The sequence below is a fragment of the Anolis sagrei genome, chromosome 2 (assembly GCF_037176765.1).
Source record: "Anolis sagrei isolate rAnoSag1 chromosome 2, rAnoSag1.mat, whole genome shotgun sequence".
In the NCBI taxonomy this organism is placed as follows: Eukaryota; Metazoa; Chordata; class Lepidosauria; order Squamata; family Dactyloidae; genus Anolis; species Anolis sagrei.
The window spans coordinates 238,002,832-238,147,010 of NC_090022.1; the positions used below are offsets into that span (position 1 = coordinate 238,002,832).

Genomic DNA, 144,179 nt, shown 5'->3' on the forward strand with positions numbered 1-144,179 from the left:
GCCTTAGTTATTATGGCAATGCAGTAATAATCACATGTCTCTTGTTATTTATAACTAATTGCCTCCAACTTTATAATTGTCTGATCTCATTCCCAGCCTACAGGTCAGGGTGTTGTTTGGAATTCAAATATCACAGCTCTGCACTTATGTAACAATATTTCCAGTACTATGCCTTTAGTCAATAGGAAGCCTTAAGTGTTGCCTATAGTCACTAAAATGTATAATGTGTGAAACAGGGGCAGTGCAATATTGTGAACTATGGTAGATTGTGGCTACATTTTTCAGTTGGGCATACACTTGTATTTACTATGGTATCAGTATCTCTAAGATTTGCTGTATCAACCAATAACTCTTTTAGACCAAGCACTATGAGTATTTATTTATTTAAAACATTTATACCCCGCCCTTCTCAAATCTCCAAGGAGGGATTCAGAACGGCTTCCATCAGGCAACAATTCCATGCCATACAATGTAATCACATGCTAAAAAACCCCCATACATAATAAAATCATTGTAAATATACATTAAAAACAGTTCGCCAGAAGGAGGCCCTGTCTCTTGTCTCCACCAAACGTGATTGCGAAGGTGGTGGGACTGAGAACAGGGCCTCCCTGGAAGATCTTGAAGTCCTTGATGGTTTGTAGGGGAAGATACGTTCAGAGAGGTAAACTAGTATAATAAATAATATAAATAAATAAATAAAACACCACCATTTCCTGGAGGGACTTGAGGCAGCTCACAAAACACTCAAAGGTGCAAACACGCAATATACAAAAAGTGCAAAGACAACAACACAAAGCAACATCAATCAACATAAACATCACAAAATGTTTATGTTTTTTACTACAATGCAACAATAGCTGAGGAATTTAAAACAAACTGCAATCAATATCAATTTCATAAAGTGCTTGGTGAAAAATCTCTAGGTCCTTGAATTTCTAGACATGGTCAAAGGCTTATCTAAAAAGCCATGTGTTCAGTTGTATATAGAAGGCTTGGAGAATGGGGGCCAGTCTAATCTCCTTGGGAGGGCCTTCCAAAGCCAGGGAGCCATCACTGAGAAGGCCCTCTCTCTTGGCCCCACCAACTGCAACTGAGACGGAGGTAGTACCAAGAGGGCCTCCCCGGTAGATCTTAGTGCCCGCGCCGGTTCATAGAAGGAGATGAGGTCTCGAAGATAGGTTGAACCTAAAGCGTATAGTTACATTGACATTTTATTTGTATGTCAATGTCTTTGAATATATGTGTTTTAATTGTTTTATGTTTTTATCTGCGTTACCTGTGTGATACTCTGCCTTGAGGAAATGTGGTTAATAATAATAATAATAATAATAATAATAATAATAATAATAAGTCAATGAGGTGCTAGCTCAGAATGATAGAATTGTGGAATCAGAAGGGACTATCATCCTTGCCATAAAAGAATATATAACTGGAGCCCTTCTGACAGACACTCACCAAAACCCTGTTAAACAAAATCCAGAGATAGAGATCTACCACCTTCTGAAGCAGTCCATTCCAAACAGTTCACATAGTAAATAATTTCTTCCTAAAATTTAAGTGGAATGTAGGTGTTTAGGTGAAATTTGAATCCATTGGTTTGTCTTCTCATTTCTGGAAAGGCAAAGCAACTTCATTTGACATTTTTTAAAAAAGCATTATATCTTTTCCTTATTTATTTGGCAGGACAACAAATTAATGGTTTCGGTCTGGTCATTCTTTCTTCTGCACGTTCACCAAAATTAGGATTTGTATTGTGAACGCTCCAGGCAAAAAAATACACTGATCTTACATACTTAGCATTGAAGGGTCACAGAAGGACCCGTGTCTTGTTCCATACTAGTCCAGATAGCAGCAGTCTTATCCAACTGGGACAATGCAGGTAGCACAGTTCATGCTCTCAACCATGGTGATGTTTCCCATGTTACTCACTAGGCACATCTTTCTGGCCATACATCACACCATTTATGGATTAATATTATACTACTCTAAAGTTCCCTGGTGACACAGCAAAAGGCCACCTGATGGCACAATGGGTTAAACCGCTGAGTTGCTGAACTTGCTGACCGAAAGGTTTTGGTTTAAATCCAGGGAGTGGGGTGAGCTCCTGCTGTTGCATCCAACTTCTGCAAACCTAGCAATTCAAAAACATGCAATTGTGAGTAGATAAATAGATACTACCTTGGTGGGAAGGTAACGGCACTCCATGCAGTCATGCTGGCCACATGACTTTGGTGGTGTCTACGACAACGCTGGCTCTTTGGTTTAGAAATGGAGCACCACCCTCCAGAGTTGGACACAACTAGACTTAATGTCAGGGGAAACCTTGACCTTTTTACTATAAAGCTATTTGCTTGTGTGCATGGAATAACTGCTGTTAACACGGTTTTTTTAAAAAAAATCTTTCCCCCTCTTGGTGGATGATGCATTCCCAATTAGTACCCCCTCCCCACTGCTCTTAAGATGTTTTATAAACAATTTTAAGAATACCACAGAATAAATGGGAGTGGGAATTCAATGTTCATCTGCTATCTGAGAGCTTGTACAATATCCTTTGCTCTCCCTTAAAGCATTAAACGAAAAAAGATTTTCCTACTGTGAACATTTCAAAAACAAGGTATGTTCTGGCACTTTTAGATTTCTTAAACATAGCTGAAAAATACCTTCAAAATGATTTCTAACCACCTTAGATGTTTACTTGCCCTTTGATTGGGTTAGTGATCAAAAAGTAAACTGAAGGCATAACCTAGGATTGACTTACTATATTTGTGCAGGAGTGGCAACTAATTATTAGTCTATTTACAAGTGATCCAAATGCCCTGCTTAAGGTTACTTTAAAATCACTGAGCAAATAAAAAGAGGTCTTTTAAATTATAGGTCCAAGTTCACATTTTAATAATAAGAATAGTTCAAGTATAAATGTAAAATCTGCAGGGAAAATTTCCTGGGAGGATATATGATGTTCTAAATCAAAGGTGGATGTTGCAAGTGCATGAGATGCATGTAGCCTTTTGTGGAGCTCTCTGAAATCTTTGGGATTGAAGACCCTTGAATCTCATTTTTAAAAAAGCCAAAATGTGGTTTCAGAGGACAATAGCTTCCAGGAAAGTGTACTTTGACCAGTAATCACTCTCTCAGGGGGGTTCCTCAATGCCAAACAGCAAACAATATGAAGTAGTATCATGTGCAGTAGTGAAAATATCATTAACTGAATTTATAATCTCACATTTTTTGGGTTTATGTGTATAATCATTATATGATCGAACATAGTTCCAAAATCTATTTTTTCAAGGGACTCTGGGCAGTGTCTCTAGGAAATACATTATGCAAAGCTTTCCTGACTGTAGGATTCACTGAGGCCCCCTCTACACTGTCATATAATCCAGATCATCAAAGCAGATAATCCAAATCTGGATTTGGATTATCTGCTTTGATACATCTGAAGTATCTGGATTTTACATGGCAGTGTAAAAGGGGCCTAAGAGAAGCAGTTGTGGCTGGATCCTGAGGATCTCTCCAGTTTCTTTTCTCAATTTATCCCATGACCAGGGAAGTGCCCCAAACCAGAGCACCCTGGAAACATTTCAACTGGGAGTCTGGCTAACTGAAAAGATGGAGATTGTTAAAGTTTTTATAATTTTTAAGTAACAAGTAGTGCAAGGATCGGGACAGCAAGCAGTGGGAACTAGGCTACCTGGCAAGTATTGAGTAGTTGCAGCCAGGGTGGGGTAACTTCTGGGATAATAAAGGAGTAAAAAGGGGCTACTCCTTGTGGTGGTGTTGGAAGGAGTTGGAAGGTTGGAGGTTTTTGCGAAGGCATTGGAAGATTGGAGTTCTGAGAAGCTTGTGGCTTGAGGAGAAGCATTGGACTCTATATATGTTTTTGTATAAACTCTGCTACAAGACAAATGTGTGAGTTTGCTTCTTGGTCGGAGGGAGAAAGCTTCCACATCTCTGTGTGTCTACACATTAATCCTCTTTGCGACATTGGTTATTGGCCCAGCTTTGCCCTGAAGACCAAGGACTCTAAAGTCCAGAACTTTAGCCTGGTGTTGTCAGATATAACTACAACAATGAAGCTATGCTATGTCCAACTGTGAAGGATATCAGACACAATTTAAAGTATCAGGAGGTTACTTTTTAGTTGCTAGAAACATTACCCCAAACACCAAAGGGTGGAAGTTACTGGAAATGACCCTCTTATTCTCAATGTGTGCCAACTCCTGATTTAGATTTCCCCTTCAAGTAGGTCTGGTTTTGCCATCAGGCTGTCTTGTCACTTACTTCATGTGGTAGATTCTGGATAATGTGGTGGTGAACAGAATCCTTAATTTTCTGAGCAGTTATGTGTGTTCCAGGAGAGCTATTCTGCATAGTGTCAGCTTTTCTCCTTTCTTTGAGTGTAGTGGAGAATGGTGTCCCATCTCTAGGGTTGAAGTATAGTATGCTGGACAAAATAAAACAATCCAAACTCCACATTCAGGAAAGAGTCAACTTTGGAATTTTTCAGTCTGTGTGAGTGCAATATGTGGTGCCATCTTTGGTTCATCTCCAGTAACAAATTGTATTGGGTTGTCCCCTACTCTGATGGAAGAGAGAGGTAGTAATCCAAATCACCTCTCAGAGCAATGCAGAACAGCATTGGCAGGCTTGTGGTTAATGGTGGGAGACTGAGGGTGTAAGTGGCATTTAAGAGAAGGGTTATTGATAAGAGAATTTGAAAGCAAACCATTGACTAAGAATCCTGCATAATTTCAAAGTAAAACTTCTTAAAGTGTTCCCAAATTTTCCTCCTTTTTCCTAAAGAGATTAGTGGTTATGCCCATATTTCTTTGCCTCCGTGAAGACGTGGGATTATAATTGTGGTAGAATAGTTTAAAACAGAATGTCCAAAACACTCTGAGCAGACTGGTTTAAGTTAGACTGAAGCGAAAGAGTACATTTTCCCAATTTCAAAGGTTGTGTGCAACTAAAATTCATCCACAGCCCTGCTCTTTTTTCCTGTCAGAGAGATTAATACAGGGAAAGTAATGGGTGAAGTCACCTGCAAAACTAGTATAATGTCATGGCTTGACACAGTAGGAGCGATCTATATGCTCAGTTCCACACATTTATTTGAGGTCACAGTGGTGCTTAAGTCTGAACCCCAGTTCTTTCATTTTCATATTGGTAAGCACCTTTCCGCTTTATATCTGTGACTAGCACAAAGAGAGTTAATTTTTAATTTTTCACTTGGCAGCACACCCAAATTATTGCCTTCCAATCTCCTGCTAAGCACTGGCAAAATGCCTTCTCAATGGAAAATTACCTCATCAAATCCTATTATTTAAGAGAACAGGAGCTGGCAATTGCCTTCATGATCTTGACCTACATCTGTGCTATCTATATGGTCAAAGATCAACAAACTTGTTTACGAAGAGCTGGCTGAATTCAGTAGCAAACTCAACTTGCTCAAAAATACATTTCCCTTTTTATTTTGCCCTGTGTTTCTCTTTAAAACAACCAACACAATGAACACTGTGAATAATTCGCAGTACTACAGCAATAAAAAAGATTTTTAAGGGAATCAGATTATATCAACAGCCTAAGAAGCAGTAGCCAATATTTGGAAAAAGAACAGGTGGAACAGTCTTGAGATGGCCTTCTCTGGGGAAGGTGTAAATATGACCTTTATAAATGCAAATAGATGAAAGCCACGATTAGTGAATACTGAATGTTTTTATGGCTATGGTAATGAACAGGTACTGCATCTGGACAGTGAAGAAAGTTGATAGGAAGAAAATCAGCTCATTTGCAATATGCTGGGGGAGTTCTATAGATATCATGGAATGCTAGAAGTGCTATAAACTGATTCAAAAGCAAATAGATCTGGACCTCTTCCTAGAAGACAAAATAACTTTGGGCCTTTCCACAAAACCATATAACCTAGAATATCAAGACAGAAAATCCTACAATATCTGCTTTGAACTGGGTTATCTAAGTCCACACAGAAAATGCGAGCAGAGATGTGAAGGATAAAGTGAGTTGGAGGTCTCCCATTCATAAGGTTGCCATAAGTTAAAGTTGACTGAATGGCAGTTTTAGACAACAACTGCAATTTGCCTGGTATTTCAAATATCTTTACCAGAGTAATTGTTAGAAGGCTCGAAAACAGATGTACTTGATGAAGGAAGCACAAAGGTATGTAATATATTTCTCACCTCCAGATCTAAATGAATATGATACTAAATTTATATCATATTCTGGAAGTGGTACCAGAAAACAAGAAAAAGGTTTCTATGTCAGGATAGCAACATTAAATGATGAGGTCAAGCCTTTTCATCACCAACTGTGAACCTATTGATTCACTATTATTAGCTTTGAAAAAGAAAAGTTTTCTTACCACCTTGTTGCCCCATGCCCCACACTGTTGTGGCTCCACCCCACCTCAGCACATGGGGGGAAGCCCTGTTTAAGATGGCTCGACACATCTATCCTTATGGAAAGCCTTCTGTTGTCTGCCGGCGGCAATTTATTGGAGGCTGCATGGTTGTTTTCCAGTTTAGCCATGGAGTCACCCCGGAATTGCTTTTCCAGAGTGTGATGGGAGCCATCAGGGTCTAAATTGAAAAAAGGCCACTGCCACAGCTGAAATCAAGCCTATGTGAAGAGGTCCTTATTGGAGTCAAGGGGACCCTTATCCTAGGTTGATAGACTCATGGAAGTTTTGCAAATGGGGAGGGAAACCTTAAACCTTGCATTCACATGTGAGCTGTGATCCTGATGCAGATCACTCTCTGCACTGTTTCAATGAGGCGCTACAGCATTTATTATTTTGCATCCTAGTAGAGTTGCCAGTAGACTATCCCGGGCCTTGAGTTTCAGAACCAAAATCTGTGACTTATTGACAACTATTTATGATGTCATGAAAGTGGATCTTAGTAAAAAATATACCAAATCTTTGAGAAAAGCGATGTATAAATACTGCAAATAAATAAATAAATAAATAAATAAATAAATAAATAAAGATTAAGTATTCCTTATCTGAAATGCTTGGGACCAGAGGTGTTTCATTTTATAGATTTGTTTCAATTTTGGAACACCTGTATTTGCACATGTGTACATAGTGAGGGAAACTGGAGATGAGACCCAAGTCTACACGTGAAATTTCATTAATGTTTCATGTACACCTTCTATACATAGCTCAAAGGTAATTTAATGCCCTATATTTAAGAACATTGTGTTTGAAATAAAAGCTGTCTTTGGAATTCTGGATAAGTAATGCTCATCCTATACACACAATTTTCAAGAAGCACTCAAGAATTCCTAGGATTCTTCCCTTTTGGCCCAAGCACTGGAGAGGTGGCTCTGAGATCTGTCAACCCTGTTCCACATTCTCTGCATGCAGACCCAAGTTATTTCCTCTACTAAAGCTCCATCAGCAACTGCTCAGGTCTCATCGTCTGTTATCTTGCACTGAAGTTGTAGCTGGTATCTTTCCGTTAAATGCTTATGTCAGCTTAATAAGGCTTGTAGCCTTGTACTCATGTTCTACAGTGATGTATTTGATCTCCTGAATGTGTTAGTTTGATGTTCAAATTGTCTTATCCATAAAGTTGAAAAGTGGCTTATATAATAATGTAGACTCAATGTGAATTTAGCTGCCTGGGTAGACACATATCTGAATCACTAACACTATAGTCCACCACTCTATACTACATCCCAAAAGTGGATTTATATTCACTAAAATTCATGTGATTTTTTAAAAAAGAACATTTAGTCTTAAAGATACCTTTTTTTTACACTTCCCTCTTCCTTCCTCTTTTATTATTTGAATGTGTGTTGAGTTTAGAATAGACCTTCCTATGCATGCTTGTTGAAGGCTTTAGGGGGCTAACAAAAGTATTACTAGGGAAGAGAGAGAAATTCACTGCTTCTACTGTGTGACTGATATCAGTTCTTAATAATAATAATAATAATAATAATAATAATAATAATAATCGAACTGCAAAAGCTCTGGCATAAACCAGTACAGGTGGTCCCAGTGGTCATCAGCACACTGGTTGCTATGCCAAAAGATCTCAGCCAGCATTTGGAAACAATAAACCTTGACAAAATCACGATCTGTCAACTGCAAAAGGCCACCTTACTTGGATCTGCTTGCATAATTTGAAAATACATTACACAGTCCTAGATGCTTGGGAAGTGTTCGACTTGTGATTTTGTGATACAAAACCCAGCATATATATCTCGTTTGCTGTGACATACAGTGTTTTTATGTCAGCAAAATAATAATAATAATAACAACAATAATAATAATAATAACAACTTTATTTTTATACCTCTCTTCCATCTCCCCTAAGGGACTCAGGCTGCTTATATGGGGCCAACCCCAAACACATACAGTTAAAAACATAGCATATAAAACATAAAAACAACATTATAACAATAGTAAGAAAAGCATCATAAGCAACAACCCAAAATACTTCAAGTCTCATTATGGGGCTGGGGCTGGGGCTGGGGCTGGGAGCTGGTATGCAATAATATGTATATTATTATTTGGGGTGGGGGATGGGGTAATCCACAACAGTCCTCCTGTAGTCAGCAATAACATGTTTAGCTGTTAAACTTTCGCATCACATGTACTTTGGCCCTAGGCTACCACCAAACTCTTATCATTTTTATGACCATAAAACTGTCATATAAACTATATGAAGAATAGATTGCTTTTCTCCTATATCATAGGACACGGTCAAGTTTAATATATCTTTATCTAATGTCCAGTGCTATTTAACATAGGTCTACTTGTAAGTAAGCTCAGTTGCATTCAGTTGATTTTTTCTTAGGTCAGTAGATATAGGACTGGCATTTTAATTCTCCCAATAAATGCTAGAGATAGCTTAAAGAGAAAACAAATGACCTACGTGTGACTGAACAACTCCAAGATTACATAATACCAACACAAACTATTCTGGTTTGATGTGTTGTCAAAGACTTTCAGGGCTAGAATCACATAGAACTCCATCAAGGGTTTGTTGATCTAGATTTGTTAACCCATGGTCCATAACCATACCAAGCTGAGCGAAGGTCATTGTGTTAGTCCAGAGGCTGAGCAATAGTCACACCATTATGAAAGTAATTGCAACAGAGCATTCCCATGGTTTTAATCTGGAAGGGAGACAACCTATTATTGAAAGCTGTGTTTCATTGCGAAAGCTTGTCACATAAGGTGCCTATGGCACTGAAAGTGGATCTTCTTGTTCACGATCACCAAGAAAAAAAACCTTGTGTGTGTGATTTCGATCAAAGCTGTGTAATGGGATATTTAAACCATTATCTCCACACCAGTTTCCTAGCTGAAATCACTTCCTGAAACATCTATTATTGACACAGGAGAAAAATAATATAATATTTGTGTCCATAGCTTCCCCCCTACACAGCTCCAGGAGGGCAGTGAAGCCAAGGAAACTATTAGATTCATCTTCCTATCATTTTCCATCTAAATAATTACTCCTGCAACTGCTTTTTCTTGAAGACAATTCAATGGGGAGTTCCAGTAACTCCATCATATCACATGGTGAGTCAGTCGGTCCCTTGTAAGTTATTTACAGTTGGATACATAAGACAATAGTAAGAAAATCATAAATATAGATTATATATATATATATATAACCAACAATGATGGAAATTCATGGGGATTATTCTCACAGATAAAGGGCTGCCTTTTAAAAATAACCACGATAGTGTCTTGCACAAGCAGAACGTGTGAACTCATTCAGATGTCAAGTCAGGATTGACCATGTCTTCATTCTTCAGATGCCCAGGAACGATACTCATTTTTTTTTTGTTCAGGATGAATATTCTGTGAAGCAGCTCCAGTATAACTCATTGAAATGTTTTAGGGAAGGTTTGATTTTCAGTTGCTATTGAAAGTATTGAGCAATAGATCTAATAGGCATTAAAATGCTAAAATATTCGTCACCCATGAACTCCTCTATGGGTGCTTTATTAAAGGAAGCTATGGAATCTTTTAGCTAACTGATGTGTTTGAAAGGAGTGGTAGCTTCTTTTTCTTTAAACAGAAATATGTCCACATACTGTGCTCCACTTATTGTGCTTATTGAGTGTACATCACACCTCTAGGATAAATATGTAATGACAGTATCAGTGTTTAGATCTTGCCAGTCATTCTTACCTAATCTGTTTGCTTCCAATTAGAATTACCTTTACTGGAATGTTGCCATATAGGGCAAAGGGCATTTGCTATTCCCAGACTTTTCGATGTTCAAAAATGGCAAAGGATCATACTGGAAATCTACAATGAACAGGAAAATCTCCTTGTGTCTTGCGTCAGCATGAAAAAATCCTAATAGGCATGTTGTGTCTTTGAGATCAGAAAGTGAGTCTCACCAATAATCTTTATTTTTGTCATTTTTCTAAATGACTCAAACCTTTTATTTAAAAAATTAACTTAAAATTAAGTGATGGGGCAAAGTTAGTCTGCAGTCTGTATAGAATTATTCAAATTAAGCAGATTTGCATCTAGTTTGCATAATTTAGTTTGCTTCTGCTGTGAAAAAGGAATAGTGGACCTCAGGGATGATTGCCTTGCCAAACACTGGAAATCTTACTCCACTTGCCCCAACCTTCTGAGAGATTTCTAAGGATTGTCAGTATATTTTCAATATCTTCCCCAGCACTCCATACACAGGGGACTTGAAAAAAGAAAAAAGAAAGCAGGATGCTCGGTACTCAATGTTTTGATGCCAGTGCCAAATTCCAGAGTGTTTTTGCATTTGCATAGAAGCTCAGAACACACACAGCTGCATGTGAGCAGAAGAGCTCCAACATCTGTCTAGTGCAAATGTGGCCCCTCCAGATGTTGAAATTTAATTCCCACCAGTCAATAAAGAGGAATGCTGCAAGTTGAACTCCAACAACTCATTTTAAACTATTTTAACTCATTTAATCTTTTTTTTAAAAAAAGATTGAATTGGGGTTTTTTTTTGCCTTTCAACATTATGTACATTATTTGGACTGTTTAAAATTGTTAGATTGCTTTTATTGCATGCCTCACAATAAGGGCAGGATATAAATATTTTCATAATAAATAAATAAATAAATAAATAAATAAATAAATAATGGGAAGTGCACACAATGCTAACCACTTGTCCACTGCATCCATATCTAAAACTCTTGTTTACTGAAACATTGTGATCTATTGTAGTCACAAATAGAATTTACAAAAGTGGGGCTGCTAGCAATGGGCGCATCTACATTGTAGAATTAATGCAGTTTCATATCACTTCAACTGCCATAGCCTGATGCTGTGGAACCTTGTGAGTTGTAGTTGGTGAGGCACCAGCACTCTTTGGCAAAAATCATAGCTCCCATTGAGCCATGGCAGTTCAAAGTGGGGGTCAAACTACATTCATTCTATGTTGCAGATATACCCAATGTTAAATTCAGTGCTCCTTTTCCCTAGTTTTCTGTTCAAAGGAGGTTGTTTTCTGCAGCTACTGAGAATTCATATCAATACACAGGAAATTATAATCCTATACTACACCTCAGTAGTACTTTGATTCCACTTTAACAGCCATGATTGCTTCCTATAGAATCCTGTGGTTTGCAGTTTGTTGCGTCGCTAAACCTCTCTGGTAGAGCATTTTAAATACTATAACTCACAAAATTGTGAAGTACATGATTCTATAGAATGGAGCCATGGCTGCTAAAATTTCAAAGTGCTATATATTCATAGTGTAAAGAGAGACATGTTGAATAATCTAGGCCAGCTTTGTCAGTTCTTCTTGCAGGCAGGTTTCTGTCCTAGCCCTACCCACAAATCCCTGTTGATTTATCAGGCAAATACTAGTCAAGCTTGTTCCCACTTAGCTTCCAAAATCAGATGAAACTGGGTGTGCCCAAGATGGTATAATTATTGAGCAGTGTGTCACCTTGACAAAATGATAAAAATCTTTGAGGATTTAGCCCTTTCTCGGCTATACATCATGTTATTTGGGCTGCATTAACAATGACACTGATCTTAACATCAGAAAGAAGTGGTCATATGAAGTAATGGATCACTTGCAGTCATTATTACACCTAATACCGTCTTTACCCCAATGTTTGGATTAGTCTCCAATCCAGATACCTCTAAAAGAAAAAAAGAAAAAGAAAACCCAAACAAACCAACAACTATATAATTTACACTTTTGCAAATAATTTATTATAAAAACAAATAAATTACATTTCACAGAAATGATAAGATATATCTCGACTGTGTAAACAGAAGAATGTATTTTATATATTGATACTTTAAATAACATGTATGTGAACCAACTTATACAGCAAACAAAAATAATGGAATCATTGTGTTTTTCCTCAGCAAGGCACTGTATAGAGAACAGTAAAGGTCAGAAGATGAGTTATGGGTGTTATAATAGCAAAAAAACAAACAAAACCATTTTGTTTATAATTCAGATGCCTTTGATGCTCATTACATCTTCCTGTTTGACATTTTGTTCTCACCAATTTGCCATTCTCTCAACAGACTGAACAAGGCAATATAATAAAGTCCCACTGAACTCTGACATATTGTAACTCCCAAATCCTATAAGGCAAGTGATTAAAATCTAAACACATGAAGATCTTAAAATAGTTTGGAACCAAACTGGCTTATGTCAAAGTTATGCCTATTCTACTAGCTTGTCAGTCTGCCCCAAGGCAGTCTAGAGACCCTTGAGTTATTTTAGTTTAATTCAGAATAAAACTTCAATGATAGCTTCTAGAAGGACTTAATTTGATTGAAAAAATGTAATTCAATGGAAAAATAATTTTAAATAATATATATTATTCATTGTGTTGTGCCAGTTTTTTTAACTTTGTGGAGCGTATCTTCAAAAACAAATACAACAATTAAATGTCAGGCAGTCCATTGCATAAATTAATTGCCTTTGTGCCATTAAGTTTTGTATTCCCATGGCTTTAGATTTGTTAAATCTAGCTGGTATTTTCCATCTCCAGAAAAACATATGGGATACATTCAGGCCAACTGGGTTCTATCTGGACCTCACTAATATTAACATAGAAAATTAGTCACAATGAACTCATCCTTGCGATTTCAAAATATTACAAATGTATTATCTTTGGAGACTTCACTTGCATTGCATTTGCTGCAGCACACTGACTCAGGGCCCTTCTACACAGGCTCTAAGGCATCCAAACGACACCTTTCCCAATTTATTTTGCATTAATTTGACACCTGAAAAGTTCCAGACCTTAAGGTAAGGTCCCACCCCCCCCTCCACTTCCTGACACATAAATTTTGGGTATCAGGAATGCTCTGCAGAGGGGCTTGTGCTGCTGGCAGGCCCCTGAGGTAAGTTTTTTTGGGGGGAAATGGGGGGCTGAAGGGAGGCTGGGGTTGTGAGAGTGTGTGTGGACAAAATCTCAGGAGTAACTGGGTTAATATAACCCAGTTCCTCCTGAGATTTTTACCAGTGTAGAATGGCCCTCAGCTAATCTTTTGGAAACTGATATCTACACTTGAACTGAACCTAGCTATATGGAAATTAGGACTGTTGACTTTTCAACTGGATCTTGTGATATGTCTTTAATAATCTTCTGACATGGAAAAGATTAGTAGCAACTGAAGCTTAATCCTACCTGGCCCCCTCCTTAAAAAACATACACCACACAAACATCCTCTATAGACCAAGAATGGCATTCACAAGTGGAACACAACCATTTAGAAGCTCAAAATGAAAAATGCCAAGTCCCATTCAGAAAGAACATGATTAAGGAGAAACAAAGAACTCTTTCAAACTCCCTAATAATAGCACTGTGTTTCCACTTTAATAACAATGGCTCCTATTTATGGAATCCTGGGATTTGCAGTTTAGGGAGTCATACTTCGAATTCTCAACCAGAAACTTGCTTCTTAATTTGTGGGTCCCAAATCCAAACTTTAGCTCAATGTTAGGATCACAAAAAAATTGGCAACAGGTTTCTGAAAGCTATCAATTTACACAAATCTGTTAGCAACAATGTGCGGTGTTTATAGTGGACAATTTAGAAAATGCTTCAACTTTACTCTACAAAAAGGAAATTCAGCCTGTTTATCAAGCCTTGCTAATTTATTATCAGTAAATGTTTGATGTTTTATCCATTTTATATATCTCTGTGCCTGGGGTTATGTGAACATTTCTTGGGCAGAAAGGGGTCATGAGTTCATGAAGCCTTGCTCTATTGTAACCTCAAACTATAAACACAAAGATTCCATAGGAGGCGGACATGACAGTTAAAGTGGGATCATAGTGCAACTAAAATCATGATCTTTCCTTAACCCATTCAGTTTTAGAGAGAATGTAGTACAGTTCAAGAAAATAGAATTGCTACAGATTTGAGTAATACAACAAAGTGTTATGATCAGTCTTTTCAATTATTCACACAACATTATAGATAGTACAAAGGCATCTTCCTTTGACTAGGCACACATTATTCACAAACTTCCGAAGCAGGACGGATTTGGGTGGAGCTGAAGGACATACACACTCTGGGACACAAAACCTGAAGCCACCTTCGGAGTTGTTCATCATGAGAATAAAACAGAAGGAGGAATAAGATAGTCCAAAGGGAACTGGCAATTCATTCTTTGTCATCAAGGAGTCTTTGTAAATTGCTCTGTATCTTTAACAAAGAAAAATACAAAAAAAAAAAGACATGGGGAAAAGTTACTTTTACTTGTACAAAATATGAACTTTCATTTATGCAATCCATTTAATTTAGTTCACTTAGGTTTATACACCAGGATCACACCAGCATAAATTCCATTTGCTTCCTCATTCTTCTGCATCATGGCTTCCTCTCATATCTGAACTGAGCCACTATGAATGGCTACAACATTTTGAGTATGGGAAATGAAAAAGAAATCTTAGAAGGACAAGGTCCTCTGTAGCAGGCAAGGAGTCGGGGGAGATCTTTCTTACTTGAAATTATTTTATTGCATAGTGAGATTAACTACATAATTTTTTACTTCTCTGGTTGTAAGTATGGTCTACTGAATTCAATGTGGTTTACTCCCAGGGCATACATTTTGTAAGGAACTGTAGCCTAATTTTGCCAAGTGCACAGAGGCCATCTGCCTAGTTTTGGACCCCAGTCTTTCTTGTGGAGGTTGGCAAAGACATTTACATTTGCAAGTGGTAAATTAACAAAAGGCAGACAGGATCTTCAAGGTGCAGGCAACAACTTAACACACATTGCTAATGCCATCCAATGAAATTCAGGGAATGACTTTTACTGTTTTGGTATGAACACAAGTATGCTAGTTCACACTTTGTAAAAAGGGCTGTTCTAACAACCTGCTCTCCCTGGACTTGAATAGCTGACCTATTGGTCAGCTGTCCTGCCAGCACAGTTCTGCAGCATGTGAAATGCATCTTCACCTTCAATTTTCAGCGTGTATTCTTAGTAAGTTCCTAGTATGTAATCCAGCATGCTAGTTGTTTTGAAAAAGGAGATATTGTACTTGTGAGATGCTACTCCTCTGTAGAAGGGTGAGTTCATACACTACAGTTCTCCATGCAAAGATCATTCTTGCACATAAGAACCGCATTTTTGTAGGACAAAGGACACACACAACATCTGGCTCCCTTTGGTTAAGTGTTATAGCCTAACAAATACATTTTAGCATTTCTCTATATTTACCTTTTCTAGTTTGATAAGATTAGCTGTCAGTTCTTCGCAAAGACCATCAGCGTTAAGGTGCAGATAGGATGCCAAGCCTTCCGGTACTGGATGTCTGCACAATACGGATGGAAAAAAGGAGAAAGAACAATTAATTTTATTTCATTTAAAAACCAGCCTTTAGGGAAAACTCTTCCACAGTAGCAAATATGTATTTTTAAAAGTCTCAAAGCACACTAAAGAGCAGCAAAATAACAAAACAATAGGAGACACAAAGCTACTACGCTGGACACCACCATATGTAGAAGAAACTCATCTGATAAAATCTGGATTCAATGAGAGAGCCAAGATGAAGGGTTTCATCTTGAGGGCCTGTTTGAAGACCTCTTATGTGGTCCACCACCATTTGATTAGTCAGCCAAGGCTGTTGGAATTAGCAGTGCAACACCATGTGGAAGGCTAATCAATTCTTTGCCTTTGTTTTAGAAGGTGTCCGTTGGTTTAGAATGGACACAGAAATGAGATATCCCTTTCACATGACATATTTATAGCAACATGGTTCCACTTTGACTGCTGTGGCAGCATCTTATGGAATCCTGGAGTTTGGTAAGGCACTAGAACTCTCTAGTATTATAATTAATTGTGATCATATGTGCCCAATAGGATACAAGTAATTGTAAATATTTAGATAAATATGGAACATGGGAACAAAGAAAATTCAGGCTTACTCATTAATATATGAATCCCTGAAGGAAGTCATGGAGCCAAGTTGGTCTTCCAGAATGTGGATTTTGTATCTCATATAGAATGTGGAGAAAACGAGCGCACAAACCCTGCAAGAGAGGTGTGGTGAGAAACAGACAAGAAAACACATGTGACTGCCTGAAATCATAAGTATGTGCTTGTTGATACTGGAAGTGTATTAAGAAATTCTTGTTACCTTAAATTAACCATGATTAAACTATTAAGAATTTAAGTCAGTTTTCTGTTGCAATCAAACAGATGTGCCACGATATAAGGCAGCAAAGCTTCGACAAACAAAAGGGCATTCAGAGGTTTTAATACAGCAGGTCCTTGGTATCTACAGGAGTTTGGTACCAGGTAATGCCATGGATACCAAAATAAATGGATACTCAACTATCATTATACACAATGGCACTGTAAAGTGATATCCCTTATACAGTATAAAATGGCAAAATCAAGGTTTGCTTTATGGAATTTTTGTGGGGAATATTTTCAAGCTGTGATTCATTGTGATTGAATACAGAATCCATGGATATGGAGGGCTGTCTATAGGGTCCTTGAGAACTGATATATTTTGCTATATAACACAGTAAGCTTTCCTCAGTGATGTTTCATTGCTGCCAGCTTCACTGCTCCCCCTTAACTGTAGCTTGGGTTGTGATGCTGCTGACTGTTTGTACTGACCTATAATCCTTGAAAATATCTCTCAATCTACTTTTAGTTAGCCTCCAGGAATTTGTCAAAATGCTTCTGGAAAACTACATAAGCCTATTATCCATAATATGAGGTGGAACAATTTAGAAAAGGTCATTTTCCCTCTCTTGCCTTGTGGAATGTATTGAGTGCTTGATTGGTGTGTAAGAAATAAGAGGAGAAAGGAATGCGTAAGCAATTTATTTAACCTCAGGAGGTCCAACTTTCTGACTATATCTCAGATTTATACTAGTGCAGTCCCCAGAAAAATAGCCTGCCTCTTGTTTTTAGCCTGTTAGTATTGGTGGGTATGTGGGCAGCAGAACATGTATACAGAAAAAAGTGGCTTACTTACAGAACTGCATAGAGAATAAGTATGTGGTTCGTAGACAACAATGTTTGGTAATTCCATTGATGGAAATATCCAAGGATGCCAGATGGAACTATAAGATGAACAAAACATACTTATGACTGCCAACATAGGTCTTGATATTGTTATGATGATGATGATTTTTTAATTATACCACCACTTTTTTCTCTAAAGGAGACTCAAAGTGGTGAAAATAGGCAGAAAACATATATACAATTTAAAACCTAAAGACTATAAATACTTAAACAGTATCAAACCTAGTACTATTTTAAAATTAATAATTAAAAATATTGAAATGAAATTAAAATATGCAGAGCACTACACAACACCCCCTGATTTGGTCTTAAAAACTTTCTTTGTTAAAAGACTACCTGAAAAGAAAGGTTTTAGTCTAATGCCAGAAGGATAGCAGGGAGGGATTCACTCTGGCTTTCCTATGCAGAGAGTTCCAGAGAAAAGAGGCAGCCACTAAGAAGGCCCTCTCTTGCATTTCCATATCTGAACAACCAATGGGAGAATAGAATTGCTAGATAGTGATAAGTTTATACTAGTTGTTTTTTCCCATATCAAATTAAAAATAATAATACAACATGGTAATGCAGGTTAAATTTTTGACTTCATTTAATGAAAGTTGACTGGCCTTGTCTGCTATAGCACATGAGTGCAGGCATACGAAATCAATGGAGTTTGTTGGTTACTGTAATATCATCAGCATTAGACACGTTTACAGCTAAAGGAGCCTTTATTAAAATTTACATTTTAAATATGTGATTAATGGATTAGTGAGCTCATGCTCTCAGCTCTATGGAAAATAGCATTCAAAGCACAAACGGATATGATTGGAACTATCATATATACCCATGTATGTTGACCTCATATATAAGTGAACAGCAGTTTGTGGGGCCAAAATTCTGAATTTTGATATGACCCATAGCCATGAAGAGGGGAAAGAACCAGCACCACCCCAGGGAGCCAGCCACCACTGCTGTTTTCTTGCCCAGGCATTCAAAGAGGTCAAGAAGCTGCACTATATCAGGTTGGTGCTCCTTTTTGGATAGACTAAGTGGTTGTCTTTCACCACTCCACTCAGAGAAAAGAATGGTTCCTTTTTGTGATAAGCGTTAGGTACAGTACCCGCATTGGCCTCAGGATAAGTTTATAGGTTTGTTTTTGACAAAAAATTCTAGATGTATAATGAGTATATAGGGTATATTCACAACAGTGGGGCAAAGGAAGCAATTCTAAAAATTTAAACAGTTGTATCTAGGGATGCCAGATGTTCCCCCCAAATGTGGCAGGCCAATTGTTGGCTAGATTCAGACATTCTTTATTCCATCTCCCTAAGAAAGTGAGAAAGATTAACCCCCTATTTCACTTTGATTTAAGGATAGCTAAGAATTCTGTCTCAGTTACCAAACAGGAAAATATATTTCCTCTGAGTTTTAATGATAAGCTGTGAGCAATTATGGTTGAAATGTAATGTATAACACATTTCTTGGTCTACAGTTTTGATCTGGTAACCTCAAAATCTGTGATGATCCTAAACAGGTAACCCTAGCAGTATCACATTATGAGGTATATGGTGCTCGTATAACCAATTCTGGTGGTGCATATAGAGATCCTGCTATAGATGAAAGGAAAAACAGAATTGGAAAAAAATATTCTAGTATGTTGGGAATGTCAGCTAAAAGAAGGAATGGTCTATGTACAGCTACCAGTCCTTTCATCAGTTCTCCCACAAAGAAAAAATGTATGCTTCTCCCAGGGGGACTTCTTTTTTGCATACTTTTGTCCCTTTTTCATATGCTATCAGCTTTCCTGGGAGACCAGGATCCATGCTCAACTGTGGAAATTAACTGGGTGACCTCGGGCAGGCCACTGTCTCTCAACCATTGTGGCAAATCTATCTGAATAGATCATCACATGAAAATCCTATGAAAGAGTAATCATAAGTCAGAATTGGCATGAAGGTAGGGAACTAATAGGCTTGTGCAATTTGGCTGGAGGGCGATCTGTTTTTAGTATTCGAATTTCGTTGGGTACCCAGATCTGTTTTCGGAAACCTCCCAAAAATGAGCTAATGGAAAAAAAAAATGTTTTTGGCTAGGCAGCTGAAAGATGATCCAAGAGGATCAAAACCATTAAGAGGTTCCCCTTTCTTTTCCTGGGATCTTTTCCTTTCTTCTTTTCAAGGGGGCCTGGGATTGAAGAACGGGGTTACGGAAACATCCTTCCTGGAATCCTTTCCTTTCTTCCTTTCAAGGGAATCTGGGTTTGAGGAATGGGGTTAAGGAAGCATCCTTCCTGGGACTCTTTCCTTTCTTCCTTTCAAGGAAGCCTGGGATTGAAGAAAGGGGTTAAGGAAGTACCCTTCCTGGGACCCTTTCCTTTCTTCCTTTCAAGGGAATCTGGGTTTGAGGAATGAGGTTAAGGAAGCGCCCTTCCTGGGACCCTTTTTTCTTTTCAAGGGAATCTGGGTTTGAGCAATGGGATGAAGGAAGCATCTTTTCTGTTCTCCTTTTCTTTCTTCCTTTCAAGGGGCCCTGGGTTTGAGGAATGGGGTTAAGGAAGCATGCACCGCATGTTCCCAAAAAGGAGGGAAGAAGCTGTGCCCAGCAGCCACATGGGCCATTTTGGGCAAAAAAACTTTATGGCAGCTGAGGCCTTGCCATTATGGCCATCCGGAGAAGCCGAAAAAGCTGACAGCCAAAGGAAAATGGCTAAAATGGATCTGTGCACAAGTCTAGTAACCAAAAAACCTTCTCTCCAAAGTGTGTTTTAATTTGAAGAAAGAGCCTGGATCCCTTGAAGTGTGATGTGAATGAAAAGAAATGCGAGAAGTATTCAGCAAATGCATACTAATTCATGAGTCAGTAATATAATTGGTAGGTTCTATAGCAGTTTTAATGTTTCTGCCAGAGGCTGCATGCATTCTCAATGAACTGAGCGAACATCTTTGCAATATATTTTTCTTTTTGCTCACACTGTTCTAGCACACAAAGTATAACATAGCCCTTTTGTGTACAGCAGACACTTCCTGTTTGTGGATGGACACTTGGATTCAAACCATAGTGTTTTTAAGCAGATGGTTGTCTATATCAATTTTATTCCTAGCACTATGTATAAAAGTGGATTGTGTTTATTTACCTTTTCTTGAAGCATTCCTGACTTTATCATCACACAAATGTTTAGACTGTCCATCTGCATGGAGCGCATTTGTCTCCACCTGGGATGCTCTCAGATGAGCTTGGCTGCCAACCAGGTGATAATCTATTGAACAAAAAAAAAATTAAATGAAAAGCAGAAGCATGGAAAACATTACAAATAACACATGAAATAACTTGAATTTGCACTTTGAGAATGAATGTGTAACTCCAAATGAGAATGTACACAACTATTTTCTTTAATGCTATGGGTTATTTCTATTTAAATGAATTTAAGAAATTCAATTAAAATTACAGTAGACTCACACATTACATGAGGAATGCATTCCAGGACCCTTTGCGTAATATGGGTTTTACATAATCCGTAACTCTGTTTTTCTTACTTGGGCTTCTGACCAAACCATACTATAGAATTGCTCTGAAGGACATAGCAATTTCTTGAGAAGTGTTTTCTTCAGGCCTCCAGTGTGATTTTATGGTCAACTTTCAGTGGAAGTACCAGCAGAAATTGACCATAACATTGCTTTGGAGACCTAGAGAAAACTCTTCTCTTGACATGGCTAGATATAGGCAGAGTTATTCAATGGTATCCAAAGCTCTTCTTGTGCAAATGAAACTGTGTTCTAAGAGTTCATGTAATAACTGGGTCTACTGTATTTATTTTAAAATCATGCAGGGATTTGCCATGCAGCTTGGTGAATATGGAGGGCAGTGGGTGAAAATGGTTGCCCTGTGCCCCATATTGCCTGCATTGCCCCTTACCATGGGGAGGGGGGGGGGGAAGAAGCATTGCTGCCTGACTTCCCCTCGCACCTGTCCCGTTCTTCTCAATGAGAACACAGGAAGCCTCTCATGTTCTCATAGTTTCTTCTTATGATGATTTCATCACAGTTGAAGGACGGTGCCCTGCTGGAAGTAGATTATGTTGTTTGATGGGATCTGGCAGACTCCATCCCTCAACTGTGGCAAAAGTGTTGTATGACAGGCAAATTTATCTGTGTGCTGAGATGGAGGACACCTTCACTCAAAATTTGATTCTGCATACTATATGTTCAAACTGAAGTATGGATTCTCACAAGAAACACTAAATTGGAAGAATGCTGCCATTCCCAATAAAATCAGGCATTTTGTGACCAGCACTCACAGATACATTGTAAAAATAGCCACTATAAAAAGTAGAACTTTTTGCAAATTCAGATAAGTATTACATAAACAGAAGGTACCTTTTTCTAAACCCTTAGACAGAAAGACTTCTAATCTGATAGTCTAGATAAAATGCTTTATATATACCTTGGAAATGTTCCAGTTCTGGAGTCTGTGAGCCAGTGCTACTGGATTCTTCCATCTCCTGCCTGCGTTGGTGGATGATGCCATCTAGTTCAGAAAAGTCTTCATTGAAATCCTAGAAAGTGCATCAAAAATACCAGGCTATTAGCTATTTTCCCCTTATCTCATGCCTGAAGCAATTTGACTTAAAATAGCACAGCACATTCATAATGCACTCCTGTGTCAGTCTACTCCAGTCACTGAGCTAACTGGAGCTTACTTCTAGCTAACTGTATAGGATTGCAATGGAGGAAACAACTGCACTGATCATTGTTTGATAATCCTCATGAAGGCACACTTTGCAAACCTAATCTAGTTTAATGGGTAAGAATTTTCTCACACTGTAGAATTATAGAGTTCCAAGGGACATCTAGTCTAATTTAACATGAAGACGTTTCTAACTTCCCTATGACATTACAACAGGCCCTCACTTTTGTGGGGGTTAGGGGCACAGAACATGTTGAAGTTTCCACAGATATATAGTTTTTTTTGGGTGGGTGGGGCAGGGAGTGGTTTTGTAGTTGGGGTTGTAAAATAGGACTGGGCCATGTAAGGATCTCTTCCTTCGCTCATGTTTTCAATTATGTGTGATTTATCATGTCTAAACCTGCAATTCTTGTTGTTGTGTGCTTTCAAGTCATTTCTAATTTATGGCAACCCATGATATGGAGAACATATCATGGGTTTTTCTTGGCAAGATTTGTTGGGGTGGTGGTGGTGGTGGTGGTGGTGGTTGGGCTTTGCTTTTCTCTGAGGTTGAGCAGCTTTGATTTGACCAAAGTCACCCTTGGTTTTCCTTAACTATGTGAGACTTCAAATCCTTGTCTCTGGAAATTTAGTTCAATGCTCAAACCACTACTCCACACTGGCTCTCAGCACCCTTAAACCAACTAGTTATGTAAACTATGTTTGCTTGTTTACATGAACTATAGTTAAGATATATTATACTTTGTGAGGGATGTAACATTACAGCAATATACTGTTATTAATCTAAAAAGTAAAAACGTCCCCAAATTATCATTGTGGTTTTGCTATAGGAGAGTGAGGTAGGAAGTAAACTTGAGGCTAATTGAAACTTGTCCTTTTTAATGCTGTTAATTAAGAATATAATCCATCAATAGTTTTTCAGTACCGATGCTGTTTTTGATGCCCACAGCATCACTTACCAGAGGTAAAGTTGTAGGGCGATCACCCCTGAAACTGTTTTCTGGAGAAGAAGGATTGGGACTGTTGCCAACACTGAAATCCTGAAAACATAGTTTAAAATTATACAGTTGAATCAGCTGGTAATGAAGAACATACCTAGACAGTAACATTTGTAGATACTTATAACTCACCTCTAGATGCCGGCAAACAGATTTTAATAGCTTATAAGCTGTATCTCTGGACAGAAAAGAGACGAATATGTACTGAAAAGAAAACCAGAAACAATATTTAAAATTAATGGAAGGATCCAGGATTTATCTTTGTTAATTTTTAAACACACACACACACGTACGTATCATCTTATTAAACAATTGCTTTTTTTAAAAAAAACAATTGCTTTTAAAGACAAAATACATTTTAATAGTTTTCAAAGGAAAAGTCGTGTTAGGGCCCTTCCAGACAGGCCCTATATCCCAGGATCTGATCCCAGGTTTTCTGTTTATCCCAGATTAGCTGGCAGTGCAGACTCATATAATCCAGTTTAAAGCAGAAAACCAGGGATCAGATCCTGGGATATAGCCCCTGTCTAGAAGGGCCCATAGTCTGTTATATATAGTCTGTATTGACAGTGTGCTACTAAAGACAAAAGTTTTTAAAGATAATTCATAGTTGTGGGATACAATGTAATAGGATACAGAAACTTGTAAATTGTGGCCCCAACCATAATTTTTCAAGGAGCAATGTGAAATTATACAGGGCTTTCAAGTGTCTAGTAATAGTCTGCTAGTTTTGATGTATGAAAGTAATACATAAGTTTACTAAAAGTCAGTTCCCCTAGAGTTACATTTTAACAGTCACTTCATGCACTGCAACAGCTTTTTATCAATCGTGAAGAACAATTCCTATATTCATTTATTTTTTTAAAGAAAGAGTTACAGTCAACTGTTACATCCATGGATTCTGCACCCATAAATTCAACCTTGAATGCACACACGCATGCATGCATGCATGCTTGCACACACACACACAAAGTAAATCTTGATTTTTGCCAGTTTATATAAAGGACACCATTGTAGTATGCCATTTAACATACACTAATGGGACTTGAGCAATAATGGATTTTGATACCCATGAGAGATTCTGGAAGCAAATACCAAGGGCCCACAATACATGTAGGTTTCCTTTTTTAAAATAATAATAATAATAATAATAATAATAATAATAATAATAATAATAGTACAAGAAATAACTGGAAATAGGAGAAACATCAAAAATAAAATGTGAACTCACCCTATCAGAAACAGTTGTTATAACCAAAGCATTTGGCACAAGAAGGGCAGTTCTAGTTTTCTTTATTAGTGTGACAGAGTGGACAGGTATGGTTATCTGAAATGAAATCATATTTGTAATTGTAGTGAGAAAATGACAATTTATTTAGAAACAGCCTATAATGGGTAAATAGTTTATGGTTTTATGAAGCTTAAGCTGACAGTGTGTATTATGCTCTTCTGTTCTAGCATTCCCCATGGGATACTGAAGAGGAAATAATGCTTTTGATACACGATATTTAAAGTTACAAACATCCTGAATAGTCCAGCATTTGCTTCTCTTAAAAATCCAATGATGACAACTATAATGATTTGAAAACTGAGGAGGACTCATTAAAAGCCAACCATTAGCAAACATTTAATGCGCAAAATACTACTCAGCATGTTGCAAATGATCAGTTGTATGGGCATCTTCCAGCTATAAGAAGCACCCTAAATCTTGAGGTTGCTCCTCAGCAATAATCACATACATTATTCAAAAGATTGCTGTGTGCAAAATAAACAAATAAATATGCATTTCTCCACACAATAATTTTCTGCAACATTTTGGGATAGTCAAGCACAGGGAGATGATGACTGTGGTGATGGTGACTACCACTTCACTTTCAGGATTGTGACCCCAAAAATACCATGTAGAATTTATTTGTAATGGAAAAGATGAAATAATCAATTAAAACATAAGGGGCATGTTCACTGTGTAGATGGGACCTCAGTCTACTCCACTTCTAATGTAACTTAGTATAGAGGAAATCTAGTAATAGCATGTTGCTCCCTTAGAACTTGGTTTCTCTAAAACAGTGGTTCTCAACCTGTGGGTCCTCAGGAGTTTTGGCCTTCAACTCCCAGAAATCCCAGCTTATCATCTGTTAGGATTTCTGGGAGCTGAAGGCCAAAACATCTGGGGACTCACAGGTTGAGAACCACCTCTCTAAAGAAAGGATCCTGGCAATACTGGCTAGTATCATCTACCACAGTGCCACTGTGAACACAACCACACCTGCACTACAATACGTTTTGTAGATCAAATACCTAGATAACAATGTAGAAAAATCACTTCAGTTATTAAACATAGCTGAAGCCAGTGCTATGGAAGCTGGAGCAAGAACATCAGATTTTCTATAGTTATGTTTCATGTTATGTCAATTATTATTTTAATAATATGAACATTAATATGAACATTAAATTAGAATTAGGCAGCACTCATTGAATCTAATTCATAAAAGTGACTTTACTTACTTTAGTATCTTTGCCAAAGACCTTTGAATGGAAGCAAATCCAATTCTCCGAAATGAAAAGCTTCCCTTGGTACAAGATTTCTTTTTGTAAGGCACAGGTGAAATCTACAAAGGTCAGATATGACAGGTTATCTAACAGTTACACTAGTGAAATCCTCTAAGAAATATATTTCACATATTCTACATATATAACGTGATTAAAAAAATGCAGGATGTGATTCTTAAGGGAAAAATAACTTTGCAAAGGCCAAATGGTCTTGGATCACATCTTAGTGCTTTTGTAACCTGAACTTTAGCATTTACAGGGAAGAAAGTACTCAATATTAAGTAGCCATTGGATTCTATGAGGAAGAACAATTCTGGCTATGACCTGGAATAGATGATTAAAAAAACCCTAGAATATCTAAATTTATGAGCCAATAGCTGAACATCATATACTGACATTATAACAAGCAATAGAGATTACAGTATATTATTCATTGAAAAAGATGTATTTAAACAAATAAAAACACAGCTCATAAGAACATGACATAATAACAGAAAATGTTAGCACTTTCAGCTTACTTTGTCTCAAAGGTTCATCAATTGGGACATCCAGAAACAGCTTGTGAAAGTGAGCATTTGCTTTAAACTGTAGACAGGAAAAAAATGAAATATATTTTAATTATTACTGCATTCATATTATCACCCATATCCCTGTTCACCATATCTCAACCTATGCTTCTCTTATATTTAAGTAAAGGTGAATCCATTTTTCTGTATCAGGAAGTGGAAGAAACTAGGAGTAAAGTCAAACAAAACACCCAAGATTGTCAGGAACGGAGGAGACCAATAAAGACTTTGGGTCTGTTACCTACTGAAAGGGAGGAAAGCTCCAGGGAAGGGATCACAGTGGTAACAGAAATAGAATAAGATAGAGATCCCCAAAGACCCATAACTTGTGATTAGGGAAAATGATTTTGATACTTTGACTACATTGTGAAAATGTCCAAGGTTAGTCCCAATTACAATTTTCTTGTAGGGCCGTGTTTGAATGTTGGCACAATGACAATATATAGATCATGCTTATATAGTATAGTTTGCTTAGAACACCATTCCTGGGCAATGCAGCAGGAAGGAGCATCATGTTGTTTGGTTCCTAGGGGATACTGGCCCTGCCAAGATGAGGTCAACATTTGGTTATTGTTCTTTTCTTCCTGGAGAGAGGGAGTAACATATCTACCCACATTTCACAGATGAAACCCAGAATATGTGTCGGCAAGTAACATCAGAATGTGATCAAGATGTCAAAGTTTATTAATGAGAAAGAGCATACAAGACAGGAGAGGCTGAAGCAGTTTGCTTTTGCTCAAGCCTACTGGAAAAAGCTAGATTCCACCCATCATCTCCTCCTCCTTCAGTTGCTGAGTGAATTGTATTCAAACTAGTTGAATACAAGTGCGTGCTTTCTGGGGTGGGTGTTCAGATGTTCTGCAGGGACTGGCCCGGCAGAACATTTGGAGACCTTCCCCAAACCCCTTTCAAAAGTAAAAGAAACGTACCTGGCCTCCATTACAATCTTCCCAGAGCATAGAAATGGTGCACCAGGACAGCAGCGGGGGGGGGGGGGGAATCTCTCCTTCCCCTCAGCTCTCCTGGTGTGTCATTTCTACGTGCTGGAAGAGCTCCAGGAAGATTGTAATGGAAGCTGGGTAAGTTTATTTTACTTTTAAAAGGGTTCTGGTGACTGTAGGTGAGGGGGGTGGGATTCCCACAGTTTAGTCCAGAAATCTGTGGGAACTAGTGGGTTTATCCCATGCCTTCCGAGAAGGCACGGAATAAATCCACTATCTAATTAATTCACCACAAATCAGGATTTTCTTGGTTTGTGGTGAATTAATTGTGGGTTGGCCTGAACATCATCTTGACAGCCCCCTTTTTATTGTGGAAATTTCCTCGATAAAGGGGCTGTCTGGATGGGCCCTCAATTTGCAGCAATTAAAGTAAACTGAAGATAAAGTGGGAAATTGAGAGGAGGAGAGAGAAACAGGGACCCTTTAAAAGTAGCTGAGAAAGAGGGAAGGCATGTTTAATTGGGTCTGTCCCTGCCAATTGGAATAGTGGAAGGGTATGTAAAAATAACTCATAGTCTGTTTTTGTACCTAGGTTCTTAACTACCGTGTCCATAATAATTCCCTGATAATAGGAAGTTGGATGTATCACTTCTGCTAATAGATCCCACATCTCAAGAGAGAGGAGCAGAAACATTCCAGTGCTATCTTTTCCCCCAGACAGATCTTTTGCAGTAGATCTATTGCCATAATCAGTCCATAACAGAATGTTTTCCCCCCCTCTGGCCATAATGAGTCAACATCCGTCCACATCACAAATAAGTAAACATTTTTCTTTCACACCTGATTTGAAGCATGCTTCTTTCTTTCAGGCTTTGAGTCATTTTTGCCATCAATTGCAAAGAAGGTATTATCAACAACAGTCTTTGACCTAGAATAATGAAAGAAGGACAAGTTGTCAGGGAATAAATTTGGGATTAACTATTTACAAAATCTATCCTCTACCATGGAGCCTTACTTCTTGTGGATGGAATAGGTGCTATATTATGACATGACTGAAGACCTAAATCTTCTCCCATATCATATATACTCTGACTGAATCCTGCCCAACTCCCTTAATGATAGACAATTGCCATTTATAGCCATGTGGACTAAAGGAACATAGCAATAGCTGTAGTTATGGCCATGGTGCTTAATTGGACATTTATGAAAGGGCTTGATAATTGTTGGGCTATTCCCTTCCTTTTATGACTTACTGTATATAGTGATTGTTCCTGTATCTAGTCATATCTTAAGCAACACTAAAGTTATTTTTTTCTGGTTCAGAGGCTGGTGGAGAAGGGTTTCTGACAGAAATCTTCTGATCTAAACCTAGCTTATGCTTAATACATAAACCCTGGGAGAATTCTGATATTTGCAGGCTGCACAGTTATGTTAATGTCTATCATGCATGGATTTTATTTTTGAAAAGTTTACACTGTTGTCGTTCTTTATTACCTTGAAATTGAAATTTTCCTCTGGTGTTCAAAATATTCAGCATCAGTAGATGATATCTGTGACAATCGAGGGGATGGTTTGCCAGATTTCTTCCTTTCTTCTGTTCCATTTTCACTCTCTGAACTGCAAGAAAATAATAATCTTACTAAGTGACAACTAAAAAAGAATTGGCTCTTCCACACAAATGCAAAGTATTGAGCATGTTCATAGTAAAAAATGATGGTTGATGTCTCTTGGTGACACCTGAATATGGTGACAAATTGAGTGTTTTATTTATTTATTTACCATATTCGTACCCCACGCTTCTCACCCCGAGGGGGACTCAGAGTGGCCTTACACATAAGCAACAATTCAATGCCATAAAAACAACATACAATTAAATAAACATTTACATTAAACCAAATAATTGAATCATCTAAACATTCTGATGTTAATGTGCAACAAGAGACCACCTTTGTACTTCAATAACCATCTTGATTCCTGTCTTTGTCTTACAGTGGCCATTGTGAAAACTAAACTTATCACCTCATCACTACACATTTTACATTTCCACAGTTATAAACACACACACAGGCTGCCTATAAAGATCTATTCTGTGATTAAACAACATCTGGAGGGTCACAATCGCCAAGTTTATGCGAATTGACCTTTTGCTTCAGTTGAATGTCATGCCTCTCTTCATCCGTTCCTTTCTTCTGGTGTTGCCTGAAGCAGGTAAATTTACCTTGTGACAAGTCAGGGCCCGCCCTGAAAAAACAGACTCCAGAGTCATAGCGTACAGTTACAATAGAAAGCCCATTGGCTTTATCTTTGTAAAAGACAGTATTTTCAGAACTCCTTTGGTGAACACTGTCAAAGCAAGCCGGATGAAGGCAAAACACTTTGCTGAAAGGCAAATAAAAGGAAATACTGGCTGTGCTCAAATAGAATGATTTGGTTTTGCTTGTGCAGTGAACAAATATTTATCTGTCCTGAGCAACATGAGCTGCTACTTGCAATTCCCGAAGAGGTCAGAGAAGCAATAGCTACCTTGGGAAGTTTAAAGCTCATGTAATCATTTTTCTCATCCTGGAGGAAAGAAGCAGACCCAGCTCCTTGTGAAGGTTAAGGCATTAATTGGTTTGATTAGGAGTCAAGCATGGTATGTGCTAGGTTTAGCTAGAAACACATTTATATAGAAGTCAACCTCAATAGTTTCAGTGGAACTTGCTTCAGAGTAAGCGCACCTAGGATTCCATGCTTAAGACTGCAGTCCAGTGGCTTTAGGAACATATTTTGTGGGGCATTAAGGGCAGATCTCCTCTTTCCAAGTCAGTTATTTATTTATCGTATCAGGAGCAAACCAATGTATTTGAGAAAACACAAAGTTAAAAAACTTGGCATTCTATTAAATGTCCTTTGACCAGTAGCTGGCCACTTGGAGTGCCTCTGGTGTTGCTATAAGAAAGTCCTCCATTGTGCATTGTAATAGGTGGTCTGTGGTTTGCTCTTTTCCACACTCGCATGTTGTGGGCTCCACTTTGCAGCCCCATTTCTTAAGTTTGGCTCTGCATCTCGTGGTTCCCATAGTTTTCCACAGTGCCCGTGCATCATATCAAAAGTATGAAACTAGAGAGGAGGGAAAAGGAAAAGGATATTTTGAGTTTGCACTAGCCCCGTCCCGGCCTTTTTAAATGCTCTAAACAGACAGGATTATTTTTAATATATATGTGTTATTGTGATAATTTTATGCTTATGTTGTTTTGTTAATTTTATGTTATGCTGATTACTCTGTATGTTTTGGTGATGTTGCTTGGAAACTGCCCTGAGTCCCCCTTGGGGAGATTGAGCGGTATATAAATAAAGATTATTATTATTATTATTATTATTATTATTATTATTATTATATACTGTAAACTAATTCTTTCCTATTATTTGTAATGGAAGGTTTCAAAAGTAGGATGAAAACCCACTGAAGGGGAAGCCATGCAAAAATTGGCTCCAATGATATTTACCATACTGCTAAGAGTCTAGAATATCTGGATATGGAGCATTACCTTATTTGCCCTCCTTCACTTTTAGCAGTTGGTCATTATGTACTACAAAATGGAATTTGTTTCAGGCCAAATTTAAAACATTGTTCTGCCTGTTCTACTGGCAAATATTTTCCTCTAGGCTAACTGAGTTAATTTCTCTTCAGTGGAGAGTGCTGAAATTCAAGACTATGTCCTGGTTAGATTCACTGACAATGAAAAATGTTGTGCTGTCCTCTGTCACTTGACAGTCTGCATAGCTTTTCACCAATAGAAATTGATTCAACGTTTCTCATTCCTAAGGGACAAATTCACCTAAAGGTCAGAATGAGAGCTCTCATTCAAAACCTAGCCAAACTAAGTTCAAGGACAGACTGAAGTAAAATCAAACCAGGGATGACATAAAATGGTTTTATTGATTACAGGTAGATAATGAATGGATGCAGCAGTAGAAACAAAAACAAGGACAATTTTCTTACATGTCTCCATCTGAAAGCAGACACAACTGATGTATATCTGGTCTGGTATTACCAGATCAAAACCTTGAGATGGTCCCTGCATTTTAATGGCAGTGTAGAAGAGGAAAATTCAGCAAGTCCAACCAGGTAGCAAGCAATATCTGCCAAAATACCCTTTTATACACAAGTATAAAACACACACACACTTTTTCATGTTTTTATTCTGGCAACCCTAAGCTGACACTCACAGGAGTTAACTGAACAGCCAAACTCTTTTGATGCTAATGGAGGGAGTTTTTAGTAATCCCATTTCCCTTCATGCATGATAATCCTGATCGGAATGCTTACTTCAAAGTAAAATAACATGGGGATCAACTGAATGCTATGTAGTCAATATACCATGTAGTTTATACTTCAATGCATTTTGATGAACCCATCATCTTACAGCGGAGGAGGGAATATTTCAGGCTTGTTGGACGTACATGATTCATTACTAGAACCTCAAGCTTTACTAGCTTCCTATCATACAAAAAGAATTAAAGAGTGCGTTTGAGCATTGGCTGAGATTATGATTTTCATTTTAAGCATCAGAACTGAACTGAATTATTAAAAAAGGCCACTCAGTCACCCAAAGTTTTTTTTTATTTGAGTAGCCCAAAATTTTGGGTGAAGATGGCGGAATGAAGCTTTGATCTCTTAGCCAATAGAGCTTCCATAGCTAGGTCAAATGTCCTCATCTAGTGTCCTTTACATGTTATAAACTGGAGTGCTCATCAGACTCAGCTAATACAGACAATGAAAAGAGTTTATGGTATAAGAAGTGTAAAACATATGACATCCACTGGTTTGAGCAAGGCAGGAGGTAGATGTTCCTTTGTTGGTTCCTCTTTTATAGAAGTATCTGAGATAAAGAGATCATAGAACCATAGAGTTGGAAGAAACCTCCTGGGCCATCCAGTCCAATCCCCTGCCAAGAAGCAGGAAAATTGCATTCAAAACACCATGACAGATGGCCATCCAGCCTTTTTAAAAGTCTCCAAAGAAGAAGCCTCAATTACAGTCTGGGGCAGAGAGTTCCACTGCTGAACAGCTTTCACAATTAGGAAGTTCTTCCTAATCTTCAGGTGGAATCTCTTTTCCTGTAGTTTGGTCATTGTTCATACTACAGAAGATCATGGGAGAGAAGAAAGAAAAGAATAGGGATAGAGGGAGGAAATCTTGAGCTGGGGGGGGGGGGGAGTCACATTTCTTAATCTAAGGATTCAACAGATGAATGACATCTATCTTGGTACATATACATTCATACCTGAGTGTTTGGAATCTTGCCTATTTTTATTTTTAAATAATAATAATAAATAAAAAGAGCCCTCGACACAAAGAAGCAACCTAGAAATTATCTGCATTTAAAAGTTTTTATAAGAAAAATATGGATTTTTTAGATTTGCTCTTAACAAACTGATCAAACCAAGAACTTGCTGCTTCATAATACCATCTATGACGATATGAGCTCTTCCTTTGTTAAAAAAAGACTTTCAACTATTTTATATTTTCATCCTTCCAGAAATGTTGCAAGACTTTCTCAAAATTAGTCTTGCCCAGAAGTGGTGTTTTTAAAATAAAACATTATAAATTAAAGGGCTGTACTGCATAACTTGTTATTAACCATCATGAAATGCATCACATGATAGGAACCTACTTGTCTGACAAGTGTTATGTGTGAAATTAGAGATATTAACACTTGGATAGGTAATATGATTTAAACCCTGACTGATTAGCTCAAAAATGGGAAGACATTTCTTCAGTTTGCTAAAATTAGGATTAGCAAACTTTTTGGAACAGTATTCTACATGAACATTTTTTTAAAAGACATAAAGTGATATGTCATACAGAATAGGGAATGAAATAAAGTGTTTGTGTGTGGGGGAGATTCACCATATGCTTAAGGAATATCCACTACAGATTTTAACTTTGATCTAGTTAGAGAATCTGTGCACTGCTGTGAATGGTGTTATTGAAACATTAGCCACTGTATCCTAATGCATTAGGCAGAAATGAGGGATGGAAAAAATACTCAAATCCAGGATACTCAATACTCAAATCCAGGATTTAAAAAGAGAAGCAGTAAACTCTGATGAGAAATCTGGATAGATAAGAATTTTTGCAGTTAGACACATATTCTTCATGAAAAGTGTACATGAGGTTGTTTACACAGAAAACTGTGTTTTTTTATTACAAAGATAATGGCTAGCATCCAGGGGGTTTCCACAGCCAAGCAGGGATTCAAACCCCTGACTTCATAAACATAATTCAACACTCAACACTCAACTACTGGCTTTATGAACCCATCAGTACGGACATTGTACCAGTGATTTCATTGTGCTATGATCGCAGGAGTACTAGGGGACCCATCATGTCATGGGCACCATATTACTATGCAATCAGCAATCAATCAATCAAATTATTAATGCTCCGACCAATGGTCATGTGCATTTATTTATTTATTTATTTAAACTAGAGAGTTTCATATTGTTATGAAACTCTTTAAATAAAAAAATTAAATCAACCCTTTTTATTTATGGTTTTTCCATTTTTATGGACACCCCTCCCCAAATGTCCACAAAAGTGGAAAGTCTACTGTATAATCCTATGGATGTTTACTTAGAAAGAAATTGCATGGTTCCAATTTCAGCATTGAACTTTTGCGGGAATCTTAAAGTGTATTGTTTCATATATGGCTATTTTCTCTGACCTGCCATACTGTCCCTGCAATACTGTGGCAGAGAACACATGTTTTGTGTTTGTCTCTGAAGAAAACACATTCAAATGCTCATTGAAATTTCTTTTATCTCCCTCCATAATTAATCTAGTTTTGCAGCTGGACAAGGACTAGATTGTTTGCAAAAGGCATGGCTGTCCTTTTATATTTTGTATATACTCGAGTATAAGACTAGATTTTCAGCACATTTTATGCTGAAAAAAAGCCCCCCTCGGCTTATACTTGAATGAGGGTCTTGGTGGGAAGGTGTGGGGCTGAAAGAAACTCTTTGCGGGGCTTTCACCAGATGCGTGCCTCCTCCCCCTTTGGCACAGCAACCCAGCTGGATCTTTGTGCCGAGAGAGGAGGAGGAGAGGAAGGTGTGCGGCAACCCAGCTGGGTTGCTGTGCTGAGAGGAGAGGAGAAGCTGTAAACCTCGATTAATGTAATTTTGTTGGTATCTATTTTTATTTTGAAATTTACCAGTAGCTGCTGCATTTCCCACCCTAGGTTATACTCAAGCCAAAAGGTTTTCCCAGTTTTTTTGTGGTAAAATTAGGTGCCTCAGCTTATATTTGGATCTGCTTATACTCGAGTATGCACAGTATATGTCCATCTCAAATGGAACCGAATGGATTATCCAATCAGGACAGTAGAGAAACTGATTCACTGAAAACACACAAGATTTAACATGCCCCTTTTCTCTACTAAAGGGACAAATGGATGAAATAAGCAGAATTAAACACACTGCAATTTCAGATGTATAGTTTTGGAAATTAAGTGGCCAGATGCTCATTAGGTGTGCATCATATTAACATAATTATAGACACATTGCCATTAGACAACTGGAATATCTTATAATTCCATTTAAATCACTAGAAAGTATAAATTAAACTAATTTCACAATACTGTAGATGTTTACTTCAAATTAAGTTCCATTAAGATTGCTGTAAATAATTTCATGATTGTAGCTTAACAATGCAGGGTTTCCATGCTCTTCAGTTTAAGAGGCTCCAACAGCAGTTTAGAACAACAAAAAATGATGGTTCCAGGAATTTCCATGGGTCAAGTTAGCAGGCAATCTGTTCGAATGAAATGTGCAATTGTACACAGGCAGACAAACTGACTTTGCCTTGTGGCAAAGTCAACCACAGGGAAAATTGGATTAACTTCAGTAATTAAGACTCTTGGAAACAGATGAATTCTCAAAGCAAAATGGCATGATCTACACAGAGGACCTACACATGTGTATAACGAAAACTCTACTGAGAAGAAGAGAAAGGAAAGCAGTCTTTGAGTGAGATTCGAGTAGAGATAGTACACAGCAGAAAAGTCGAATTATCTCACCAAGGCTTCTGTAGAATGAAGTCATGCTAGATTAAATGACATTAAACATTTATATCTGCATAGTGTAACTATGCTTCAAGTTTCTGAAGGACTAGCGATGACTAGTATGAAAAGAAACACACAGATAAGCATTAGGTTCTGGGGAGCATGTTTTTCAAGAGAAAGGGAATATAAGTAGCCATGAAGAACACTATAATTAACTTCCTTGAACTATTGAATTCATAGTAGTCATTGCTGGAATGTTCTTAGACTCTGCTTTCAAGCCACAGACTAGAAACTTGGAGGATTAAAATGGGAGCCTTAGAAATCAATGGTAAATTCTGAATGGGAAAACTGGGTTCTGTTTGAACACATACCAGGCAGAAAGTGCAAATTATATAAAATGCAAAAACTACCAACACAAGGAAGTTCCGCTTTAAAAATTTAAAACTGTGCCTGTGAATAAATTGCCAATGGGACCCCATCTGCTCAGCCATATAATGTGTGCTGTTCCAACCTTCTGAAAATATAAGCAAATGATATCCATAGTCAACTCTCACTAACAACCTGTTCCTATGAATTGGGCTCTCAAGAAATTCTACTGCAATAAATATGATTCCAGCAAGAGCAGCAGATACAAGTGAATAAATGCAGGCAACCATGGACCACCAAAGAAAATGCAACATGTTGTATATTTTGTACAGTCTACTCTCTGTATCCACAGATTCTGCATTCAAGGATTCCACCATCTTGAAAATATTTTTTTAAATAGTCCAAAAAATAAAACTATTGTTTTCCCCATTTTATATAAGGTATCTCATCTTAGTTTGCCACTGTATATTATTATTACTATTATTATTATTATTATTATTATTATTATTATTATTATTTTGTGCATTTGTACCCTGTCCTTCTTATTATAGATACTGATTAAATCACCTCGATATTGATTTAACAGAATGGGAGCTATACCTTTTTAAAGAATTTATAGGAGGAATTGTGTTGATTAGGATAGGAGGAGCTGTAAAAGGCCTAGTTCCTTCAGTATTCTGTTCTTACCCAGACTAATCAAATGCCTATGGGAAGGTTACAAACTGGGAATGAGCACAAGAGTATTTCTCTGATCGATAGGATTAGTATTCTAATCATATCATCTTCAGCATTTGTGACTTTCCATGTTTCACCGCTTTCAACAACTATCCAGGCCAATGAATATAGCTGCTTTACATCTCATGATAGCAAACACTTTCATTTAATTATGAACAATGTGGACATCCCACTAAAGGCCTTAGATGATCCTTGATTTAAGTATAATAGGATCAAAAGAAGAACTTCTTCCTGTTCACTTTCTCCACATCTTTCACCATTTTTGACCCCTGTCATCATATCAGTTTTCTTCACCTACTTTCTTAAAAAAAGGCTAAAATATCGTAACTTTTTGCATGAGCTGAGTTTCCATCTGCTGTTGTTTGACTTTCTAAATGGGATTGCAGGCCTGCTTGTGTATTTTGGCAGAGTTGATTAGTTCTGTTCACATGACAAGAATCGAGCCTGATTAGCAAATTAGCAGGATTTATAACAGAGGCTAATTAGCAGAACCTTTCTGTTTGAAAAGTTTCAGTTGTGAGTACAGTTTAGGGAGAGAGAGAAAGAATATTTTTAGTTGTCCTTAAAATTATGTACAAAAGAAATGAAAACCTATGAGATTTATGACAATATGTAAAAGAGAAATTTATTTTTGCTTCTACTGTTTCTACGACCTCAACACCATAACGATACCAGATTTCATCTGATTTTGGAAGTACTTGGATGGAAGACTGCCAGTGAATACCAGGTGCTGTAGGCTATAGTTCAGCGGAAGGAACTGGCAAAATCATTTCTTAAATCTTATAAAATTCATAGGGTCACAATAAGTTGACAGGTGATTTGAAGGCATATACGCAAACTTCTGTTGCTTCCCGTTTTGTTTTTGTTTGACAATTACCCGTATCTCTCTCGTCCACTTCCCCCTTTTTCTGTTTTTTTTTTAATTTTTGCTTAGGGGCATGGGACTGGTCTCTCTTTGTTGTGCTTATGCTATAGCAGGGGTCTCCAAGCTAAGGGGCCTTAAACTTTAGACTTACGGTCATCCTAAGTTTAAAACAACTTGAAGGCGCACAACAACAACAATCCCAATTAACTTGACTATACCATCAGCCAAAAGCAGGCCTACACTTCCCATTGAAATATGGGTAAGTTTATACTGGTTAAAATTGTTCTTCATTTTAAATATTGTATTGTGCTTTAATTTTTTGCTGAACTGGCCCTCTCCTTAAAAAGTTTGAGGATGTCTGTTTTATAGAGGTCTACACAAATTAATTGCATTATGTACATCCGTAGTTCTCAAACTGTGCTCTGGGGAGCTCTTGGGGCACCACAATGCACAGTCAGGGGCTCCGTGCTTCCCTCTCCTCCTCCTCCTCCTCCTCCTTCTCCTCCTCTTCTTCCAAAGGCTGGATGGTCATCTGTTGGGTTGTTTTGATTGTGCATTCCTGCCTGGCAGAAGGGGGTTGGACTGGATGACCCTTGGGGTCTTCCACTGAAATATTAAATTTATGTTGGTTAAAATTGTAAATATTTTAGTTTTAAATATCATAATTTTTCTTTCCTTTTTTGCACTACAAATAGGATATGTGCAGTGTGAATAGGAATTTGTTCATTTTTTTCAGTTAGTTCACATAAACACTCTCCATCCACCTGCCACTGGCCATCTGCCGGTGGCATTTATTGGGGCTCCACGAGAAACTTTTTCTTCAAAAAGGGTTCTGAAGCTGAGAAAGTTTGAGCACTCCTGATGTACATAATAGGATGAACAGTGAGAGTTTCCTTTTATTTATAAACTGCATCAGTGCCTTGGACAGTCTACAAGAAAGGACTGTACATTAAAAAGAAAATTCACAGACTTAACATTACTCAATTTTACAGTATAAAACAACTGTGGCCTGTGACTTTTCTTGCATGTTATCTGTGACTTTGATATCTGGCATGTGATTTACATACAGTGAATAGTATTTGAATGCTATTCCAAGACAGAGAGATTTCAGAGGGCTTTTGATCTGAAAGTGGCCACTGGCCAGCTTCTCTCCCTGTTGTTTAACTGATACATAGTATGTAGAAACTTATCTAGTGAAGTTTTCCTGTAATGTCATTTCTACACCAGGAAGTGCATTGTCAGCTAAATATCTTTATGTCATGAAATTACAGAGTAAACCCTATCATTAGGCAAAGTGGGTACCCATCACAAGTGGCAGGATTGAAGTGATGGCATCAAATGATGCCATCCCCAAGTGGCTTGCTCTGTGGCACTTAAATCACCCTCCTGCACACAGATGCAGTAAAATGTAGTTTTGACACTGCTGTTGAAATAAGATTTAATTGCTAGTGTCATGAGCTTTTTACATGGATTGAAGAAGGGATGTGTGAGGGAAAGCTGTCATCTTGTCAATTGTCTTCAATGACCAAAATGTTTGAGGCTGTTTGATAAAGGCCCGAGAAATGAGACAGAAACCATTTCAACCCGTATATCTGTGCCCGTTTATCTCCTGGTCTGATTTGCAAGCTTTCAGCACAGAATCATTTCAGACCTTTGACAAAGTATGATCTGTACATTTTCTGATTATATACTGGCCAGGGGAAAAAGGGCAGATGAATGTTAGAAAAAAATGTGTGTGAGAAAGAAGAAAGGGGGAGAGAAAGAGAGAGAGAATGGAATGACTTGACATTGCTTTTTTCAGTCCTTCTGCAGTGGCCAACAATGACTATCCCTAAGATAATGTGGCCCTCCACACAAACATGATCCTAATTTTGGCATATACCCTCCTAAAATTCATAGGATAAATATAAGCAAGCAGAACCTGTCAATTACATCACACTTTGAGAATGAATAGTTGTGTAAATGTCCATTGACTACAACTGTATTAAACCCTCAGGATTGGCAATGCAGGCTACACCTAATGGATATAGTAGATTGATAACATCTGGTCATGCATTGCTTGCCATTGGTTTAGAGCACATTATTACTCTTTCAATTTTATTAAAGTATTTATAACTAGAACACTACAACTGAGCAGGCGCATGCTATAGTTGACACATGTTGTACTCATGCCATGGTGAGCCTTGATATAGGGAAGGATGCTCTTAAATATATTTTAGCCCATCATACTGCTTATAAATATTTCTGACTAAAAGCATAAATTGTTAGTTACACTATGCTAAAGAGAGAATTTAAAATGTCATTTACTGTGTATGTCTACTCAAAATATATTGAATTCACTGTGGCTTATAACCATATGGAAAACCCTGTCAAACCACCTGGGAAAAATAAATAATCAGGGACAGATGGCATATCTCCAGAACTATTTCAAACTATAAAGATGGAATCTATTCAAATTCTAACAAAAAGATTGTGAACAAATGCAGAAAACAAAATAACTTACCACAGAAAGTTCCCAAGAAAGGAGACACCAGAAATACACTAATTCAATTATTTCATTGATCTCCCATGCAAGCACTGCGATTCTCAAGACTCTATAATAAAGAATTTTATCATATATGGAACAAGATACACAGATGTACAAGCTGAGTTCAGAAAAGAATGAGTCTCTAGGCATAACAGTCTGCCCCTCAAAATTCAAAAAGTAATCCAGCTGTGCTTTATAAATTAAAGTCTTTGACTGTGTAGATCTCAAAAATATGGTTTGCTTTACAAGAAATATGTGTGCCACAAAATCTGATTGTCCTGATAATGTGCTCAGCACAAGAGGCCACAGTCAGGACACAATATGGAGAAACAGAAGAAGACACAGACCCCATTTATACTACCATATAACAGAGTTTCAGAATGCAGGTCAACTGCATTGAACTGGATTATATGGCAGTGTAGACTCATATAATCCAGCTCAGTGCAGTTTAATCTGCATTATATAAGTTTATGCTGACCATATAATGACTTTCAAATTACATTATATGGCAGTGTAGATGGGGCCTCATATTTCGAACGTCAGCTATGTGGGAACTAAATAAGATCCTGATGATAGGACTCCATCATATTGAGTTGGACAAAATGAGGGAAAGTGGGGGGGGGGGGGGAGTGCAGTTTTATGTGGTTCTGTCTTTAAAGAAGGCAAAAAATGCACTCACTTCCATCACACCAAGATCACCTCCTCCAGCTTCGAACTCTTATCCACTTAATTCCCACCATATGGGCAGGCAATGGGTTCTCCCATTTCAAGGATACCAGCACACCTTTTAAACAGGCATCCTTTAAGGCAATACTGCCTTCAAGACCCCTCCACTGAAACAGAACGTGGCACTGGGGGAGAGTTCTGTGGATACCACAGACTACTAAAAAGAAAAATAAATGGATCTTAGAGTAAGTCAGGCCTGAACTTTCAGTAGAAACAAAGTTTACTAAACTGAGTCTGCCACAGTTTGGACATATCGTGGGAAAATGTAACTCATTAGAAAAGGTTATTTGGGGTCCTTCCACACTGCCATATAACCCAGAAAATAAAGGCAGAAAATCCCACAATCTCTGCTTTGATCTGGGTTATCTGCCGTATATTCCAGTTCAAAGCAGATAATGTGGGATTTTATTCAGCTGTATGGAAATGGCCTAAGTTTGATAAGGTGGAAGGCAGTAGGAAAAGAGGGAGATAGCACTACAGATTGATTGAATCATTCAAGTAACTCATGACTGAATTCCTCTCATTCATAGAATGATTCCCACTTTGACTCCACAAGACTCCGTTAGTTGACAACATCTAATGGCAACAAAGTATATAAAGAATTACAGACTGAATATTGATGGTTTTTATCTTGAGTATATCCTATTAGGTACCATTTATCCAGTATACCCCCTGCATCGTGGCAAATGTTTCTCAGTTTCTTTAACAAAGTGTCAAGCTGAGCGTCACCAAACATAATTGTAGAATAATAGAATCATAGAGTTGGAAGAGACCACAAGGCCATCCAGCCCAATTCCCTGACAAAATGCCTGGTTGCTAGTTATTCCTATTGAAGTGGTGAGACAAAGGTTTAGAACAAACCTTGAAGGAGTTGAACAACATGCTTATCTACTTTAGGAGTAGGATTTATCCTTGAGTTACTTCTGTAAAGTTCAGTCTAAAATCCAGGGTAAGTTCACCTGAAGTACCAGTTGACCTGGAATGAACCACCAGCTGATCAAACCACATTTAGGTCATTAACAACATGATCAAAAGGTGTGTGTTTGTGTCTGAGCATACTTCCATGATGATATAAAAGTTTAGTTGTGTATGTGGTTTACTGCACAACCTGCCAGGAAAAAAAAGAGGAATATTGTGAGCAAGCAAACACCTGCCACTTCAAATGACCCTTGGAATGAAACTAGTGATCTCCAGAGCAAAAAGCATGATTTGTTGTACTTTAGAGTTTAAAAGCTTGCCTCTCTCTACCTCAGGCTATAACTTCATCTGGACTGGATACAGAGGTGGCAACTGAACTTAATTGACCATAAGTTACATCACAACAGCAGGACAAATGACTAAATTTAAGGGATACTATTTAGTCCTCCACATTCACAGAGTGAAATTGACCTTCAAGTGACAGACTTTTATATGGTGACTTGCCTAAGCCAAATATGTTATGCATTTATACTCTTTAGGGCCTTTTGCAGAGAAGTGAAAGCTTTCTGCGTGACAGATTTTATCTAGAGAGGAAGGCAAGGATGACAAGAGTGAGTAGGGAAAGCAGCTGACAGGCCGACCAGTATGCTATGAATATTCTGACTCTTTTGCTGGCACTATCATTCAGGCATATCCCTGAATTTGATGAAAGAAAAGAGAAAATTGTAGAAAGTGACAAGTATGACTGCCTCTATGAACACCATATCTGCTGTCAGGTTCAACATCCATATCTCAAAATATTCTCAGTCTATTTTAGATAGGATTGCTAGCAGCTATAGTCCAAAAATACCTGGATGATTGTACAATTTCTATCCTGGTTTAAACCCTAGTACCCCTTGCTTATGACACTCCCTTGCTTTTCTAAAATTATGATTTGATTCATCTCTTTTATCCCATACCTTCTCTCGCTCACTCTTTTGGATTCGTTCAATGTTTGTGGTTTGTGGTCTTCCTTGCTTTATTTACTCCAGCTTCTGTGTTCAGTGCTTGAAGTATGGGAAACTAAGTGGTGAGCTAGTTCTATCATAGTTTGAGAAATTCTTAGCTATCATTTTTTAGAATTGGGGAACATGATTTGATTAAAGTTTAGGAGGTGTCAGGGGTGATATTAGAAACTTTAAATACCCCCCTCACCCTAATGCTTATTACAAAATATTTTGAAGAATGGATGCTCAAACACATTCAATTGCCAATCCAAGATATTTCCCCCTCTCCCTTCCTTGTATCTTCAAGCTAGTTGAAATTAAGTAGCATCACAAGGTTGATCTTTTGAGTAATTGAGCTTCCAGAACCTTTTGTCACCTTGAACTATTGCAAAGTAACTATCCCCCTTTTTAGGGAGTCCAAATGTCCAGGCCTGTTCTACTTTGCTTTCATTGGATGTGATATAGCAGGTACAAACTTTAGCACAGTGGTTCTCAACCTTCCTAATGCCGCGGCCCCTTAATACAATTCTTCATGTTGTGATGACCCCCAACCATAAAATTATTTTCATTGCTACTTCATAACTGTAATTATGCTACTCTTATGAATTGTAATGTAAATATCTGACATGCAGGATGTATTTTCATTCACTGGACCAAATTTGGCACAAATACCCGACATGCCCAAATTTGAATACTGGTGGGATTGGGAGGGGGGAATTGGTTTTGTTATTTGGGAGTTGTAGTTGCTGTCATTTATAGTTAACTTACAATCAAAGAGCATTTTAAACTTCACCAACAATGGGAAATAGACCTCAACATTTGGGATTTGTAGCTCCTGGGATTTATGGTTCACCTAAAATCAAAGAACATTCTGAACCCTGCTGACAATATATTGGGCCAAACTTCCCACACAGAACTCCCATGACCAATAGGAAATACTGTGTTTCCTGATGGTCTTCGACGACTTCTCTGGCACCCTCTTGTGACCCCCAGGTTGAGAAACACTGTTTTAGCAGCATGCTTTTTAGTACCTCTCACAATTCTAATTAGGCATAAGATTGGGCTGCTCAAAATCAGGGTAGAGAGGTGGGAACTATTTTCAATATTGGAACTTACCAAAAAAAAGACAAAGTTATCAAATGATTGTAAATCCATCATAAAGCTTAAAAATAGCCATATAGCTTGTTGTAGCTTGATCAAATGCCACAATGAGATCTACTAAGGAGTCTGTTCTAACTTGTTGATTTATATAGACATCTGTAGACAATAGATTAACAAAGAAGACATTAGTGCTTATTCATTTATCAGCTGCAATACTAACTTAAACTTGCAGGTGTGAAAGAGATAAAAAAATCAAGAACCAGTCAGCTTTTCTTCAACAATTGGCATCACTGCATATGCAACATTAACAGAGCTGGTCCAAACACTCAGTGCAGAACTATTGAGTGTCAATTACTGATTTATGTACACACCTGTGAGAATGAGATTGAACCAAAAGTTTGCATAAGAGCAGCATTACGCACATCCCATTAGAAACGCAGGCAGACAATTACACCTTTCAGCATGACTGATCACACCACCCATCACACCATCCATGGTATTGCACCTTTTCCACAGGAACTGTCACCAATTTTATTATATTGACAGATTACAAAACCATTCTCTCATAAACAAGCACACCTTTATCTTCAACCATTTGAATTACACAAATAGTCAGATGGGACTGTAAATGAAAAAAAAAACACCTTATATTGATGACCTGAGTCATGCATTAAATCAAGCAACATACTCCTCTTCATGAGCATCAGAGCTCTACCACTTTGGTTTATACTGTTCTTACAAAGACAGAATATGATTTTCATGGCAGTCAAGCAGCAGAGTCACTGACAAACTTTTCAGGAAGTTTTCTCAGTTACAAAGCCTTTCTGTGACAACAGATGAGCAGAGAGCTCTTGTACGCCATATATTGCTAGGCAGGATACTTACAGGATTAAGGCAGGTTTTTCTTTTCTGCTGGTCACCCTGACAGGCTTCAGTTCTTCCCCATCATGCTGTAGATCAGTCATTAGCACCATTGGAAGCACTCCTGTCTGTCTAGCTTGCCGACTCCTTTCTTCCCCTCCCACTAGTCCCAGCAATGTTTGAACACGACTCACTCCAAGCTTTTCCTGCCTTTCCCTCCTCCCTCTTGCTTGTCAGAGTACACTGCTTTGCAACTTCAGAATCCAAATGGAAAACAGCTCTCTCCTCTTTGCTCTGCTCTCCCACAAACTAACCTGAGCGAGTTTGAACCGGTGGTGCTGTTGCCTGGCCTTTTACTCTGATGAAACAAGTAAGGCAAAGGGAGGGGGAAACCCAGGGAAGACACATCCTTCTTCTCAACCCACAAACTAGGCAGGAGGAAAGGACACACACACACACACACACACACACACAAATGAAACCTGTTGAACAAGCTTCTCATCAGAGAGGAAATTATTACTCAAGCACAGGAACACATATTCTAACACTAACTCAATGTTTTTTTTTAACTGGTAAGTATTAGGTTTCACACACCCTTTCGGGTTCAAGAAAGTGATCATAGTAGCTTTTGTGTGTATTATGTGCCTTTGAGGCACCTGTTGACATATGGCAACCTCATGAATTTTACAGGGTTTTCTTAGGTGAGAAATACTTTTGACATTTTGCCACTAACTTCTTCTGAAATACAGCCTACAGCACCTAGTATTCACTCATGGTCTCCCATCCAAGGACTGTCTATGGCTCACCCTGCTTAGCTTCCAAGATCAGATGAGGTCTGGTGAAGTGTTAATAATTACAAATTAACCAGAGAGGAAAAGGAGTGGGGTTTTGGCAGAGGGAGAAGGAAGACAGTTCTACAGGAACTGACCATGATCCTGACTCCTTATAAGACTTCAAGGAGGTGGCTTGTTACACAGTTTCAATTATTCATACAGGATGTTGGCCTCCTCAAGTATTGTCTCCTGGTTACTTAAAACAAAAGGTCTGCTCAATGTTTTATGTGGGAATGAATGGGAAAGGTGAAAAGAAGGAAGGTTAGTGTGAGTGGTCTGTTGATATTAAGCAAACGTGGGCTGTAATTCTTGACTAAATTCATTCTCAAAGGGATCGAGAAGCAATGTTCACAATTTTTTCCAATTTGTAGATGAGGACTTATTCTCTGCTAACTTTATACTTTTTAAAACAGAAAACAAAATTTTCTGTGTACATGCTGTTCTAATATGCAAGTGTGCACAAATACTGGCCTCATCCACACTAACCACATAATCTGGGATCAGTTCAAGGTGTTATGCTTGGGTTTGGTCCTGGATTGACTGTGATGGTGACCAAATGAAATGGGCCAAGTCCTCTGCAGCACTGCATTATTGTCCAAATGGTTCAGCTAGGCCAAGATTGTACCGTCCCCATTGGGCCATCCCCTTGTGATCCCTGTCACTGCCATTGCCCCCATTGGCCAAGAGTGCCTGTGAGTGCTTGGATGTTGTGGTTGCATCTGCTGAGGCCATAACAGTGCACCTGTGTAGCCAGAAAGGGAGGGATAGAGCAATCCTCTCTTTCTTGCTGGCTGTTTGAACATCATGTTCCAACCTCAGTACATGCAACCACAACTGCCGGATTCTTCTGGGGAGCTCCATGGCTGCAAAGAATGGTGGCAGCAACATGGGGACAACTCATTCCCTTCCCTGTGCTGATCAAGTGAATTTACTAAAACTTGTTAATATATGCATGAGTTTAACAAAGAACTGGAGCAAGCTAAAACAGATATATTTGTAGCTACTCTCTCTAATGCATACTCACCTACACCAGTTTAAGTGGCATTATAGCTCTCATTTGAAAAAAATGACTCAAATTATAATTATATATATTTTTCAAAATGAGTTCATCTAATTATTTCTAAAATCTAGTACCCCACTGTCTAATTCAAGGACACTCCTGATAGTTTACAGTGCAACAGTAGAAAAACCCTTAAATCTAACAGCGAAAACACCATAAAATCATTAAAGAAACTAACACCAAGAATCCAACCAGCAAGCTAATGCATTGTTACTTTTGAAAAACGACACAGAGCTTCTTTTGCTTAAAATATTAACCTAACTTTGCTGAAGAAACTGCAACATGAAATTGGTCATATATCATAACATGCAGTTTTCCATGGCTTGTTTTTCTAGTATGTGGTTTCTAATAAAGTTAGTGATATCCCACACTTCCATTGGACAGTATATCCTTCCTCATCTAAATGCATTATATTTTTTAAAAAGAGGAAGCTGGTAAATTCACTCCAAGCTTTACTCCAGACATTAAGAAAACTATTCAAGGTACTTGGTAGCATTCTCAAACTGGGAGCAGTGTCACAATAGAGTTGAAACTGTAGGCAAAGGGTATGCATTCCATCTGAAATCTTGTGGCTGCCTCTTGCAGAATTCTGGGGTTTGTAGTTTAGAGAAGGGGCTTTTAAAATGCTCAGCCAGAGAGATTCTGGGTCTCACTAAACTACAAGCCCCAGAATTCTGCAGGAGACATGCTAAGTAAACTCATGCATATACTTAGCTCCTTTAAAGTCTGAAGTGAAACTTGGAGCTAATTCACTGGCCCACTAACAGAAGACACTAGATACCAATTCTCTTTCACAAAATTATTCTTATATACTTGATATATATTTAATATACTGTATATGCTACTTTGCACATGTAATCTCTGAAATGTCTTCCTTTTTCAGGATACTGCATTTTGTTTTACTCTATAACAGTAGTTCTTAACCTTCCTAATGCCGTGACTCCTTAATACAATTCCCCATGTTGTGGTGACCTCCAAACATAAAATTATTTTCATTGCTAATTCATAATTGTAATTTTGCTACTGTTGTGAATCGTAATGTAATATCCCATACACCCACATTTGAATACTGGTGTAGTTGAGGGGGGTTGATTTTGTCATTTCAGAGTTGTAGTTGCTAAGATTTATAGTTCACCTAAAATTAAAGAGCATTCTGAACTCCACCAACTATGGAATTGAACTAAACTTGGTACACAGAACTCTCATGACCAACAGAAAATACCTTGAGTTGTAGTTCACCTGTAGTTCTACTGTGGACTCAAACAATGAAGGATCTGGACCAAACTTGGCACAAATACTCAATATGCCCAAATGTGAACACTGGTGGAGTTTGGGGAAAGTAGACCTTGACTTTTGGGAGTTGTAGTTGCTGGGATTTATAGTTCACCTACAATCATAGCAGGAGGAGGGCTTTTGGATTCGCTGTCTGTTTCCAAAAAGGAAGACAAGGATAGGCAGAGAAATCTTCAGCCTTCTCTTCCAAATGGGTTCACAAGACCATCAGAAATATGTGTTTTCTGATGACCTATGTAAGAGGAAGCCACAGGGAGGAGGGAGCAAGCTTGTTTTCTGCTTCCTTGGAGACTAGGACACGGAACAATGGCTTCAAACTACAAGAGAGGAGATTCCACCTGAACATGAGGAAGAACTTCCTGACTGTGAGAGCCATTCAGCAGTGGAACTCTCTGCCCCAGAGTGTGGTGGAGGCTCCTTCTTTGGAAGCTTTTAAACAGAGGCTGGATGGCCATCTGTCAGGGGTGATTTGAATGCAATATTCCTGCTTCTTGGCAGGGGGTTGGACTGGATGACCCATGAGGTCTCTTCCAACTCTTTGATTCTATGATTCTATGACCCCTCTGAAACTCACCTCGTGACCCCCAGGTTGAGAAACACTGCTCTACAGGATAGAGAAATTGTTCTATTTCATAGCTTGGAAAATTGTTTGGGGATTTATAGAATACCCTTCTCAGTCTCGTCTTTTTAATTATCTGAATGTTCCAAAACGCCTTCTGTCTGGGACTGCTGCACACCTCCTCCTCACCATGTTGGGAAACTATCTTTGTTATGTTTGCTGGCTCCAATTTGGGTGCCTCAAGATCTCAAGTCAACAAATTGAGCACAGTTGCATTAAAGAGTCTTTAGCAAGTTCAGGACCTGTCTACTGTTGTTTAATCCTTCCTTATCCTTTTGCCCCACAAAGAACTTTGAAACTTAAAAGTGTGTTCAGCTGCCTGGTCTTAGTCCAATAAAAGAGATTACGCTAGTTTATTTTATCTCAGTAATGTATGCACATAGATATAATGAAGTCGCATAGATCGTGTTTCCATACATCTTTTTTCTTCTTTCAAGGAAGAAAAATATCATGGACAGCATATTTACAGGCATTTTGTGAAAATGCCTGTACCTCTGTGAAAAATATGGATACAACTGTACTACCACAACCAGGAAATGGTGAAAAAATATACTGTATGACTGGCAGTGTACATTGGTCTTTTCTTAAAACCCAACAGTCTGTTTGGAAAGAAAGGAAATAAATGCAGTTAAATAAATGCAGTTAAATGAGTTGTTTTTGCTTTACCAAAATCTAGAATAGCACTGGTTCTTTGAAGAGATTACGTAGCCCAAGTTGTTAATTCTGTTTTTTGTTCCAAAAGTAAAATGGACACTTTTAGTTCACCCGCATGACTTGCTCTTTCTGGGGGCCTTCTCACACAAGACATGCAAAGCAGAACTGCATCAGGGTAATCATTTTTTTTTTTTTGTCGTGTCAGGAGCAACCGCTCCTGTTGTGAGAGAATTGGCCATCTGCAAGGATGTTGCCCAGGGGACGCCTGGATGATTTTTGATGTTTTATCATCCTTGGGCAACGTCCTTGCAGATGGCCAATTCTCTCACAACAGGAGCGACAAAAAAAAAGAAAAAGGGTAATAGTGTTTTTGGTGATGGCTTAATGCATGATGTTGTTACTATTCAGTTGTCACATGGGAGATGGCTTTAAAAGTATTTTTTTCTAGCTGGAAAAAATCCCTGAATTAAAATTTTTCCTACTTATGTTTAGCCCACAGAAGAGAAGACTGAGAGGAGGCATGATAGCCATGTATAAATATGTGAGGGGAAGTCATAGGGAGGAGGGAGCAAGCTTGTTTTCTGCTGTCCTGGAGACCAGGACGCGGAACAATGGCTTCAAACTACAGGAAAGGAGATTCCACCTGACCATTAGGAAGAACTTCCTGACTGTGAGAGCCATTCAGAAGTGGAACTCTCTGCCCTGGAGTGTGGTGAAGGCTCCTTCTTTGGAGGCTTTTAAACGGAGGCTGGATGGCCATCTGTTGGGGGTGCTTTGAACGCGATTTTCCTGCTTCTTGGCAGGGGGTTGGACTGGATGGCCCATGTGGTCTCTTCCAACTCTATGATTCTAAGTTGCGGAATTATTGCCATTGCAAATGTTCAATTCTGCATTTAATCCAATTTTAGATGGGCAAGGGCAGACTAATGGGCATGCCTTGGGTGGGAAAACATTAGGTGAAATAATGATATGAACAGTGGTGGGTCTCAGAGGATGATGCTCACCCTCAAAGTCAACCCTTTCCTCTGAGGGTTGTAAGGGGGTGTCAGAGGGGTTTCCAAAGACCATCAGAAAACAGTATTTTCTGTTGGTCATGGGGGTTCTGTGTGGGAAGTTTGGCCCAATTCTATCGTTGGTGGGGTTCAGAACACTCTTTGATTGTAGGTAAAGTATAAATCCCAGCAACTACAACTCCCAAATGTCAAGGTTTATTTTCCCCAAACTCCACCACTGTTCACATTTGGGCATATTGAATACTCATGCCAAGTTTGTTCCAAATCCATTATTGTTTCAGTCCACAGTGCTCTCTGGGTGTAGGTGAACTACAACTCCCAAACTCAGGGTCAATGCCCACCAAACACCTTCCAGTATTTTCTGTTGGTCGTGGGAGTTCTGTGTGCCAACTTTGGTTCAATTCCATCATTAGTGCAGTTCAGAATGCTCTTTAATTGTAGGTGAACTATAAATCCCAGCCACTACAACTCCCAGATGACAAAATCAACTCCTCCCAAACCACCAAATTTGGGCATATCGGGTATTTGTGCCAAATTTGGTCCAGCGAATGAAATACATCCTGCATTTCAGATATTTACATTACGATTCATAACAGTAGCAAAATTACAGTTCTGTAATAGCAATAAAAGTAATGTTATGGTTGGGGGTTGGCACAACGTGAGGAACTGCATTAAGGGGTCGCGCCATTAGGAAGGTTGAGAACCACTGCTCTAAGGTTTGGGGGAAGCTCTCGCAACTGGGGTATGGAGTTGGCAGGCTGTGTGACCTGGTTAGCCCTCACTCTGCTGGAGTTGGGTGAATGTTTGGAGGAAGACTAGTGTTATAACTCTATGGTGGCATTGTAGCACCACCACAATGGTGTCTAATATCGGGGTGGGCAATCTGTGTACATTTGTGTGCCAAACACTAAAAAGGGGCAGGGATAATGTCTTGGGGAAAATAGTCAGTGGGCAGTTCAAAATACTGTGCGTGGTATGGCTCTAGTGCAAACAGACTATCAATCCCACAATGGTTCTGAGAGTGTGGTAGAAAAAAAGCAATCTTGCTTGAATACCATTTTATAGACAGCACATTTGTAGCAGGAGGGGAAACTCATGTGATAAGGCTCTGGGTCTTATATTTTGTCTTGTACAGAGATGAATCCCTGCACTACAGTCTTTCTGTACTGTTCAAGACATGAGAAACCTCTCAAAGATTAGGCCTGTCAATTTTAGATAGGACGGTGCTGCCAGAAGAATCAGTGGAGGATTGGAAGGTTTTCATTTCTCTTTTTAAAAACCACACTCTTGATTTTTGTTAAGTGAACTGAAGTACTCACAATTTAAAGCATGAATGTTTTAATGTGACCTTATGCTTTAAGCCCACAGAGTCTTATAAAAGATAAATAGGAAATTGAGTGGTTGCCAATGTGGATGGAAAATCTTCTCAAACTGTAAGCTTTTATTCAGTGGCCAGATCTTGTTACGCAAGTATGAGGCTCAATAGTCACTGTATTATTATGTAGTCTTAATAGCCTATGTATTATGGATGTAGTGAAACGTCTCTTTGAAAAGCAAATGCACCACAATTGAAATACACTATTCATTCTAGCAATCCACACCATAAATTGCAATCTAGATGATTAACAAAATGGCATTTCCCCCCTTAGTGTGACATTCTAGCCCTGATCTACCACCAGCAGTGCTGTGTATCGTGATGAGCAAACCCCAATAGTTTTATTCTCTTATATAGTAACATTTTTCTTGTTAAATTTGGATCTGTTCCTCTAATTTTCCACTGACATCTGAAATCCTAATAATTTCAATATGATATTTGAGTGCGATTTTCCTGCTTCTTGGCTGGAGATTGGACTGAATGGCACACGAGGTCTCTTCCAACTCAATGATTCTATGATTCTATCTTTTCTCATTTGCTCTGAATGTCAGAAAATATGTTATTTCTTGGTTTTCCCACACATTGGTGCAACTTAGGAAAAAAACATCAATCCTCCTAACATATGGAGAATCTGATCTTTGTAAAAACACGAGTGCAAAGAAAATACTGAAAAGACTTGACCAACTTCTCTATGAAGAAAGAGTTACAATATTTCAGAATTTTCAGATGGGGAGAGGATCAAATAAGGACAATTTTGCAATTTAAGGAGAAATTAGGAAGGTTGATTTTTTCTTTCTTTCACATAATACTGGAATCTGGAGTTGAATGGTGGGAAATTTGGAACCCCAAAACAATGGAATCTGCTTTAGTATGATGAGGTGATGACTTTAGACTGTTTTAAAAGGAGATTAAATAGAATACAATAATAGACTTGAATGAACACAACAATAATAATCCTAATTAACTTGACCATCTCATTAGCCAAAAGGGAGCTCCCATGTCCTATTCAAATACTAGTAAGTTTATTTTTAAAAAATTGTTGTCCAGTTTAAATAAAATCATAGAATCATAGAGTTGGAAGAAACCACATGGGCCATCCAGCCTCTGTTTAACAGCCTCCAAGGAAGGAGCCTCCACCACACTCTGAGACAAAGAGTTCCACTTCTGAACAGTTCTGATGGTCAGGAAATTTTTCCCAATGTTCAAATGGAATTTCCTTTCCTGTAACTTGAACCCATTGCTCCAAGTCCTAATCTCTAGGGCAGCAGAATACAAGACTGCTCCCTCTTTTCTTATGACATGCTTTCAAATATTTAAACATGACTATCTTGTCTCCTCTCAATCGTCTCTTCTGCAGGCTAAACATATCCACCTCTTTAAGCTATTTCTCATAGGGCATGGTTTCCGGACCTTTGATCATTTTAGTCACCTTCCTCTGGACACCTTCAGCTTGTCACTATCTCTCTTAAACTGTGGTGCCCAGAATTGGACACATTATTCCAGGTGAGGCCTAACCAAAGCAGAATAGAAGGGCTTACTTACTTCTATTGGTCTAGACACTATACTCCTTTTGATTCAGCCCAAAATCCAATTGGCTGTTTTAGCTGCTGCATCTTATAGCTTACTAAGACTCCAGGGAAAGTAGACTATCACTTGTTACTGATCTTGAATGGTTGGTTATTTCCCACCAGTCCCAGAGGCATAATCCTATCTACCAGCAGCACAATCTTGAAGCTATTAGTGTATTCATTTTCTGCTAGTTATTCAGGCAACTGATTGGCCACAATGTGAAAAGTGATCCTGTGATTTTCTTCTTAGGTCAGCATTAATAGATAGCTTCAAGCTTGAACCATGAAGTGTGGCCCCTTGTTTCAGCAGCACCTGACTCTCCTTGCACTTTCTTTCAACAAACGTGAATGATGCTTTTGCATGAATTGTATTTTTGTCATTATACCTTCTTGAGCACACTGTTGTTTGCTCACCTATTAGTTAAATGTTTCTTTCAACAATCTGTAGTCCACTGTAATAGTTCTAACACCTCTTTGGAATTTGTCCTTAGTTCTTATCCAATTGATAGGGAAATACCTTGAACCTATGGCTGCCAACAACCTTTGTCTCCCTTTTTCCCAGATAGGTAACTCTACACTGCTTGCTCTCAGATTCCTTGCCTGGATATAGAACATGTCTGAATATAAAAAAAGAAAGCCAATTTGCCTTGACAGATTTTCACATCCAGTCATATTCATTCTTCCTAATATTTTCTAATTTCTGTTAAAACTGGTATTTCCAGTTTAAGACAGCAACTGCAGTCTTAACACAGCTCCCTTAACACAGCTCCATATCTAGGCTTTGGACTTTTAACTGGATAAAAAAGTATTTTCCTGTAAAATATTTATTTGCTATGAAAGGCATGTCTCCTCGATGGCCTCCCACTGAAATATTTCTAAGACTTAGTTGGAATAATAACTTTGTAAAAGAATTCCCCATACCTCAGTAACCCCCACCCTCTTTGTTTTCACCTTGTGACATATTAGACCAGTGTTTCTCAACCTTCTTAATGCCATGACCCCTTAAGATAGTTCCTCATGTTGTGGTTACCCCCAACCATAAAATTATTTTCGTTGCTCCTTCATAAGTGCCATTTTTCTACAGTTATGAATCGTAATGCAAATATCCAATATGCAGGATGTATTCCATTCATTGGACCAAATTTGACACAAATACCCGATACGCCCAAATTTGAATACTGTTGGGGTTGGGTGGGGAGGTATTGATCTTGTCATTTGGGAGTTGCAGTTGCTGGGATTTATACTTAACCTACAATCAAAGAGCATTGTGAACACCAATGATGGAATTGAACCATTGCACCAAAACTCCCATGACCAAAAGAAAATACTGGAAGGGTTTGGTGCACATTGACCCTGAATTTTGAGGTTGTAGTTCATGTACATCCAGACAGCACTATGGATCCAAACAATGATGGATCTGGACCAAACTTGGCACGAATCCTCAATATGCTCAAATGCAAACACTAGTGGAGTTTGAGGAAAATAGGCCTTGACATTTGGTTGCTGGGATTTATAGTTCACCTACAATCAAAAAGCGTTCTGAACCCCATCAACGATAGAATTGGGCTGAACTTCCTACACAGAACCCCAATGACCAACAAAAGTACTGTGTTTACTGATGGTCTTTGGCAACCCCTCTGACACCCCCATGACCCCCCTCCCATGGGTCCCGATCCCCAGATTGAGAAACACTGTATTCGATATTTGTAAACATGGGACTAACCAATAACAAGTCTATTATCCCCAAATCTTTCCTCCCCTCCCCCACTTACCCAGTAAATGTTTAATAATTATTTGGGAAAAATATATCTATTACCACGCTATTTAATGATTTTTTTAAAAAAGAAATAACCTCTTTAGAAACAGCCACGTGATTTATTTTCTTCAGAAAGGTCTAATTCCTAGAACTTGCAAAGCAGATGTCTGATTATCTACATTTATAAAACATTATGCCTTTGAATGGAGGAAATGGACAGATATTTCCTTTGATAATGTCTTAGCAACCTGTTTAACTGAAGACATGAACCAGCCTCTTTAGGTCTGTCAGCTCTCATGAAAAAACAGAGGAAAACAGGTTACTTACCTGGAACTGGTGTAGCTCTCATCTGTCCAGTCACATGACTCTCCTTCTTCCATGCTGCAGGTTATTCTTATAGCAATTATAAAAGGAATGGTAGGAAGAGACAGTGCTTGTCCTCCGTCTCAAAACATACATGAAAAAGAGTAGCCCTTTTCGCTTGGAGTGCTTGCACAGAAGTGCCAGCTTCTTCACCTTAGTTCTAGAAAATTTCCAAACATTGCCCTAAGTTTCTGCTGAACAGGGTCTGCTTGAAAAGCACCAGTTACAGGTAAAGAACCTGTTTTTCACAAACAACTATTTGAATATGAAGTATGTCATAGAAGGAGGACTGAAGAATTCTTAACTTGGTTCACCATCACTACTCATATCTCAGCTCTACTAATCAAATATATATGAGAAATGAATACATTCTTTCCTCTCCCCATTTTGTTTCCTGGTTGTCATTTTTAAAAGCTATTCATCTAATGACTGCTTCAGTTTATTTAACTTTAACACCTGATAATAATATGAATGTTGGCCAACCTGAAATTGCTTAAAGATCAAATATTTGTGAATGCAACTGTGAGAAGTATAGAATTACTTCAGAGTAACTACAAGGAACACAATACAGGTCGGCTCTCCCTTATCCAGAAGAGAGATTCACATTTTTAAAATATTTATAATACCTGTATTTGCATATATGAGGGTGAGGAATGGGGAAAAGGGGTTAGTCACACACCTAGCCCCCTGCTAAGTTTTACTCAGGAAGCTGTCACTCTACCAGAGTCAGTAATTTGACTGTGGAAAAGGAAGTGGGGAGGATTTTGGGTTTTACTGCTAGACTGATACAGATGCCAGGGAGAGAAACATCCAAATGTATCCGGCTACAGCAGGTTCAGGGAAATCCCCAGCTGTCCAGCCAACCACCTTGTGCTCTGTTTCCAGGGCACCTGCTCTGCTGTTCACTGGGCAGAAGGAAACCATGATGCTTTTCTTGTCATTGACACCAAATAACTGGGAAAGCTTTGAGTCCCCCTCAAGGTGAGAAAAGCGGTATACAAATACTGTAAATAAATGAATAAATAAATTTAGGAAACAATAGCGTTTAGAATCCAAACTGTACAACTTTTAAATTGTAAAGTGGTGATGATGGAGAGATGGCAGTGCCTCTCCTCATATTCTTGGACTGCAACTCCAGGAATTTTTCAGTTTTGACATGGGCAAATATGAGCTGAAGGCAAAAACCTTCTTGGAGAATGTAATTGCCCACCCTGGCCATAAAATATTCATTTAATATCATCCTTCTAGGGAGTCATAGTGGTGCAGTTGGGATAAACCACTAAGCCACAGAATTTGCTGACCGGAAGGTCAGCGGTCCGAATCCGTGGGCCAGGGCGAACTCCCATTGTTAGCCCCAGCTTCTGCCAACCTAGCAGTTCAAAAAAAAATCAAATGTGAGTAGATCAATAGGTACTGCTTTGGCAGGAAGGTAACAATGCTCTATGCAGTCATTCCAGCCACATAACCTATGAGGTGTTTATGGACAATGCTGGCTCTTCAGCTTAGAAATAGAGATGACCCAGAGTTGGACTTGGCTAGACTTAATGTCAAGGGGAAACCATTACCTTTACTTTTTTATCATCCCTCTCTACCTTTCTATATATTTTTGTGCAAGAAATGCCAGCATGGTGTAGTGTTTTGGATTCTGGACTAGAACTATGTCAAACCAGGATTCAAATCTCCTCTCAGTCATGGGAACTCCATGAGGTGGGGTCAGGAAAGTCACACCTTCTCAGCTTCAGAGACCTGCTCCCTGAACTAATTCTCCACAGAAAATATGACAGGATAGATTTGATTTAAGTTTCTGTAAGTAGAAAATTACTTGAAGTTATACAATAACAATTTTTGTAAGAATATTAAAAACCTTTCTGTCTTTCTGTTTTCCACAATATTTTATAAAGTTTACCATTCCTTCTGTTAACCAGAAGCAAGTACTAAAAATGAGGAAGAGAGCTTCTTGGGGGAAAGGCAGAATATAAATGTAACCAGTAAAATAACTCTGGATATGTTCTTAGTAGCAGAATGCTCTGGGTGCCTTCTTCAGCAAAAGAGTTACAATGACATTACAGCAAGTACATCAGAACATATTGTAGCAGTATCTATTTTCACACAGTAATCCCCATTACTTGGTACATCAGTCAGCTGGCCATAAACCAGACAAATGCTGCTTGTTACACCACAATAATTTTAGCCTAGTTCCACCTACATCTGCAGGCTACAAATACTTTATCATCATGGAGACACATCCAGGTGTGCGCTAGCATAAATGATTGGACCCTTGCTAGGAATTTCTATTGGTAAGATCAAAACAGCACTGTCACATCAACACTCTATTAGGTAAAATAAATAAATACAGTTTGCAAACAAAACGTGACAGCCACCCCCCCCCCCCCCGCCCATCTTTCCGTTGTCCAGTACTACACAAACACCAAACACATTTTCAGATCGCATTCTAGAGTTAGTTTTATTAGACAGTAACAATTCACGAAGTTAGGTCTGAATAAAATAAGTTCTGGAGTTCGATTTGTAACAGATATACAAGTGTGACAAGGTTGGAGATTTGGGGGGGAGGTATTTGTGATTGTGGCAATAGTGAATATGGAGCATAGCCAGTTACAACTAACACTATATTATGAATATGTAATTGCAATGTAGGATACTAGTCACTTTTTCTCTCTGAAGGGATGCAGCAATTTTGCCTCAACAGCACCTCCAAGCCACCACATATCTTAGAAACCTGCCAAATTGGACAAAAACTTGCTCAGGCCCCAATGTCAACTTTGCACTTTGTAGGATAAGTATTAGTAATAGTAGTAGTAGTAATAGTTGTTATTGTTATTATGATTCTGTTTTCCACTTCAGGACTCAAGACATCTTGCAACAGATTAAAATACTTTTAACTTTTGTATTTTGTAAATTCACAAAAAATAAATTAAAAGTAAAATCAGTTAAACACATAAACCATAAAAAAAATCCATAAAAGCATAACAAAAACAACAAACACCCTCTCAAGCGCAATATTCAGCACATGGCAGAAAGCCTGTTTTCCCTAATCATTCCATTCTCAAAGGTTTGTTGAAACAGAGTGGTCTTTATTTGTTTGAAAAAGAGAGAGTAGAGAGTGCCAGAAGTCAGGAACAGTTCTTAAGAAGGCCCTTTCCTCTGTTCCCACAGATACTTGTGAGGACAGTGAGAAAGAAAGAAAGAAAGAAAGAAAGAAAGAAAGAAAGAAAGAAAGAAGACCGATCCAACAGATCTCAAAAAAAGGGCTGGTTCGTAAAGGAAAATATGATCCTTTAGATAGACTGAACCTGAACTGGGTAGAGCTTCAAAGGCCATAGCCATCATGTTGAAGAGCGCTCAGAAACAGATTGGCAGTCAGTAGAGCTGTTGCAACAAAAGGGTTGTGCGCTTCCTGTAGCTAGCTTCAACTAGCAATCTGGCTTAAGGTCTCTGGACCAGGTGAAGTTTCTGAACATTCCTCAAAGGTAGCCCTAAATAGAATATGTTACAGTAATCCATCATGATGTAACTAAGGGTGCTTCCAGACAGCACCAAAACCTGTGCCTAAGTGGGTTTAAATAACCCACTTTAGCACAGGCTTCTGTCCACACCTACCCACTCACCCCCAGACTTTCCCGTGGGAGGGAGAGCATGGCTACATGCGATCTGGATTGAAATCGAGATGAAATGAAGCCATCCCGAAGTCTCCCAATTTCTTCCTAAAACTTAATTAAAAGGTCTCTGGCTGCAATAAAAGTTCTCCTTGTGTCTTTCTAGCATGACAAAATGATGCCTGAAGTGACAGGAAGGGCAAGGAGTTTTCCCTTCTTCCCCAATCTCCTCATGTGTCATCTTCTCATGCCAGGAGGATGCAAGGAGAAATTTTATGGCAGCCAGGGACTCAGGTTTGCAGCTTGGGGGTGACCCTGGATTCATCACTAAACCTGGAACCACAGGTTGTGGCCCGGGGAAGCTTTGCATCACTAAAACTTGTACACCAGCTGTGTCCGTACCTTGGGAAGTCTGATCTGGCCACAGTGATCCATGCTCTTGTTACATCCCAAATAGATTACTGCAATGCACTCTATGTGGGGTTGCCTTTGAAGACTGTTTGGAAACTTCAGTTAGTCCAACAGTCGGCAGCCAGATTACTCACTGGAGCGACATACAGGGAGCATACCACCTCCCTGCTACGTCAGTTCCACTGGCTGCTGGTCCATTTACAAGCACAATTCAAAGTGCTGGTCTTGACCTATAAAGCCCTATATGGTTCTGGCCCAGTTTACTTGTCTGAATGTATCTCCCTCTATGATCCACCTTGGAGTTTACGATAATCAGGGGAGGCCCTGCTCTCGATCCCACCACCCTCTCAAGCGCAATTGGCAGAGACGAAAGACAGGGCCTTCTCAATGGTGCCCCCCCCCCCCAAGGAATGCACTCCCCAGTGAAATCAGGGTGACTCCGTCTTTCCTCTCCTTAGAAAAAAAGCTTAAATCTTGGCTTTAGGACCAAGCATTTGGGCAGATGACTGAGCCCGCAACTACAATGACTTATGAGAACTGTCAATGAATAGACCTTGGACTGGAACTCTGGATTACGATTTGGATTTGGGGACTTAGGCTTGATTGTGTTTTAATACTTGATGGTCAGTGTTTCATGTATTTTTATAATCTTGTTAGTTTACTTAATGTTAATTGTTTGCACTGCGATTGTTTGTTTGTGGGCATTTAATGATTGCCAGTTGTAAGCTGCCCTGAGTCCCCCTTTACAGGTTGAGAAGGATGGGATATAAATGTTCAAAACAAACAAACAAACAAACATATAATCCTTACTTAGGCCAAGAACAAACATAATGTGGGGTCTTGTTTGTTTTTGTGGTGCCTGCAGTTTCCAAATTTTATTATGTTAGTAACCCCTCCCCCCCCCCAATTGTATTGGAAACAAAATGCACAGGGAGCATGCAGTTTGTTTAAGACAGTAGTTCCCAATCTTTGGTCCTCCAGGTGTTTTGGACTTCCGCTCCCACAATTCCTAACAGATGGTAAGATGGTTGAGATTTCTGAGAGCTGAAGTCCAAAATAACTGGAGGACCAAAGCTTGGGAATCACTAGTTTAACAGAATAATTGTGATCCTGCTTTTGGACACTGGAATTCTTCTTTTTTAAAAAACCCATTGCCAGATTTTAATGATGCAATTGATAGTGATGCTCTGGTTGTAGAGGACACAAGAATATCAAGCACATGTAATTAGATCATTTGGACGCTGCTCTGCATTTCTCATGCTCACTTAAAGTATCGTATTCACTGTTCTGTAGACCTACGGATAGTTAGTTTTCAGATACACGTGGAAGTAGAACATAGGTTACCCTCTAGGGATGTGTTACTCTGTTAATGTTCAGCCCTTGATACTTCTGCATATTTTATCCACTGTTCAGTTCTCCTAATTTTTCATTAATCTTTAATTTAATTTATTTTCAGAAGACCCATTTAAATATAATGCTTTCTTGAAAGTAATGTAGGGATGTGCCCTGTGTGTGTGTGTTTGTGTGTAGAAATAAGGAAATCATGATCCAGATATGAATTCCAACACCATGAGTTTTTCCTTTCCTTGAATCTGTAGCATTTCAGTCCCGGAGTACATTTCTGCCCTGAGTCACCTTTGGGACATAGAGTGATACAGAAATAATCTTTTATTATTTATTATTTATTATTATCCAGATGTTTGAAGTAACATCAGTAGAACAATTAAAAATCGGTATCAAAAAGACAAACCCAACAAACACACATGAGCAAATACAGAGTTCTAAATATATAGAATTATCACTGTCTTATTGTCTGAAGTTTGGGGTCTGAATGAAAAAAAAATCATTGGGGGAAAGGACTTATAATTGTGTGTGGGTAAGTGCCTTAATGTTGCCCCTCATACCTATGTTCCCTCTTAAATGCATATTTGGATACATTTATTCTGTTGAGCACTATCCTGTAATATTAGAAAAAGTGCAAATACACTCCAAGCAGTGTGGATTAGCTTGTTTATTATGAGAATTCACACAGAAAGAAATCTTCATGTAGCCTACATCTCTAGCTCCTTCATGTCTATTATGGTGAGAAAAATAAATGTGTGTGATTTTGCTTATTATTTCAGGAATGAGGATGGGCAGAATAGTCTGACAGACTAAAGTGGCACATTATGGCATTTAAAATAAATGCAGTACAAAATAAATCTTTCTTCAGGTATTCCAAGAGTGATTTTCCTAGCTTTCTATTGGCAGGGTGGGCCTGCCCTTGTGGAATGTAGAACTTTGTTGACCAGAGTCTTGATTGAGTATAAGAAATGTATCCATTACACCCACTGACAATTGTCTGGTAATGAGCAAATATGTGTCATTTTGCTTCCTTTCACTTTTAGACTAAGGTCTATTCTAATAACAAAAATGAACTCAAATAAAGTTGACACTCATTCCTTCTAATGTCCCACTTGGAATTAGTCCAAAGCATGCCACAATGCTAATAATGAATGGTGAGATTAAAAAACCCAAGAAAAGTTTGAAAGAGGGGGAAAAAAACCAAAACAAAAACCTGAGTTACTTAACATACCTGATAAACACCGAACCAGTACTATCCGTAGGGCTGAGAGGAGAAGGTTCACCACTTGACCTTTGAAAGCTGGATTGACTCTTGTACGAAACATACCAATCATCAGTGTGTCTTTTCTTCATTGTGTTGCACAAAGAATCAGTGTTTTTCACCTGTACCTAAAACACGCACATTTGTAGTATAAGCATTTGCTGATCTGTGATGTGGATTCTTACTTGGAATCAACCTGAAGCAGGAAGTTTTTTCCTCCTCCAAGTTTTAATAAGTTACTTATTTGTATGATGTCACATACTGTTTTAACTTATGTTGGGCAATCTTTTGTGTACCTGTCTGAAGGTAGTCTTATTGACTGGCAAAAAAGTCTTTTGAGAAGTCATATAAAAGCTCCATCAAGTAGACAAAGAGAAATAAATTAATTAAACTTTGACTATATTTTATTTTGATAACAAAGTCTGTAATTTTTTTTAGAAAAACACTAAAATGCTTTTACACAAGGCTGGACAACATTGGTAGGCACAGCTTGACAAATCAGTATTATAAATACAGCCCTGGCATTAGAAATGGGTTAAGAATAAAGAAGAGTGTCTTACTTTGAGTCAAATGATTTGTCCCCGCATATAATTTTCCTTCAGGCCTCAAATTTCCATCACTGCAGTTGAGCATTTATAAATAAAGTTTAAATTACCACCACCTCCTTAAAGACTATTGTAGAATCTTGCAAAATCCCAACACTAATACATCATAACCTAATATATTGTACATGTACACTACAACCCACATATCTGTGCTAGATACATTTATATGGATAAGTGAATTTGTGGGTAATATTGAGCACATACCATAGAGTAGCGTTGGAGAATTTAGAAAATGGTCCCATGGCACCCAGAAAGGTTTGGTTATTTTTATTTATTTATTTATCGTGTCAGGAGCAATCAGACATTTGTATTACATTTTAGGTTTGGTTAATATAGATGGAAGGGAACCACAAAAAGTATGGAGGGTTATCCACCAGAAGTTTTATTTTAATTTTCCCCCTTATGACGCTCAAAGATGTGCTGCACCTTATAAGTATCATGCCAAAGTTGCAGCATTGATGCATATATAATAAAATGTACACAAGCGGATTTTCTGTTGTTTTTCCTATCCCTCACTCCTGGTGCCTCTAGGCTTGCTCTCTTGAACCCCATTTTCCTTTGGGGTCGCTTCCTTGTGATATGCTGCTGCTGGCTGTTTAATTTCAAGCTCTGTTTCCTTTCAGTAATATACAGGAAATAAGAACAAAGGAATGGTTGGAAAGAGTTCTCATGGGAACTCTTGCGCTTCCATTTAGTCACCTGTGTGTCTGTGGCTTCATCTGCTTACATCCTTCTGTTAGCTGTTTTGGGATTTTAAAATGAGGATAAGTGCTGGAGCAGTTTGCACTAGCATACCACAAAGAACTTTCAATTTTTGGGAAGCGCTGAGACATATAGTGCCCCATGGCAGTGCAGTTTTTGTCTGATATCGGACTTTATGAAAACTTTTTTATCACATGTTTTTCATTTTGTCCTAAGATCAAGTGCACTTTATGGGTATGTGTTTTGTACCCCCATTCCACTTTTTACCTGGCTTTCAGGCCTGTGTAGATGGGTCCTGAGTAGTTTATCTGCAGGTTTTCTGAGAAATCGTCATACTTCAGATGATATCGGACATTCAGTCTATTATGGTGGGAAGACTAGTCACTGCTAATTTAGTTTACATAACTGTTTTGAATGCAGAAAACATTGTATTTTAAAATGATTTGATTTTCCTTGCAAACTCCATGGCATACTTTCTAGTTCAAATGAAAACATTTTCCCTACAAAAGTCTCTTTTATAGTGAACAATACCCAAACCCCAATTGTGTCTCTTATCCCCAGGGGAAATTGCTCACTGGAGTCCTATATCTCCCCTACTATAGTATATACTGATTGGCAATATATCTACAAGGTTCCAGGCAAATGATTTCCCAGCCTGCACTGAAGACACTGTTGTTTGAACATGGTCTTCTGCATGCCAAGCACGTGCTTATCTATTGATTTGTAGTGTCTCCTTAGTTTTATAGTTTGAAGCACAAGTTAGTCATGCTTCAAATTTACTACTGCTGGATTCATTGATTTCAGTGGGATGAAAAAACTGCACATATTGCATCAGAAAGGATTTAAGAAGACCATCCCTGAGACTTTGGAAATCTGTCAACACTCAGGACCAAATTGTGAGAGATGTGGAAAGCTGTGATTTATGTCACATCAGTAACCTATTTTCCTCAACTGTAACTTGGACTCCACTGGAATAGAGCAAGACACACCTTGGACATTTTTTTCAAAGCCCAATTTTGTTGTATTGAAGCTTGGAGAAATTACTTTTTCTGAATTACAGTTCTCAGAATCCTCCATTTACCATGCCAGAATTCTGCATCTTATCTAATTTGGCCCTCAAAACAGGTTCTATGAGGGCTTTTTGTTTTAAGCCTGCCAAAAGTGCATCTATACTGTAGAATTAATACAGTTTAATACCATTTTAACTAAATGGCACAATGCTATAAAATTATGGGAGTTGTAGTTTTACAAGGTCTTTAGACTTCTCTGCCAAAGTGTGCGGATGCCTCAGCAAATAATAAATCCCAGGTGTTCATAACATTAAGCAGTAGAAATAATGTGCCAGGAGAGCAGGCGGAGGGAATGATTTTACTCCCTCCTCCCCTCCACTGCTCTCCTGGTGTGTCATTTCTACATGCTGGTAGAGCTGCTAGAAGTCTGTAATGGAGGCCGGGTAAGTTCTCATTACTTTTCAAAGGGGTCTGGGAGCTTCGGGGGAGGCAGTGGGTATTCCCACAGTTTACCGAGCTTATTTAGCCCGGTAAACTGTGGGAATGGTGTCTGGACTGTAGTGTAGACACCGGAAATAGTGGGTTTCTCCCGTGCATTCCAAGATAGTGTGAAATAAATCCACTAATTAATTTGCCACAAACCAGGATTTTTGGGACTGTCCAGAACGTTGTCTGGACAGCCCTTCCTTTAATGCGATAGATACTGCAATACAGGTACTGTCTGGACAGAGATCATGAGTGAATACCAGGGGATCTCAGAGCCCTTCCAGACAGGCCCTATATCCCACGATTTGATTCCAAGTTTTCTGTTTATCCCAGATTATCTGGCAGTGCAGACTCATATAAACCTGGGATCAGATCCTGGGTATATAAGGCCTTTCTGGAAGGGCCCTTAGTTATATTTCAGAGGAATTGGCAAACTGCATATTCAATGCTTAAGAAAAACTATGAAATGTGTCGAAGTTGCTTTAAGTCAACAGGTGATTTGAAAGCTTATGCACACATGTTCTGTTTCCTAAAACTTTTTGTGACAGAAAGATGGATAGTTAAATGGCTTGTGGCTACAATTACCACAGTGAAAACTTCAAATGGCTACTCTGTTTTAATGGTTGTATAGAAGGTTTATTTATCATACAACCAAATAAGAAGAAACACCCGGTGAATTTCTCTTTTGTACACAACCAGTTTTGATTATGGCATTGCGACCCAGTCTTTCCAGCCTTTTAGTTCACATGATGAAGTCATTTAAAAAGGAAGGGGTATAAAAGGAAGGGGTTTTGATCTAAAGTCCATCAAGATAGGAAGAATTTTCATTAAAGAGAGATTTTTCCAAGCTCTATTTACAAGCTCAAAACAGCAGGGATGAAACAAAGCCTCTCTGTTACTCTGGATCAAATATAACTGCGAATGTTCATTCTATCACCCTCCCTCCCTCTCTCACACACATACCCATTGTGAAATTGGAAAACTATATCACCTCTACAAATCGATAGGAAACACCTACTGAATACAAGATTTGGTTATACTTTTCCTGTGAGGAAGTAAGGGATCACTTTTGTTGAAGAGATTGTGTTATAAAGAGAGTATAGATTAGCTGGACCAGAAGGTGTTATTTTTTCCTGTAAGAAATAATTCTAGCTTCTGTCTGGCTTGTTGCTATAATACTTAAAATTCCTGATCAGATTTCTTTCCAGTTATTATTTAGTGTGAACCAAATGAAATTAAACATTAAACAGGAAAGATTTAAAATCAAACAGCAAGTTTTGGGGGAAAAATTTATTGGTTCTCGCACTAATTTAACAACGAAAGCTTAGCTAGTATTATTGAGCACAACAAACAGAAGTCTTGCTATAGGATCTGTTTTTATAGCACTGTTGGAACATTATCACATATAATTAGACTTGGCAGAATGCAACCAGTGGCTATTTTCTTTCTGTTCCTATTTACTTGGATCCAGCCCTATGGTAGGTTTCATATTATACCTATTTACATTCATGTGCAAACTGAATTGATGAATTTGTCAAATTTTGCCACAGTAACATATGACTTGACAACGTCCAGTTTAGACTGGCACAAGTGTGCACTTTATGGGTTTGAAGAGCATTTGGAAATTTTAATTTAGTGGCCAGGGTCCTTCTGGTATCTATTACATGAAATTCACTATTCCAGAGTTTATGATCTTTACTGATATCTAATTTGTTTCTGAAATCAGATCAAAATACTGAAATGTCCAGGGAGAATGGCATTCAAAAACACATGCAAGCATGGGTGGATTATATTTGATTCATAGAAAGTTTGGCTCATAATTGGACAATATGTAATGAAATATTATAGGCATTAAGACATACATGCTCTGTACAATTTGTTAAGGGAAAGTGATAAGTATAAAAATGTTTAAACACTGAATATGTTAAAACTACAATAAATAAAAGTTAAAAAAAGAGAAAGTTTGGCTTGTAAAGGATCAGAACCCGTCATAAGCCAACCCACCTATCAATGGATGAACTAAACCAAGGCTACATGTGAGTAGGTGCTAGAGTGATAGTTGGGCTTGAGAAAAAGTGTCTATCTGGGTCTTTGCTATCTATGGGTGAGGATGAAGTTTTGCAATTATGAGCCAAAAGGCTCATAATTGAGCAGAGGCCCAATTGTTTTATATCCAGGTAAGGAGAGGGGACCTTAAAGATGCATGAGCAGAACTGGGGTAGACTGTTGGCACAAATTTTAGTTCTGATATTTCCTGTTATCATTACATCAAATGGCACCAGACTTACCTACCTTGTGGGTTTTTTGTGATCCACGCCAAGAAGAAAGAAGTGGCTCAGCATGACTTGATGCCACTCTTTATCCCTGCAGCTTACAAGTTTTTTGTGGGCTTCATGTAGCAGCAGGAAGAACCAGACAATCCGATTTGGCCATGTTTATTTGGCTGAGGATGAATTTTTGCCTCTGCTTCCCAACCTTTCTTGCATCTCACCCCGATACTTTGCTCAAATACAACCAGTATCCTGATACTATGGTGTCTCTTAGCAATTCACTTCCAGGTTTGGGAAAATTCACCTTCTGTTATTTGTCTATTCACAAAATACATAAACTGTGGGATTCATTTGCATAAGATGAATTGATGAATAGGAACTTGAATGTATTTAAAAGGATATTGGACAAAACCATGGGTTGAGCTATTGTTGTCATTTATGGATAAATATATATTTCCTCTAATTTGTTGTGTTATTGTGCGACTTTAAGTCATTTCTGATTTATGGCAAGCCTAAGGAAACACTATCATGGTGTTTTTTCAGAGTGGAGCTGTCTTTCTCTGGAAGAATGTGTAATAATAATAATAATAATAATAATAATAATAATTAATAGACTGCCCTGTCTCCCCATAGGGACTCAGGATAGTTTCCAACACATATGACAAACACTCAATGCCAAGAAAAAGACATAATAATAAATTGCATCAAAACAATGCACATAAAAGAGAATAGAACAGCCATTATTATACACTTAATACCAAATAGAAATTAGCCAAAAAAAAAAAAAAAAGATCACCCTTCGTCAAGTGGAGATTCAAACCCTGGTCTCTAGGATCCTAGTCCAACGCACAAACCACTACACCAAACTGGATCTTATTTCCACTAATACCAGAGGCAAGATATCAGTGCTAGTTGAAAGGCTACAAGAACAGGAAAGTTCTGTTGCAGTCATGTTTCGCTTGCGGGTGGGAGCAGATGATTGGCCATTGAGGATAAAGTGTTTCATACTTCTTAGAGGTTTTTTTATTTAGTGATTTTAAAATTGGTTTTTAAGACTGAATGAAAGCATTGAAATTTTAGCTGTGGTTTAGTGAGCCTATTTATATGGAAAGTTAATCACAATCTACATGAAAGAAATGGAATGGAAATTCACACTAAAACGTTGGCTGGCATATGGTTAGTGAATCATGATGCCATCAGTCAGACTTATGTCATCATGAGTCACTTTTATGACTTTTGTGTCGGTCACATTTTATTCTGATTCACACAATGGCCAAAGTCCCTCCATAAACTCACCTTGTAAGTAGTACAGCCCTCCAACACAGACTTTTTTGTGTTGTCAGAGAGCAGGGAAGTGAAGTGGGATGCATCCAACTATTTTCTTGGACTTGGCACTGTAAGGTTGTCACTTGCAGAAAGGCTGTCACCTTCCAAAATCCCTGCAAATGGAGAGCCCTGCACTGTTTATAAAATGTGGTTTTGGGGGGTATATCTCCTATTGTATATCTCCTTGACCACTGTGTAGTCATTTCCATATACAGCCATTTTGGAATGTATTTATTAATTAATTTATTATTTACTGTATTTACATACCACCTTTCTCACCCCTGGGGAGACTCAAGACAGTTTACAACATACTAATGGCAAAAATTCAATGCCAATATACAGTACACAGAGAAATCATAATAACTAATTACTACATATAACTATGAACTTAAAATCAATTAAAACCATTGAACAAAAGACATACATAAAATTTAAACATTCAGACTAGCATAAAATCATCCTAGTATAAACATTAAAATCCCATGATCCAGAAATTGCATACCATAGCCATTCTGAATGGTCATTGCACATATTCCTTAATTATTCTTTGTACTGCACTATTTATTAGCCAAAGCATTGATTCCACAACCATGTCTTTGTTCTCTTTTTAAAGGCCAAGAAGGAGAGTGCTGATCTAACCTTGCTGGGGAGGGAGTTCTAGAGCTGAGGAGCCACCACTGAGAAGACCTTGTCTCTCTTAATTTAATCGTAATTTGTAATGCCAGCTGTGCTGACTCTTAACTTTCCCAATTTGAGAGTGGTGGAAATTGCATTTGAATGCCCCTCCCTGGCAGATTGCTCTCTTGGCATATCTCCAAGATCAGTGGACAGAAGAAGATTCTGTCAATAGAAGAGATCTTTTGGTTGGAATTGCAGTGCTTATCTGCAGCAAAACCAAAAAAGAGAAAAACAGCTTGTGATTTAAATATTCTTAAGGTAATGATATTGGGTGTGGAGCCCTGCCCCATACAGTCATGCCGGCCACATGACCGTGGAGGCGTCTACGGACAATGGTGGCTCTTTGACTTAGAAATGGAGATAAGCACCACTCCCAAGTTTCAGACACAACTATACTTAATATCAGGGGAAAACCTTTACCTTTACCTATTGGGTGAAGGGGGAAACCAGGTGTGGCGAATGTATTGATGGTTCTGGTTTTTATAGCTGTAGTTACATATAATCTCTATAAGATGTATATATATGATGTTTTGTTATCTTGGACTATTTGCTGGAAACAGCATTGATTGTGTAGTCTCCATTTAAAAGAAATCCAAGTCATCAGACTTGAAAAATGAAGCTTAACATGCCGTCTATTATTGTGATTCATGCTGGTAGTTGACCATTCCTCTAGAGTTATAGCATCATAGTGCATCAGTTGAATAGTGAAATAACTCTTTTGAACCAAAAAATCAGTGTCAGCCGATGACTCTAAGACCTCACCTCCCCAAATCAAAAATATAGGAACATATTCCAGTCTCACCAAGCTGCTCATCCAGTTTAAAGAAACGTGTAGTGAGGATCCAAGAAATCATCATGTCCAGTGATGCATAAGTCCCTAAAATAACAGAAAGAGCTTGTTGTCAGGAAAGTTAACAAGGAGGAAATAGTGGCAATTAATGACAAAATTCCAACAGTTTAACTATAAGAGCTCATTGTTCTTTCGACCAATCATGAAGAGCTTAGTTAGCTGCCTTGTTTTTTCCAAATAAAAAGATGGGTTACAAATACTAGCCATTGGATTCCTTTTTCAATACCCACTTGCTGGGCAGCAGCTGTTCATTTATTTATTATTATTTATTGACTTCATTTTTACCCTGTCTTTCTACCCATGGTGACTCAAGGAGGCTCACAATTGCATGACACAACCCAATAAATCTAAAAACGGCAAATAAAAAATTAAAAAAACAATTAAATATTGTATCATGGATTTAAGTAAAAACACAGTCAAGATACAATAAAAAATACTTTTACAACTAAAATTGCATTTAAAACTCAATATCCTCCCCAATAGCAAATACAACATGTCAAATACAAAAATGGGAAACAATTGAAAACAATTACATATTGTATCACGGATATAAGCTAAAACATAGTTAAGATCAAATAAAAATACTTGTACAATTAAAACTGCATTTAAAGCTCAGTCTTCTCCTCAATGCCCCCCCCCCAACAACAACCTCCCCAGTAGTATGCTCCTTATCCTCCTCTGTGGGGATTGATAGGGCTCTGGCTGAAAACCTCAACCCTCTTGTAGGCTAACTCTGGTGTGACAGGCAAAAGTAGGATCCCTGTGGCAAATGCCCCTTCCTGGCAGAGATTGCTCGTGCAAGGGAGTGGGTGGGACCATCAGCCAGCTGTTTCCTGATTAACAGAGGGACAGACTCCTGTCTATCACAGGACGGTAAGGGAAAGAGGGCTTGAATGCTGGACTATGATTCTGGAGATCAGGAGTTGACCTCTGTTCATTCATGGAAACCCACTGGATCACCTTAGGCAGGTCACTTTCTTTTAGCTTTAGTTGAGTTCAAGGGCAAAATCTTGCCAGGAAAACCTCATGAAAGGTTCACTGGGTTCACTTCACTATCACCTTAAGTCTTAAAGGTATACAACTACAACATATATTCCCTAACTTGGGGCTATTTTAAATGTGAAACACTCACAAATGCATAATTGTTGATCATTATTCATAACTGTCCAACAAGATTATAGTCAATTTCAATAAATAACCAAAAAATGAAAATATTTTGTATATTCAATTAAATCAAGTATTATAGAGAACAAGTTACAAATAAGTCCTCATTTCAGATTTCATGTCTCCCTGGAATGGAAGCTGAGCTACTCAAACAGAAAATGTTTCTGTATACTTGCAAGGACTCCAAGATCAAAGAACACTGTGTTGGAGGGCAAGGCCCCCCATCAAAACTGCAAAGGAGTGATTTGAAAAGCCTGCCTGTATCAATCTAGGCAGAGTGAACACTATTGAAGGGAAGCTGACATACAGCAGAGTATTTATCCATCAAATCAGATGGTTATGACACCCTGTGGTTTATCAAGTGCTGTTTAGAGATGGATATGTCCAAGGGAAAATAATAAAGCGAACTTTCAAAAGAGAAATATCAAATGGCTTACACAAAATATAATGCCACAGAGATATGGACAGTTTGTGGACTTCCAAATCATGCTGGGCTACAGCAGATCTAACCAGCCTAACCAAAGGCGGGAGAAGATGGGAGCTTCGTGAAAAACTTCAGTTGAGCATTTAGAAATACAATTTCGGCAACCAAAGAAAAGGGGCAGGCAAAGTTACCAAGGAAATGCAAATACAGCAAATATATGCATTGTAGATGTGAATAATTTTCAGTATATCACTCTTTGGAGTTCTAGATATTTGGAGACAAAAGTAAAATTTCATTTGTAGAGAGGGTTCTTTTTAGGGTACATCAGTACCCACATGTTGTTGGTCAGTGCACTTTTTTTGTCTCTATGCTCTTCACACCTCGAAGACACAATATTTTCAGTTTTTACATTCCCTTGGTAACCTTTGATGCCTAAACTATTTTTCTAAATGAGGAAATGGAGTGTTAAGCGGCTGAAATGATAGAAACTTGGAGTCCAATGGAAAATTTCAAGTGGGAAGGCAGAATTCTTACTTGCAGTGCCTTATTTTGACACTTCCGCCCTGCACTTACGTCACTGTTGACTGGAGTTGTACAAAACAAGCTCTCCTCATTTTCCACAAGACATCCTTTCAAATATTTAAAGACAGTTATCATGTTACCTCTTCAAGATAAATTTAGCAAATTTCCCAAGGCCAGTAATGGGTAATTGTGGAAAACTAGAGAGTTGCATTCCTCTCCTAGGTGAGGCCATGATACCCATGATATTTCTCACCACCAAAATCCCCTTTTTGTTCCCAAATGACCCCCAATACTGGAGGGTGGTAGTGTTCCAACATGCCCCCCCCCCCCCCCCGGGGCCAAATCTGAATCTTGGGAAAACATGAGGCTCTCGACCAACTATGCTTTATGTCATTCCTCATACCAGAAAGTTGATTTCCACAAAAATTGTTTGAACAAAACCATGTGTAGTTTATCTACACATAAAACATTTTTTGTGTTGAAGATATGTTGATGTAAATTTATGAATTTTGTGCAAATACACCAATTCCTGTGCAAAAAAGATATTTTGGCTTGTTCTAGGAATCAAATTCTGCATGACACACAGTTTCTGTGCAAAAATATTTGATACGAAGCATATTTCCACCCCAGAATAATGGATTGACAGAATAAACTCCCAGCATACAAATAGTACTTCATATTATCAGAGAATGAGGAGAAAAAGCACTTAAATGGTTTGTTTTCCTTGCAAGACTGAATCCAGAAAAGATATGTATTCCTATGCAGTCCTATAAGCAGATTTTTTTTCTGTTGTGTGCCATTGATTTAGCAACACTTAAAGCAACTGGTTCTAATGAGGCAGAACAGTGCTATATTTAAAATTGAGTGTTTTAAATGAAAATGCAAATTTTAAAAATATTTCTGTGCATTGCTCTTGAGTATAGTTACTGGAGCTGGGAGAAGGGATCGTGGACATACTGCTATATTGTTATTTTTTTTATCCTGTGTCTTTGTATTTATTTTAAATGTAGTTTTAGGCCATGTCTACACTTACCCAATTAATCTGGCTTAAAGGGCACTAGATCTGTTACGATGCATCTTGGGAATCTTGCTGGAGCCTTTTGGCCATCCAAGGATGCCCACCACTGCATTGTTGCCAACAAGGAGCCCCTACTTGAGGAATGATGGCATCATTATATTTTGGATGACATCTATTGGAGCCCTAATGTGACATTACCAGAAATGATGATGCCGGAAAGCCTTCTGGCAAGAAGCTACTTGTTTGCAGAGGTGCCTCAGTGGGCCCTTTGGAATTGTGGATAATGGATTATAGTAGATCCAGCCCAAACTACAGCTGAAACATTAGGTTAAGAACTTCCAGGAATCTCCAGAATAAAGCCCTCATTAAAGACTGGTTGCAGAGCTTCTGCAGCAAATCCAATTGTGTGCTGTCTGAACACTCCACAGCAGAAAAACAGTGAGTCTACTTTATTTTAGGCTTCATCCACATTACCATATATTGGAGTTTGAAGCTGCCTTATATGTCAGCGTAGATGGGCCACAAGATAACAGATAACAAACTCCCACAAAAGTGCACAAAATGAAAGCTTTTTATTTGCATCAATATTCTGTGGTTTGTGTAATCCCCATCCCAGCTTCAAACTGGTTTCAGGATTTGCTATGCAACCATCTGCACACAGGCATATAGCCGGGGGGGGGGGGGGGGGAGGGCTTGAGGGGCTTCAGCCCCCCCCCCCCCCCGAAATTCTCATGGTGGTTCGCGAAAGGGCCTTACTGGTGCATTATTTAAACTGTTATGTTTATTCATATCATGATTTGGTCACCATACTCAATATATCCCATATGCATGGGGTTATTGGGGTAATGATACAAAAGGTTTGCTAGGGTAGACCCTCTTTCACTCAGACTCAGCCCCCCCAAAACTCAGCCCCCCTGAACCCCACCTGAAAAAAACTCAGCCCCCCCCCCCCGAATCGAAATCCTGGCTACGGGCCTGTCTGCACACTTTCTTCAATACCGGTTTGAAACTGCATTAAATGGCCAAGGTAGAAATCTCTTTATTCATACTTATAGCCTTGAACTATTTTTTCACTCCCTCCCCCCCTCCACCGCAAACCCCAACAGCTCAATAATTACTTGTAGCATTCAGGTACTTTTGCATATGATAACAAAAACAACAACATATTGTTGAAAGGTTTCATGGACGGAATCACTGGGTTGTTACAGGTTTTTCAGGTTGTATGGCCATGTTCTAGAAGCCTTCTCTCCTGACATTTTGACTGCATCTGTGGTAAGCATCCTCAGATGAAATGAAGTCTGAAATGAAGACTTAACCTCACAACTTCTGGGGATGCTTGCCACAGATGCAGGCAAAACATCAGGAGAGAATGCCTTTAGAAAATGGCCATACAACCTGAAAAATCTACAACAACCCAAAAACAACAACCTCCAACACTAACACAAGAAAGAGAAAATAATTTTAAAGTTTATTTTTTTAAAAAAGGAAAAGTGGTTAGTAGCCTTCAATAATATGTGATTGTAACTAACTGCTTGTTGTGTCCCCTCAAGGAGTAACAAGGACTAATTGCGTTTGGTTCCCTGAATGAAGAGATTTAATGGAAAGCAAATAATACTGTACATAGTTTGGCCTGTGTTTAACTGCTTTATCTTTTATTGATCTTGGTGACAGAGTGAAGCAAGCTGTTGATTTATTATTTTTCCTTCAAGTCAGTGACACTTCAAGTGCTCAGCTCAGACTGGATCCTATCCTGTCTATCTGGTTTGGCAAAGAACAAGAAGCAATGCTGACAACTCTCTCAGCACTACAGTGTAATCCTGCCATCTACTGTTCTACTTCAGGCATCACATTTAATTTGGATTGGTACATTAGTCTGGTGGCCCATCTATTTTACCTTGGATCCATTACAAGTAAAGCATGGAAGGCAATCCTTGGGCTGCATGCAGCCCCAACTCCTTTTTGCGCCCTCATGCCCTCTGCCTCTATGAAGCCCCTACCCCAATTATTATTTGGAAGGGAAATCCTGCCCCCCCCCACCCCCGCTCCATCAAGCCCTACTACTCAAGTAGAAGTTTACCAGTAAATAACCTTGTCCTCCCCAGCAATTCCAAAAAGCAGCCTAAAATCAACTGGAAAAGCCCAGACTCCAAACCAAAAGATGCAGCTAAACCTGTGGCGTGAAAGTAACACAATGAGACTGCAAAGAAATTTGCTTACTGAATCAGAATTGTTTCCAAGTAATGTACTAATGCGCAGTCATCCCCTGGTATCCATAATAGGTTCTACAATCACTTTTTTGTGTGAGGAGTGACTTAAGACACTGGAAGTCTTAAGTGATAAAATTGGCCGTCTGCAAGGATGTTACCCAGGAGGTGCCTGGATGTTGTATCATCCCATGGGAGGCTTCTCTAATGTCCCTGCATAAGAAGCTGAAGCTGACAGACAGGAGCTCACCCTGCTCCCCGGATTCGAACCATCAACCTTTTGGTCAGCAGTCCTGCCGACACAAGGGTTTAACCCATTGCATGACTTGAAAATATATACAGCAACATCCAAAAAGCCTTGATTTGGTCACACACAAAGGACTATGCTGATATGTAGGCATCACCTGCTGTGCTGCTCACAATTTAATACATCCTTAGGTCATCTCCAGCACACATTTCTACTGTTTACCATTCTGTAAAAGGGAAGTCATTGTAAGTGCCCACAGATTTTGATATCTGCAGTACATCACGAAAGCAAATTCCAGTGGATAATGAAGGGCCCATTGCATAACATAAATCACATGAAAAGATCCCAAATTACAAAACATGATAACAGACCTATGCAGGCCACTTGCTCAAACCTCTTGCTCAGGGTAGGATCAATAGATTATGTAACTAACTATAGCAGATGTCGGGCTCATGAATCCTTCCAGTTATTATTTGACTGGAACTCCCAGAATGTTTCACCATTGAACATGGTGGCTAGGGATTCGGGAACTTGCAGGTCAAAATCAGCCATCTGAAGGGCCACATGATTTCCATGTCACAGGGTTGTCAAATTAAAGCTGTGGTTCTCAAAGTGCAGGGAATTGAAAGACACAACCAGGTAGCAAGGAACACGTCCCGAGATCAATTTTTTTTTTACACAACTGTTAAAGATATAGAAGCTTTCTCCAGTTTTCACTCGGATAGCCCTTATTAGCATCCTTAACAGATGGTAATCCAATCTTTCTTTAAATTCCTCCAGCATAGAAATTCCCATAACCTCCTATGACATTATCTTCCACTGACACAAAGCTTGGTGGGTTTCTTCTAATATTTAGCCAAATCTGCTCTTATGCAGTAGTTACCAATCATTTCTAATATTGATCTCTGGAATAATAGAGCAAGTCTGTTATGTATGTAGGGCAGCTAAACCAGGAAATCCGAATTAGATGGCCCCCCACTAGGGTCTTCCTTCAGGGGCAAACCGAGAATTGGCAACTTGGAAGTTCCTGAACAGACTCAAAAGCGGAGTAGGCAGATCAAAAGACAAGCTGGCAAAATGGCACTACCTAAAATAATCCCCCACCTTGTGTGACTGTGGAGCAGAACAGACAACTCCACATCTATATGCTTGTCCATTATGCGCTGCCTCATGTACAGAGGAAGAATTGTTGGAGGCTACAGACAATTCTGTTGCCCATTTTTGGTCAAAAGATATTTAGCCGCTTGTGCTCCTTCTATTTTTATCGGTTTTATACTAATGTATGCAATGCTTTTGATACGAAATAATTAAAATGTATGGCATCTTTGTGTGCTATTTTGTAAATCACTCCAAGGCCCTATGGGAGATGGTGGTGGTGTATAAATTATTATTATTATTATTATTATTATTATTATTATTATTATTATTATTATGCCACATCTTCTTGTGAGAGTTATTTGAGTGTGCTAAGACTACTATGTGTATATTCCCTCAATTTTCTGATCTCCATGCAAATGCACCCAGTTTATTTAACCATTCCTCAAAATCCATTCCAGAATTGAATTCATGACTGATTCATTTTCACAATCCCTCTGAGCAAATCTTGTAAAGAAAACCCCATGGTGGGGTTGCCTTGGGGTTGCCATAAGCTGGAAACAGCCTGAAGGTGCACACAACAGCAACAACTCTTACTTATTCCAATTATTGTACTATTTGCTCCAAAGACCCATGAGTTATGGTTGATTGAATCCCATTCTTCAAATTCTGTGCAAACATTAAGCATAGGAGTTTGCAGGAACTATCACTCATAACTCCTGTAAGATTAGTAATAAATCAATTCATGACTGTAATTGAGTTTTCTGATCTACCAATGGATCAGGTTCTTTACACCTAAGTCATAAAGTTTTAAAATGATCAAAAATGTTATTTGAGTTGGTTTGTGATTGAATCAGGCCCGTAGCCAGGATTTTGTTTCGGGGTGTGTGTGTGTGTGAATTTTTTTCAGGGGGGGGGGTTCGGGGGGGGCTGAGTTTCGGGGCTGAGTCTGAGTGAAAGAGGGTCTAGCCTAGCAAACCTTTTGTATCATTACCCCAATACCCCCATGCATATGGGACATATTGAATATGGTGATCAGATCATGATATGAATAAACATAACAGTTTAAATAATGCACCAGTAAGGCCTTTTCGCGAACCACCATGAGAATTTGGGGGGGGGGGGGGGCTGAAGCCCCCAGAGCCCCCCCCCCCCCCGGCTACATGCCTGGATTGAATCTATGTTTATTTATATGGCATGTTCATATAGCAGTAGATATCCACCATGATTCTTATTCAAAATTTAGTGGAATGAATATACTGAGGGTTAGTTCACACACTTTGCAGTGTATATATATTTCTGAGTCTGTATATGATAGGGATTCATCAACAGTCCTGTCTTCCTGGCAAATGTAACTGTGTGATACAAGCACCAGAGATTGTGTATTTGTTGTATGCGCACATTGGATGTTCGTATTGATTAGTTCTGGCCAGAGTAGGCCAATCGGTTATTGAATGGCAAGTCAACAAAGAGATAAATCCAATTGATTTAATGAGTATACTCCAGCCAGCACTAGCAACAGGATTTAGGATTTTGTGCTTTTATTTGTAAATCCAATGAATGGTATAAATAATCTGACATATTTCTATGAAGCCATTTTGATCCCCATTCCTCAGTCTTGGCATTCAAAATGTTGTTCTTCTGGATGTACCTGATTGTGAAGATCAAGACTGCTGTCACAGAGTCACAACTCTCTTGGATCTAAAGCACTATCAACATTTGTTGACCTGAGTAGAAGAGATCAGGAAAGGAAGGCTCAAGGTATGCAATAGATTTAGCCCATCAGGTGTATTGCCATCTTTGACTGGGAATCCTATAATAATCTGCTTTATATTGGCAGATGTTGGAATAATACTTAATCCATCTGGTTAGTCACCTTCAGTTGTCATTTGTTACTGGCATGAGGAGTGTCACATGTCTGACTATGAGCAAAAATGATAGTGCTTGAGAACTTCGGTCCTGAAAAAAAGGATAATTGAGAAAATGACCAAAACAGCATCACAAACTCTAAAGTCTATAAAAATAGATTAAAATTTCCGTGCTTTCTCATAAAAATCATATGATCCACTTGTGGCATAATAAATAATATGGATGTATAGGATTAGTTTTTTCACTATGAATTGTGTCATAAGCTAAAGAGGCGTCAACACTTGTACAAAATGATTAGGGAGGGAGAGGAGTCCAAATAATGGAGAGCAAGTTTAATTTGCTTACCTTTTTTTTAATATTCCTCAGATGTCTTCTTTCAAATCACAGGGAGTGTATGGAGAAAACAATAGCATCCTCCCCATTTAGAAATAGGACAGCATTTAGAAATAGGACAGCTTCTTCATGTGAATATAAATTGACAGGCTGCAATAAAAATCATCCAATGCATAGAATATAATTAAGTAATAGAAGTGGAGGGATGCAAGGTTGAGCAGGTAAAAACATATTTAGGCTTGATTTATTTTTTTTCTCATTCTTTTACAATGTGCAGCCTTTTCTTGCCTTCTGAAATCCTGAGGCTTTATTGTATTTTCATTGACTGCTGGAATATCTGCTAATGAGGGCAGAAGAGATGCAAAGCAGGCTCAACTGAACATATCCAATAAGCTCTTTGCCGCTTCAGCTGATGATGCTTTTGCATTTAGACAAATGGAACTCAATGGATTTTTCTATTAGGAAGCTACAGCTGATTTGGGGGGAGGGAGGGGGGAAGGAGGGCAGCTGGGCAACCGGGCAACCACTGAATACCACAAGTGCACAAAGTGCACAAAATTCATGATTCACACGGCCACATCATTATTGCAATGTGTTGCCATGGGTCTTTGAACCCTAAGAAAAGAAAAGCTTCATTGGTTATAATACATCTTGCAAGACTGGTGTCCCAGCAAGTAGGTACACACAAGCAAAGTTCAGCATGTTTTTATATCCCACTTTTCCATGACCGCTTGGTCTTTCCTTCCATTGGAGGGTTGCAATCATCCTGGCCACCGAAACCACTGCAGAGCAACTCACTATTTGAAACAGCAAGTTATCAAAGTTACAGACAAACTTGTCTATTGATAGGCAAGAAGGGAGTTTTATCAAAGTTAAAGTAAGCTGTATAAGCATGTGTGCATCTGCCAAAAGCAACATTCTTCTATCTCCATCAAAGCTATAACAAGGTCAGTATATACTCCCATTATTCATAATTTCTTGCAAAAAGAAACATCAAAATAGAAAAGCTGTTAGTTAGAACTCATCTGTAAAAGCAACATTTCTCCTATTTTAATGTAGTTAATGTAGTACATTAACTACATTAAAAATAATTACAAAGAAAAATGATAGAGTTTTGATATTTCTATAGCATTAACATAATAACAACATAGCAGTATGTCCATGGTCCCTTCTCCCAGCTTCAGTAACTGTACTCAACATAACATTTCATTACCAAATGCCTCCTTACAACATATTTCTAAAAACAACATTTTTTTTACTTTTCACAACTGCTAACAGAAAATAACTGTTTTCACGCATTGCAAAAATTACTTTCCTGGACTACTTACTTCCCAGGAACCATAATTTAACTTTTTTGGGAACGAGAAGACTAAAGTGCCACAAAACAAACTTGGGGGCCAAATGCAGCTCCAAGGCCACAACTTGACCACCCTTCATTTAGTGCAGTGGTTCTCAACCTGTGGGTCCCAGAAATCCTAACAGTTGGTAAACTGGCTGGATTTCTGGGAGTTGTAGGTCAAAACACCTGGGGACTCACAGGTTGCCATGTAGCGAGGTAAATTCAAATTCTGGTCAAAAGGATAAAAAAAACAACATTTTGCTATTGCCTGTATGCTACTCCTACACCCCGCCCCCCGAACAGCTGAGTTCATTGCATGCAAATTACTTTTGCACTTTTAATTCGTTTTGAAACTCAAGTATCCTGATGATGGAAGGGTAAAATGGGAAGAACAGGAAGAAACCAGGACATTTTAAAAGCATCTAAAAAAAGTGAAATAAAAGAGGATTACTTCTGACTATTCCTGCTAAATCAGGATAGAGAGTATGTAATACAACCCTGTTTTTATAAGCGGACACAGAGCATGAATTACCCATTATGACTGAAAGCCCAAATAAAGTAGTTCCATTAAACCAGGAGTGGAAAAGTGGTCCTGTGTGTCACATATGTCCTGGATCCCATTTTGCAATCATTGAAACCCCGTATCATCCTCAAAGCTCCCCAGATTCTTCAATTTTATATTTTCTAGAAGGATTTTTGATGTTTTTCACATGACAACCATGCAGACAACTCCCAATACAGGCATTTTTTTCCTCCGGCCCCAATCAAAAGTTCCCTGCACCCTAAACACTAAGAACCACCTCTATTTTCATTAGAGTACTTCTCAAAATGGCAATAGGAAGTGATGTGACATTACTTCTAGTTGGCATCTTGGGAAGGACTAATATGTAGATAGTGGTATTTGGGAGAACACATAGAAGTCGGGGGAGGGGAGAGCAAATATTGGCCCCTGACCCTCATGAAATTGCATGAGATCAGTGGGATTTTACTTATATGCAGATTCACCATTTAGCAATTGAGTCACTGTAGCTTCTCTGGTTGGGATGAATCAATAGGATGCAAGTTGAGGTGCCATAATGGAGGTGGGGATGTCTAGAAAACAAATGTGTTTATTTCTCCCATGTCTTTTTTTCAATTTTAAAACCAATGGAAAGACCTAAGTGGCTTTTGGCACTTGCAGGGAATTGTTTCCAGACAGCTGAACACAATTAGGCACTGGTGCTGTTAATGTTTACTTTGAACAAATCGAATACTGCTGGACAAGTCCAGCAAATAATGCAACATTTCTCCCCCTCTGCTCTCTCATGTTCTTATTTATGGTATCCTTAATTGATTCTGTGATGCTGTGAGATTGCTTCAGCAGCCAACAACGGTACTATTCCAAGCAGATTGAAATTGTAAATAACCAGATGTTAGTGGAGTTTCAGGCAGAGGTCACTGTAGGAAAACACAGAAGCAGTTGCCTTTTAACTTCATTACAACACTTCCCCACCCGCCATGTGATGTTGCCGCCTTGTCTAATTGAGGCACAATACTGAGATGCTAATTTAATATTGCCTCGTAATCAAACAAAAGGACCAGGGCCAGGAAGCATTTGTGGTTCTGTGCAAGGCAAATGGATTCTCTTTGCCCAAGGGCATTTACTTTGCATGCACAACATAGGGACAGAAGACCCATAATTTCAAAGGAAACAGTGTTAGAGCTGAAATCAGATTGGAAACAGAACTAAAATGCTGAAACTCAGCAGACCTTGAAAAGCAAAATGTGGCTTCAAAGTCTGATTTCAAAATGAGATGAAAGGGAAGATTTAAAATTTCTGGGGTCACATCATCAAATCTTTCTGTCTCCCTCCCTGCCATATCCCTAATCTGTTGTTTACTTCTAATACTAAAAGCACCATGAACTGATTTGCTTACAGCATGGTTGGAATAGGGGGAAAAACTTTCCACAGAGATTAGAGCTGCTTTAGATACCAGATACAATAGCAATCATAGGAATCCCCAAACTGTTTCCTCCTCATGTTAAAAGAGGAGCCAAACAGTTTCCTGTCAACAAAAGAAGTGCCATGTAACATCTGCTACAGTATTTCTATATACTTTATAGGAAGAGATCCCGTTATCATGTTGAGATCTATAATGGTATTATTTTTATGCACGTTTAATTGTTTTATTTTTTTCTTGTTAACATTTTTATTTCTATAACACACATTACATAAAATATTGAGGATTATAACAATTTTAATTTTAAGTCCATTGGTTGTATCTTCTTCTGTCTTCTCGAATGGTTTTCATATATTCTTTTCCAGTTTTTCTTCGATGGAAATTAAACTGAATTTTTCATAGCAGATTATTTCACATTATTTTTTCTTAAATTATTTACTTTCAATATCTACAATATCTGACTTAACCATAATCTCTCAGTATGATCATATTTTTATAGTCCATTGTTAAGAACTTTACCTAATAGTTTCTGTAGGCCAGATCTCTCAAGGTTTTGTTCCACTAGCCCATCTAGTGGCACAGAGGGTTGAACTTGCTGACCAAAAGGTTGGTGGTTTGAATCTGGGGAGCAGGTTGAGCTCCTGTTGTTAGTTAGCTCCAGCTTCTGCCAACCTAGCAATTCAAAAACATGCAAATTTGAGTAGATCAACACGTATTGCTTTGGCGGGAAGGTAACGGCACACCATGCTGTCATGTTGGCTACATGACCTTGTAGACGTCTATAGACAATGACAGCTCTTCAGCTTAGAAATGGAGATGAACACTACCCCTCAGATTCGGACATGATTTCCATGTATATGCTTCTATAATTTCTATATCATTGATATTATGCCTTTTTTCTATTATAATTTCTTAGCACTTGACCCATCAGATAGCATCTATCTCTTAAGATTTAACATATCAAATACAGAAGATAAACATATATTATTTATCTTATTTTTTAGTTATCAAATCCTGTTGTGCTCATCTTCTTTTGGTTTTTTACAAAGTCTGTAAAAGTTTTCCATTCTTGTAGTTTCTGCAATACAACAATAACAATAACAACAATCATCATCTTTATTTTTAGACCACCCTATCTCCCCTGGAGGGACTCAGGGCAGTTTACAAAGGCAAATATTCAATGCCCAGCATATACCAAAACATTTATTACGGTCACTGACCAGGACAAAGTGGGGCACAAGCGCCTTGGGAAGGGGAATCACAGTTCTCCAATGAAGCAGTTATTAAAAAAAAAAACATTTTAGAAGACAGTTTAAAATCACAGTTTTAAAACACAGGTTAATGTAGCAGGTATGGAACTGGGGAGGGGGCCGAGGTCAAAGCACTGGAGGGGCATTAAAGGGGATGGAAGGGTACATTACAAGTCTAGTAACATTTCAGCTGTAACAGGCTGCTTTAATTATATTCCCGATAGGATATTGCCTTGCGGGGTCAATCATAATCAATTCTAATTTTAAGTGCTGTAGCACAAAACTTAGCAACACTGTTAAGTTATTGTAGTGCTAGAGTATGAAAGCAGCAGGGTGAAGTAATATTTTGCTGCGCCCTATATATTTTAGAAGCCATTGTGCGATGAGATTAGTTCTAAAGTCTCTGAGATTAGTTCTAAGATTTCTGCACTGAAGGAGCACATGCTCAGGGGCATAATCTCTCCTTGAAGGGGTCTTCCAATACCTCTCCTCCAATAGAGCTGATGGGAGGGTATGGCATCTTGCTAGGGTGAAAGCCCTTTGGTGTAGATTCTGCAGATTAGTTTGCTGTAGGGCTAGAGTTAGTTAGTCAATCTCTGCCATTTCAAAGACTTTTGTAATCCAGACCTCTGTTGTTGGTGTAGCTTGTTGTTTTCACAGTTTTGCATATTCAATTCTTGCTGCTGTTGTCATGCAGAGAAAGATTCTTCCTTAGTGTTTTGGTATCTGCTTGTCTAATCTAATAATTCTAATAAAAAAAGATTTTGGTTTTAATGTTATTTTATTTTTTTAATATAGTTTCCATTTCATTATGAATTTTTATCCAGAAATCTTTAATCTTTGGACAGGTCTTCTACATGTGGTAGAAGGTTCCTTTCTTTTGTTTACATTCCCAACATAAGCCAAACTTTTATATATATTGCAAGTTTTTCTGGGGTTATGTACCATCTATACATCATTTTGTAAAAGTTCTCTTTTATGGCATAACAGCTTGTAAATTATAATAGTTTTTTTCCAGAGTTGTTTCCATTCTTTGAAAAAGTTACCTTCTTGAACAGCAATTCCAAGACTTCCTCAACTAGTCAAGAAAAATATTCTAGGAGTTCTTCTCTAGGGAGGAAAAACTTCTCCAAGTTTTGCTAATGGCTTTTATGATTTTTCTAACATATGGTAACCAATCTACTCTGTGACGTTATATTCCAAGATTTAATTCATGATGACTTGATAAATCTCATAAGAATCTACATGGGTAGCATGAATAAGAAGCTTGAGTAGGTAAACCTGGTGTTATTTTATTTCAAACCTATTTGATCACTACGGATTATTAGCAGTCAATTTGTAGTCCATCTAAAACAGCCTGATGACCTGTAATGACTAGGATTTGAGTCCCATAATCTGAATTTACTTAACAAGATAATTAAATATTTAAAGTCAGTTCATTTGCAGGCTGGAAGGGATTACCTCTCAGCACATGCAGAGTTCTGTCTGCTCATTAATATGCATGGGCACACTCCCCAATTTTTGTTATAGCTGGTCTTTCAAATCTCATATCTCCAGCTTTGGCATAGCAATTAGGGTGGCAAAAAAGCTTCCGTTGTCCTAGGAACCAAGGAAAAAGAGGAAAAGGATGAAGTGCTGAATAAGGTAAAATGAATCCAGTCTGCAACGCAGTGGAGAGAAGCACTCAGAAAAGTTAATTGAGCTCAGGAAACAGGCAGTGAGATAATTAAAACAGGGCTTAATTTTATATGGTATGTTCTCTGGGCTGTTTTTGTCCAAGACGAAAGGGGTGTCATGTACAGAGAGAAACTCCATGCCTTTGATCAAATTCTGAGAAAACTGTTACGCTTGATGTTAAGCAGCCAGACAGATGAACGAGGCAAGATAAATGCTTCTGTACATTTCTTAACAATGTTGCTACTTACTATAGCTGTCAACAAATGGGAGTAAGCTGCAGGCAAAGCAATGTGTAAGTTGATCCTTTGCTAGAATAAATGTTTTAAAGAGGTGCTGTGGTTCAAATGTCACATACCAGGCGAAAAACCACGCTTCATGTTACTGTACAGTGGGTGTTCAGGAAAATGATTGAACAATCACTTTGTATTTATCTGAATTGGACAGAATGAGGTGGCTGAATGTGTACTCTAATAAAATGCATGAGGTGATGTCTTCATACTATCAAAACCTTTGCCTCTCTGAAACATCAGTCAACAAAGTGGAGAAAGGATAGGGTTTCAACAGTGATATCAGGAAGCATGAAAGGTCAGATTCTGAAAGATCGTATCTGAGTACCCTTGGGGGGGGGGGGGAGAAGAGTGGGGTATAAATATAGGAAATAAATAAATAAATCTATACAAACCAACCTGAGTCTTAAGATCACTGGCTTTCTTTTCAGCTTTTTTTTTTAGTAAATGGAAGAGAGGTTTCTCAGTGTATCAGTGGGTATAATGATACAAAGAGATCCTATAGCATCTTTGAGACTTTGGGTACATCGACACTGTGGAATGAATGCAGTTTGACACCACTTTAACAGCCATGGCTATGGAATCCTGGAAGTTATATTTTGGTGAAGTACCTAAACTCTGTCTGAGAAGGCTAAAGACCTTGTAAAACTCCAACTCCAAGAATCCATAGCACTGAGCCATGGCAGCATTGATTCTATACTGTAGCTGCATTCTAATTGGGAGAAAGAATTTTGTAGCATAATTTTTCCTATATTCCCTCTATTGCATCTGATTGTTGGAGTTCAGCCTGTGATTGTGTTTAAGGATCAGGGTACTTTGGATGTGGGGAATGCTGACAATGAGGTTCATGTAGGTAATGGCATTTCCAATTATATTGATGCAGAGAATGATCAGGAGATCCCTGTTCAAAGTGCATTTTCTCATGAGAATACAATTTGTGGGGATGATAGTGTGCTCCCTGAATTGCTACCAGAGAATTCCCATGCTTTGGAACCTGGGAATATCTCAGCACCTGGGCCAGCTGTAGAAATTAATGAGCAAATAGATAGATGGGATGTTATTAGTCAGAACAGAAAAGCAGACCAGTCTCTTAGGTGTTCTGCCAGGCTCAAAGAAAGAATGATAAAGGATTCGAGGCTCAAATGAAACCCATTTCTGGCCGCTTGGGACATAGCATAATTAGGAGATAAAAGTCCCAAATACAGGATCTATAGTCAGATGAAGAATTGTTTGGAATCAAGTCAAAACCTCGTTCCTGTTCCTTGGAAGCCTTGCTTTGGAAAGATTCATGTGTTAAGTGCCTTTGTTTCATGTTTCTAGTGCTTGGATTTTACTATTATGTGTTAAATGCCTTAGATTCATGTTTCCAGTTTTTGGATCGTACTATTTGTTTTTCATGAACTTTGATGGACTTATTTCTTGGACCTCTTTGTTCTGGCTTATCTTCCTATGTAATTGGATTTACTTATTCTTTTAAAGTGCTTTTTACTACTGCTGCTTTTTAATAGCTTCATTAAACAGATTGCATTTCAATTTCAGCCGTGTGGTGTTTAAAGTCAGAGGGCTTTCCTGGTCTGAAGTGCAACACTGATGATGTCAACCTGTGCAATGAAAGCTCAGGCTACAAATGTCTTTTTTCACAGTGAGTTAAAGGTACTACAAATGCCCTTTGTATAAGATATGAACTGAGTGAAGTTCTTCCTCATTTCTGAATGATATCAACCAGGTCCCGAATGTCTTAGCACCCATGCTCACAAAAATGTACTGATACATTAAGATCTCTTTCAAAGGATCTTTTGTTTATATCTCATTTATTGGAAATTCTATAACCTATTGGAAATAAGTGCACCATAAACATATTGAAAAGGTAAAAATGATGTCACATCCGTTTGGCAAATGTGAATCTCCATGAACATGTGGAAACCACCTTTTGGAAACCACGAGTCAAGAAAAGCATGATCTTGTTAGAAGTCAACTCTTTGAACAAGTGATATTCACAAGTATTCATGAAATGGCACACAGGTAACTCAGCTGTTAAACTGAAGAACCATGCCTTTAAACTGCCAAGGATAAAGACATGCCACTACAAAAATATATTTGGTTAATTTCTTTGAAGTTGAAGTTGCCTATCTACTCTCCCCTAAAAACATGCACTCAAGAGACAAAAACAAAGTAGTCTGCTTTGAAAATATCATCTCAGGTTTACTAACAAACTTCTTGTATATATTCACCATACAGGCACATAGTCTTTAAATGTCTTTAAGCATATTGCTGTACTCACTCAAGTCCATAAGCACACACATCCACTTCCAATGAAGTGGTAAGCAGACTGAATAAAAAATGGAGTCCTGAGTCTGCACATGCTCAGTACAACCACGCCTATAATTTCTCCTACACTAAAGAAAAAATTCAAACTGGCAAACCAAAATGTACATACAGTACAGGTTAACAATTATACACATTTTTAACCTTTAAAGCCCTAAATGGTTCTGGCCCAGACTATCTGTCTGAATGTATCTCTTGGTACAAACCATCATGAAACTTAAGATCATCTGGAGAGCCCCTGCTCTCAACCCTACCAACATCTGAAACGCGATTGGTGGAGACGAGGGACAGGGCCTTCTCATCAGTGGCCCCCACACTTGTGGAATGCTCTCCCCAGAGACATCAGAATGGCCAACTCCATTCTTTCTTTTAGAAGAAAAATCAAGACTTGGCTTTGGGACCAAGCGTTCGATGAGTGAGCAGCAAGTGAAAGAAGATTTTAATACTTATGGCAATGATTTGACCTGGACAGGATTTTCGACTCTGATTATTAGGCATGTGTTAATCAATTGTTTTAACTATTGTTTTAATGTATTATTGATTGTTTTATTATGATGGCACCCTATGGCGCTTTTGTGAGGCCGCCCTGAGTCCCCCCTCGGGTGTGAGAAGAGCGGGGTATAAATATAGGAAATAAATAAATAAATAAAATACACATTTACAAACAGTTAGTGGAGGCTTGGAAGGTTGCTATTTCCAACACTATTTCATCTACAAATGAAGTGGAAACTGATTGCACCTTAGCTTTCGAACTTTTTCTGAAAAGAGATTTTTCTGTCACCGCTTTGTGTCATTTTGATGTGATGGAAAACCATTTGGATTTGTGCAGGCCATCAAGATGTCTGCTTTCATTTAGTTCCATTTTACTACACTGTCATTGAGAAATTGCATGGTGACTAAATTATAAATACCACAAGAAATAAATGCATGTATATATTTTCATTTTGGCATAGAAAAGAAAGAAGAATGTACTATTGCATTAAAATTTTTGGAAGAAGTTAAAGATTGCTGTTGAGATATATTTCATGTCAGATGGTGGTCTTTTGTACATTTATTTCAGGAATGAAAAATTACTTCATTCTGTGTTACAGTTCAGCTGTAAATGAATGCTTGTTGTGAATGTTGCATAGAGTCAGGTTTTTTTGTAAAAAAAAATCAGGAACAACATCAACTCCTGACAGATTGTTTGCATGTATTGATAGTATGATACAAATTTCCCTGCAAGCTCTGCTACACTTAGCAACAAGCATCCTGGGATTTAAAGTGTAAACACAATCTGTGCCACTCAGATTATGTTCAGAGGCTGAAAATCAGGGCCTATTTTTTTTGTTTGCTCATGTTTACAGTCAATTAAATGCTTGAACCACTTGCTCAACAAGATAATGTTGTTTCAATGGGATACCTTGATTAGTAATGACATTTTGACAAGATTTTGTACAAGCTGTTTTTCCATTTCTGTGTTTAGTCAAGGAACCTGAAAATTACAAAAAAATATATTGAGGATGAGACAAAATTTCAGGATGCAATGGAACTAGAATTTTGGCATTCAAGGCTCATTTGCTGCAAAACTTTCCATGACATTCTGTGTTTGTTTTGTACTATGCAGATGTTGGCAGCTCACATTAAAAACCAAATAAGGCAAAAGTCATAGGAAAATTGAAATTAAACCCAGGCTCCCAAATACGAAATTCTTTCCTGCGTTCCAAATCTGATTCTCAAACTGTTTTTTCTTGGTCGTGTGGACTGACTAAGACATATTCTGCAATTGTCCTAATTTGGCAGGGATAGTCTCACTTTTGCTACTTTAAGTCTTTTTTGAGAGAGAGGAAAAATGAGATATAAATAAATATAATAATAAATAATAAACTTTATTTGTATTCCACCCTATCTCCCCAAGGGGACTAAGGGCGAATTCCAACCAAAATTGGCAAACATTCAATGCCATGATATATTCATCAAAACAAATACAAATAACAAACAAATATAATAATTATTATTATTTTCAGCTTATTTTAAAATGTCCTTGTTTTTCACTTCCCCTCCCACTTTTCCCTTTCTTACATAAATTGCTGCAAACTGGCTTCGATGTGCAAAATTTATTTGCACTCAGTTAACTCTGTAGTAGGGCTCCTTGGTGGCACAGCGAGTTAAACTGCTGAGCTGCTGAACTTGGCAGTTTAAATCTGGGGAGCGGGGTGAGTTCCTGCTGTTAGACTCAGCTTCTGCCAACCTAGCAGTTCGAAAATATGCAAATGTGAGTAGATCAATAGGTACAGCTTCTGTGGGAAGGTAACAGTACTCCATGCAGTCATGCTGCCCACATTAACTTGGGGGTGTCTATGGACATTGCTGGCTCTTCGGCTTAAAAATTGAGATGAGCATCCTCCAGAATTAGACACAACTAGACTAGACTAAATCTTTACCATTACCCTAATTCAATAGTAAGAAGAGAAGGATAAGGGCTTGAATCTTGTACTTCTCTGCAGACTTAGTTTATCCTAGTTTATGTGTTCTTCTTAACTAATAATTTGATCTTGCTCTGATGCTATTTATCCATCCATGTCCCAGTTTTCATTTGTGAAATGTTGGAAAGTATACTAAGAAAGTCATTTATGATATAAACTCAAGGCTCTTGCTCTTGCTTTTTAAGCTCATGGTCTTTTTTGGCTCCTACTTGTGGGTGATGTGCTATGCATAATCATACTGCCAGTTAATTAAATGTATCATTTTCAATTATAGCTTTTCTCTTGGATGCCTAGTGCTGTTGTTGGCAAGGTCATAGATTAATGGAGAATGAAGAGCATGTCACCATAGCAGTCTGACACTATATTTTATGTGCTATTTTGAGTGAACATTTTCATTGCTGTTTCTCTACAGTTGCCGTATTAGTTGTAGTCACTACTTCCTGATTGCAAACTGAAATAGAAAACTGTGCTCTCTTTCTCTATCTCTTTTCCTTACACACACACATACACACTGCTCTTGACTTGTGATCATGTAAACACCTAGTATTGTAGCCAAATGTGTTTTTTTAAACTGAATATAGTATGTCCTATTTTATCCTAAAGGCTTGGTGTATGTGCAAACCAAAGCAGAAATTCAGCTGGATAACAGAAGAAAAGCAGATTAATATGCACAGATCACATTCACTCTGGTAATTTATTGATACTTAAAACGAAATGTGTGGTTGCGAGTGAAACCAACTCCATTAGATACTAATTATTATGCTAAGATCAATAATCTCATATATTTCCTGAACCTCCCATCTGTTGAGAGTTCAAAAATCTCTCTACTACAAGCATTGTTTTAGAGGACTTGACTATTAATTAGAAATGGATGGATCTGTAACTTTTCCCAATCAAAATTTTGAAGAAAGAGGTGTATTTTAGAAACAGTTATAAAATGAACTAAATGAATTAATTTTCCATTTGCACTGGCCCCTTTTAATAGGTACAACAATTCACCATATTAGAAGATCTTATTAAATCTTCCTGTTAAAGATGGCAACCTAAAAGATAAAAAGAGATGACAGCTATAATTCTGTTTACCAGAAGTTACTCAAAAGGGGAGGGGTGTTTCCGTTTTCACTTGGCAGAGATTCACCCCATTGTTTACAATGGAAAACTTTAAAGACTCAATCCTCAGCCATTGTAAGGCCTATCTGCATGAATCCTATCCCAGTTGTAGACCCCATTTACAACTGCAGGCCTGCCAAGTTTCAAAACAATCCACCAATCTACTGATTTTTAAGAATTATTTTAAGTTTTAAACATAACATTTTTTAAAAATAAGACAAACCGCAAGAGAGGATTCTGGGAATTGTATTCGCCAGTTATGTCCATTCTCAGACAATCAGAGCATGGACACCACCAGGCTTTTTACTGGCTAAGAAACAGAGAGAGAGAGAGAAACTTCAACTCCCATCATGCTCTGAGAAGAACTTTTCAATGGCCTCCCTATGCAAGGGCTGCTGGGGAAGTGAGTTCTCAGGGCTCTCTCTGGAAGAGGAGGGAACTTTCCAAGAAAAAATGGTCAGGGGCTGCTTCTGCTGGCGAAAGAAAAAGACACAGCAGATCCATTGCCTCAGGTATATTGTGGACTTAACTCTTTCCTCTCCAGAACCGAAAATATATGGCTTGCTGACTCTGTTTTGCCGGCCTCTTCATCTCCCTCCTTTCGATCTGTTTTCAATAATTATCAAAAATGGCCCACCAAACACTACAAATCTGTTCATGAACAGTGATCCAGGACCAAGCATACTACTTTACTGTTGTTATGAGTGGTTGAAATTTGTATCAATATCCACATTATAAGGACTTGTACTCTTCAAGCAGTTAAGGAAAGAGAAGAAGCAAAAGGTGACAGAAATACTGTTCAGTCACTTGTCTGATGTGGTCTTCCTCTTTCCCTAATTCCTTCTGTTTTGTCAGGCATTATCGTCTTTTCTAGTAAGCTCTCTCTTTTTATGATCTGTCCAAGGTATGACATTATGCCAAGTTGTTGAACAGTTACTATTTTATCCTTATCACTATCTTTGTAGGACAGATTAAGTGAATAGACCAGTGATATAGTGAATAGACCATGAGCGTTTACCTCAATGGAGATATGAATGCAAGCCTCCACATCTGCATATATTTGTTTGAATTTGTATCACATCTAGGGACTTTATCCTCTATGAATTTTTCCAATAACATATCTACGTTGGTAGCCATCACTACATCCTGCAACTTCCATCATCCAGCTGTGTCTTTTGTGAAGAATGACATCATATGCTTATGGTTGCTAAGCTACAAACATTATACTCTCTATATTGATGAAATGAGGCATTACGACTTAAACTATTTGTGCTCTGAACTTGAAACTCCATGAATGAAAATTTTCATCTACACATTAAAATGGCCTGTGTAAGTTAATCATCAACCAACTTAGGTGATTGTAAATTTACACTGGATTCCTGCAAAGTGTTGCATCTGCAGATACTATCTTGATAAAAATACCCTTTTCTGGTTTTGAAAAAATTCATTGAATCACAAGAGAACAAAGTGTGATGGCTCTCATTTGTGACAGTGCATAAGAGATTGATGATGCCAAATTTTGATATTCCTCTCCAATTTTAATGTTTTTATACAATGATGATGATGATGATTCCTGGATGAGATGGATTATCTAGATCCATTTCAATCTGATTTCAAGCTTAGTTAAGGGATGGAGACACTTTAGTCACATTGATAGATGACTTTGCTTCCCTTGCCTTTGTACAAAGCACGCCAATGTCTTAACTTTTAGCTACAATCAATGCAGGAGATCTAGAAATGTGGAACTTTAGTGTACAAACCTGCTATACCCCAGCGATTGTGCCACCACAGATGTGGGATACCTATTGGGATGAGCACAATCAATATCACAGCTTTTTTCATTTGTGCAATTGTGCCAATTGACCAATCCTTCCACATAACCTCATAATGGAGCCTTCCTGCACTTCTGCTATCCAGTAGTTTTTCATTTAAATTTCTTAGAGCAATTTCACAGTGTCAGCAAAAGGCAAATTAACTCAAAAATATAAAATAAACAGAAAACAGACAGTTCAGGAAAAGTGAGAGAAGCACTTTACTGCTGGCATGTCGGAATAGAAGAGAAACAGACCTATTGCACAAGGTAGGTGGCAGGAACATTGTTGGATTGTAAACTATTGACAGGGTTTTCCCATCAATAGTGGTGGACTGGTTAATCCCCAGGGGGAGGAGGCAGACTGGCAGGAGGATGTGTATGGCATCGTGCCATGGGATAATCACCAAAGATGACTGTCCAGCCTCAGTGCCAGTCTGTCTGCTTCATGTAATTAAGTCTTTAGAACACCAAAATGAGGCTCCTACTAGGGCAGAAGAGGCTCTACATACAAAAAAGGAGTACAAAAAGATACCAAATCTCAGACTTCTAAAGTAAGAAAGTCTTTATACAGTGATGAAATGACATTGATTTAGCAGAGGTACATAAGACGTTATTAAATTCATTCAGGTTTTATGTAAATCAAACCTCTGGTGTGTCATTTTAATGACAACTGAAAATAACTCGCTTTCCTTAAGCAACACTTATTTCTATGTGCAACATGCTCATCAAAGAAATTCAGCTTTTGCACTAGACAAAAGAGAAACTGTCAGCAAGATACTGAATCATGCAGCCTATGAAGGTTTTGCTAGTTTTTCCCTCTCCATTAGTAAAGAGACAAGCACTCTGTTCTTTCATTTTAATATGTAAAATATTTTCTTTGAACGGAGAGGCTCAGTATGGAGATTAAATTGTACATCAAACAAACCTCCAGGATATTTTACAAAACTTATACCTGTTAATTCATCAGCACAGGCAGACTAAAATACAATTAAATTATGGAGGACATGATGATTATCCAATATTCATATATGAGAAGATATGCACAACTACAGCCCTAGTATGTAAAGATGTTCCCATTCTACCAGTACCGGTGCATAAAGAGGTATATCACTCCATGTATATTCACCAAAATATTTTCCTAGTGATAGTACAATAGTCTACACTTTATGGCTACACTACCTATTTCCCAATTTCATTGACCAGAGAGGAGGAGGAGGAGGAGGAAGAGGAGGAGGAGGAGGAGGAGGAGGAGGAGGAGGAAGACACATGAATGTGTTGTGAAAACCATAGAAGACTATGCCTTGATCATAACACTTAAATGTCCCTTAGGAACCTTAGCATATTTCCATTCTTAGAAACAGAAATCAGTGCTCAACAAGAGTATTTATGATATCATATTCCCTTCTATGTTGACTACTGAAGTAGGCTCAATTTGGCATCCCAAATGCTGATTTGAACCTGATTGCTAGCCTGAGAGGTCTCCCTAAGTTGCTTCAGAAGCAGCAGAGTTCCCACTGCCCAAGGACACCAAACACACCCCTCCGTGCCATGGCTAGTGACAACCACAACACCCCACTTTTCTCTTTGGGGCACTTTGGTTCTTTGAATTTCTCAGGCTGACATCAGCCAGAGTGCCAATCATTAAGGAGAATGGAAGAGGCAGGGCCCCTCTCTCCCCTCTCTTAGCCTCTTTACCGCAGACTGGCAGATGGGGAAAGGATGGCACCCCCTAATTCTTAACACCCCCTAACTTGTGAGACAACCTGAATCTTGCCTCAGGATTTGTTAAATGGATTTCCCTTTGATTAACCTGGATCAACCTTGTGGGGCAGTGTAGATGTGCCCAAGGTCAGATCTTATTCCACTTAACAATTATTCATACATAATGGTCAGAACACTAATGAGGAGTGTGTATGTATGCATTTACACCAATAGCTTATAACAGTAACTTCACTAGAGATAGAAAAGCTCTGTAAGTGTGCTAAGCTATGGACTTTATCATACTAACCTATTATACTTCTACAGTTGCAACTCTTTGATATTGCAACTCTCTTCAGTAGGACAATTGAACTAATTCACTATTCTATGGTCCTATAATCATAGTTCTCAAAATCCTCATAACCCCACATTCCTGCTCTACTGCAGTTTTAAATTTTAATTATTTATTATTTTTATTTGAATACAATTGTACAGATTCATTATTCAAAACAACAACAACAACAACAACAACAAAAGGCAAAGGCATGTATTGAGCATAGTGAGGGAGAGGAGGAGAATCCCATTCCCTTGATGTCACAATGCAACTGGCATGCTGACACAGAAGTGGAAGAGACACCAAGGTAGGTTATGGGAATTTTATGGGTTTGGGAACTCTTGAAAGGTTTTATCCATCAATAGCTAGGAATGGGAGATTAATGGGGATGAGGGAGGTAAACTGGTAGTGAGATACATTTGATGTCATGTGATAAGGACTGTCACCTATGAAGTCCAGCTACAATTCTGGTTTGCCCCCTTTGTGTGACAATGTTCTAGGCTAAGCTAGAACAGGAAGAGCAGGACTAAGTTTGTTTCATTTCCTAAGCAGTGAGATAGCAAAAAAGAGACAGAGAAAAGAGATGTAGTGATCCTTAACAACATCAGTCTGTTTCTTGGAGAAGTTAGGATAAGTGGGTTATATGAAGACATTTTAGGTCCTAAAATCACTATTTAGTACCTATCATATTTCTTTCTCTGAGATACATGTAACTGTTGAAAAGTTGAACATTGTTGCATTCCAACAAAAGCTACCACATTGCAGTCTATAAATGGGGAGAAAGTAGCACCAGAGAAGCTGTGATACCACAATATCACCAAAGTCCAACCTATCTCAGAAGAAATCATGAGCCACCCAGTTAATTCAACATACTTTGTCACTTTGCAATATACAGTAGCTAGAAATACAGTTTGCATTTAAGAGAAAATGTTACAATTGTTAGGCAATATATTCTGCCACAACATTTATGGCTCTGGTGAACCAGCTGAGTGCACGGCAGTAATTAAAAACTCATTTCACAGGAGTGTATTACTCCTTGATTCACAATTACTCTGTCTTTCAAGGGTCTCCAGGACCCAAGCGTTATGAAAACATAACGCTTCCTTTACTTGCACAATTCCTAACAAATCTTCAAAGGAGCTGTAAAACCTTTCTGAAGCATGCTGATAAGGATCATGAATTAAAAAAGGGATATATGAGCATTTTAAGTGAAAATAATTAGGCCACAGTGGATGCTTTCAAAGATTTAAGAGCCATGCAAGTAGGAGAGAACTCTGCCATTAACTAATGTGCCAAAGAGACATGTAAGCAGGAGACAAACACTGCACTAATTAATGTGGCAAAATATTAGATCTGGAAAGATCCCATCAGACCCTCCCCATTTGCTGATTTTAGAGGACACAATTCATTTTCAGTCATCAGAGTTTTCAAGATATGACCAAACCATGCAAACTTGGTGATATTGTAATTTTTATAATATCATGCACAAAGGGTGTGATGCACTTGAAATATAACAAGATATGAAATGCCCAGATTTTTTGCTTTTTACAGTAATGTTTATCAACCATCACCAACCATTTATCAGCAGTTTTATCCTCACAGCAAGAGCAATAAGCAACATTTAAATGCCCATTATCCTTAAGTTGTAAGGGTATATGTGTTTGTGTGAAAGAATATACTGGAACCATGTGGAATGGGGCAACTCTGCCATTCCAGGGGCTCTTTTGCATACATAACCTATGATTCTATTTGGGTGCCATGCTTCTTTCCAATGGATCTTGGGATTGGCACTTTAGGGCAGGGGTCCTCAAACTAAGGCCCGGGGGCCGGATACGGCCCTCCAAGGTAATTTACCCGGCCCTCACTCAGGCTTAACCTAAGTCTGAAACAACTTGAAAGCAAACAACAACAACAACCCTATCTCATCACCCCAAAGCAGGCTCACACTTCCCATTGAAATACTAATAAGTTTATATTTGTTAAAATTGTTCTTCATTTTAATTATTCTATTTTTAAGTGGGTTTTTTTCATTACAAATAAGATATGTGCAGTGTGCATAGGAATTCATTCATTTTTTAAACAAATTATAATCTTTCCCTCCAACAGTTTGAGGGATTGTGACTTGGCCCTCTGTTTAAAAAGTTTGAGGACCCCTGCTTTAGGGAGTGGCTTTTTGAATTCTCAACCAGAGCTGTAATGTATCTCCAAATTACAAACCCAAAGAGTCCATATAAAGTTGGTCTGATAGTTAAAGTGGAATCACAGTAGTGTAACTGTGGCCCCATCTACACTGCCATACAAAATCCAGATTATCTGATTTGAACTGGATTATATGGCAGTGTAGATCCAACTACAGTAGTATGAAAGTTGAGAATAGAAAAATGTACATTTCTCCATATGAAAGGCCATCTAATGTAGCATTGAGAAGAACCAGAAAATGTCATCATGGAGAAATTCCAGATTTATTAGTTTCAGCAAAACCCACTGAGAATCTATTTGCACTTCACAGTTATATCAGACTGTCACATGTTTAAGTGTCATGGCTCCATCCTATGGAATTCTGGGATTTGTAGCTTGGCAAGTCTCTGCTATAGACCCCAGTGTACTTCTTTGTGTATTCCATACCAGGCTGTGGAGATTCCAATGTGCATTTACCCACATTAGAGGAAAGGGGTAAGAAATTTAAATATTTTTGTTAAGAAATACCTTGCTGCTATTGTGCTGTGTACTTTCATTGATCATTTCTACAGACAAAAAAGTAAGATGAACACTCCATTGACAAATTCCACAAGTACAATAAAAATCAGACACACTGAATCTAAAAATATCCAGTAAATCACATTGTCAAAATCTGACCATAATCTGGTGAAAAGGTTTGGAGATGTGTCAGTATTATGAATTAATTTACATTAATACCATGCTTGTGCCTATGCTTGAGGTTGCTTCAGTTCACCTTTGTTTTATTAAAGATGCGAATAAGATAAACCACCAGTAACTACACTGTTAAATATTGATTTAGCCATTTGAATTAATGTAATTTGCAGTTTTCCCTCCTTACTTAATGCACTGCGAGACGTTAGTGACCCAGTCAATGAAATCAATAGTCCTCTCATGAAGCAGCAGTTGACTTACCTTTGCCCTTCTGTCTGCTTATTTCAGCAAGAGACAAGAACCGGTTCTATTATCATCTATGCCAACTCTGATAGGCTTTAAGATGTTTTAATGTCTGAATATGAAATATTTTTAAAGCTAGCATAGAAATATTAAAATCAAGTAATACATTCTATTTTCTAGCACTAATCATGCAATATTCTTATGGGCAAGGAAAACTGGAAAACAAAATGCACTATTTTGCCTTTGACAATGGATATCTCAACAGATTCCACTATTGATTAGCAGGTGAATTTCCTGTCTTCCTCCTCACTTTTCATCAATTTTCTGATTTAATCATATTTCAAAGCTGCAGACCTACAGCATCCTTTTTTGCCATCATAACTCTTGAACAAAAACAAAGAGATGTGTATCTTTGCATCAAGAAAGAATAGAAGCTCCCCATGTTGTGACAATAGTGGGTGAGGGAAATTTCCCTTGATTTGCTTTTGTAAAATTCAAATGTTCTTGTAAGATCAGAATACAGCTATCAGAATGTGCATTTTATATTTTAAATTAAACTTCTGACTCAATAGTTGTGTTTCATGACATTGCGATTACTATAACACACTCTAACGGGGCTGTCTTGGCAACATTTTTCAGAAACTTCAGCCAGTTCAAAGAACAGCAATCAGATTGCTAACCGAGACTGATTACAAGGAGTGCATTATTCCCTTGTCACGGTAGCTTTACAGGTTTTTAGTCTTCCTCTAAACACAGTTCAAGCTGCTGGTTATCACATGTCAAATTCTATACAGCCTAAATCCAGGCTATCCGAAAGCCTGTATCTTCCACTGATCCTGCCTAAGCTTTAAGAACTTTAAGGGAGGTGTCACTATCTCAAAACCTAAAACAGATACTTCTAATAGAAATGCGGGAGACAGACTTCACTGTTGCTGCTCCTAAAATCTGGAACTCACTTCCTAAAGATATAGGATTGGCATTCTACTTGCTATTCTCCTTTAGGCAGATGGGGACTATTTCCTATTTCAGAATGCTTTGGGGAACAGATATTTGATGATCAAAGAGCTTTTTTTAGTGTGCATTTATACTGTGTTTTAAAATTTTAAATGATTTAAATTCTAGAGAGAGTTTAAAACTATTTTAATTTTAATTTTAAAAATGTGTTTAACTACATATTATTTTATTTGCTTGTGAAAACTACATATTATTTTATTTGCTTTGGAGAAAAGACAATGGATCAATAAAATGATTGATTAGAGAATACTGAATAGAAAACTAATATGGAAAGTGGGAGTGATCCTGAACTCATCGCTGAGCCTGGAATCCCAGGTCTCAGCGGTGGCCGGGAGAGCTTTCGCACAATTAAAACTTGTGCGCCAGCTGCGCCCGTACCTTGGGAAGTCAGATCCGGCCACGGTGGTCCACGCTCTTGTCACATCCCGGTTGGATTACTGCAACGCACTCTACGTGGGGTTGCCTTTGAAGACTGCTCGGAAATTACAACTAGTCCAGCGAGAAGCAGCCAGATTGCTCACCGGAGCGACGTACAGGGAGCACACCACCCCCCTGTTACATCAGCTCCAATGGCTGCTGATCCAATTCCGAGCACAATTCAAAGTGCTGGTTTTAACCTACAAAACCCTATACGGTTCCGGTCCAGTGTATTTGTCCGAACAGATCTCCCTCTACATCCCATCTCGAAATTTAAGATCGTCCGGGGAGGCCCTGCTCTCGACTCCGCCACTGTCACAAGTGAGGTTGGCGGGGACGGGGAGATTAGATCAGCGACCTCCCTTCTGACATTCAGGAAAAAACTGAAGACCTGGATATGGGACCAAGCTTTTGGACATGCTGGCAGCTAAAGGAAGATCTGACGACAAACATGGACGAATGGAATGGAATGGATATACGGAACTCTGAACACTGAGCATGAGATTGTTTTGCTATTTTATTATGTACTAATGTTTTTAACTTGTTAACTGTCTAAATTGTTGTAGGTATTGTTTGTTTATTGATTCAGCCATCAAATTGTGCCGTTGTTTGTAAGCCGCCCTGAGTCCCCCCCCCCCCCCAGGGGTGAGAAGGGCGGGGTATAAGTAAATGAAATAAATAAATAAATAAATGTGTATTATTAGGGAAATATTTGTCTAAATGTTTGTGGTTGTTGTATGCCTTCAACTCATTTCCTATGTATGGAGTCATAAGGGTTTTCTGGGCTGAAAGTGTGTGACTTCTCAAAGGTCATCCAGTTGGTTTATATGGCTGAATGGGTAATTGAAACCTGGTCTCTAGTGTCATGCCACCTTATCACACGGGGCAGAAGAGATGTCCTAGGATGCAGTTCACCCATGGAACCCCATGCCCCCCATCATATGATGTAGGGTGACCTTTGGTGGGTCTCTGTGGTTGAACTGAGGTGGCAGTATGGTGGGAGCAATGGGGCTTTGGCAGAGTGGCGACAGTTTCCTATGTGGGATGCAAAAGTGTCAGTTGGCAGCCAGGGTGCTGGAATTGCCCTGCTGCTGCCCAGATTTGCCACGGAGGCTGGTGAATCATGACACTGGATCACATCAATGTGATGAGGTCCCTAGAGCAACACTCAAATAATTACACCACACTGTCTTTCTTGCGTAAATGCATCAGGAAAAATATATCAAGAAACATGTATGAAAAATACACACAACAATTGCATGCAAACATACTTCTTTTTAAAACCAGCCGATGTTGAAATTGAATTGAGTGGGCTTGTGTCATGTAAGTGCTATGAGTTAGAAAGAGAAAGAGGTGTCAGTCCCTACAAAAGATGCAGTATTAAGAGTAGAAAACTTTCTCTAACACTTATTGAGCAATAATTCTCATCCGCAACTCCCAACCTTTGAAGAATGTAGTTCTGTTGGGTTACCTTTTGACTTCACATCAAGAGGCAAGGAAGAATTGTATTTCCTGTCTACTTCAGTCATGCAGCATTACTGTGTTGTTGGCTTGTATGTCTTGGCCTGGAGCCTCAATGGTCTTGATATTTTTGTTTCTGTTGCTTAGAACCTTGCCATGTATCTGCAGTTCCTCTCTGCTTCATATGGACAAGATTTTCTGGCTCTACAGGATGGATTTGGGCATAGGAGTGAGTGCTTCTTCAGTAATCTACATTAATGCTAGCAATTTCAAAGGGGGGTTGAATGATCACAAAAGAAAAAACAATAATATTTTATGTCTGAATATTTAATGACTTCACTGTTTTCTCTAGAAAATTGCATCTGTCTTTTATTTAGAGAAAGGGAGGAGACCTACCTCTATGTGTAGCTTCCTTGCTGTGTATTATGGAAACACTGTAGAGTATATTGCCTGGTATTAAATTAGAATCCTCTAGTGCTTGGCTAATGCATTGATAAGATTACAGAAAGCAGCAGGAATAACACCAGCGCCACATCCCCATGTTTGATGTGCATGACAGGCAAAAACATATAGGCCACCCCCACCCCCTGGCTGCCTTCACCCTTTTGTGCAGTTTAGTGAATGTGATTAGAAAACAATAGCTTAAACTGGCTAAGAAGAATTAAATTAACTGGAACAAAATGGTAAAGTGGAACCAAGCCTTTTGTCCGAGCTCCAGATTACACAATGGAATTACAGTGATTAATAATGAAAGCCACATGTTTTCTCGGCAGCACCTTCCCACCTCTAAGAATGTGAATTCAGATAACAACTCCTTAGTTACTTCACTCACTTCACAGCAGACTCCAGAACTTACAAAACACTTGGGTTCGGCTAATACAAAATTGGACTGCTACCAGCCGACCCAACAAAGTCAGTGGCCAGGGTTATAAAACAGTTTGGTTCCAAGCATATGTGAAGCAACCATAACATTAAAATCTAATTCATCATTTGGACACTTCACCAGCTGAAAAGGACAACAGGAGCCATCCGGAGAGCTGGTTGGACTGCAGAGCCAGGAAACAGGGCAGTCCCAATTTGCAAATGCATTATTATGTAAAGCTCAGTTAAATTTGCTTCTGGGTTTAAATAAACAGCAGCTCTTCAGATTGGGAGAGACAGCTCCTTTTGTCTTTCCTGGTTATATTTTCATTCACTTTGTAACCCTTTCTATTGGCTGGGAATGTAACAGATTAAAATGCCTCCAGGGAACCTTCTTTCCAAACTGCTGATTTCCTTGTTTATTTTGAAAAGGCTTTCTCAATGAGAACAAGGACCACATTGGTCTCATGAATATTCTTCCTTCCTCCTCCTTCTCCTCCTCTCCCATTTGGTTTCTCCCCCTCCTTCTCTTTTTTCTCCCCCTTGTTTCTCAGCACACTGAAAGATAAAGTGATGATTAAAAATGCTCATCATGACCATCTGTGTGTGTGCCCTGTACATTGTCAGTCCTCTGTTGGGTATCAAAGCTGTATCATCAATGTTCTTTGAAGACTAAGCAGGTTGGACATGCAATTTAGATGAAAAACAATTACACTGCTTTAGCTTGCTTTTGGCAAGAAGAGTAGGGCTCATCTCAGAGACGGGAAACAAAAGCAGCACTTCATCTTCATGAATTTCAAATGAGAAAGAGAGAGAGGGAATCAAAAAAGGGGGGACAGAGTGTATCGTCTGCCAGGAGTCATTCCATATAACCTTCCTCTAACTAGCTCCTTTCTCAGAAGAATATGCTTTGCCTCTGCTACTGACTGCAGGGAAAGGAACATTTATTTCATCTTTGCCCCCCTTTCCTGAAGACAGATAATGCTAATCATTCGAAACTGCAAGAATATCTTTGTAGTTTCTTTCTGTCACAGTATTTACATTTTAAAAGGCAACCACAACCGGGATTAAATTCGTCATTCAAAAGTAAAAAGATCTATTTAACTTTAAAACCCATGAATGTCACATTTATAAAGATACAAAGATTGGTTTGAGGGTGACCTACTAGGTTGCAAAAGAAATCTCTTCCCTGTGGGTACAAGTCATTTTTGGTTTCAGTTCTCACATTTGCTTTGGAGGATTGTTTGTTCTTAATACTGACAGAGCTCTAAACAGAGATCTTGCAGTCCCTAAATAGTCTTTAAAATTTACTCATGTTGAACCATTTTGCATATAAACATATTCTCCTCTGATTTTGCATGCTGTTCAAATGCAGCTCACAGAATAGCATTTGAAAGAACTTAACTATAGGAAGCTACTATATATATATACACACTGAAAAGTGTATTTTAAAATATTTTATTAAGAACATTTACATGCATTAAATCAGAGTAAACATTCAAAGAGAAATATGAAAAAAGCACAAGACAGTGAAGACACAGAACAAAAAAATTGCATTGGCTATTCTACCAATGATTCTATATCCTAGTGCATATAACATTACTTCTCTGAGTCCAAACCTATTTATACACTTCTAAATCAAACATAGAGTCCATCTACACTGTAGAATGAATGCACACACCACTTTAGCTGCCATGTCTCAATGCTATGGAATCCTGGGATTCGTAGTTTGGCGAGGCACTGAAAGACTGAAAGACTGCAAAACAGCAGCTCTGGTGATTCCTTAGCATTGAACCACTGAAATTAAAGTAGGGTCAAACTGAATTAAATTGGCAATGTTTTGCACTTTCACAAATAGTCAAAGATTACAATTGACATTTAATTCTCATTTTTCTGCAAAAATGTAATAAAAGGTTCCCAGGCTTTCTAAAAGGTTCCCATTGATTAATCAAAGCAGGTAATTTGTCCACCTTTAACAACCAGTCTTCTGCTGATGGCACTGCGCTATTCTTCCAGAGCTCTGTATACAACAATCTTGTTGTAGTAGTCATATATTATAACTGTTTTGCATATTTCTGTCCCAGCTGATCAACAATCAGTCCCAACAAAAACAATTCTGGTTTTGATTTAATATTAACCTTCAGAATTATCTATATCAAAGTATGTAAACTGAATTCATTTTTTAACCTTTCCACAGGATGCCATTTTTCAACTCACAAGTCTCCCAACTCAAAAGTCCCAATCATTACTATGGTATCTGGTGGCCAACATCAGGAGCTTCAACCCAATACAATGTTAATCCTGTTGGAACCCACTGATTTCAATGGTCTTCCATTATGCTTCAACGTGTTGATTAATGGTCCATCAACATAGGTCAAATGAAACAGAGTGGGGGTGGATGGACTCTGTGGCATTCTCATGCTGTATAGAGCTGATTCACCCTACATGACTGATAAGGCCACTGCTGGGGGATGCCCTGGAGATTCCCTAAATCTTTGACACTCACCTGAACATTAGCCACATGTAAGTAGTTGGGCTAGTTCTAATTTCAAATCAGCTATCCTGCCAAGAAACAGGAGATAGCAGTTACCATCACCATCCTATCCCTGTTGTGGCAGTGATCATAGGATGCAAAATTGCTGGTTGTTGCTTCTTGCAGGTGCTAGTGAGGTTGAACCCAGAACTCCCTGCTTTTAAGCTGATCTGACCTGCAGCAGGGAGTTCCTCAGTTCTCCATTGCCCCACTTGGGCCAACCTGCATGAACGTAGCCACAGTAGCAGCTGCAGCTCAGAAGCCTTCTTATTACTTCACTTTCTTCCCCCTCCTAACATTGTAACTAATCCCCCCAATAAAAGTATCAATTAATTGTAACTTTTTTCCTCTCCATAGTGTTACTTTGTGTTACCTCTAACCTCTCTTGACATAAACATTTCCTCTCCTGGGCTGCAGATGGCTACCGGCCCGCCCGGGATGCAATTTTCGCATCCTGGGGAGGCCGAAACTGCGTTCCCTTAAACTGCATTCCCATCGGGTCCCCGTATCCGTGAGTCAACAGATCACATTCGAAATCTGACTCCCAGGTGTCATTCTTCTCCTGGGAGAATTCTAAGGCTAATGGTTATCTCAGTTTCGCTCCGCTAACCTCTCTGCCATGGGAATAACCCTTTTCGTCTCTCAAACCTCGACCTGGAGCCCAGCTGTTTCTCTGAAGACACTGCCTTGTTGATACCATTTTGTGGATGCCCAGGGAGCCTGCTGATCTTGGGAAACTGTCACGGTCACCCCATAGGATCCCCAAGATGATCCCCAAGGGCCACCTTGTTGAGGAGGGATCTGTAGTTCTCTCTGTGGATCTTGATCTCCAATGCTGGCAGTTGGCTCATAAGAACTTTATGGACTCTGGGACACCTTTTCCAACTTGCCTCCCCTAGATTTTACAACTTTTATCAACTTTCTTCAACTTTTAAGAACTTTTGAAAACTTTCTGGAACTTTTCCCTCAAACCCCATGGAATTCCCATCATGACTTGGGGGCTATATGATTTCACAATATTGGACTCTCTATGGACTTTGATGGGTGGGATGGGTTTATATGAATTTCCTTTACCCCATTTCTCCCTTGTGCATGCTTTATGAATCCCATATGTGCGTTTATGTATAAAATATGGAAAGCCACCCTTTTGTGACACCAGCAAGATGAAAAACCTTGGGAAATTATTTCCTATTTCCTGAGACAAATTCCTATTGACTTAAGGATTCCAGCAAGGACTTATTGCATGATAATAACAATGGTGTGTCTTGAGTCTCGGAGCATGTCTGCCCAGGAAGGTACCCCCATGGTGAACTGGTCACTTGTCAACAATGGGACATCCTGCTTTCAGGGAAGATCAGGATGTCCCATCCACCTCTCTCATTGTCTTTGCCCCTTGGACTGAAACCCATTCACAGATAGTATCAATTAATCCCATATCTGAGACAGAAGGATATCAAGGCTTGGCAGCCGTGCCAGCCACTTTTATATATTTCAACCTCCCAGGACAATACAAGGCCAGCTTGAGGAATCTCTGAATTATTGCCAGCCATCAGGACACACACCGAGTCATTTTAATCCACTCATCTTTACTCCCAGTTCATTGTTTTTCCCTTGGACCGCCTCCTCCGCTCTCATTGGTCAAGAGCCTGAAGTGGTGCTGGCTCCCTGATTGGCTGAGGCACGGCTAAGCCAGCCGTGGCTCCCCTCCAGCTGATGATGACAGCCAATCAGAAGAAAGCTGGCAAGGGGGCGGGGGGTGGGAAATTTGAACTTTGACAGCTCTGTTTTCTCTATAAAAATGTACTGCAATGTACTGAATGTATGTCTTTCCTGACAAACTATCGCGTTTTGCCATCCATACCAGCTGGACGCATAAATACAACTCAGTGGCTTTTCTTCAACTTTGGTGAGATTTATTGGGGAAAAAAAGGGAAAATTCTTTTTGGTCTCTCTTTTTGCTTGCCGGAGTACCCGACTCTCGTTGGTGGGTCTGTGGACTCCCCTCTCCTGGGCGGGAGCCTCCAAATTCTAGCTTGATATCATTAGCACTGGCCCGGATTGCAATTAGAGTGGGAAAGGAGCACCTGATGTTAAGGCTGGCTGTTCAACAGCACCGAATCAGGTTTGGGAATACTAAGCTATGCAAACTGTTTCCTGACATTGGACCAGTTTGGTGCCTTGCTGTGTGGACATCCAACACAAGGCCAGCTTGGAGGCTGTCTGTGTGGTCCTCCACAGGCTAATCTGGAGTACCTCACATTGGATCAGCCCTGGCATAAGTAGCACATGTAGATGTGTGTTAATATGAATGTAAAGGGGTTGGTGGCTTCCATATCAATGATTAGTCTAAACTAATCAAAACATCCTCCAGGTTTGTTGGACTTCAGCTTCCAGAAATCTCAGCCAGTTTATCAGCTGTTAGGAATTATGGGATCTGAAGTCCAAAGCATCTGGAGGGGCACTCTCGTTTAAACTTTATATTAGCTATTCAAGTTGCTGGATCTATTTGTGGATAGTGTGAGCACCTTCAAAGTTTGGATTAAACCTCACAGCAAATTCCACTGACATAGAAGCTACCAATTACTACAATCAGGACAACATGGTAAGTCTATAACATCTACAACAGTGAACAGCCTTTTGTGCCCTGGTATATGTCTGCATTGAAACCATATGATAGCTGTCCTCTTATCATTTAATGGCAGTTATGGACTGTGACTATGAAAAGGATTGAAAAAGTATGGTTGTATTACGGTGAATCTACCTCTTGTTCAGCTATAATTGTGAAGTCGCCATACCTTTAAAATTGGGAAAAGAAAAAAATGACTAGAAACTAGCTATTTTTTTATTTGCAGCTCATTATTCCCTGATGTACTGAATGCTGCATGAAAAGTTATTTAGTACTTTGACCGATATAGGTTACTGGCTTAGATCTGATGACCTGACTCACTGAATTGATGAAATTTTATATTGCATGTGTGAGATATAGTACTGATCCAAAAGTCCTATGAATGTTGCTTCTATTATGTGTTGAAATCCTTAATTTATTCAGAAGAGACTGTTGTTGATTTACATAATGCTTTCCCCACTTTTTCTTTTAAAACCCAGTTTATTTATTTTGACAAGGCTTCAAAAAGCATGACTTTCTATCATTGAAGACAAACACAATGCCTCATGTACAAAAACCTAAATCTATACATTTGTATTCCACAGCTGTGTTTTATAAATACTTATAGAAATAGCCAGATAGTGCTTTGTGTTTGACAGCCTATAAGAAGGAAGTTTACTTTTGACTCTTCCCCATGAAAGTTTCAAACCATAAAAAATCCATGCATCAATAAAGGCTATTCCTTTTTTTTTAAAGAGTGTCACCAAACCTGACAGTGTGCACAAATGTATGAGGTGGTAGGAAAGGATTTAAAACTCCAAATGTTTTTTATAATAACTCTGTTGCACCCCAGGCCTGGAGCCATCTATGACCACAGCACCACAGAGTATAAGCAAACAGTTTATTGTAAACCCCCCCCCCCAAAAAAAGAAACCCCAAACAAACATATAAAACATATGAAAAAAGTAGGAATAAAGAAAGAAGAGGAACAATCCAAAAAAGGATTAACAAAAGGTGAGAACCACGTAGGAATCCAAATGTCTCATAAAAATCCAAAGGTAAAACAGTCCAGGATTAGCAAAAAATCATAAGTATAGCCTAAATCCATAAGCAAAAGATATACTTAGAAAAACGTGAGCAGGAATCATAAAACAAGAATATAGAAAACTTCTAGGATACTTGAATCCAAAACCAGGACTTGACTTGACACAATGACCAGGGAACTCAGGTCTAGCTTCTCACTCGAAAGCCAACGCTGCCTGAACTAACTTTAAGGTAAACAACTGGCTGTTAATAAACCATTTCATTTCCCACAATTTTTCTCTATCTCTTTCCCACATGATCGCTCAGACCTACAAAGTTGTCTCTCTGCTCTGATCTGTAAACAAAGACTTTTGCTAATCTCCATAACGCCAGGTGCTGTCCCTTGGGTGCTTTCTATTTCATCTTCACTTGACCCCTTATCTAATGATGTTATTTCTGGCTCCTGTGACTGACCTTGGTGCTCTGCACTGTCTGCGCCAGTATCATTTACCTGGCCTGAATCGTCATCACTTTGAACCCAGGAAATCTCACCATCCCTTCTGAATCATCAGTGAACCCATCAGTCCCTGGCTGCTGAGCTACAACAAATTTTTATCCTTTTCTTGCATATAACACTTCTGGGTTGTTGTAGGTTTTTCGGGCTGTATGGCCATGTTCTAGAAGCATTCTCTCCTGACATTTCACCTGCATCTATGGTAGGAATCCTCAGAGGTTGTGAAGTCTCAACAACCTCTTAGGATGCCTGCCATAGATGCAGGTGAAATGTCAGGAGAGAATGCTTCTAGAACATGCCCATACAGAAAAACCTGCAACAACCCAGTGATTCTGGCCATGAAAGCCTTTGACAATACATTGTAACACTTCTGTTCACACAAAAACAGTGCAAATCACATCTGATTATATTAATGGATACATTTTCATAAGTATTAATGGGAAATTTGATGCTTTCACTCTCTCTTTATTTACAAAGTTTAAAGAGTACATTTTGAGTCTCATGTAGCCAAAATGGTACCAACTGTACAAAACAAGAAATTTCATTTCCCTTCCAAGTAACCTACTAATAATTTGTTTCTGCATGTTATACAGGGATGAAGGGTGAAGTGACATCTCATGATACTTTTTGGCAATGGGTAGGAGTTCTGTGTGTATGAGAATGGATGGGTGTAAGCATGCACTTGTATTGAATTGAATAGAGTAATATGTTCCCCAATTCAAATGAAATCATATATCCTCAGTGCAGAAAACCAAGAAATGAAATTCTAAGCACTTCTAGAGTTTCCCCATTATTTAGGACATTTTAACATCTGGTGTGGCCCACTATGGATTCTACAGGTGAAAAAAATTGTCCCTGAAATGTTCAGATTTGACCACATATGCCTTAATTATATGCATGAGATCCTTCAAATGCTGCTGGACTGCATTTGCTCTAGCCTCCATAATAAATAAATGGTAAGAAATGCTAGGTATTATAATGCAGAACCATCTAAAATCCAGCCACGCTTTTTAAAAAAAGTCACAATGCAATTGTACAGCTCTCTTAACAGAAAATCATTTCAGTAGTATCTGAATAGAGGACTGTTCCCTGTAAAATTCAGCATGCATCCACCCTAGAGCAAATCAATATCATTGCTCCCAATTCTAGACAGTCGGTTCATGTGTACAGCTGTTGATCCTTTCCCCTTAAAAGCACAATTTCCTGTTGAACAAGAACTGAGTGCAACTCATTTTTATTAGCATGCTAATGAACTATAGCTTATTCAGCAATGTTTGCAAAAAACTAGCTTGCACAGTACTGGCTAACAACAACATCCATAATTCATAGAATCTCTTCAGCCAACCTAACTCCTTTGTTCCTCCAGTACTTTATGCCGAGTAAAGTAAAAAACACTTGCTGTCTCCTTTTTGCTTTCCTACTTCACTTCTGATCACTGGAAGCAGCAAACTATCCTTTTGTTTGGCTATTCTACCACCTAGCTCTGATAAATTCTTTTCCATGCCTCATTTTTTCATAGAAAAATAGAAAGTTGGTCATCAGTTAGCAAAAAGAGTAACCTCCTTCAAAACATTTTGATATATTTGCCACTTTGGCACCATTAAGATGTATCACTGTGATATATTGCTATAATATATATCATATGCTATATTTAAGCTTGGATTGTAGCTAATGCAATTCATTATTGTTCCCATCAGACTGAGTGTGATGGCAGCATTTGTGTGTATTTTAGCATGGAAGTGCCCATTTCTTAGTAAGAGATACTTGATTTTTTAAAAAATACAGAAAACCTATAAATAGTTCACATTCCTGCACTGGTACACCAAACAGAATGCAAATCTCCTATTGTGTTTGCACTCTTTTTGTGATGCTTGTTATTGAAAACTATTTGCACAACACAATTAAAGATAGTATAGACACTTCGTACATAAGCCATTGGGATTTTGGCCTGCATCAATAGGAGCATAGTGTCTAGATCTAGGGAAGTAATGCTACCCCTGTATTCTGCTTTGGTTAGACCACACCTGGAATATTGTGTCCAATTCTGGGCACCACAATTGAAGAGAGATATTGACAAGCTGGAATGTGTCCAGAGGAGAGCGACTAAAATGATAAACGGTCTGGAGAACAAGCCCTATGAGGAGCGGCTTAAGGAGCTGGGCATGTTTAGCCTGAAGAAGAGAAGGCTGAGAGGGGATATGATAGCCATGTATAAATATGTGATAGGAAGCCACAGGGAGGAGGGAGCAAGCTTGTTTTCTGCTTCCCTGGAGACTAGGACGCGGAACAATGGCTTCAAACTACAAGAGAGGAGATTCCATCTGAACATGAGGAAGAACTTCCTGACTGTGAGAGCCGTTCAGCAGTGGAACTCTCTGCCCTGGAGTGTGGTGGAGGCTCCTTCTTTGGAAGCTTTTAAACAGAGGCTGGATGGCCATCTGTCAGGGGTGATTTGAATGCAATATTCCTGCTTCTTGGCAGGGGGTTGGACTGGATGGCCCATGAGGTCTCTTCCAACTCTTTGATTCTATGATTCTATGATTCTATAAGAATTTTATTTTTGTGAACTTGCGAAGATTTGCAAACAAATGAAGAAATGACATGGAATGAACATGTATATGAAATCAACACAAACCATTGCTCCATCCCTGTGAGGAGTTCAAAATCAAATTGGTTTTGACTTATGGTTACCCTTCAAAGATAGATCTCCAAGAGCCCTAGTCATCAGCAACTATGCTCAAGGGACATGAGTCATGCATGCATCAATTCATCAGTCTTCATCTGTCCTGTGTATCTGTATTTACTTTCAAGTCACCTGTCAAGTTATGTGATCCCATGAATTTCATAGCGTTTTCTTAGGCAAGAAATATTAAGGGGTGGCTTTCTGTCAATTACTTCCTGTAAAATGTATCTTACAGCACCTGGATTTTCTTGAAAGTCTCCTGTCCAAGTACTAACTAGGACTGATCCTGCTTAGCTTCTAAGATCAGATGGAATCTGGTTCCTTTAGAATATTTAGCTGCAGCATATCCCTTTCAGCCTTGCTCTCTGAATGCCTTGCTCCCCTCTGAGCAGCAGAGCTTTGGGTCTGCTTTTCCTGGATAAAATGGATTGGGCTAAGGTGCTGCACAAAGTTACGTAATGACCTTTATGAGGGGAGAAGCACTTTGGCAGTGGCTTAGGATGTTTTGCCAACATGCCCATTTGCTTTTTAAACTGGAATTTCTTTTTTATATGATCAGGACATTTTGTGTTAAATATACAGTTATTATTTTCACATCTCCTCTGGGCCTCAGTACAATAACATGGAAGTTTAAATATTCATTGACCTCCAGACAAAGTCTTTCAGAAACTGAAAAGTTAGATTAGCTCAGTCTCTGAGCCTTACTCTTTGAAGTATTTTCTTAGGATTTTATAACCTGTCTAGGCCATCCTTTATACTATCATCATGTAACATTGCTCTCGGCAGCATGTCTAAAAGCCAAAGCTAACCATTAGGAATCCTGTAGAACTGTAAGCCCACTAAGTAATAATAATAGTAATAATAGTAATAATAATAATAATAATAATAATTCTGCAGAGCAGAAGAGAAAACTGACAAAAGAAGGCTCTCCAAGGACAGTTCCTGGAAAAAGTTAACAAAGCCATGTGAGGATGAAGACACTGCCTTTTCTGTAACCTAATAGCAGTTTCTTCCCCCACCAGTAACCTTCCACATATATTAGATGACATCCAAGCAATGGACAGAGCACATACAGATGTAGCTTTCTTTCTTTTTCTCCCACAGGACAAGCCTGCCAGTTCCTCCTGTGTTCATGACACATTCAACCAACATCGCTCATAAGAAATCTCTGTGTCAGTTGTTGCTTTTGGGTGTTAGCAAGAGAGGTGTTCAAAAATGTTTACCCAGTATAAGCAATAGTGAAAAAAAAACCCCTAATGCTGATTAGAAAATGGACTGACAATTAAATGTCAGCATTGTGTTGCTCTTACAGGAATCAATGGGGCAACTATAGTTGGAAAACCATGTACTCTTCTGGTTGTTACACCATCAAAATAGCACCATAAATTAGGGAGATATGCAACCCGCACTCACCAAATAAGGTTTTGAACTGAAGAAAAATGTAAAACTAGTAAAATTTAGAGGGATAATAATAATAAAATATAATAACAATAAAGAAAAAATTGGAGTGTATTCTAAGTACACTGCACAAGCAAGGTGGAGGTTTGCCCAGGGAGTGGCCGTAAATGTTAAAGAGATGGGGGGAAAGGAGGAGGACTTCGGCCCTTTCACATGTTGAAACACAACTCCCATCAGTCCTAGCTAGTACAGTCAGTGGTGAGGAATGCTGGGAGTTGCATTTCAACAACACCTGAGGCACAACATATATTCCATTCCTGATGCAATATGCAGTAGACTTCTTGTCCTCAAATTAATTGTCACAATGGCAGGAAGGATATCTCTTTTCATGTCAGCTATAGTACTGCAAATTCTTCCCAGTAGTGATACATTGCAGTAAACTTCTTGTTAAAACTGCATAAAATATTATTGTAATATTAAAATCTTTGTAATTGTCTAATACTCAACTGAATGAAGGCTTAAAGTTGGCTTACTGAAGCAGTAATTTTTCAGACTGATATTTGATAGAAAACATGGGCAACAGATATAAAATTTGTACCCAACCCAATTGCCATTCAACATTTTAAAAGTCCAATTGTTTTCAATGTGAGGAAGAAAGGATCTTTTCAACAATCTCCCATTGAACCCAAAAGTGAGTTCAATGGGGTCATCATTCACTATGTGACAGTATGGTATATCAATAATTTTAGTTCCTTTTTTTCTGTCAGAAAGAAGAAGCCACATTGCCCAACTGTCTTTCTTTAAGCACCTGCAATGTAGGTCAAAGTGGATAACTTTCTTTTGCAAGTACAAAGAAAGATGGGGAAGAACCCAGGCAAAAGCAAGCACAAAAGTAAAGATTAGAGATACCTTTCTTAAAGAAAAAAGTGGCCACATAACGTTGCCTTAAAAGAAAAAATCCAGTGTGATAATTAACTCCTACATACATTTCCAAGGTTACTTTAACTGTCTGCAAGAATTCTTTTCATTACAGTTCCCAGAAAAAGAATATGTGGGAGAATACTTGCTATTTTAATAATTAGTGAGGTTTCAAATTACAAAAAGGAAAGGACATTTTTAATTTCAGGGTGTCAAGTGATTGGATTTGTTATGACACGACTTTACTTAAAAAGCTGTTCTCTGACTGAAAAACTTTCAAATGCTGATTGAAAAGTATGTTCTGTTAGTATTTTCTAAGTATGGAAAGTAGTTCAGATCTTGCTCATTGTTAGACTCCCTGACTTCATAGACATGTTATACTATGTCTTAGAATTAATGAGAACACACCCACCTTCTCCTTAGACTCATATGTTCTCATCTTCTTTTCTCTTCCATAGCTGTGAAAAGGCTATTAGATAGTTCTGCTTCTATTTTAGATGAATCACCCTTTAACCAAAATGTTGGTTAGTCTTAAATATATGCTGAAAAAATCCAGCTTCCAAACTATAGGGCCCATATTCATGGACACTTAACTCCTGAAGGGGTTGGGGCAAATCAGCTCTATGGTGGCTACACAATACTCCCAGCTGATTAACCCAGGCCAAGGCTGCTTAATATGGCCCTGAATTGTGCTAACAAAAGTCAAGGTTTGATCCAGAGTTTTCCCAAGAATCTGGGGCAAATGATGACTTCAAATCCATGTAAACAATTGGTTCTGAGATGGAACTGGTTGCAACTGTATACAGGGACATGTTGTGTTTCCATGCTCAGATGGCACTTATCACCCTCATTCTCTTCTCATTTTGGCAGATACCACCAGGCACAAAATGGTTGGTGTCTGTTGCTCATTGCCTGGAGTGATGTTAATTGTGGCACAGGGGCAATTGGAGGAGGAAGTGGAGAAAGAGGGGGTGATGTGTCCTTTCTGCCCCTCCTCTCTGACAGCCTGACAGACATCACTTTAGATGATGCAATGGTTCACAACCATTTCATTCCCTGGGGTTGGTGGTACTATGGACTTTATGCCAAACTAAATTTTCCCCATTTTTTCACCATATTCTTACTCTGGCATAACAGAGTTCTCTGGAAGTCTTCCCATGATGTACAGCCACTTCTGGTGGCTGTGCATGCAAATCTGTCATGCCAGTGTGAGAAGACAGACTCCTGATTGAAGATAGCAGGAAGAAACAGAGGAAAGTGGGGAAATGTCATGGGATGGCTGGCCATCCCCAAAGATGCATCTTGCTGGGGTAGGTTGTGCTCCTACTATTAAGGATGCTTGCTCTTGCTTTCCTCTGCTTACCTCCTTTCTTTCCTGCCCCTTCCTGCCTCTGTAGTGGTCAACAGCCAGTAAAAATGACGCCTTCCAACTTCTGCAGCAGGCTGTGGACTGGTGGTAAGAACTATCTCAATGCCAATCCAGAGTCTGACACTCTGGATTGGTCCCAGAATAAAGTTTCCATGTAGGATCATCTCAAGTTATAATTAATAAATGCAGTTTTCCCTCGTGTCTGACTTGTTCAAAGCAAGCAGTCTGGTTGGCCAGCTGGAAGAATATCTCAATCTCATATGGGACCAGTATATACTGGAAAATAGTGAATGGAGTATCACATTAATTAGAGTGAACCCCATAAAGAAGTGCCCTTTTGACAATCAGGCCCTGGACTTCCACCTGGAGATCTACCACAGAAGCACTACATCTTCTTAGAAAGCATGCAAAAATATTTCATTTAGAGCAGAAAATACTTATCAACTACATGATATTTTCAGTATATACATACTGAATACAATTGAACATTTTGGCTATGCATCCAATAGCAACAAGAATTCTTGTGGTATCAGAGAGATGAGAAACAAATGGGTCTTTCTGCTGACATTAATAGCAAAGCCTCTATTGTATGGAGCATGGACTACACCCTAAAACCACAATGAAATTTGTAAAGCAGAACAACCCAGCTTTGAATTTGTCAAACACAATAATGTTTTATGTACAGGGGGGAAACATATTGCTCTGAGAAATATGAATTATGTTGTGAAAGAAAGAAAGAAAGAAAAGAAAAGAAAAGAAAAGAAAAGACCAACCAGAATATTATTTTATTTATTCATGTTCCTGGCTTCTGGGAGATGGTAGCTCACTGAAAAAGAGGGGAAATTGTGGGAAGAAACATTAAAAATTGCTTTACAGACCTTTGAAAACAAAGGCTCCCTTTTGTATTGAACCTTCTGGGCTTGCTGGGAAACATCTGAAGAAGATTTTACTACAAGTATTTCCCTTTGGCTTATTGGAGGTGCATTCCGTATTCTCTTTGAGAATGGAGCAGGGCAAGAGTTCTCTTCTAGGGTACAAGGCTATTCTGTCTTTAAAACTTGGATGAGTAAAAAAGAGGATTTTTCCTTTTAAGTTTGGAGGTGTCCATTGATAAATGTGTACTGTGAGCTTTTTACCTTTCCTTATTGTAAGACGATTCTGTATTCCCTTTCAAAAGCTAGAAGGCAGAATTTTTTCCTTTCATTGCACTTTTTACAAGCTTATGCTAAGATTTAAAGAAATGCATGGGGAGAAGTATTCTATGCTTGTTGTGCACACTGCACACACATGACTGAAGAAAATGAGAAAATCCACTTGCTAATAAGGAACGCAGACTTTTTCCCAGAAGAGAGGGAAATAATAGTGATTGGCTATTAGAAGTATCTTTAAAGTTTATTTATTTATTTATTTATTTACTTTGCTTATATACCGCTGTTCTCAGCCCAGGGGCGACTCACAGCAGTGTACAACATAGGAACAACAAAATTCAAGACATAGTATAAAAACAATTCTGGCCCCAGAGTGGCCGCTGGTGTTGGGGGAGGGGTGCTGATGTCACAGGGGACAAGATGGCAATGTCCTCCCGGCTCCCCTTCTTTATTCTGGCCCCAGAGTGGCCGTTGCTGTTGGGGGAGGGGTGCTGATGTCACAGGGGACAAGATGGCAATGTCCTCCTGGCTCCCCTTCTTTGTTCTTTATTCTGTAAAAAAAAAGTAGTAGAGAAGAATACACACGATCTCAAATAAACTGGCTATGATAGAATCATAAATATGGGAAAAGATTTTAAAACTTGTGGCTTTTAAATGCACTTTATATGTTGCATCTTTCTGGACCAATATATAATTTTCATAGGCTTTGGGAACATGCCCACAATACATTAGAATATATCCAACATAATGCTAACAGAGTGTAAATCTCCATTGCGTGTGCAAGGGTGATACATCTCCCTCCAAATGACCCAAGAAAACATGTCCACAAGATGATTGGTGAGAAAATTGGCCACAACTCGTCTATTAATAACAGGAACAAGGGTTGGCAGCCATGCATGGGTCCTGGATCAAGGATCAGGCAGCCCGCTGCTGACTGAAGTTGCTACAATCCTGGGTGCCACCGGCACAATACCGGTCACCAAAACCTCGGCACCCCAGGGACCACAGGCGTTATCTCCCCTTCCATCAAGGGGTGATAACCGGCCAGCTCCAGGGCCCATGCCAAATGCCAAACACAGAGTTGTGACAAGATAAACAGGCTGAAAATTAGTCTAACATAACAGTCCCACAAAATCCCATACCAGCTAACATGCAGGGTGGGTGGGATGGAAAGGCTGGGCCAGGCAAGGCCTAGCAAGGGCCTCGGGCAGCCTTAAGTAGGTTGCCCGGGCGGAAGCTGCAGGCTGGCCCTGGCCATGGCAGCAACAGGGCGTGGCCAGGCCTGCGATTGGCTAGGAGGCCCCAACGGCGGGAAGCTTTCCCGCCACCCAGGGGGCTTCTGGGAAGAAGAAGCCCCCTGTGCCTCATGGCGCCAAGGCCTCCCTGTGCCACAACCTGCTCGGCCCTGTAAGTCGGGCCAAGCCATTTCTCACCATAGTACTGGGTTTTGGTTTTACGTAATTTGCTGTGGAAAGCAGTTCTGCAACTTATTCAGTTGAACAAATTACTGTGCAACCCCTTACACCAGTAGTTCTCAATCTGTGGGTCCCCAGGTGTTTTGGCTTACAATCCCCAGAAATTCTGGCCAGTTTACCAGCTGTTAGGATTTCTGAGAGTTGAAGGCTAAAACATCTGGGGACCCACAGGTTGAGAACCAAGGTTTTAGAGCAACTGATTGGGCAGGGATAGGGCTCACTTAATCAGCAAAGCTTTCCTCACAGAAATATACATATATATACAAATATACACAATTGGCTACAAAACCAAAAGACCTCTATTGGATAGCACTTTTGTGTTAATTTTTTAGATGGTGTAATGGTTGACACAATAAGCCTTTTGCTAGAAGTAGGGATGGTACATATTGATTTGTCTAATTCTCAATAGTTATTTGGAACAACTAAACGGTTTTCAGTCCCATAGCTTTGGTAAGCTGAGAATTTTTTTTCTAGCAATGACAGGAATCTGTACAGCTTTTATATAAAATTTGTGCAACTTTCTTAGAAAACTGTTTTTTCTGGAAATGGCACAGATTTTGGTACATCAACTGAAAACTGCACAACTTTTCTCATGGAAAGAAAATTGCACAGTGCCCATACTAACCACAATTTTTTTCTGCAACCCCCATGTATTTTGTGCTCAGAATTATTTTGTGCTCAGAATTATTTCCTAAAATATTTCAACACATTTGAATACTGATGGATATTGGTGATATATGAATTTTCTCCCATAGTGGAGAAAAAATGCAGATATTGTTCATCTTTTCATTTTAGGGTAAAATAATCAAATAAGTAAATCCCGATTCTCAACACACCATAAAATTTACATAATTAGTAAATATTTTTCATAATATGCAAATTCAAAGATTTTGAAAACTGTGGTATGGCAAATTATTGCATATCAGGCTCTGGGAAAGATTAATGGCTGTTTCATAGCCTAGAGCAGTGTTTCGCAACCTTCCTAATGCCATGACCCCTTAATACAGTTCCTCATGCTGTGATGACTCCTAACCATAAAATTATTTTCATTGCTACTTTGTAACTGTAATCTTGCTACTATTATGAATCATAATGTAAATACGTGATATACAGGATGTATTTTCATTCGCTGGACCAAATTTGGGAGAAATACCTGATACGCCCAAATTTGAATACTGGTGGGATTGGGGGGATTGATTTTGTCATTTGGGAGTTGTAGTTACTGGGAGTATTCTGAATTCCACCAACGATGGAATTGAACCAGACTTGGCACAAAGAACTCCAATGACCAACAAAAAATACTGGAAGGGTTTGGTGGGCATTGACCTTGAGTTTTGGAGTTGTAGTTCACCTACATCCAGAGAACACTGTGGAGTCAAACAAAGATGGATCTGGACTAAACTTGGCATGAATACTCAATATGCCCAAATATGAGCACTGGTGGAATTTGGGGGAAATAGACCTTGACATTTGGGAGTTGTAGTTGCTGGAATTTAAAGTTCACCTACAATCAAAGAGCATTCTGAACCCCACCAACAATAGGATCGGACCAAACTTCCCACACCATGTCTTGAAGGGACTCACTGGCGTGAGCCTCCCTCCAACCTCACACACTCTCCTTTGCTTGCACATGTGCCCCACACTGCCATGTGTCAAGCACGTCTGCTCTCCTCTCCCCATCTGAAGTCTCAGAAATGGCCCTTCCCTTGGTTGAGAGGCTGGCCAATCACAGCAGAGAAGGCCTTTTGTTGGGCGGATTCGCTTTCTGTTTCCAAAAAGAAAGAGGATAGGCGGAGAGATCTTCCACCTTCTCTGCCAAAAGGGTTCCTAAGACCATCAGAAATATATATTTTCTGATGGTCTTTGGCAATCCCTCTGAAACCCCTTCATGACCCCCAGGTTGAGAAACATTGGCCTAGTGTTGTAAAGCCGAGGTACACTAGACTCCTCTATTTCTAGTTTCCCTCTTTGTTCAGAAAATCATTCTTCATTTACTAGTTCTTTTCAGAAGCCTCTGGGCTTTTTTGAAGCAAAATATTTCATATTTATAAATTGCAGTTCTTAGCTGCTGTTGTCACTCCTTACTTTGCTCAAAGTTTGACATGAATTGGTAAAATGACTCATGGAAATCACATAATTGTAATCTTAGTAAGTGCCAAGTATTTGCAAAGCTTTCCCGAAAATTGTAATAATATAACCTTCTACATGGGGGACAAATTTGAAAAGAGCATAGGAAATGAACCCAAACAGGAAATATATTGCTAATAGAGTATAATACATGATACCATTTGTGCTTGCTCAAATGTCATTGTACCAGATTTTTCAATGGAAAACATTGAGTGTGAAAACTGGGGTTAAAAAGCCTCTGAAATATTCACAGAAAGAATAAGACAAACATTTCGATGCTGTGACATCTCAGCTTGCAACAAGATGATGTCACAAAGCCCTATCATAGTGAGGAAATAAAATACTTTATCTCTCTGAAAACGCTTAATGATGGTTTAATGTAGTCAATCAGATATGAATATGCGATTATGTCATGAAGCTAAGCTAGAGTAAATATTTCCTGGTCTCTCTATTATGAATTATTGCTGAATTGGAAGGAGGAATTTGATTTATGTGCGTGGAGAACACCTGCAGAGCAAGATGGAAACCAAGCTCTTAGAGGAATAGTTTAGAGAGATGAGTATGTTTAACTTTCTGAAGAGAAGACTGAGAAATGGTGTGATAGCTGTCTTTAAACATTAGAATGATTGTCACGTAGCAAGCTTGTGATTTGTTGCTGTAAGACTAAGGACCTCTTCACATGGGGCATTTTTCAGCCCTTGACAGGCGACTCAATGCGGTTTACAGTGCAATTAAAACACAACAATACAACAACAGGGTCGACGACGTCGCTCCACAACAATTAACAATCAGACAGGACAAATCAACAAACAACATATATAACGCCTCAGTTGAAGTCAGATCCATTCTCATAGTCATTGTGCCGTTCCTATGTTTCAATTACCGTCTTCCTTAATTAGTTGCATTGCCTAGCCAAACGCTTGTTCGTAAAGCCAGGTCTTGACCATTCTCCGAAACGTCAGCAACGAAGGTGCCTGTCTGATGTCTGCTGGCAAGGCATTCCATAGCCGAGGGGCCACCATTGAGAAGGCCCTGTCTCTCGTCCCCACCAAGCGCGCCTGTGACGCAGGCGGGATCGAGAGCAGGGCCTCCCCAGACGATCTTAATGTTCTAGTGCGTTGCTGCCATATCTTCCATTTGATGGTGACAGGGTGCCAGCCCATCAGCATCATCCCCACTGGTGTGCTGGGAGAAGGAGGGAGGGCACATGGGATGTTACGAGCCACCTTGCTCGCCTTCCCTTTTGCCAACAATTACCAGTGAAACTACACAACCCGAAAGGGCCATGTGAATAGGTCCTAGGACGTGGACCGATGCATTCAAATCATATGAAAAAAAAATCCCACCTAAACCTTATGAAGAATTTCCAGGTAGCAAAGGCTGTTCAGCAATGGGACAGGACTGCCTTGCATGGTGGTAGTGTTTTCTTTGTAGGTCTTTAAGCAAGGGCTGGATGGCCATCTTTCTAGAACTTTAGTTGTGGTTTCTAGCATGGTGATATTGGACTAGATGACCCTTGCCGTAATAGTATGATTTTATATATCCTGTTACAATGCACCATGCAGTCTTTAATTTGATTGTTACCTGAGAAGAGTTATTAGTCAAGAGTTTGTAACTGAAATTTATCTGATTTGGAGAGCATCCAACATAATGAAAAAATGTTTTTGTGTGTCTATGTTGTGTTTCTTTCCATGTGCATGTTTGAGGGATTGTTCTTTGGATGTTAATTTCAGTTCATCTGTTTCTAGGGTTTTAATCATGGGAATGGTGTAACTTCTCTAAGATTAAATTACTTGTTTCTCTTAAACAACTCACTGCCTTGAAATGGTGAAATGTATATATAATGAATGTGGCTCTGAATTTGATAGGATTTAAAGTGCCACGACTTTTGGAATCTTTTGACACCCAGTTGGCAGTCCACTGGTAATATTAATTTCAGTACATAGTTCATTCATTACTCATTCATGGATTGTATTCAACAGAAATTCAATATCCACAGCTGTTAGCCAGTGAAGTTGCTGAGGGGTACCAATTCTCCTAATTCTAGATCCTAATTCTAGTGTTGACAGATATTCATAATTTTAACAAAAACATTCTGTCTGACCTCAGTCAAATGTATTTTCAAAAGCCTCCTTGTAATCTAATATCTCATTTTGTAGGTCAGATCAAGCTGATGATTGCATACATTGAGTTGGTTCTAGATTTAGTCATACTTAAAGCAGGCCCACAGCAAACAATAGGATTTGGGTTATTTATGACTTTACCAATAGCTATTTTAATGGATCTATCCAAAATATGAATTAACTCATTTTTAATGATATGTGCTTGTGCCACTTTTGTTTAATACTGCCTATTTACCTTCACAATTAAAATCTTTATAGTGGGTAAATGTGTAACTAATTGATTTAAATGGCGTATTCCTGTATGCGTTATGTTAAGGTTGTAATTGAATTTGTAGGTTTACAGACTAACCAGGGTGTAAATTACATTTAAGTTATACAAATTACCTTGACTTTTTAATCCTTACCTTCCTGTTCTATTTAATGTATTTGTTTTCCTTACTGAATATTTAGCGTTTTTCAAACTGTTGAGCTGGCACCATCAACTTTGCCTCTTTTATACAAGGACACAGGAATAGTCAAGGTATGTAATTACTCTCTTAAACTGCACTTGCTGATAGACTACTTGTAAAACTGATAGAGATGGATTGCACACTTGACAAAGATATGCTGCTAGTTTCAAAATATGTGACACGGACCTTGTAAGCTGAAGGATTTGCTCAATTGACAAAAAAGAAAAAAGAAGGGGGAAAGAAAGCAGAATGTAGACTTTTGCTAGTGTGCATGATTCACTTTTATGTATATGTTTTTGAAAACCAAACTCCTCAGTAGCTAGTTGACAAGGTCCCCTTTCTTCTCCTAAACTTACATACATTTCTCACAATAGCTGAGAAGAATGTGTAAAACAGATTTTCAGCATCAACTATATCTAGTTGAGAGCAATCCCAGTTTACCCCCGTGTGATAAGATTGATGATCAAAAGAATGTTGGGGTAGGTTGGTTCTAAATCACCTGTTAATATTATTGGCTTTGTAAAAGAAGATGAAAATTGTCAGAATGACAATTGACCTGGATCAAGGAAGCTGCTTTGGGAAATTAATACAGCATCTGTGAGTGTTGATATGATAATTTCTGAGTAGCATACCTCCTACAGTTCCAATTTGGCAGGGACACTCTCTAACAATCCTCTACCATCCCACTTGTTTAGTTGCTTTTAAAATGGACCTCTCTCCCCTCACCTCTTTGTCCTCTGCTTATTTCTGTACTGCAAACCAAGTTCAGCATGCAAAAGTAGTTCACCTTTATCTTAGTAGGAGAATGGAGAGGAGGTCGAGGAGGCTTGGATGTTCCACTAGACCCAGATGAAGGCAAACTGCTGTAACCTGTTCTATTTCCTGTGCTCTTTCTCATTAACAACTTTTGCCATCTTGACCACACTCAGATGTTACTTGTTCACATGTGTACTGATTTTCCTCTGAGAATGTTGGAAGGTGGGATGTAATTAGGACAGAGAATAGGATTTAGGATTCAGTATACAAAATAATGGAAAGCTTAGAGAAGACAATGATGCTGGGGAAAAAGGAAGGAAAAAGGAAGAGGTGCTGACCAAGGACAAGATGGATGGATGGGTGGTATCCTTGAAGTGACTGGTTTGACTCTGAAGGAGATGGGGGTGGTGACAGCCAACAGGTTGCTCTGGTGTGGGCTGGCCCATGAAATCATGACGAGTCAGAAGTGACTAAACAAATAAACAATAACAACAACACCCAAAAGAATAACGGGTAACTGGTGGGCATGAGGAACAATTTCACCCTCTGGATCTCACCTCACTGCCATGGTTATGTGGCTCTGAAATTCCTCTATATGCACTACCTGGAAACAGAGATGAACCATTTCCTGTTTTTTAACAATTGTATCTAGACACACAAATGGGGCAATAGAGAAGTGAGCATCTTATATTAGTGCAGAAATGCAGTTGCCAAAGGTTGTGAAGAACTATTCTACTCTGAGAGAAGGTGAAATTCTCTAACCTCCCAACGCATTGCCTGAATGAGATTTCTTTTGCCACTACAATGGCATGCACTAAATTGAGCCGGGTGGGGTTGAATTCAGTAGGACTGTGACAGCCATGAAGCACCCACAAAATGATGTGTTATACTCTAATTTTGGAGAACCGATAATGTAGAATAATGTGAAGATATAGATTAATGTTTACACTTGAAGGCACATGGAATGCACTTATAAAACGACTGTCTAAAGATGAATGCTGACAAAATCCTTGCTTGCTAATGGAAAAAAGTCAGTTGATTCTAGAAATGGAAAGCTTTAGAGTCATATTTTTTGCAGAAAGCTCTTAAGGGTCACTGCTTTGTCTTTGCTGTTTTCCATGATCTTGAAACTAGATGCCCTTGTACAATGCCTTTAGCACTTGAGTGTACTATATATGGGAACTTTAGGCAGGGTTGTGCTCTGGAAGCTATGGGATGGTGAGCAAAATGAGAGCAATGCTCCACCCAAATAAATTTTCTGTCTTGCAAATAAAAATTTCCTTTAATCTCTAGCACCATAGAGTAGGAGACACTAAAAACTTCTATTTGCTGTGTTTGTCTTTCCTTGCTAACTTTGCCTGCTTTTTTATTTTTCTGCCTAAACAATATTGTTCAAACATTCAATTGAAAGCATAAATTACTGTAATGCTAGAAATTTGGAAACTTAATTTTTTTTAAAGGGGACAGCATTTGGGAAGCAATCCATGCATTTTACTTCACTCTTGTTGCTACATCTCTTGCTGTATCCTGTAAAGAGAGTTTTTAAAGATTAAAAAGGTATGGGAAAGACCATGTTTATTGGAGCATATCTCCCCCCCCCACCCCATTTCAGAAGTTATGGAGAACATTATGACAGTGAGGGTGAGAGAAGTAGTATGACCTGGGGGACAGGAGTAAAACCTTGGCCTGACTGCCCCTTTCACCACAGATATTCTGTTCAAAAAAAGAACTTGCAAATGGGGCCAGACATCCATCATACTGCAGCAGCAGAAGTTTCATCTTTATCTCTCAGGGGGGAAAAGTGGCCACTCAGCAACTCTTGCAGCCATCATCTTGATTTTAAAAACAGAATGTATTGCTTTGTTTTCCTCTTCGTCTTTGGCGATGTCCACGTGCAGCTGGCCTTGCAGATGTTTTCTGAGGAAAGACAGTCAGAGGCTTTTAAAGACCTTGCAAATGTCACCAGTATTACAAACTTGTATATTCCTGCTATTCTGGAAGGCCATTATACTCAAAACTCATCTGTTGTCCAAGTCTGCTAACTCAATCACGTTCATTCCCTGGATTGCAATATACTATTCTAGGAGAGAAAAAAAATACGGAATAGTACTTTCTTGACAGTAAAATTAACACAGCTGTCATCCTAGGAAACATACCACGTACACATACCATGTTTGCATTCTGTTTCCAGAATTTACTTATTTTACTTACTTAAGAGACTACAGAGGGATTTTGTGGCATAATTTTACCTCATCATACTGGAGAAACAATCCACTTAAAATCTGGTTTCTGCATCCTGCAGAATTCTGGGGTTTGTAGTTTAGGTAGGAGTCTTTAACAGCCTCACTAAACTACAAAACCCCAGAATTCTGCTGGAGGCAGAAACTAGATTTTAAGTGGATTTTTTCTCTAGTGTGATGAAGTTGTTGGAAACTAATAAAGTTACCATTTATTTTAAGAACCAAAAGCCAGATGATAATGATGATGATGATGATGATGATGTTGATGGAACTTGTGTCACACATATCACTGGAACTTGTGCCACAAATACCATCAGCCTGTGACAGAAAATTGGTAGGATCACAAGCCTGAACAAGTTACAGAAATGAACACATAAAACTACTCTGGGACTTCAGACTGACAAAGTTTTGGAGCACAATACTCCTGACCTCACAATTGTGGAAAAAAACAAAGTATGGATCATCAATCTTGCAATCCCAGGCTTGACTAGAAGCAACTGGAAAAGCTCACATGATACAAGGATTTAAAAATCCTTTCTCCAATCTGCACTCAGATTGTGTCTGACATGTGATTGAATACAGAAAGGCAGAATAGTGATCTAGTTTGTTGTGTACTAATCTCATGTATCAAATAATAATAATAATAATAATAATAATAATAATAATAATAATAATAATCTCCTGACCTCATGATCGTGTTAAAAAAAAAAGTATGGATTGTCGATGTTGCAATCCCAGGTGACAGCAGGATTGAAGAGAAACAACTGGAAAAGCTGATATGATACGAGGATTTAAAGATCGAACTGCAAAGACTCTGGCACAAGCCAGTAAAAGTGGTCCCAGTAGTGATCGGCACACTGGATGCAGTGCCTAAAGACCTTGGCCTGCACTTAAACACAATTGGTACTGACAAGATTATCATCTGCCATCTGCAGAAGGCCACCTTACTGGGATCTGCACACATTATTAGCCGATACATCACACAGTCCTAGACACTTGGGAAGTGTCCGACATGTGACCCAATACAACAGCCAGCAGAGTGATCTTGTCTGCCTTTGACTCATTTTGTTGCGTTTAGAATAATAATAATAATAATAATAATAATAATAATAATAATACTTTATTTGTATTCCACCCTATTACCCTGAGGGGACTAAGGGAGGAATCAAGCATACACAAACACAAAGGCAAACATTCAATGACTAGAAACAACAAAACACAGAAAAAGGTAAAGGCTCCCCCTTCCAGCTCTGAGGGATGGTGCTCATCACCATTCTAAGCCGAAGAGCCTGTGTTTTCTTTAGACACCTCCTAGATCTTGTGGCTGGCATGGCTGCATGGAGTGCCATTTACCTTCCTGCCAGGGCGGGTACCTATTGATCTACTCACATTTTTGTGATCAATTAAACAGTCTCCACTACTGGGACAGTGTTGCATAGTTGGAGTGCTCCTATCAAGGAAGACCTGTTATGTGTAGTTAGTAGTCTAGCTTCATGAGGTGGGATATGCAAACTGGGCATCTCAGTTTCTGGAAGTCTCATATCAGAACTTTATGTCATGGATTCTATTAAAACATGAAAACAGCTTTACTATAGTGACATAGCAATAAACACATACTACGTGAGTTAAATTCAGAAAGTGCAGCTCCTCCAGCAGGCAGAATGGCTCCCTCAAGGGGAAGATTCAGGATGCCATGGAAGGTCAGGAAATTGTTAATTATCCCTTTCATTTTATTTCATTTTACTCATAGAATTTTTACCTTCATTTTCCATAATATGAAGTTGGTGCATGATGTTAGTGGATGAGCTTAGTGATCCCTAAGGGTCACACAACAGCAGGGAGAGGAGTCTGACTAAAAGGTTTAACATGTGAGGCAGGCATTTATACTTTGCCTTGGACTTATCACATGATGTTGCTCTTTTCCCACTGCTCTCCTGGTGGACAAAAAGCCTGGGAAACATTTATTTTACAAAACCAAATAATCCAGTAATGACCTCTTCTGTAAAATAAATGCCTTCCAACAATCTCCCACCAGGAGAGTGACAGGAAAGGAGCAACTTCATGAGATAAATCTAAAGCAAAGAACACTGTTGCCTTGCTGGAATTATGAGTTGTCTGCCCTGTGTGATAAACTCCAAAATCTACTAGCCTTAAGCAACCTTTTTTTCGGTGCCTTTTTCCTTTATATGTTCTTTCTCACTGCCACCTATATCAACCAAAATAATATCCCAACTAGATCTCAAGCTAGGGCAATTATTGGGAGAAATTTTCTGTTCTTCCTTAGGCAAGCCAAAGTTTTTGCCTATCCATGTATTTGCAGGTGCTATCAGAAGTAAATTTTATTCTTAAAATGTAAGTGCATTTCAACCAGTAGGAGAGTGTGTGCTTTCAATCACTCCAGCAATATGGTTCCTTTGAAAGAGTAGAAGGAAAGAAAAAAATACCCCCGAGGAAGAACTTTATAACACAAAAATTATAACACCCAAAAAAGAAAAGTGATTTTATGTTGTACTGTTGGATGTAATTTGTCTTGTTTTTGCAAACAGAATTGGTCACAGTTTGGTAAGTGAGGCTCTCTAGTAAGAAACCCAAAATTTGTTAGAGTACAAGCTTAATGAAATGGGTGGGTGGAAAAGGTAGGGTAGGTACTCACTTGATTTGCATAGATCATCTCTCTCTCTCTCTCTCTCTCTCCCTCCTTCCCTCTCCCTCTGTCTCTGTCTCTCTCATCTTGCCCCTCCATGCCATCCTTCTGAATCATGTCATATACCTGATATATCTCTGGCAAGTCTAGTACTACCACTTGGGTTCTTGAGGGTTCAAAATATAGTAGACATTTTGCTATGTTTCATCTGAGCTCCTCAAGGCAGAGAAAGATTTGTGGGAACACAATAATAGGGCAGTTCGAAAACATGCAAATGTGAGTAGATCAATAGGTACCGCTCTGGCAGGAAGGTAACAGTGATCCATGCAGTTAAGCTGGTCTCATGACGTTGGAGGTGTCTACGAACAACGCTGACTCTTCAGCTTAGAAATGGAGATGAGCACCAACCTCCAGAGTGGGACATGACTGCACTTAATGTCAGGGGAAAACCTTTACCTTAATAGTGGGGGTGGGGGGAAGAGATCACAAGGGTAAACAGAGCTTGAAAAAGTACTTTTCAGAATTCTAAATTCCAGAATTTCATAGGTAACTGTTTGTGAAAAGGATCTGGAAGTTTTAGTCTAGAAAAGTAATGTTTCTAAGCTTTGCCCCTAAAGAAGATGGATCTGGAGTTAGACCGGGAATCCTTTTAGGAAAACTTCCATCCAAAGCTCAGGTCTTCAGTGTGCATTGTCCATGAGTTTTTTTAAATGTTCTCACCAAGATACTGTTTCCTTTGTAATGCATTGTTCATACTTTTCCCCATCCACTTGAAGAACAAACTTGAATATGCAAATTTTGTTTTTGGGTCTATATTCATTTGTGTGGGATTATGCTGTCTTAAGTATCAGGAATAATGGTTAAATCCCTTTGTCACTACTGATTTGTGAGTAAGTCTTTCAAAAATAACTGCTCACTTTCTTCATGCTATTGCATATAACATTCGGTTATTTTATATGGAGCTTGTCATTTTGTAAAAAGGGAAGTTTTGAATTAATTTCTCTTTGCTGGGAACATAGATTCGGAGAGTGTTTTCCAACTAGTATTGCATTGATATGACAGATATGTATTTATTTAATGCAAAGCAAAACCCAAAATATACACAAAATTGCATGGAAAGTGCATTGTAACTGTGCCCAAGCAAAGCAAATTATATTAATAACTTGTTATTGTTAAATTGTCAAGAATATTTTCTTTCAATTTTGAAGGATTGTTTCTCTGTTCAGGGTATTTGGCTTTGCTTATCACTCCTGACATGGAAAGAGAAATGTAATCTTATGCGAAATGTGTTCATCCCTCCCCTCCCCAATCCTCTAGTTCAGCTGAAGGAAGAATTACAGAGTGACACATGGAATGCAGCTGCAAACTGAAGCAAGAGAATTCACTGAAAATGGAACTGCTAATTTAAAGCAGAGCCTGGACAAGTTGCTTTTTGGATTACAACTGCCAGAATGCCACAGCCAACATGGCCACATTCCTTGTGTCAGCTCCGTTACCCAGGGGATTCGGGAAACTGCATAATTGAATGTTAAATTATTTCTTTAAATGAACTGAATAAATAAACAGTCGTAGATTTCAGAGCACCCTCAGACTGTTTGGATAAATCAATAGAGCATTATGTAGATCACAACAGCACAGAACATGGTGTGAGTAGAATGATCAGTGAAAGTATTTATAATGGGTTGTGTGTCCATGGGGAAGGTATTCCAGGTGCTGTGTGCTAGATTTCAGAGAAAGGCATTGGCACCTCTGAGTATTCTTTGCTTAAGAAAACTGTAAAATTAATAAGTCACCATACATCATCAGGCTACTTGAAGGCAAACACTTAAAAATAGTGTAGCTCAATTTTTTTCCATGTCAGGAATGACTTGAGAAACTGCAAGTTGCTTCTAGTGTGAAATAATTGGCCATCTGCAAGGACGTTACCCAGGAGACATCCAGATGCTTTACCATCCTATGAGAGGCTTATCTTATGTCCCTGCATGGAAAGTTGGAGCTGACAGATGAGAGCTCACCCTGTCTCGTGGATTTGAACTGCCGACCATTCTGTAGCAGTTCAGCCGGCACAGGATTTAACCTATTGCACCACCCGGGGCTCTTTGTAGATCCATTGAATCATGAATCACCACGTAGTTATATCCCATACATCTGCAGCTATCTCTGCATTCCGTTTTAAGACTATGATCAAACATGGACTTTCTTCTGTTCCAGGCCAGACTGATTCCAAGCTGGCAGGATTTGAACAAGAGTAGCAATCTAGGAAGAAATACGTTTTGACTCAAGTGCAGGTTCAAGCCATCTAAGGCCCCATCCACACTACAGTGTAGACTCATATAGGTAAAGGTAAAGGTTTCCCCTTGACATTAAGTCTAGTCATGTCCAACTCTGGGGGGTGGTGCTCATCTCCATTTCTAAGCCAAAGAGCCTGTGTTATCCATAGATGCCTCCAAGGTCATGCGGCCAGCATGACTGCATGCAGGGCCGTTATCTTCCTGCTGAAGCGGTACCTATTGATGTACTCACATTTGCATGTTTTCAAATTGCTAGGTTGGCAGAAGCTGGGGCTAACAGCAGGAGCTCAGCCCACTCCCCAGATTTAAACCATCAACCTTTTGGTCAGTAAGTTCAGCAGCTCAGCAGTTTAACCTGCTGCACCACTGGGGTCTCTGTAGGCTCATATAATCCAGTTTAAATCAGACAATCTAGATGTTATATGGCAGTGTAGATGGGGCCTAAGGAAGAGAAAGTGAGGTTCAAAAAGCAAAGTTCAATGCAAAACAGGTTTCAGGAAGTGTAACCAAGCTATTCAGAGAAGGCCAGCTTTATTCCAAGTTCAAGCATAAGAGGGCCAAGGAAGGCTCTGGTTAGAGTGGTAGAACACATTATTTCCAAAAGCCTAAGAACTGCTTATAACTGGCAGTTTTAAGGTCCAGCTTCCAAAACTAGGTTACAGGTGATTTGTCGGAAATCCTCAGAATGAGGAGGTCCTCATTAACAAGAAGTCCTCTTTTTTTCAGACAAGAATTTATCTGGATAGCCAACACCACAGTCCATGTTTTCTAATTGTGGGGACTTTATTGGATTGAGAGGGAGCTTTGTCTAAACTTCTGGTGTGTGTGTGTGGTGAATTCCTCTCAAGGCTCCCTCCACACTTTCCCCCAATGGTTTATGAACATCTGGAGTAGCTACTACTTCAATGCCCTTTGGCCCAGACATCTTAGTAGAAGTGGTGGGACTCACAGGGTGACTTTGTGGCTCCAGTGTCAAGTCCATGATTAACTGAAGGTTTGGCAAAATATATCAGTTACTGCGGGCAAATTCAATAGCCTCTTACTGTTTAATGCAATCCTATGCTCACGTTCTGTGTGTGTGTGAGAGAGTGTGAGTGTGAGTGAGAGAGAGTCCCATTGAACACTGAGGGAGATACTTCTGTGTAAACATGCATAGCACCATGTATAATTCAATGAGGACAGACAGGTGTCATGCTTTGGAAAATATTTTAATTTCCTCTCTTAAATTGCAAGTCTTATTTTCTCTTATTGTTCAAAATCCACCCAGAAAGAAAGAAAGAAAGAAAGAAAGAAAGAAAGAAAGAAAGGAAGGAAGGAAGGAAGGAAGGAAGGAAGGAAGGAAGACAGCTTTAGTCATTGTTTTAGTATGCTGGCCAAGGCTGTGGCAGCAATTCATTCTAATGGTTTTGCTCCAGCAAGCCAAATCAAATTCAAAGTGATGTTTTCATCAGAAAGTCTATTTGGATCTAAGATGGATGAAATGTTTTATTTTAATTAAAGCCATTCCTCTCAGCTCCATAAATAAATATACTACTTTATATTCCCTCAGTGAAAATCTGGCTACAAGGTTGGCAACAGCAGTAAAGCTTTCTTTCCTCTTCTCAAGAGAGAGAAGAGGGGGGGGGGGGGGGAAGGCTCAGCTGGCGTAGATGAAAAGTATGTGTTTATATTCCATCTATGTTTTCCCTTAATTTCTTTCCCATCTTTCATTAGATTCATGTGGCTAGTAAGCAGTGGTCAATAACGTTCAGTTCTACAGTTTTGCATATGCATATTGATTCCCTTTTCAAATATTAAAGATATTTACAAGCACTGGCCTGCTTCCCGGACCAAGCCTGGGATGCTGGACAGCCTTGGCTAGGGGTAGACTAAATTGTCAGCTTTACTTTACCTCATTTTGCTGCAGTTGTCATTTGAAACAAACAATAAACAATCAAATTTACTTCAAGTTCAACAGGAACAAAATTCCAAATATGTGTTTTTTTAAAAAAAAAAATTGGAACTCATCCAGCCTTAGAATATAGGGTGGCTAATAAAAGAATAAAACCATAAAAATAATAACTACTTTTCAGATAAAATACTGATATCAAAATGCTCTAAACAAGCAACAATAATTATGCATAGGACCATCATTAACACATTATAAAACAAGGGAGGGCAAAGGGCTATTAGTATGGGAAGGGAAGCAGAAGAAAGCATTGACCCCCATAAGAAATTTTTTTGCCGAGTGCAATTTTCCTTCAGTATCCAAATATCTGCTTTTGCATCTAGAAGTGTTCTATTTACTGTATATTAGTACATGTAAGCTGGGCTTATGAAAAATGTTTTTGTGGTTATGACATGTGTGTGCATGTGAGCATGTGTGTATATGTTTGTCTGTGTGAGATATATATATATATATATATATATATATATATATATATATATGGGTTAAACCGCTAAGCTGCTGAACTTGCTCATCGAAAGGTCACAGGTTTGAATCCAAGGAGCAGCATGAGCTCATGCTGTTAGCCCCAGCTTCTGCCAACCTAGCAGTTGAAAAACATGCAAATGTGAGTAGATCAATAGGTGGAAAGGTAACAGCACTTCATGCAATCATGCTGGCCACATGACCTTGGAAGTGTCTTACGGACAACGCTGGCTCTTCAGCTTAGAAATGGAGATGAGCACCAACCCCCAGAGTTAGACATGACTAGACTTAATGTCAGGGAAAACCTTTACCCTATCTATCTATCTATCTATCTATCTATCTATCTATCTATCTATCTATCTATCTATGATCTATCTATCTCACAAATAATTTTGTTGTTCCATTTCCCCCGCACCACTGAGTTCCAGATTGTTGGCTTCAATGTGCCAAGAGGAAGTTGTGTCAAGCAAACCCTTGTCGAGACTGCCTTCTATCTGGAAATTTATGTCCTCATTGCAAAAGACTATATGGAGCCAAAATAATTCTTCACAGTCATTTACAGATCCACCGCCAAGACTCGACCTCTGGAAGGCAATCATATAGTTTGTGGCTTGCAGTCTGCAGCACTGATGCACATATCCATTAACACATCTGATCAGGTACCAATAAAATGCTACCAGATTTGACCACATTGCTGGGGATAAGTTGAACACATCTGTAGCGCAGCAGGCTGAGGAAGGCTTTGTTGAAAAGCAGAGGTCAAACACACAGGTGAGGACTTGACATAATGTTTGCAATTGTATTATGGAAAGGGTGACATTGAATCTGGATGTTCTTGTTTGTATGTTTTGAATTCAAGTATTCTTCGTAAGATGCTGCAGTCCAAGAACTTTCTGTTCCTAAAATAAAATATAATAATTAGGTCTATTTTGGTCAGCTTTGACTGATTTCTGGAAGCAGTGTTCAACAATATCTTGCTGGTTCTTAAATTGTATAGCACAGATCAATTATTCTTCTTTGTAATGAGCTGGAATAGGAAGCATATGGAAACAGACTCCATTTCCATCATGTTGCCTTGTAAATGAAATATACCTTCTCTCAGTTATGAACCACAGATTGTTCTTGTTTCCGCTCTTTTTCCCAAGGGCCCTTACAAAAGTTTATTAAGAATGTATTTATTTATATTACTGTCCTGTTTCAGCCTTATTTGTCAGTCTCCATTTTGTAGTTAAGGATTGAGAATGGGTTGTTTTTATAATAAACAGAGTTACAGATAATATAAATATAGCACAATGTGTATGAGCCTCTCCCCCACCCCAGCCGCTACCCCATGAGATAAAAAGAACAGTCTTCAATGTTATATTTATTGGACTTCTTAAAAAGTAATGTGAAATGGTTCTGTGTTTTAAAGATAAACATGATTTTTACAATAAAACAACCAAAATAGTCAGGCAATTAGAAGGTCAATTTTTTACACGCATACACAGGGAGAATAAAATGCTAGCCAAGTAAAACTCCTTTGCAGCCTATACTTACAAAAACCAAACTAGCAAATGTATCTTTTGATTGCATTTAATGGAAGCAATTTCTAAGACTCTGCCAAAGGCTATAAAACAACACAGAATTGGGTCTACTTAAATCCACTGACTTTGTTTTCAGCAGTGCTAGAGATGTTCCCCATATACCTATGAATAAGTCTAGAAATTTTATACAAATAATCAGCTCAGAAAAACTTGGGTTGACTTATCCATGGGTCATTGTTAAGTACTATACTTTAAGTTATCTATCCATTTATCTATCTATCCACATAATAAAAGTGAAAAATGTGTGTATGTGGCAGAGGTGTCCACTTTCACAGACAGCCTCCAACCTCCACAAACAGGCTATACTTCCAAGTGCTGAGAACACTCCAAAGGCACTTCCTCAATGGACATTGCAGGTTATCGTGAGTGCCAAGAACATGTAGCCCAAATGCTGTCCTTCCCAAACACTACAGTCCACTACCCAAGAAATGCTTTCATTCAGGGTGAATTTCATCCTACATTTGACATGTTTCCTCCACCACAGGCAGGCATCCCAGGGTTCATTGTGTGGAATTTACATGACCCCACCCACTGACTATCCCTTAAACCTTTCCTACCCTTTCCTATGGCACACAGCAAACACAGAGCAACTGAACAGACTGGAGAGGTTTGGGATACTGACTCTTGACCTGGGAGCAGGCATGTAGCCAGGGGGGGGGGGGGGGGCTCGGGGGGCTTCAGCCCCCCCCCGAAATTCTCATGGTGGTTCGCGAAAAGGCCTTACTGGTGCATTATTTAAACTGTTATGTTTATTAATATCATGATTTGATCACCATTCTCAATATATCCCATATGTATGGGGGTATTGGGGTAATGATACAAAAGGTTTGCTAGGCTAGACCCTCTTTCACTCAGACTCAGCCCCCCCCAAAACTCAGCCCCCCCCCCGAAACCCCCCCTGAAAATTTTTTAGCCCCCCCCGAAACGAAATCCTGGCTATGGGCCTGCCTGGGAGTGTGGGAGTTGTAGTTCACCCTTATCCAGAAAGCATTCCCAGCCAATGACGGATCTGGACTACCCTTGGCACACAGATCCAACATGGGCAACTGTGAATACTGGCTGGGTTTGGGGGCTATTGCCCTGGGAATCTGGGAGTTATATTTCACCCTTATCCAGAGAACACTGAACCCAGCCGATGGTGGATCTGGACCAAACTTGGCACACAGAACTAACACACGAAACTGTGCTGGGCTTGTGGGTGATTGCCCTGGGAATCTGGGAATTGTAGTTCACCCTTTTCCAGAGAGCACTGAACCCAGCTGATATCAGATCTGGACCAAACTTGGCACACAGACCCGACATGGCCAACTTTGAATAATGGTAGAGTTTGGGAAGGATTGACCCATGATTCAGGGAATTGTAGTTCACCCACATCCTTATGCATTTTCTAATGGGAACATTTATTTTTTAAAAAAGGAAAGACTGTTTTTCCCCTACTAAACAGTGTTATACATTACCAAAATGATATTACTAAACTTCGAAAAACAAACAATGCCTTTCTCAAATAATCCAGGCACTGCCAAGTCCCCAAGCTAGTGTGTGTGTGTGTGTGTGTGTATATATATATATATATACCATTCTGTTCTCTGAGTCAGCAACTCAGTGGTGAAAGAGAAGAGCTTAGTCCATCCTCCTGGAAGAACCTAAAAGAAGTACCAACCCCCGCTATTCACTCTGCTGTGGCACACTTCTGACCTTTTTAAATGCCTGGAAGAGAAAATGGCTGGCTCCCCAAGGTAGCATTGGTACTTTCCCCTTTCCATGGAATAACCCCCAACTTATACATGGCTCATATTAAAGTCCATAATTTTGGCCCCCAAACCTGTCCTTGACTTAGCATTTCAACTTGTGTATGAGTATATACAGTAATTGTTTCTCTAATACCCAGAATTCAGTGCTCTAAACCAAAGTTTCCCAAACTGTGGGTTGCAACCCCATTTGGCATAGGGTTGCAAATCTGGGCAGTGTAAACATTCATGTAGCTTATGACCTAGTAGCTATCTTAGACAAGAGGAATTTCAACATAAGACAAGTAGTAGCTATCTATCAAAAGACGGTTATCAACCGGTTGGGGAGAATCTACCAGTGAATCCTCTGTACTCCAGCCATCAAGATCCAAGTCTAGCAATGCTTCCATTTTAGTTCCATTCCAACAGGCTTCTGTTTATGGTGCTTTGGTTTTTTTTATTGTAGGTGTTTTTTCTTTTGCATGTCATCTACTCATAATAGGTTTTGATATAGTGAATTAGCTTTTCTACACATTGTTTCCCTTTGTATTTGCTAGACTCTGCTGTTCTCTCAGTTTTCCAGTAAATTATTATTTTCTCTGTATTACTTTACATGTTGTAATTGCTTTGTTATCTGTTGAAAAAATAAAATAAAAGAAAGGTATGCTCAGTTTCCCCCCTTTCATCATTGACAGAACCTTAGTGAATGAATTGCAGCTCTCTTCTGATTACCATAGCTTTCTTCTGCTCTGTTTTTAATGATAATTGCCCTTGTCAGCTCTGTGTAACATTAGCTGAAAAGTTTTGTCGTGTAACCCCCCCCCCTCCCCCCCCCCACACAGAGGAAACAAACAAGATATTAATTAGGCAGAATATTTTGTTGATAAAAGCAATATTTGGCTTTCCTATCACAGAATAACTGGGTTGGGATTCACAGAAAAAACATGACAATAGATATGAAAGCTGACAAAGATACTGTGATCAGATTTATGTAGCAGGAACATAGCTTGAGCCAAATTTTAATGTGGTTTTTTTGCAGTTAGTATGGCTATAGCTAACATTTCTTCTCTGTGTTTTCTCCTGAAATGAGTATCACATATATTTTGGTTTTTTTTAAGCAGTCATTTGTGTGCTTTGCCACTGCAGCAAGTGCTTTGCTGCAGCAGCAAATGTTTCTTCCTCAGTGGCTGAGGCTTCGGCACAGCAGCAGCAGAGGACTCAGCACAGTGTCACCTCCAGCTCTAGAGATGGAGACTTTGGCAATGAGTGGCTGGGCTCTCAGCCAGATACTTGGTCTGATGCAAAACATTCTGATTTGTGGGGCAAGGGGTGACTAGGGGAGAGTGGTGATGAGGGAGGACTACCCCCCCCCCCCCACACACACACAAACATCACTGGGGTTTTTAGGATGCCACATGCAAGAGAGTGAAGGTGCCTTTCTTCTGGCAGCTGTAGACGCAAAATGGGAAATGTAGTTGGGCCTGGCACATTTGATCTCGCTGCCATCTTGAACTCATGGTAAGCACATATTGTGGTGGCCATCTTGACCTTGTGTGTTTTAGGCTGAATGGTAGAAATTCTGGTCTCATGGCACAGCAGCCATTTTGTTTAGTTTGGCAGCCATTTTGTTTAGTTTGGCAGCCATTTTGTTTAGTTTGGCAGCCATTTTGTTTAGTTTGGCAGCCATTTTGAGCCCCCCCTCCCCAAAGAAAAAATTGCTAATTCACAATTATTGACTACTGTGGTCACCTCTTCAATTCAATCCTGATCTCTGAATTATCACCACAGTTTTTTGGTGGTGAATCCTCAACACAGGTTCAGTCCGAAATACAGGGTGAGGTTGTAGTTGATATAAAACTTCACAATTTCACTAGTTTTTGCAAAAGGAAAAAGATCAGCTGGACTAACCACATTGTCCGAATGCCTGATCACCATCTCCCAAAGCAGTTATTATACTCCCAATTCAAGAATAGAAAAAAAGAATGTCAGCGGACAGGAAAAGAGATTTAAAGCTAACCTTAAAAACTGGCATAGACACCAAGAACTGGGAAGCCCTGGCCCTTGAGCACTCTAATTGGAGGTCAGCTGTGATGTGGAATTCAAAGAGACATGAATGGAGGGTAAGAAATGTGCCAAGAGGAAGGCACATCAAGCCAAACCTGACTGGGACCGTCTTCCTCCTGGAAACCTATGCCCTCACTGTGGAAGAACATGCAAATCAAGAAGAGGGCTCCACAGTCACCTACAGACACACCGCGAAGACACAACACTTGGAGAATGATCATACTCAGACAACGAGGGATCGCCTAAGTGAAGTGAAGCTTTACGATCAAGCATCTTAGTATCCCTACGAATGTTCTGATCCTCAAACACACTGTGTTTCAGAGATGAATCCCAGACACTTGGACCACTATTGCTACCGCTGAAACCACTGCTGCTTGCTCTCAACAGCACAGAACTTCTTCTTCTTGTGCTGCTTGAGCAGAATGCGGCGAGAAGGGGCTGACACCAAAGGAGGCTTCGTTAAGCCCCTCCCTGCCACAGATTGGCAGCACTACCAATTTTGTGAGACCTGTGATCTTCTTTGAAGTGGGGACTCAAAGCCTCCCCTCACATCCTATGACACTTTGTTCTGGCCAGAGGACGAGTGTTCATCACAGAAGACAGAAAGGCACAAGACCTCAATGGTAGAGAATGAAAGAAGATGGTTCCCTCTGCTTCTCCCCACTTTCCCCTGATCTCTCTCTCCCCCCCCCCCCCCCATGTGATGAGGTCCTTAGATAAATTTAGAATTATGTGCTGATGTTTTGGGGACTTTCCACCAGAAAAACAAATTGACCAGTCTAAAGTTAGATATTACTATTATTATTATTATTATTATTATTATTATTATGTTTACAATTATAGATTTATTTGTAAACAACACCACAGCACACATGCATATTAGGTCCAAGTGTCTGGGATTCATCTCTGAATATCGGACTCTTCCCAAGGGTCTAGGATATTAGAGGACATTATGTTTGTTGTTGTTGTTGTTGTTGTTGTTGTTGTTGTTGTTGTTATTAGTAGTAGTAGTAGAAACACCACAAGATGAATCCACAGCAGACACTCTGCTGGCTGTTGTAGTGGATCACACATCAAGCACTTCTCAAGTGTCTAGGACTGTGTGATGTATTGGCAAATAATGCGTGCAGATCCCAGTAAGGTGGCTTTCTGCAGCTGGCAGATGGTAATTTTGTCAGCGCTGATTGCGTTTAAGTGCAGGCCAAGGTCTTTAGGCACTGCACCCAGTGTGCCAATCACCACTTGGAGCACCTTGACTGACTTGTGCCAGAGTCTTTGCAGTTCGATTTTTAAATCCTCATATCGTGTCAGCTTTTTCATTTCTTCTTCTTCTTCTTCTTCTTCTTCTTCTTCTTCTTCTTCTTCTTCTTCCATTTATTAATATCCTGCCTTTTTTCTCCACAAGGAGACTCAAAGCATCTCTTTCTCTTTGACAGGTAATTGTTTAACTCCTTCCAATAGCAAATGCACAAAGCTCACAAATCCTGAAATTTCATAGCATTGAGCCAGGTGGCAAATATGTGTCAAACTACTACAGTTCTGCAAGGTGGATTCAGTCAAAGTCAGGCATTAATGCTAGTTTTCACAGGTATGAGAACTTCCTTTATGATGACTACTCCACATTTCTGCCCCATCTTCTAGAAAACCAAAGCAATGACTCCAAATGATACTAAAAAAATTGAATCTAGCGAAATCAAAATTTAACAGAACAACCATTCCATCTGAGCCTATATAGGTATTTAATGCTCACAAAGCAACTCTCATACTATCAGTTAAACACTCATAGTTCTAGAGAAGCTTTTCTATTCAGAGGACCCATGGCTTCTATCTGATGAAACACTTTTTAGAGGTAATTGCAAGTCAAAGGGAACACTTTAGAGCAGGTTTTCAATTTTATAGCTGCTTCTAAGCAACAGTTATCACTACAAAACTCTCTAAAGTATAATGATGCAAAAGGAAAACCACTTTAGCTAGTTTTTAATTGTTGCTAAAGGTGAAGTAATAGATCGCCAACAAAGAAAAACAACGCCTAACAATTGGTTCCAACTCACTGAGCTTTGAGAGCTAAAAACAGACCCATATACACCTGCAAGAAAGTAATTTTCTCTTTTCTTTTTAAAAGATACAAGTGATGCCAACAACCCATAGCAAAGGCTGACATAATTTCTTCCTTGCAGATATTCTACAAATTGAGCAAGAATGAAAGATTTGAATTGATGATAACAGTAAAACTAGAAATTGGATAATTTCTAAATGGAATCTAATATGTTATAATTCATAATGGTATAATATGCCCTGACTTATATCGAAAGGTTTTTAATTTCTTGTTGAAATGTAAATGAAATGATTTCTGTCCCAATTTGCCTTGTGCATTCTGAGCTGTTGAAGGTGGAGGGGTTCTTAGTAAACTGGACATGTTATCATGCTACACTGTTATAGTGCTCTATTCCACTTTAACTGCCATGGCAACATTCTATGGAATTCTGGGCTTCGTAGTTTATTGAAGCCCAAGAACTCTTTGGCTGAGAACTCTAAATGCCCCTCCCTAAACTGCAAATCCCAGGATTCCATATGATGTTGCCGTAGAAGTAAAAGTAGAATATATCGCTATAACAATGTAGTATGATAGAGTCCTTGCAGTGGATATAAGGAATTCTGGAACATTTGGCACAATTTTCTTCTTTTCAAAAATATTTTACTTTCTAAATTGAATCTGGTATCTGCATAATTCATAATTGTATAATGAACCCTGACTTATATTGAAAAATATTTTTATGGGATACTTTGTGTTTCGATGTGTGTGGTAGAAAATGTTTCTGAAAAAAAAAGAGCTAGGGGTTGTTTTTGCATAGAATCAGTGAATTTTGTATAAAGTACACTGTTCCTTATGAAAGTACCCCCCCCCCCCCCCGCCTAATATTTATGCTTATTTTTCAGGACAAGACCTGAAATCTGAAAAAGTAGTCAAAATGAATCTTGTAATCTCCATCAACAGGGCAAAACCTCTCAAATTATTCCTTCATAAGTGGAAGATTTATATCAGGATGTAGATTTTAAAGTAATTTTATTCTTGAGGGAAGTAATTAATATTTTAGTCATTTTCTTCCTGCTGTGCGAAAAGTCTTCAAAATATGCAGTTCACAGTTTATTCTGCACAGAATTTCTATGTGGGCTTTCTTTGCTCAGAAAAAAACCCCCACAATTGTTTTGCATAGGAAACATTTTCTATATTAATGTTTTGCATAGAAATTGTTATTTCCTGCCCAGAAAATGGTGTAGCTGAGAATGAATGGATTTACAGCAGTGGTTCTCAACCTGTGGGTCCCCAGATGTTTTGTCCCTCAATGCCCAGAAATCCTAACAGCTGGTAAACTGGCTGGGATTTCTGGGAGTTGTAGGCCAAAATGCCTGGGGACCCACAGGTTGAGAACCACTGCTTTGCAGGATTTTTATTCATGATGTGCTGTCCCAGTGAGTGGTCTATCATGGATAGACACCTGCCACGATCCAAAGCAGGCCCTATGAGTTTATTTTATGTTTGTGGAACACAAGCAGGGGAGCCATGCAACTCTTCAGATGTTCACATCTCTCATAATTGGCTCTCTGGCCAGGGCTTCTGGGATTTGCTGTCCAACAATATCTGGAGGCCACATGTTTCCCACATCTGTTGTTGCCGCTTTAGTTAGGCATTCAGTTCCTTTCATTTCGGAGCACAGCTCCTTGTTTCATTATAATATATACAGAGAAATAGAGATAGAGCAGAATGAAAGGAAACTTAAGTCTAGATTCTTTTAAAAAATGTCCGTGTCCAAATAAAGGAACTGGGACACCAGCATGTGATAGACTTATCTTCTGGGGGAAAAAACCAAATGTTTTGTTGCATATACCCAGAACATCCCACAGGGAATATTTTTAATGAAAAAGTTGATGTTTGTATGGTGCTTTATTTCTATGCTATTGAAGGAAAATAAGATTTTGCATACAGCATGAAACCAATTCTATCTTCTCAGCTTGGGCAGCTATGAAAAGATAATTGTTTGAGACTGCCATGATGTTTTTTGTTCATAGTATCACATGAAGAAAAAAATAGCAAGGTATTATAATGGTTGCTTAGGACAAAGTGTCAGCTCAAGATAATTCATTGTGTTACTTTTCCTGAGATGACAGCCAGAGAATATCTCTGAAAGGTTTGGGGGAATATGCCATCGCTGAATAAAAGGATACTTATTACATTTAAAAGCAGCTCTAATAGAAGCAGCTATGATTTTTAAACATCGAAATAGCACAGATATGCATTTAATCTCTTTGCTGTGACTAATTAATGCTTTCAGCAAATGAAATTCTTTACTAATAAGTGTAGTATAGATTTAATGAGAGTTACGGTTTGATTTTCTATGTGTTACTGTGAAAAATAAGGATTGTTATGATTGTTATATTTTAAAGTGGTAGTTCTATCTGCGCTGACACTCTAGTAGATGGTTAGGATGGGCAGAGGTCTCTTGTGCCAGCTGGCACTGTGCTGGCTGAACTGTCCTTAGCCTGGCATAGCTCACTTCTGCTGGTAAGTCTCAGTGATCAGCCAGCAGATAGATCTGCCAACACAATTGCTCTGCTGGCGAGAACAACTGGCAGAAGAGCTCCAGAGACAAATGTGGATAGGGCAGATTGGGGAAGCAGCCAACCTTCCCTTGTTTCAAATCTCCCTTGATCCAGGAATATAACCACTATTCTGGCATAAACCTAGTCCAGGACTAGAGTAGTGCTAAGCAGTTTCCAACCCTACTAGCTTTGGAGCTGTTCAGTGCAACACTAGCCCACCTACAGTTGGCCCAGAATGCTAATGATGATTGTCTTCGAAATATAAACCCATACTATACTGGAGGATCTGTGACCCAACAGGGACTGCTGAACTACAATGCTGTTATTAATGGGCAGAATGCTTTATATATTTGCTCAAACTATAGTAATGTTAGATATAGACATACTAGTGTATATAGAATCTCTTCCTTCTTGTTATCCTTACTATATCAATCTCTAACTATGAGTACCTATTCCGAAAGGATTCAAGAGAAAGAAAAATACAGTAGGTGGCTTCTTTCTGAGCAATAATAATAATAATAATAATAATAATAATAATAATAATTTTTATGAGTGACAAAAAATAAGAGGTTAATATAGAAGTGGATTATAAATAGGTTGATATTCATTTGCCATAATAATCATGGGGTGGAGGACTTTCTACAGATTGCAAGCAAATGTAGGTCACAGAGTCTTGATTCATTGGAGGAGTCAATGCAGCTTTGAGATTTTAGACAGAAGAAATGGGAGTAGGGAAGGGCATGTGGCTAACTCATTCCCTGCTTTCTGCTTCTGTTCGTCAAATCTTTTGTAACTGCTTAACGCACACGCACACATACACCCTGCTGAGTTCCAAATGTACACTTATTCAATCTGGATTTCAATATAATGAAAAAAGGGAGAAAGGAATTAGAATTTTTATCATGGATTTGGGTCTGGATTTAGGTATTAGGTTCAGCTTTTGAATACCTGTTGACATTTGAATCCTTCATAGAAAGATCTGGATTTCCAATAACAATCTGCTCCCTCATCTTTGCTGACATACAGTTGGCAGGCATTCAGCTGTGGCTAAGGTCTGGATTAGCTTGGTTTGCAGGAGGCATACTGGCTCAGTTACACGGATAAACTTGCATTTTCTTTTCCTAGACAAAAGAGCTCTGGGTAATGCCTTTCAATTCATGTATCAGCAGCCACTGCTCAATTGTGAAGGAGTGCTTGCAGGCAGCACAGCTGAAGAGCAATTTGCCAGCCCTCTGCCATCTATCTCCAGATCACATTAAGGGAAAGAAATGTGGATGCTCTCGCTTCGCTAGGATTCAGTCCAGCTAACAACTACAATGTTCTAACAAATATTGTCATTGCCATCTTGATCAGATGTTTCACTGGCAGGTGATAAAAGCCTTCCTATGGATCATGAAACAGTAAAACCAGCATTAAAGCTGTACCAGAGGATGGGACAGGACTTTCCTTCTCGTGAAAACATCAGCTGCAAAAGGGGGAAGATGAAGAGGAAGAGAAGCTGAGCCATTTTGCCAGCCCTGTGGAAACAGCATTCCAAATATAAGCATGGACAGCTCTCTCCGTTCACCCTACACAGCCATAGCATTAGGATTCCACTTTAATTCTAAAAGCCTATGGAATCCTGGAATTTGTAGTTTGTTTAATAAGGCAGTCAAAGAGGAATCATAGCCAAACAAAAATGTATTGGTGTTTTGCTTTTTAGGCCTGTTCCTGGGGTTATTTGAGGTTCTAATTCAGAAAATTGCATTGGATAGACAGCATCAGCTCCAGATCTTTATATATAGTGTGCCAAATGACTGAAAAATTTGTATCATAAATCTGTACTTTTGGTATGAAATATGTAGATTTTCATGTAGTACACCTTCCTTTTAATTTTTAATATGTTTCCTTCATGCTTAAAACATATTAATTTAAACACTACATTAAAAGCCTGTTATCTAATGTGAATTAACAAGGACCTAGTTTCTGTTCCAAGATACATGGCTCACTGCTTCTCAAAAACAATTGCCTCCAGAAATTGTTTTTATATTTTTCTTGGATTGTACTGCACTAAGGTACATGTGGGAT

The 144,179-nt window shown here is 38.8% G+C and overlaps 1 protein-coding gene across 2 annotated transcripts; it reads right to left on the reverse strand.

The window, feature by feature from the left end:
* Nucleotides 1-12,218: 12,218 nt before the first annotated feature.
* GRAMD2B (GRAM domain containing 2B) lies at nt 12,219-61,715 on the reverse strand. Of its 2 annotated transcripts, none has more exons than XM_060761984.2 (14): nt 61,496-61,715; nt 28,720-28,842; nt 28,066-28,153; nt 26,237-26,303; nt 25,674-25,777; nt 24,400-24,495; nt 23,301-23,372; nt 23,130-23,210; nt 21,928-22,039; nt 20,621-20,743; nt 17,459-17,546; nt 16,395-16,499; nt 15,688-15,781; nt 12,219-14,667 (listed from the first exon to the last, which is right to left on the reverse strand). In XM_060761984.2, the coding sequence occupies exons 1-14, from the start codon at nt 61,615-61,617 to the stop codon at nt 14,626-14,628; spliced, it is 1,317 nt and encodes a 438-aa protein (XP_060617967.1). In that variant the 5' UTR covers nt 61,618-61,715; the 3' UTR covers nt 12,219-14,625. The 2 variants fall into 2 exon arrangements, with proteins under 2 accessions (XP_060617967.1, XP_060617969.1); XM_060761986.2 differs by lacking the exon at nt 61,496-61,715 and adding an exon at nt 44,386-44,736.
* Nucleotides 61,716-144,179: the final 82,464 nt, after the last annotated feature.

Coding starts and splice junctions, on each gene's coding strand:
- GRAMD2B (XM_060761984.2), bottom strand. CDS start 61,617: ATGAAGAAAAGACACACTGATGATTGGTATGTTTCGTACAAGAGTCAA. Junction 23,373..24,399: donor TAACAACTGTTTCTGATAGG/GTGAGTTCACAT, acceptor TTTTCTTTTCAG/TACATATTCGTCTCTTTTCT. Junction 15,782..16,394: donor AGGGATTCATATATTAATGA/GTAAGCCTGAAT, acceptor CGTATTGTGCAG/ACATCCAGTACCGGAAGGCT.